The sequence below is a fragment of the Haliotis cracherodii genome, unplaced genomic scaffold, assembly GCF_022045235.1.
Source record: "Haliotis cracherodii isolate W230 unplaced genomic scaffold, xgHalCrac1.p SCAF_15, whole genome shotgun sequence".
Taxonomy (NCBI): domain Eukaryota; kingdom Metazoa; phylum Mollusca; class Gastropoda; order Lepetellida; family Haliotidae; genus Haliotis; species Haliotis cracherodii.
In genome coordinates, this window is record NW_027266270.1 from 7149280 (window position 1) to 7264637 (window position 115358).

General features: G+C 42.4%; 4 protein-coding genes across 4 annotated transcripts; 2 read left to right on the plus strand and 2 right to left on the minus strand.

Annotated features, from left to right (window-relative positions):
- Positions 1–578: 578 nt before the first annotated feature.
- LOC139462211 (formin-binding protein 4-like) lies at positions 579–30845 on the minus strand. Its single transcript, XM_071243805.1, has 17 exons — positions 30708–30845; positions 28145–28234; positions 26600–26668; positions 25899–25994; positions 25077–25189; positions 24373–24703; positions 22613–22811; positions 21192–21741; positions 19840–20113; positions 18127–18263; positions 15586–15690; positions 13789–13922; positions 9132–9417; positions 8080–8116; positions 6731–7455; positions 5357–5523; positions 579–4661 (listed from the first exon to the last, which is right to left on the minus strand). Exons 2-17 carry the CDS (start codon positions 28218–28220, stop codon positions 4658–4660), a joined length of 3303 nt encoding a protein of 1100 aa, XP_071099906.1. The 5' UTR covers positions 28221–28234; positions 30708–30845; the 3' UTR covers positions 579–4657.
- A 3161-nt stretch (positions 30846–34006) lies between these two features.
- On the plus strand, positions 34007–61474 carry LOC139462649 (cadherin EGF LAG seven-pass G-type receptor 1-like). The gene is made up of 19 exons (XM_071244480.1): positions 34007–34053; positions 35199–35272; positions 37651–37800; positions 38917–39219; positions 42506–42740; positions 43905–44098; positions 45548–45784; positions 45885–46129; positions 47257–47440; positions 47970–48390; positions 49459–49646; positions 51251–51493; positions 52223–52470; positions 55257–55482; positions 57122–57236; positions 58744–58775; positions 59306–59376; positions 60733–60776; positions 61447–61474. The coding sequence occupies exons 1-19, from the start codon at positions 34007–34009 to the stop codon at positions 61472–61474; spliced, it is 3285 nt and encodes a 1094-aa protein (XP_071100581.1).
- A 3203-nt stretch (positions 61475–64677) lies between these two features.
- LOC139461764 (cadherin-related tumor suppressor-like) lies at positions 64678–85381 on the plus strand. The gene is made up of 19 exons (XM_071243222.1): positions 64678–64735; positions 65790–65939; positions 67371–67673; positions 68463–68697; positions 69634–69824; positions 70371–70607; positions 71279–71511; positions 72475–72658; positions 73451–73862; positions 74195–74382; positions 75055–75297; positions 76356–76603; positions 77005–77191; positions 78519–78728; positions 79298–79415; positions 81842–81873; positions 82898–82968; positions 84415–84458; positions 85315–85381. Exons 1-19 carry the CDS (start codon positions 64678–64680, stop codon positions 85379–85381), a joined length of 3411 nt encoding a protein of 1136 aa, XP_071099323.1.
- A 14416-nt stretch (positions 85382–99797) lies between these two features.
- Positions 99798–114711, minus strand: LOC139461765 (ankyrin repeat and KH domain-containing protein 1-like). Its single transcript, XM_071243224.1, has 5 exons — positions 114628–114711; positions 109469–109583; positions 108128–108199; positions 107110–107217; positions 99798–105829 (listed from the first exon to the last, which is right to left on the minus strand). Exons 2-5 carry the CDS (start codon positions 109563–109565, stop codon positions 100290–100292), a joined length of 5817 nt encoding a protein of 1938 aa, XP_071099325.1. The 5' UTR covers positions 109566–109583; positions 114628–114711; the 3' UTR covers positions 99798–100289.
- Between the last annotated feature and the right edge of the window lie 647 nt (positions 114712–115358).

A 115358-nucleotide genomic window follows, 5' to 3' on the forward strand; every position in this document is an offset into this window, starting at 1 on the left:
CAGCAAATGTTATGTACATGACAAAATAGTGACAATGAACATTTACATGACAAACAAAGAACAATCCTAATAATCACCATGAAACAAGAATAAGTTTTGTGCAATATATCTTCTCCTAAAATGATAGTGTGTAGCATTGAAACTAATATTCAAAATGATTGTAACACGATCAACAATGTCCACATTCAAACATCAGTTGAGCCATCATCCCAAACACAATGTATCATGCCATACATTCTACAGCTTAACACGGGTGAAGATCTTATGTACATGCCCTATTTCATTTGACATATTTACAGCCAAACTGTGAGTGTCCATTGTGTTCAGGTTCTGGGAGGAAAGCCCACTCATCAGTGGCTTCTTGCATCACTAACGAAGAGTGAGTGAGTATGGTTTTACGCTGCTTTTAGCAATATTCCAGCAATATCACGGCGGGGGACACCAGAAATGGGCTTCACACATTGTACCAATGTCAGGAATCGAACCCGGGTCTTCGGCATGACGAGCGAATGCTTTAACCACTAGGCTACCCGACCGACCCCACTAACGAAGAGGGCTATAACGATCCACTTCATTGTGATACGCGATAGGACAAACAAAAACTCTCGACTTGACAGTTATGGAAACATTTCCATCATCAAAGGAAAAAAACAACTAAAATATATTGAGTAGATATGAACCAATCACAACAGAAGCTTGAGACCTCTTGCACATACAACCTGAAGTTGTTATTCTTAATGGATTATCACACAATCTTAAATGTCACTCTTGTATATATACTAGTACTTGTATCATCTGATATCAATACACGACCTACCATGTCAAGCTTACTTAACAAAAGACATTATGCTTGACTCCCACTCCTGATTAGAGGCTCATGGTGGTGACAGTTTAACATGTATCATAATGAGCCCATATCCCAATGTTGTGAACATGCCCACAGTAACCTAATGCCTAACAAGACCACTGTATTGCTAAAAGCACCATAAACCATACCCACTCACAAAATGGATGCTCGTACTGCTACAGTGTTCCCTCGTTATTGCGCCCTTCAATATAGCGCTAACTTGGTAATAGCGTGCGGTAAAGCATGGCTCCCAAAATTTACAAACATTAATATATAATAGTTGACCACAACTGAAACACGTATTGAAGACATCAGCTCTTTCACTATTTCTAAAAGGATGACAATCATGTTGAGGAAGCTGAGGATCACTAACCTGAATACGGGAGGTAGAAGTGATTGTGAAACCTATACACGGTATACTTGGTAATAGACGCAACATTTGACCACAAGAATGCATTGTGTCTTACTAAGGCTGCTGCATGTAAGCAAATCACGATACTGTCATATACTTAAACAACATACAGACAATGTTGTTACATTTGTTATTTAATATCCATCAGTGCTGATGACAAATACACACATCTGTATCTAATACATAGAAAAACAGAACAGAAACAAGTTTTCTCCAAAAAGATTTAAATAAATCAAAACTTTCATATAACATATGAAAACAAAGATGTAACTTCCGAACATAAATATTTCCTCCAGTGAAGATGCATTTCGTCATGGTCATCTTAATTGTCAATTCACTGATCATTCTACGGATGGTGCAGAAAGTCATAATTGGATTGGATAGCAGTAAGAAACAAGAATCTGAAAGAGTTAACTGATTTAAAGGCTCAACAAATCAATCATCAGGCTAGGGTGTGTATTACCAGATTCGACGTAATGAGCACCCAGGGCGCTCTCAAAATTAGAAATAGGGGGCTCTTATTAGAATATCATTTTGGTGAAAAAAACAGAGTTGAAAGATAAATTTCTTGGTTTATGGTGACAGCCTGAAATGTTTATGTACGACAGATATATTTTCCCAGAATTTAATCGCCCAAAATTAAGGGTGCATATAACACACGAATGTGTATTATACGCGAATAAATAAGTCTTGTGTACATTGATCAATCAATCGGAAGTGGTGCTAATTGGGATTGTTCACCAGCCAATATATCAGCAAATATCGCTGTGGGCGCTTATTAGAGCGGGGCGCTTATTACGTCGAATACGGTATATCTACATCACTAACATGGCATCGACAATGTCACAGTCAAACAGCCACCTAGCTTCATACAAGCAAGGTGATAGTGAGATCCACGATTCACTACCCTAACATTCAGTATGATAGGATGAAGACTACACACTGAAGACTATGTAACATCTTATCAAACCGATGTGAACAGAAAAATAAGAAAGCTTACCATTATCGAGATTCACTGTTCCAGTGGAAACACCACAACAGAGAGATCCACTGACTCCTTACCGAACACTTGACATCAAAGGACAGTACTGAAAACAGCGGACACATCACACTATCTCAAAATGAGTACAGAAAATTGGAATATTCACCCTGATCAAGAACCATTGTCTTATCTTGTTCAACGAACACAAGCGGCCTTGCCCATGTTTTCATCTTTCACTGTTCTATCAGATCCAACAGTATCAAAATGCCAACAATGGTGGTTATGTTTGTGTCATTCTCTGGAAGTTTCGTACTGGGATTTTAAAACAATGAATTTGTATCAAGGCTTTGAAAGGCATTTAGAAGTGATACACATAAGGAAGAGAATTTAGCATAATGAAGAAGTTGACATCCATTAATTCTCTTCCTCATTGAATATGTAGGGTTAATAAATACAGTGTTTGTAATAAAGCAAGAAAGTATAGGTGTTCTTGTTCTTGATTTGGATCCCTGAAATAACTGTCCAGGAACCGAAGACCCTCCTTAATATCGAACTCTGCTTATGGACTATATTGCTTCCTCAATATGACGCATTTTACTTGATGCCAGCTTCCGATCAGAGGATCACATTGCCGAGTGTCTCAATGTGCATCATGTCAGACCAATCCATCTCAATGCATATGACTGTATTGTATTATATTGAGGTGAGGTGAAATGGGACGTCGCGTTCAAGATTATTGCGACATGCATGCATGCGTGTGTGTGTTTGGCCGGAATAATACAGATTTTATAGCGCTAGCCTACGGAGATACCATGCCGCAGTTTTAACATGACTATCTCACTCAGACACAGAATACTGCCTCAGAGCCGACCAGTGCTGGTTTTAGCCCATAAATGCTGAGCGCCATGCAGGGTAACAACAAGAAACATCTTATCTTTTAATGTCTTTTGGTATGATGCGGCCAGGGATCTATACCCCGACCTTCCGCTCGTCAGACAGACACTAGACCACGGAGGTGTTCGTTTTGTCAATTGTATCTGTATTGTATTGTGACCCTTGTATTGCAAAGCACATCTGGACGAGATATATATCAGTGGGGGATTGTAGTCCCAAAACTAGTGCAGCACAAGTGTTTTATACTAATGTGTACCAAATCCTGAAATTTACACATCACTAATTATCGTGACCCTTAAATCCGATGTACTGTCATATGTATTAACAGCACATGATGTCTACTTTAATCATCATAAGCATATTTCTAAACGACCAGGTAACCAGGCATTTGGTACTTTGATCCACATCAGATGTTACTGGTGGACCATACAGTGACCCTAAATTCTCAAGGAAGAATTCAACATATTTTGTTCCCACCGACACACCAACTAACATTTCTAGCATCATGCATGATCACGTGTTGACCCACGTATTGCAACAAATAACAAGTGGATACAGTTAATACCAGGCTGAGTGAGTCAGTGAATACTGCTGATTCAACAAATTTTGCTATTCATGACTGTCTGGTTGAATACTGACTCGATATGTCACATTTAATGCTGTGGATATTGCCACTCAAAACAAAGAAACCATTGTTGCAAAAAACAAGTTCTGTTCTGTGTATTTTCATGCCCAATGATTGATGCAAACATATACAGCATTCACTGTCCGCGGACATCATACAAAACTCTGTACACTTTCAGTTCCTGCCTCCGTCCCCTGATGATGAGAGTGAGTAGTGTGAGTTGAATTAAAGTCACATCGGCAGCATTCAGACACTGTAACTCCATTGTGTTTGTTTGCTGTTCTTTAACACCGCACTTGGCAATATTCAAGCCTGGACCAGACAATCCAGTGATTGACATCATGAGCATCTATCTACACAATCATCAAAGATGCCACTTTACATATGAAAAACAAATGGAACTAATTCCTATTTAACAACATTTCAACTAAACTGCAGCAGGATGATCTTAACAGGTTGAGAGAATATTGTTTAATACAACATATAGTTTGAAGGTATTTGGGTAATAAATACTCCTGTATCATAACATGGACAGAGGATAGCACTAACAAACCAGGCCTAGATTACAGTTCACAGCAAGAATATCCAATATGTCAATCTATATCTCATTGGTGGATCCAAACGAGGTGCAGGGAGTGCAGCCAAGACACGCAAGGGGTGCATCCTCCTCTTTTCTGTCACCTTGCACGTAAACCTGTGTCATCCACACTTTAGAGCTTTAGAGCTTCCAGTTTCCAGAAACTATAGAGCTTTGTATATTCCATAGGAACCATTGTGACAGTGTGCATGAGACAAGTCATTCCCCATCGTGTTGGGGATGTTGCTGTGTGTTTACTGCAAGGAAGATACAGAGGAGCTGGGAAACAGCAACATCAGTGTGCGGAATGTTCTTCTCTCTCAGCTGAAAAAATAAAAAAACGATCAGCATCTCTTACAAACCAGAGGTCAATAGAATAAGCATCAAACATACAAACGGTGTGTGATCTGAGAATTGGAATATTCAGCATGCATCATTGTCATAATCATTACAATGACAATCGGGCGGTTGGGTAGCCTAGGGATTAAAGCGTTCGCTCGTCACGCCGAAGACCCGGGTTCGAATCCCGACATGTGTACAATGTGTGAAGCCCATTTCTGGTGTCCCCATATTGCTGGAATATTTCTAAAAGCGGCGTAAAACCAAACTCACTCACTACAGTGACAATCGATTCTGAACAGCAAGCAAGACTAGCAAGGTCTATGAGGTACTAATGATCCTTTCTGTTTTTCGTTTTACAGCTTTATTTCAGCTTCATGACAGCAGGTTTCATCCAGTGATGGACATCATGATCATCGATCCAAAATTGGGATATGACATACATCCACCCAGTCTGTGAGCCTGACCACCAACCCAATCCTGTTGGTTGCCTCTTACGACAAGCATGGGTTGCTTGAGACAACTGCTAACCTGGATCATCATGGGAGCCCAGATAAGTATCGCCAGTTGACAGCGTGACATGTTACTGTACAGGGCAGTCGCCTGTTATGGCAAGCATGGGTTGCTGAAGACCTATTCTACCCCGGATCTTCGCGGGTCAGGTGCATGCAAGGAGATACCTGTGTGCTTGCTCCCTCTTCCACTCCTCCAGCTTCTGTCTGATGGCCTTCTGTCGCTCCTCGTTCACCTTCTCCTCCTCCTCAACCTGCACCTTCACCTGCTGCCACTTCTGCACCAGCGACGACACGTTCTTCTTCTTCAGCGACAGGCTGCTGCTGCTGATGGACTGCAACACAAACATTCGATGATCAACACACAACATCCAGGCTTCAACACACAACATCCAGGCTTCAACACACAACATCCGGGCTTCAACACACAACATCCAGGCTTCAACACAAAACATCCAGGCTTCAACATACAACATCAGGACATCAACACACAACATCCAGGCTTCAACACACAACATCCGGGCTTCAACACACAACATCAGGACATCAACACACAACATCCAGGCTTCAACACACAACATCCAGGCTTCAACACACAACATCTGGGCTTCAATACACAACATTCGGGCATCAATACACAACATTCGGGCTTCAACACACAACATCCGGGCATCACCACACAACATCCAGGCTTTAACACACAACATCCAGGCTTCAATACACAACATCAGGCCATCACCACACAACATCAGGGCATCAACACACAACATCAGGGCATCAACATTCAACATCAGGGGATCACCACACAACATTAGGGCATCAACACTCAACATCAGGCCATCACCACACAACATTAGGGCATCAACACTCAACATCAAGGGATCAGCACACAACATTAGGGCATCACCACACAACATCAGGGCATCAACACACAACATCCGGGCTTCACCACACAACATCCAGGCATCACCACACAACATGCGGGCATCACCACACAACATCAGGGCATCACCACACAACATCAGGGCATCAAAATACAACACCAGGACATCAACACACAACATTAGGGCTTCACCACAAAACATCAGGGCATCAACACACAACATCAGGCCATCAACACACAACATCAAAGCATCAACACACAACATCCGGGCTTCACCACACAACATCAGGACATCAACACACAACATCAGGACATCAACACTCAACATCAGGGGATCACCACACAACATTAGGGCATCACCACACAACATCAGGGCATCAACACACAACATCAGGGGATCACCACACAACATTAGGGCATCAACACACAACATCAGGCCATCACCACACAACATCAGGGGATCACCACACAACATTAGGGCATCAACACACAACATCAGGGCATCAACACTCAACATCAGGGGATCACCACACAACATCAGGGCATCAACACTCAACATTCTCAACATCAGGACATAGACACAGCATACACCTATTCTGCCCTGGAATCACTACAGGTGGGACAAGTACAGCCACAACAACTGGTCAAACATGGCTCACCTTATCTTTCTTCTTCTTTTTTTTCTCCTTCTGGCCTTTCTCTGCTTCTGGCTGTGCAGGTGGTGCAGGCAGGGGAGCAGGAGGTTCCACCAAGGAGGTGCTCGAGATCTCCTCACTTACAGGAGTGCTGGCGAACATGTCAATGGGTAAAGAGCTTGGGGGAACAGAACTTGGCGCCACGATCTCAGTTACAGGCTGGGATGTGATCACTGCTGGAGCTGCCGCAACCGATGAAGGAGCTGCTGCAGTTGCTGAAGCTGAGATCAATGATGAAGCTGCAGTTATTACTGAAGAGGCAGATATTGATGAAGATGAGGCAGCAACATTGAGTTGAGGAGCCCGGTATATCACTGGAGCACTCTCCAGAGCTTCTGATGAGTGCTGGGAGACAGATGATATATCAGATGAGGATGAGACAGGGATGGATGGAAGAATGTAGTCTGGATGGGAGGACGTCACGCAGTCTTCAGCATCTGTTGAAGCGGGTGTTTCTGGATCATCCACATCCATGTCAGCCTCTTCTGGTGAGTCGTGATCCACGCTGTAGCTGGTGTCGTCGTCCCCTGGATAGGGTTCTGAGGGGGGCGGGGGAGGTGGGAGACCAAACAGAACTTCAGTTCCTGGGGGTGGGGGCTCTCCAGGAAACACAGGTAAGTCTTCTTTCAGAGGTTCGGAAGGTTCAGACGGTTCCAGCTCTGGGGGCTTCGGTGGCTCAGAGGGCATTTCTGTAAAGGATAAGACACTTAGTTATCACCATATTTATACAAGGATCCAACCACATAATATCCTGGGGAACAGGCCTGGGATTTTTTTAAGAATCAGGATATATTTTTTGGTCACAGCTTCAAAACATTCAGTTGTTTTCTCTAAAAGGAGTTGAACGCATTTGTTTGAGCCATGGAATATCACGGATAACAACTTGTTCCTTCATCAGGTGAATTCACGTCATGGCATAGTAACTTTACGTCATAAACAAACATTTCCATATCAGTGAGTGAGTTAAAGTTTAACGTCACATCAGCAGTATTTCAGCCATATCGTGACCTTTTCCATATCAACAAATTGGCAATATTTCTCAACAGGTTTGACTTCTGACAATTTACCATTTCATACAAAAGAAAGACCATTTGTTGAATTTTACTTTTTGACTTTATGAACTAGACTAGACTATGGCAGCTCCAGAGCCGATAACCTTTGTGGGCTAGTGAAAATGAAATGAACTTTCTTACCCTGATTACAAGTAAATGTTTAACCATCAAAGATTATTGCCCAGGACCTATCACAGCTAGAAATGAGCAAACCAGATTTCCACAAGTTTTGTAAGTTGTATTTACTGAAATAAACCTTACCATCTGAACTATCTGGAGCCATGGGCTCACCATCAATCTGGAGAAAAGAAACAAACAGAAGGTTACAAACATAACCCGAAACAACAATCTATGGCTCCTCGATGCAGAGCTCCAAATAAGCTGTGTATCTGCGTAAAATACGCATCAGAAATGCAGAAATACGCAGTAAAATATAATCCATGCGTTTCAAATATGCAACGAACATTACAGATACGCTACAAAAATAAAATTTGTGCGTATCATCAAAATATCGTGAAGTAACCCTGTGTATTTGATTAGCAAATCAGCAACTTATTTTGAAATTATAAACGGGCATTCCGTCAACCTTGCCAAACTCCACGATGACAGTTACATCATGATCGTTTGCCGTCACACTTTCTTGTGGAAGTATCGTGGTATTTTTGAGTCCTATAAAGCTCTAGAACCCACACGACACCAGTTTGCAGGGACTAGATGAATAGTGTTTTTAAATATTTAACTTAAATACCCACATGTGTAAAAACTAGTGGGTAACAGAAATTTGAATACCAAGATAGAATTACTGATACCCAATGATTTTAAAATGCATGGGTAAAATACCCACAACACCAAAAGTAACTGGAGCTCTGTCGATGGTATCTGGTTGAACTTGAGTATTAATTCCACGTGAGCCTGCAGGTTACAAAATCGATAGGAAAGAGGTCACAGACTTACGACACACATTTGACTCACCAATTCTTTCAAATATTTTTGTGACTGTTACAATGTCAGTATTCACAAGAAATGGTGATCGCAATGATGAATTTTATGAATATTGTGCTAAGTTCATACACTGAGATCCCATGCTGCAGTTTAACATGGATACCCCACTCAGACACAGTATACTGACCAGTCCTTGTTTTAGCCCCTTAATGCCAAATGCCAGGCAGGGTAACAAGAAGTACCATCTTTTAACATCTTGTGGTATGACTCGGCAAAAGATAGAACCTCCGGCCGGACGGAAGCTCTACCAATAGACCACCGATGCCTTGTCCATTCTCACACATGGTTCTTCAAACATAAAGGCTACCTACTGAATTTGCAAGATTGTCTTCCTCATTAGGCGGGGTGACGTTTTCTGTTGTCGTCGGTGGAAGCTGGGGGCCATACAACACTGGCTCGTCCTCATCAGGGGGTAGAGGTGGGGGTGGGGGCTTTGGTTTCGGACTCGGTGGGGCTACGTCAGGAATGGCTGGCTCATTGGAAGACGACACTTCGGACTGGCTACTGGGAACTGATTTGGCTGCAGGTGTTGCCTCGGGGTAATCCCACTGAGATTCGCCATTTTTCTCATTGGTGTAGAAGTAACGTCTGAAATTTCTACATGGGAAAATTCCACGCAGAAAAAAATGTAAAGGTCAATTTCTGAAGTTGAGAAATGTTCCTACCTGAAATACAAGTCTGCAAGAGGTGAAGGTGAGGTTGTCGGGAACATGATGTCTGATGTTTCATACTGTGAGACTTGCCAGGCTCAACGACCGGACAACAAGACCATCATTCCTTCCAGCAACAGAAACGTGATCAGCAAGCAAAGAATTATTTTAATACTTTGCATTTTCTCATGAAGTGAGCGAGGATGGTGTATTGCTGCTGTGAACCGTATTTCAGTTTTATCACAGCCTGTCTGCTCGGTGGGGGAGTGAAGCCCCAAGTCTTGCAGGTCTCAGACGTTTACCACTTTGGTGAGTCTGGCATGGTGCTGACAAATCGAGAAACATAATCAAGGCACATCTGGGATTCAAACCCACGATCACAGGTTTCTGGCACGCCTAAGGGATGCAACTCTGCACAGTGCATTGTGGTTCCTTAGACGACTGGGCCACCCCTTTCTCGTAGGAACATTTTGTTGGCCTTTAGGGACAGATGTTAATAAGTGACGAACTTCACTCACAGCTATATATTACAGCAACTATTTGGATCATTTAATAAAAAATGACCAAGTAAGTCGACAGGGTGGTATGCTGCTGTTTGCTTTATTTCTGCAATCACACGGTGGTGACACCAAGAATGGGCTTGACACATTACCCATCTGGGGAACTAAACCCTGGTCTTCACGTGACAAGCAAACGCTTCAACCATTAGGCTACCCCATCGCCATTTATGTACCAGAAAGGTGAATCTTATCTTAAATCAATGTTAGAACAGAGAATAAAGATGTATTTCATATCAATTTCCACATGCATATCTCCATACATGATTAAAAAACTGATCAGATCAAAACATGTTGAATTTTGTTATTTCGGCTCAAATCGTTACAAACAGTTTTTTTGAATTTTACATTTGCCAAAATGTTGATGGTAATTTTCAAAATCTTGTGTATCATAAACTATCATTGAGTACACTGATAAACAAATATAAAAAAGATGACAGGGAGACATTAGAACGCTGAAAAATAAACTCCAGGATATCTCAGAAGTGTATCTGGCCCATTCATCCATTCCATCCATACTGTAATAACTTTGAAATTTATTTTCCAAGAAATTTCAAAAGAAAAATTGATGCCAAACAGCAGATTTACATCAATGAAAGAAACCAAACTCTCCTTCCCTTGTCAGAACTATAACCCAGATTTTGTCTTGAATTTGGACTTAAATGCATCAACAAATTAACATAAAAATAGTGCCAGGCACTGTAGCTCACCCGGACATGTTGTCAAAAGTTTACAATGTCAACGAAGACTAACACTCAACTGAAGTTGCTGAGCACCAATATTCAAATAGCGTCGGCATAAATACAGAGGACTAAAAAGCTAACATTAAATATTTTAAACAAACTTTGATGTCGTTAATAAGTATTAACATCTATGTTAAAAAGTCTGCTTCCTCGCACTGTCAATTTCAGAAGAGAAGACGTTTACTGAGTGAACAATGAATTTTGAGAGAACGAAAGATTCATGGACATAAATAGGTTTTCAGTTTGACCTCTGTGGTTTCAGAGGAGGAGGTGCTTACCGCTGACACTGACACAGATGTCGATGTCAGACATGCAGGCCATGCCCAAAGCTCACACAACTTTCAGTTCAGTGAGCTCAAACTTGTTCATAACGGTAAAACTGTGAGAATTGAAAATGACACATTACAGCAAATTGTGCTTGTCCTAAGATGACTTTATAGAAAAGTAACCAAGGTAACAATGCCACATACACCCAACAAATCTTAATGAAGCTACATATTATTACAGTAGAAAAACAATAGAAAAAAATATAATTACTTGTTTCTTTCATAATTACGTCAACTTAATGTATTTCATTGAGCTTCACAAACTATATCCCACAGGATCCTATGGCCGTGTTGTTGGTCAGCAGGACACCTCGACCAGGTGAGCTACCTGACACGCCTACTGTCATGCACAACATGTAGAATATTTGTCCCAAATCTGATGATACTAAAACAAAGTGCAATGGGAGCTTGTGTACATCAAAATTCTGGTTTCTGTCACAAGAAACACTGCATAAGGCCAAAAATAAAAACTGTTTCCTCCAGCTGAAGTCGGGTTATTGGGTCTTATTAACTCTTTTTCTAAAACGGTAATTAGAAGTATGCCAGTAAAAATCTAACTGATTTCAAATGAAGACAATGACAAGGTTAGTTTAGTGACATTCAACAAGGTTACTCTAGTGGCATAATATATGGACAATACCAGGATGGTGATAAACGCTATGGCTCTACTCAAGAAAAAGAAGTTGCGAGCTCCAAATTGGGGTTGGACAGGATACCAGAAACACCTATTTCATCTTGGGCCTGAACCTGACTTCCAAACTTATGATACAAAAAAATGATAAAATATAAAAAAAACTATTCCTACTTCACAGAATTTAAAACAAATTATTTGTGTGTAGGTAAGGTTCCATCATGGTGATAATCGTAGAAATAGATTGAATCAATTGAACACAGAGCTCATAGAAACCATTCACCGATTCCTGGCACTCCCTCTCACTGGAACCAACATACAATTCTGAGATACCTGGAACAAACCACACAGACTGAAGGACAGAACAAATCCAATTTATTCCATTTGTAAGGCATATTCGAAAGTTTCAATAATTGGGATATAAATTTTGTCGCAGAATAAACATTTCTCTCCAACAGGACACTCGGAATGCTGCTTTTCCCATTGGTATTAAAATGATCACAGTTTCAACAGAAGAATATGCCTTCAAAAAATGATACAACCGGCACTTGTCTAACAATGATAAATGTTGATTTATTTTGGCCTACATAATCAAGGCTTTAAAGTCCTCGAGTGAATCACAGGAAGGCTTCATCATATAACTGGTCCATGAAGCGGGCAATGAAGGCTTTCTGCATCCCCATTTCATTCCTACATCTCTACTTGTCCAACATCGGCAGCTTGGCATCCATTGACTTGGTCCCTCTTCATCAACACAACCACTTTGACGCTTTGCTTTGTTCATTTACTTTAGTTCATATGGCTTAGTTCATTGACTATAGTTTAGCCTTTTAGTTAATGCATAGGCAGATCACACGGCCATGGTGAGTGTCACTCCTTAGCCTTTCTTAACATGCAGTCAAAGCAGTGAACCTGACACAGATTCGTTTGCACAAAGAGACCCTCCTTATGACACATTTAACACTGAAATAGAGAGCTGATTAGGCAAACACAAGCCTGTAATGAAAGTTGGATTAATCATCTTATTCTAACATGTCCTAACAGTATACGCATGTAAAATGTAAAACATAATCTTCAACACAGGGCCTACTCGCACAATGGCATCTTATCGCTGCAGCTACTGTGCACCTAGAGTTCGAGATAGCTTTGCGACTGATACTAAATATCTGATTCATTCTGGGATTGGTCATATCCAACCAGTCTGAAGCTTATTTTGGACTGGTGGTCATAAGTAAAATAACAATATTTTTTTAGATCATCAGTCATCCCCCTGAAATTTCGGAAGTTTCGGAATAACAGAATAAACAGTAAATTTGAAGTAGGAAACAGAATGCGTAATACAAATTTAATTGTCAGGATCTTTTTGGATTGATGGTTTCTACTTTGTCTTATTCATTAAAACAACACTTCATCCATCTGCTATCTCAAGTCTTGAAGACCTCGATCAACCCACCAAAAAGTAATTACCCTAATCACGAAATCTAATATCTCAATTTCACACAAGCCATAGCCATTCTGAAAATAGGCAGCAAATCGTGAAGTCTAATCTCTGTTTTCTTAAAATCATTATCAACTGAGAAAACACACTGTCTACAGGAGATATCTGTCCAGAGATCTAAAACAGGTCAATAGTAGATAAAAGATTTGTTCTCCAACTCACCACCCCTGGTTGTCTCCCCTGTTGCCGGGCCTGGTTGTCTCCCTTGCGGACTCTCCCACCATCTTGAAGTGGCCAGGCTTCGTTTGATACCTTGATGCACTGTTCACTATCTCACAACTCTCTCACAACAGTTTCAGCCACATAACACTGTGAAGGCAGCAGTATGGACCAGGCTCATTGCCAAGAAACAAATCTCCCTCCATGTGGGAGAGAAATTTGGAAGTTTGATAACTGCCAAAATTTTGTCAAAGGTGACCCAAATTGCAAGTCTGTTTGAGCCAGTGGGGTGGCAGACTTGAACGTCATGGCATTTTCTGCTTTGATTTCTTAAAACTTTTGCTTTGGTCCATACACGCCTGCATGTATCAATGAAACACGAAGATAGGAAAAGTCTTTCGTACCTGTCCCAGTGGCACGAAAATCCAGCGGGCACTGCACTCTGTTCGTACTGCTCCAATTGCCTGTTGGCTTCACGTAGACGACATAGAAAATACTCTGTGTCCAGGCCACCATCCTGCCAGTCACGGAAGCGAGTCTGAATATAAACGACAAACTTGAAGGATACTGTACTAATCACCCTGGAAACTTCAACAGGTGAGTGAGTGACTGTGGATTTATGCCATTCTTAGCAATATTCCAGCAATATCATGGTGGGACACCAGAAATGGGATTCACACAATCAAACCAGGCTCTTCGACAAGACGAGTGAACGCTTTAACCACTAGGCTACCCGACCGCCCCAATACTTCAACAAAAACCTGTCAAAGGGTATTTAATAAATTTGTTGTCAGAGATCGAGCAGTAGAGAACAAACACAGTTCGAGCGTCAATGATACTAAAATCTTATTCGGTCAATAGTAACCGTGCAGTTATCTACCCTTCTACACTGTTGTTTCTTCTGTACAAAAGTCTGCAAAATCTTCAATACTTGAAAATGAACTGTCATGAAAATTCACACAGGTTGCTTCAGACAATTGGTCTAGAAATTGGCCAGGGTGCGCTTCTTGAAGCAGGTTGTATAATACGACAAATACAGCATTACGTTATTGAATATTCAGTGGCCCAAACAAACAACAATAAAAAACAAAACCAAACCCTTGTCATTTTACAAAAATGGCTAACCTTGGCCTGAGGTCTTCATGGTATAACGGGGCCACGGGGGGCCCAGTCGTCTGAAGCGGCGCAATACACTGTGCAGAGTTGCGTCCTTTTGGCACGCCAGAAACCTACAATTGTGGGTTCGAATCCTGGTTCACCCCGATTATGTTTCTAGGTTTGTCAGCACAATACGGGTGCTCGTGGGTTTCACCGAAGTGGTAAACGTCTCAGACCTGCATCACTTTGGGCGTTCCTCACACATTAAACTGACACACTGCGATATTATATAACTCGAATACTGTTAAAAGCGGCGTTAAACCCAACTCACTCACTCATGGTATAAAAGTCACACAAGTTTTGTTCATCCTATTAAAGGATCTTGTGAAAGGCAGATCTTACTGAACATGTGAAGAACAAGAAGCTATTTCTACAAGTTAAAAATGCATGCACAAAAGTGTGCAATAGACACAGGAAATTGTGCCACAAGTCACCTGAATTATGAAGAAATTTGTTTATGACGCTCAAACCTTTTGATGTGACAAACATCAATAGTGAGTGAAGCAACATAGGTGCAATAGATAAGTTCCAATCAGTACCAATCAATATTCTTCGAACCTTGAATTTTGTCATAGCCACTATCATTCACACAATGTGTCCCCTTTCTGCACTGGTTCTTGAGAATATGACCTATATTTTAACTATCAGTAAAACTCCTTAGCATCAAGATTATCTTAACGAACTCATTCTTACAAAAATATGATCACCATGGGTCATGTACCATTTGAGTAATCTGTTAACATAGTGAGTGAGTGAGTGAGTATGGTTTTACGCTGCTTTTAGCAATATTCCAGCAATATCACGGCGGGGACACCAGAAATGAGCTTCACACATTGTACCCATGTTGGAAATCGAAGCCGGGTCTTCGGAGTGACGAGCAAAAGCTTTAACCACTAGCCTACCCGACCGCCTCTCTGTTAACACAAGAAAGACATCCTCCTCAGAGGGCTGCAGGTACCCTATCCCTGCCAAAGTCTAAAGCATGAATATTTCAGCTCTGAAGTCAGGGGACTTAACCATCCTCCTACTCATCATCAACGTACCTGCAACTCGAGGAGGAGCACCTGCAGTTTGGACAAGCCTTTCTTGGTGACCTCGAGGAACTCCAGCTTGCCCAGGGCAATGTTGGCCACATCCTCCACATCATCCTGCGTACACACAACATACAACGTGAGACATTTCAGGTGGCTTGGGTTCAGGTCTCCAGATCATAGTTTGAGCCACTGAATATTTACTACTTCTCATTCACATTGGAATTGATAATTTTCCATGGGTATTCACATTATTTTTATTTTTACTCCCTTTGGTCCAGTCTGTTGGGTACTTTAATACCACTGAGCATGCTGAGTAGACAGTTTTTCAGTTTGAGTGCAAGTGTGTAACATGTTGCATAGACGCACAGCAGTGATACACATGTCTAAGCATGTGTCTGAGCACAATTGTCTGAACATGTGCCTGAGCATGGGTGTCTGAGGAGTCATGAGTGTCTGAGGATTCATGAGTGTCTGAGGATTCATGAGTGTCTGAGGATTCATGTGTGTCTGAGGATTCATGAGTGTCTGAGGATTCATGAGTGTCTTCATGTGTCTGAGGATTCATGAGTGTCTGAGGATTCATGTGTGTCTGAGGATTCATGAGTGTCTGAGGATTCATGTGTGTCTGAGGATTCATGAGTGTCTGATGATTCATGTGTCTGAGGATTCATGTGTGTGAGGATTCATGAGTGTCTGGGGATTCATGAGTCTCTGGGGATTCATGAGTGTCTGAGGATTCATGAGTGTCTGGGGATTCATGAGTGTCTGGGGATTCATGAGTGTTTGGGGATTCATGAGTGCCTGCATGTGTCTGAGGATTCATGTGTGTCTGAGGATTCATGAGTGTCTGAGGATTCATGAGTGTCTGGGGATTCATGAGTGTCTGAGGATTCATGAGTGTCTGAGGATTCATAAGTGTCTGAGCATTCATGCGTCTGAGCATTCATGAGTGTCTTCATGTGTCTGAGGATTCATGTGTGTGAGGATTCATGAGTGTCTGAGGATTCATGAGTGTCTGGGGATTCATGAGTCTCTGGGGATTCATGAGTGTCTGAGGATTCATGAGTGTCTGGGGATTCATGAGTGTCTGGGGATTCATGAGTGTTTGGGGATTCATGAGTGCCTGCATGTGTCTGAGGATTCATGTGTGTCTGAGGATTCATGAGTGTCTGAGGATTCATGAGTGTCTGGGGATTCATGAGTGTCTGAGGATTCATGAGTGTCTGAGGATTCATAAGTGTCTGAGCATTCATGCGTCTGAGGATTCATGAGTGTCTGAGGATTCATGTCTGAGGATTCATGTGTGTCTGAGGATTCATGAGTGTCTGAGGATGTATGAGTGTCTGAGCATTCATGCGTCTGAGGATTCATGTGTGTCTGAGGATTCATGAGTGTCTGAGGATTCATGTCTGAGGATTCATGTGTGTCTGAGGATTCATGAGTGTGAGGATTTATGAGTGTCTGAGGATTCATGACTGCCTGCATGTGTCTGAGGATTCATGTGTCTGAGGATTCATGAGTGTCTGAGGATTCATGTGTGTCTGAGGATTCATGAGTGTCTGAGGATTCATGGGTGTCTGAAGATTCTTGAGTGTCCGCATGAGTCTGGGCTTGAATGTGAGGATTCATGAGTGTCTGCATGTGTCTGGGCATGATATGTGCTTTATATCATCTTTATTTTTACTCCCTTTGGTCCAGTCTGTTGGGTACTTTAATACCACTGAGCATGCTGAGTAGACAGTTTTTCAGTTTGAGTGCAAGTGTGTAACATGTTGCATAGACGCACAGCAGTGATACACATGTCTAAGCATGTGTCTGAGCACAATTGTCTGAGCATGTGCCTGAGCATGGGTGTCTGAGGATTCATGAGTGTCTGAGCATGGGTGTCTGAGGATTCATGAGTGTCTGAGGATTCATGGGTGTCTTCATGTGTCTGAGGATTCATGAGTGTCTGAGGATTCATGTGTGTCTGAGGATTCATGAGTGTCTGATGATTCATGAGTGTCTGGGGATTCATGAGTGTCTGAGGATTCATGAGTGTCTGAGGATTCATGAGCCTCTGGGGATTCATGAGTGTGAGGATTCATGAGTGTTTGGGGATTCATGAGTGCCTGCATGTGTCTGAGGATTCATGTGTGTCTGAGGATTCATGAGTGTCTGAGGATTCATGAGTGTCTGGGGTTTTCATGAGTGTCTGAGGATTCATGAGTGTCTGAGGATTCTTGAGTGTCTGAGCATTCATGCGTCTGAGGATTCATGTGTGTCTGAGGATTCATGAGTGTCTGAGGATTCATGTCTGAGGATTCATGTGTGTCTGAGGATTCATGAGTGTCTGAGGATTTATGAGTGTCTGAGGATTCATGAGTGCCTGCATGTGTCTGAGGATTCATGAGTGTCTGAGGATTCATGGGTGTCTGAAGCTTCTTGAGTGTCCGCATGAGTCTGGGCTTGAATGTGAGGATTCATGAGTGTCTGCTTGTGTCTGGGCATGATATGTGCTTTATATCGTCTGTCAACTCTATCCCCGCTGTACAGTGGTGTCTGGCATACCTTGACCTTGACGATGTGCGGCACGGGGACCTCCTTTGGCTGCTCCTCCTCCGTGGGCTCCTCCGACTCCTGCTTCACTGGCTCTGCCGGGGGTGGGGGGGTCTTCATGCTGGCATCCTCCTCCTCACTGTCTTCATCTGGCAACACCAACACCATCGTTGTACACACACTTACTGCAGATCAATTGATAGACTAACATTCCCGGAAGTAAAGTTATGTAAAATGTTAAAAGAAAATAGCTCAATACGGAAACCTAAGTACTGGCGACTAGAGCTGAGAAGGGGATGAGTACTGGCTACTAGAGCTGGTAAGGGGATGAGTGATGGCTGCTACAGCTGGGAAGGGGATGAGTACTGGCTACTAGAGCTGAGAAGGGGATGAGTATAGGATGCTAGAGCTGGGAAGGGGATGAGTATAGGCTGCTAGAGCTGAGAAGGGGATGAGTATAGGATGCTAGAGCTGGGAAGGGGATGAGTACTGGCTACTAGAGCTGAGAAGGGGATGAGTATAGGCTGCTAGAGCTGAGAAGGGGATGAGTATAGGCTGCTAGAGCTGAGAAGGGGATGAGTACTGGCTACTAGAGCTGGTAAGGGGATGAGTATAGGCTGCTAGAGCTTAGAAGGGGATGAGTATAGGCTGCTAGAGCTGGGAAGGGGATGAGTACTGGCTACTAGAGCTGAGAAGAGGATGAGTACTGGCTGCTAGAGCTGAGAAGGGGATGAGTACTGGCTGCTAGACCTAAGAAGGGGATGAGTGTAGGTGGCTAGAGCTGAGAAGGGGATGAGTGTAGGTGGCTAGAGCTGAGAAGGGGATGAGTATAGGCTGCTAGAGCTGAGAAGGGGATGAGTACTGGCTGCTAGAGCTGAGAAGGGGATGAGTATAGGCTGCTAGAGCTGAGAAGGGGATGAGTATAGGCTGCTAGAGCTGAGAAGGGGATGAGTACTGGCTGCTAGAGCTGAGAAGGGGATGAGTACTGGCTGCTAGAGCTGGGAAGGGGATGAGTACTGAGTACTGACTACTAGAGCTGGGAAGGGGATGAGTACTGGCTGCTAGAGCTGAGAAGGGGATGAGTACTGGCTGCTAGAGCTGAGAAGGGGATGAGTACTGGCTGCTAGAGCTGAGAAGGGGATGAGTGTAGGTGGCTAGAGCTGAGAAGGGGATGAGTACTGGCTGCTAGAGCTGAGAAGGGGATGAGTACTGGCTGCTAGAACTGAGAAAGGGATGAGTACTGGCTGCTAGAGCTGAGAAGGGGATGAGTGTAGGTGGCTAGAGCTGAGAAGGGGATGAGTGTAGGTGGCTAGAGCTGAGAAGGTGATGAGTACTGGCTGCTAGAACTGAGAAGGGGATGACAATGGAATGGCGGTGACTGTTTTATTAAATATCTGCTCTGGGATCCAATAGAGATCTATGGTAACAACAAGTACCATCTAGTAATGTCCTTTGGTATGACGCGGCTGGGTATTTAACCCTGGACCTTCCACCCTCTCGGTGGACGCTCTGCCACTAGACCACAGACGCGGTCCACTGATATTATGAACAATGTCCTACATTAAAGGAGTGCATTCAACCAAGTCACCGAGTCTGACCACCCCAGGCTGCTGGGTATCTAACTGGAATCCCCACAAGGCTGATCAATGATTGAGATGTGACTGCTCTGGTGTGAACATTATCGTTGAGAGCGATAACCAGCACCATATAACTGCAAATACTGACCATATGCTGCCACAAGCCTTGCCTTCTTAGGCTGGCTCTCTGCTGGAAACGTCTTCTCTTCTGGTTCTCCGGAATTATGGCGCGAAGACCGTTTCTGTTTGGACTCGGATTTGTGTCTTGTCTCTGACTTGTCGTGCTTGTGTCGAGATTCCGACTTGTGGGAGTCCGACCGATGCTTGTCTCTCTTCCTGTCTTTATCTCTCCTGTCGTGTTTCTTGGATTTGGAGTGTTTGCTGTCTTTGGTTTCAAGTCTGTTGAGTTTCTTCAGTTCAGCCTGAAACAGATATATAGGATGTTGCTGAAAAGTTTACCTATTTCTACACGCCGGGACATTTTGACATTTGAAACCTTCGGCTACTTTTAGTGTTAGACATTGCAAGTGGCTTGTGTTCATGGGTTTCTCTATACTGTATTTAACAGGGCTCCAGATAATTATTGGTGCTATTGTGTATTTACTCACAAGTTTTTTTTTCACACGGGTATTGGTATTTCTTAAATAATTCTGCTTAAAATGTTGTTTTAGGTTTTGGTTTGTTTTTGTTTTTTTGAATGCTGCACTCAGCAATATTCCAGCTATATGACAACGGTCTGTAAATAATCGGAGTCTGGACCAGAAAATCCAGTGATTGACATCATGAGCATTGATCAACGAAATAAGGATACAATGACGTGCATCAACCAATGACATATCTGTTTGTGTGCAAGACATAAGCCCTCCGGAAACGAGCACTATCGCTATTTTCAGCCTAAGTCAAAGTCGTTGCTACAGAAACTCGAAAAATAATTTTTTAAAAAGCCCAAACTATCAAAAGGCACCAGTTTACCACTAGACCTATCTATGTGCCAAATTTGGTGAAGAAATATTCTATGGTTTTCCAACAAGCATAGTCGCCTTTAATGCCTTTTTGGCAATGTGTGATGTGTGATTCCTGTAAATGAAGATCTGAGAATATAGACTGGAATGCAAAGAGTTGATACATTTAGTATTTATGCAGAGAGTTGTCATGCTATTGAGTATTTAAATGCCAGCAACTCAAAATTGATCAGGTAATGGTGATATACTTTACTTATTTTATGCAAATACGCAGCTTATTTCGAGAAATATTCAATGGTTTTCAAGATCTGCTCCGGAAAGGAACACTACCACCATTTTCAATCTTAATCAAAGTCGTTGCTACGGAAACTTGAAAGATAAATTTTTCACAAATACCGACGGACAGCACATATTTCTATATCCCCTTCCACTTCGTGGCAGATAAAAAAATAGCGGCTACACTGAAAAAATGACTGTATTCAAAGGTGATGGAGGAATGTGAAGCTCTGCTGATGCAGTCTGAGGTTCTGCTACTCACTGTCTTGCGCTCCAGAGCCAGCTCCAGAGCTGCATCAATGTCATCGATGTCGAAGTCCTCTTCCTCCCCCTCCTTACCACCTTCCTTCTTCACTCCATTCTTTGGCAAGCTGACTCCATTTCCATGGTTACTGTCCTTGTCTTCACTCTTCTTTCCCTCTTTCTTCAAAACACTACTGCCACCAGTCTGATCCTTGCCACCCAAAAGTTCAGACACAAACATGTCCACCTCCAGAATATTGGGGTTCTGCTTTGAGGCAACCTCTTCCTCTGGTTTTTGAGGTTTGGTACTTGCAACGTCCATACTCTCTGGAAGAACAGGCCCATATGTCTTTTTGGACTTTTTGAGTTTGGATTTAAGCTTTTCAGAATCCTCTGGTTGTGGAGAGTCTACTCTAGCAGGTGGAAGCTGTGGTCCCACAATCTGGCTTGGGCTGGAAGATTTGGAATCCTGTTCTGTAAGGGGAGGTAACTGTGGAGCAATGGCCACAGGGTCACTCACTTCCTCCTTTTCTTGTTTTTTTCCATTTTGCTGGGACTGTTGATTTTCACTGAAAAGAAAGTATTATGCATTTATGTCTGCTCTGCAGGGTTTTACCTGATGCGTAATTCCTGAGTACTTGACGCAATAATTTACTGTTATACTCACAAAAGTCTTTGATACTAGGAATACATGGCAAAACTGACACAATATATTTGATATGGAAATCTAAATTTAGACTCACTGTTTACAATATTTTGGAAAGAAATACTACTTCGCTTAATATAACAAATCGCCAAACTGTCGGAAACAAGAGACATCAGGAGATGACATATCCCCATGGTCTCGTGCGATTCGGAAATGGAGTTTGGCTAGTTATACCCCCTTGGATACTTTGGATCAGTGAAGAAAACAAATAATGCAGTTCAGGATTTTTCAATATGCACAATCATCAAAAAGTACCAATTCATCACTAGAATGATCTGTATCATGTGTATAGAAAGTCTCGTCCTGAAATATTCACCGGTTTTGGAGTTTGCTCTGAAATGAGCACTACCCTCATTTTCAGTAAAGTCTACCTTGTCGTCATAAAAACATAAAAAGATATAAAAAATAAAAATCCCAAATCATCAAAAGGCACCAGTTCACCACTTGACTGATCTGTATAGCAAGTTTCATCTAGAAATATTCAATGGTTCTGGATTCCAGGTTCTGCTCAAGAAACAAGCACTACCATCAGTGAAGTCCACCTTGTGGTCACAAGAAGAACTGACCACTTTGGTAAACCCATGAGCACAGGAATGGCGCTGACAAGGCGAACCATCGATCTCAGGTTTCTAGCAAGCCTAAGCTGGGGCCCAGGGTATTTGAATCTAAGGTCCCCCTAACTTTTTAACTTCATCAAGCAGATAACAAATACAAAGAGCACTCATAAATCTTACCTGGCAGTCTTCTTGGCCTCGAGTCTCTTGCGGACATCCTCGGGTATGCGTGCCAGTTTGTCCTCGTATTCCTTCATCAACAGGAGATACTGTGTATAGTCCATGGGGATCGTCCATGTCACCTCGTTCGTCACGTAGTTCCAGTAGTAGATGTACTTGGTGTTCTCGTCCTGACACTGCTGCCACACAGACATCGGGGCTGGCAACACAATACTCTGTATCAATACTACCCGTGAAGATCCAGGTTAGAATAGGTCTTCAGCAACGCATTCTTGTCGTAAAAGTTGACTATGCGTGGATTGATGCTCATGATGTTAATCACTGGATTGTCTGGACCAGACTTGATATTAACAGACCACTGTCATACAGCTGGAATATTGCTGAGTGCAGTGTTAAAAAAAAGAAAAAAGAAACCTATTTCAGAAATTAACTGAGACCAATTCTGTAAATCTCTAAAAAAACGTAGACACGCTTTTGTTTGTTGTATGATGACACACTCCGCAAGATAGCAACTGATGGCAGACAGTACATGATTTAGTCTGAACCAGACAATCCAGTGATTGATACTATGAGCAACAATCTATGCTCTTAATTATGTTGACATAATAAGTCTAGCTTATTTCAGAGGTTTTCTGAAGCGTTTTTTCTCATTTTTGAATATCTTTGATTGAAGCTGAATACTAAGGTGGTGTAGATAGATACAGTACAAGTTAGACTTTAAAAAAACAGTAATTGACTTGCCCACAGTTACCTTTTTACAGCATTAGAAACTAACAATTGTAGTCCACTAGTCCTCAGAATTGATAAAATATAGAAAAACCCTTATAAATGGCAAATTAATAGTAGTCCTTACAATGCCTTAACTATTGGGCAGTTTGGCAAGGGCTACAGCACTAGGGCCAATTTCTAACTTTGTTTTACTAACACTAAAATGAAAGATTCAACAAATTTAGCCTCATGTATTTGTAAGAAAGAGAAAAGCCTAGTTTATTAATAGTGAGTGTGTGAGTGAGTATGGTTTTACGCTGCTTTTAGCAATATTCCAGCAATATATCGGCAGGGGACAAAAGAAATGGGCTTCACACGTTGTACCATGTCAGAAATTGAAACCGGGTCTTCGGCGTGACGAGTGAACGCTTTAACTAGGCTACCCGACTGCCCTACTTTAATAATAATCATACTGATAAGACACAGATATTAATAACTTTAAAATCTGAGCCAAGAAGGGCCCTATTCCCAGTCATCCTGTAACATGGTACTGAATGGTGAAGACAAGAAGGGCCCTATTCCCGATCATCCTGTAACATGGTACTGAACGGTGAAGACAAGAAGGGTCCTATTCCCGGTCATCCTCTAACATGGTACTGAATGGTGAAGACAAGAAGGGCCCTATTCCCAGTCATCCTGTAACATGGTACTGAATGGTGAAGACAAGAAGGGTCCTATAACCAGTCATCCTGTAACATGGTACTGAACGGTGAAGACAAGAAGGGCCCTATTCCCGGTCATCCTGTAACATGGTACTGAACGGTGAAGACAAGAAGGGCCTAATTCCCGGTCATCCTGTAACATGGTACTGAATGGTGAAGACAAGAAGGGCCCTATTCCCGGTCATCCTGTAACATGGTACTGAACGGTGAAGACAAGAAGGGCCCTATTCCAGGTCATCCTGTAACATGGTACTGAACGGTGACGACAAGAAGGGCCCTATTCCCCGTCATCCTGTAACATGGTACTGAACAGTGAAGACAACCTCGTACCTTCAGGCAGCTCAAACTCTTCGTCCTTTACATCCGCCATCACCTTGCTCTCTGCCGTCAGTCCCAGCACCTCCACACCACCCTTGGTGAACTTGGACATGTAGGACTTCTTGTCCCCAAGCTGCTCCGAGTCTCCCTTCACAAACATGGAATAGCTGCTTGTCTTCTTGGTTGGCTTGGGTTCGACCTTGGCTTCCTCAGCCTGGAGCCTCTGAACAGCCTTCTCTGCCATCACCTCGGCGGTCTGGTCCCGGGGGATGAAGGCTCCGGGAGGTAGCGGGATGTCGTTATGGTCCACGGCTGGGTTGTCACTTGATATGGCATTGATTTCCTGAAATAGTGAGTGAGTGAGTATGGTTTTACGCCGCTTGTAGCAATATTAAGGCGGGGGACACCAGAAATGGGCTTCACACAATGTACCCATGTCGGGAATCGAACCCGGGTCTTCAGCGTTTCAAGCGAACGCTTTAACCACTAGGCTACCTGACCGCCCCTTTCCTGAAATAACACGAAAAGATGTTACCATTATACAGCAGGGATAGACATGTCATAGTTTTCAAGTTTTCAGAAGTGACATCACCATCTCAAAATCTCTTATCACTGAGAACTTCACTTGATCATGAGTGCATAATTTGATTGGATGTCTATTGTAAGCGACATGTTAATTGGATTAGACTCCTTTCTGCAATATAGTTTCTACTTACTGCTAAGAAGTTGGCAACCTCGCAGTCCATGGCCTGGCCTTCTCCAGGATTCTTTGATTGGGGGGTTGTTTCCATAGCAACCGGAACTGGGGGCAATGTCGGTGGTGGCTCACCTGAAAACATGCAGTTCACATTATACATCAATGGAGGCTACAATAAAAATGAAAACTTTAATTATTACTTAGCATCCTACACATTTCAAATAATAAAGTGGGGTTAGCAATGATCAAGATTTTGTGTGTGTGTGTGTGTGTGTGTGTGTGTGTGTGTGTGTGTGTGTGTGTGTGTGTGTGTGTGTGAGAGAGAGAGTGAGTGTGGTGTTAATTGTGTCGTGTGTGTGCTTGTGTGAGTTGCATATTGTGTGTTGTGTGTATGTTGTGTGTGTGTGGTGTATGTTGTTGTTGTGTGCGTTGTGTTTTGTGTGTGTGTGGTGTATGTTGTTGTTGTGTGCGTTGTGTTTTGTGTGTGTGTGTTTTTTTTGTGTGTGTGTGTGTGTGTGTGTGTGCATGTGCGAGCGTTGTGTGCATTGTGTGTGTGTGTGTGTGTGTGTGTGTGTGTGTGGTATGTGTCGTGTGTGTGCTTGGGTGAGTTGCATATTGTGTGTGCATGTGTTGTGTGTCGTGTGTATCGTGTATGTCGTGTGTTGTGTGCGTAGTGTGTGTTGTGTGCATTGTGTTTTGTGTGTGTTATCTTGACTGCCATCTTTTGGTATGATGCTGTCTTGGGATCGAAAAGCCAACCTTCAGCTACCCACTTGATCATGGAGGCGGACTATTGATGAGAGACAATATGGACAGCATAACACTGTGTGATCCCACTTACATGACTGAGCTGGCTGCTGGGTAGGTTCATCTTCAGGTTCCGATTCGGAATCTGAGTCATCATAAGCACCGACCAATCTGGAGAGACCTGCCTTCTCTGAAAGTCAAAAAGAAGACAAAGTCATCAATATTGCCTGCCCTGTTAAATATGTTTTGAAAATCACAAAATAAGTATATACGAGTGTTGATTCATAAGTCTTAAACCTCAAGAGTAGAAGTAATCGTATAATAGTGAAATATTTTGTTGTGGACATTACATGATGACCTAGAGGTATAGCCACAAAAACTTGAGTCAGTGAAGCAAACTGTTTCACTGTGACAAGTCAGTGCTAAAGCAGGGTCTGTGAACTATGAAAAATGGACAAACTTTTGAGGGACGTGAAACGACTGCCTTCCAATGTTACTTAATTTGGAGTCCTCCCTGGGTGCCATTTCATGAAAGACCCTTAGCGCAACAACCAACCTCCAAAATATTCACAAAGACCCCATCGTAAACAACATCCTAACCTGTGATAGGTTAGGGACAGTTGAGTTGTAATCTTATCTTAAGACGGGTTTACGATCAGCTTAAGATGTCGATGTGAAACGGTCATAAAAATATGTCTCTATGTCATCCTAGACTGGGTAGTAGCGGATAGGAGGTCGTAGCACTAGGAGGATTTTGTGAAACGGCACCCTGGACAGGAATATCAGCAACTGTACCTTGGCTGGACTTCTCTTTCCGATCAGTGATGACTGCATCCTCTGACAGGGACTGGTACCCATAGCGAGCTAGGAAACAAACATGTTTTGTGTTTACTATGCTAACACTAACAGTTCATTTGGGGCTCATGATTCACAGATGCATAAATGCACCGCGATTGAAACCTGATGACACTGTAAACAATTCAACTTAAGGAACTTGATTTATCTTGCACCAGGTGCATGTTGACACGAAAACATAGTTGCACCTGGTCCAAAACGCTTATCAAAGTTGAAAGAAAGATGCATAATATAGTCTAAATAAATGCTCATATCTTTGTTGACGGTCATAATCTTGCATAAATTAATCATACAGTAAAATGTAATAGGAACATGTTCACATAATCTTGTAGTGCCCACAGTTTTATGACATCAATCCCAAGAAAGCATGACATGTTACACAGAACACAGAGATTAGTGGTGTACTATGGTTAGAGGTATTGTGTGTGGACACGGCTTGATAAGGCCAAGGGTCAGTCGGACACAAATTTGGTGCATAGAGACATAAATATTAGGTTGCATTTTTCAATAAAAGATTGCACTGGTGTATGTTTTATATGGCTAAATCAAACCCTATGTGTAGATGCACCAAGATAGCAATCTGATGACACTGTACACCATTCACTGATGTATAGATGCAACACGATTGTAACCTGACAGTCCTGTACACCATTCACTGATGTATAGACGCAACACGATTGTAACCTGACAGTCCTGTACACCATTCACCGATGTATAGACGCAACACGATTGTAACCTGACAGTCCTGAACATGATTCACTGATGTATAGACGCAACACGATTGTAACCTGACAGTCTTGTACACCATTCACCGATGTATAGATACAACACGATTGTAACCTGACAGTCCTGTACACCATTTACCGATGTATAGATACAACACGATTGTAACCTGACAGTCCTGTACACCATTCACCGATGTATAGACGCACCACGATTGTAACCTGACAGTCCTGTACACCATTCACTGATGTATAGACGCAACACGATTGTAACCTGACAGTCCTGTGCACCATTCACCATGTATATTCAATCAAAACGGTGTAAATTTAGTGACCCGAGAATCACAATATGCATTGACAAGTGACGTATGCAAATCGTGACAACCTACAATCTTAATGACTTCAAGAATCTTTAAGTGTGCTTCAACTAAGCAAATATATCATAAACATGATAAATATATGCCCAATAATATCCATGCATTAAACATGTCAAACAAGCATGATGGTACACCTGAATTTTCATACTTTTAGGCAAGGTAGGACTTCCCCAAATATCAACAAATATATTATCATTTTAACAATGTCTTATGCTTATCACTATTGCAATACTATAGAATATTGAAACAACCACACACATTTGAATACTTCTTTGACAAACTAATTACGTAAATCGGATGTTTAAACTTGGTTGTCTGGCAGTTGATTTTGATGCACATTTGAATAGAATTGGGTATTGGCACATCATTTTACTTTGTATATCTACCTAAGTAGCTGGAGTTTGAGCTGGAGTTGCCCAACTGAAGTCTCCGTCCACGGCCTCGACCGAAGCTGGGGTTCATGTTTTCCTCATACACTGAAAGGAGAAATAAGACATGCACTCAAAGCACTGGGAAACATTTAAGGGACTGAGCTCTGTTTCAGACTCTAAGGAGTCTGGTTCCTATTTCTTGTCTAGGTCTACTGCCTTGTGAAACTGTCAGATTTTTCAATGTGTTAGGGGTAATAATTAACTTGTTTAATGCCACACTCAGCAATATTCCACCTATAGGACGGCAAACCTGACCACTCAATCCATTTAGCCGTTTCTTACGACAAGCATATGTTGCTGGGGAACTATATTCTTACCCGGCATCCCCACCGCTCAGTACAGCATTAGAAATTGTCTTTATTGTTTAGGAAACATTTGGTTGCAGTTCCAGTTTCAGTTCAGCATTCTTAAAGTTATTTTATATTTGAAGCTTCACTTTTTTATGGAACCCACCAGTATTAAAAGTTATAGCCCTCATTTGTTTCCTCAAAAAGGGGACATAAACCTACTCTTGTTCTTCTTGTCTATATCACTGTTTTCAATTAGTACAATTGGGAATTTAGTTTGGAGTGGTTAGGAAATCTTAATACCCAATATTATAAAATTACTATTCAACCTACATGATGTACCTAAAATAAATGTATTATATACATCGGAACTACTATTCTATGTAACTATTACATTATCAAATGGTTAAAATTCAACGTAAAACTTACAGGGTTAACTCCTAATGAGGCACTCCACATAATTTTGTTACCACATGCTGAATGTGTATTCGTCTTGTGCGATCCGTGTTGACACTTCATTTATACCCGTGCAAAATAATACCGGGCATGTCATTTCCGGTTCGTCTTATTCTTTTAATTAATCATAGCCGCTATTATTTACACATAATTTTTTTTAATTTTGCGTGCAATGTTCCTGTTTTATTACAGTTGTACGTCTAATTAATATCAATGCAAAATGTAAGGATAATTCCGCCTGCAATAACAAGTTGAGTCGATGTGAATGATCGATCAGCACAAACGTCAGCCTTTACAGACGAGTCGGGAGTGGACGTGGGATGGATGCTCTGCGTTGGATCCTACTGACATATATCTGGATACTGGGCTATGCTGATTTTGTGATAATTATGTTAAGTATTGCTATCACTGGTTATTCAGATTGTTTATTTGTCGGATAAGTGCGCATTAAAGAAGGATTGCAGCTTTCATTTCAAGCAATTTTGCAGTTCGCGAAGCCCGCTCATGGCCACCCGGGAATCCCGTGAAGTCATTAGGCTACCTACTATGCTGGAGTCCAGTAGACTGGGGATCTCAGACTGTTGACATGTGGCACGATTGATTTCATTTCCAAAAATTGTACTTGAATCATATCACTGCACATACTTAGAAGGCTTAATTTATTTTACCTGTGGCACGTTTAGTGTTGATCAACAATTTATAACATTATCATGATTATCATCTGTTATTATTCTATCCACATGATCCAAACTACACACACTTCAGTCAAATATTCAAAACAGGTGCATATGTATACCTGATATACATGAACTCCATTAATTGTATTTACCACATGAAGTCACTAAATAAAATGATGGACAGTGAGACAGCACGGTTAGTGAGATCCTAGATCGCCCTGGCAATATTCAAGCAATGTGACTGCTCAGGGCATAATAAATAGGCTTCACTTATTGTATCCATGGGGAGAATAAAACACATGGTAAAAGCTTCAACCACTAGGCTTCCCCACCACTTATGTATCGTTGTATTTCACACTGGGAACTTCTGATTTCCAAGGTTTCTCACCAGGTTCACCTCACCCCCGACATCAGAAAGCTGTATCCAACTACACTAAACTACGGTTATAACGAACTCGCTTATAACGAACTGACCGATATAACAAACTTATTTTTTAGTCCTGGACATTTGTTGTACATATGCTATATATATGCTTATAACTAGGGTTATAACAAACTAAAATTAGTGGTCCCTTTGAGTTCTTTAAAACCGTAGTTTACTGTAGAACGTCTCCAAAGCAGGAAAGGGAAAATCCCTCAAATGTGCTGAACACGCTTAACTTTTTCAAAGAAGTTTTGCCCATTCAAGATGACATTCAACTTTCGTTGCAGCACAGATTATTTGACGCGCTAATGCTGATTTACGGTCATGACGCTCTTCTATTTGGGAGATGTTATCCTAGATGGCCAGTGGTATGGGAGTGAAATGAACCTGCTTATATGACATGTGTTAGACCTTATCAAAGGCTTATGACCTAACTTAACACTGGAATAGTCATTCAACTTTAACAACAGCTACCATTCTACTATTGTTTGCCTTGATATCATTTTCAAATTATTGAAAATACTCATCTCACATCTGTGAATCATCCCGACATATCCGTTAAAACAGTCTAAACTTATCAACACAATTTGCCCGTGCACGAAAACTGAGGCTTTATTTACACTTCCATGTTTGTAGGATGTATTCGCAAACATTTGCAGACACACTGAACTTACCTGTATAAAGCAATGTCACATACACTTGACGGAATGCCTTCACGAATAAAACTCGTTGTCTTGCGTAGCATTGGCTACTAAGTTGTTTTTGTTTTCGGAATCACATTGTCAAATTACAGACGCCATTTTGGATCTTTAGACATCGTGTCGGAAAGTAACGCTATTGCTGATTGGCTGGTCGAACATCCAACGATTGACTACGACACATATTTCTGTACGGCTACTTCATCGTCAGAAGCTTTTCCTAAGATTTGGCTCCAAGGCTGTGCTTAATCAAGTTAATGATAACTATTAAGTCCATAGGTGTATAGTAATTCTATCCTTAATAGGCAAGTCTAGATAAGAGGGCTGTCTAAGGACACCAGTCTCTTAAAGGGACAACGTGTTCTTATTATTTAAATAGTCTAGAAATAGAGAATCGCACACATATCATATCTATCAACACAAGTGGATAAAAGTGGATACCGTAAACGGGATTGCCTAAAAGTCGGGCCGGGCCAAGACGGGCCAAAGTTGTAATGGCTAATTACTCCATAATCGGCGACCATACCTACATATTATTGATGCAACATACACAATCACCAACTAAGAACATAATTAAGTGATTCGGAGTAAATTGCTTGAAAACCAGAAAGTGGAGCTGTGTGTAAGCGTCGCTGATCTAGTTAACATGTAAAGGGGAAGTCGTTAAACGAAATAGTATTTGAAACGAATCAAATACTTCTAGCTATCGTGATACAAGTTTCCATCTGTCGGCATAGCGTTTACATTTATAGGACAGTACTATATCAAAGTAAATACCACTTAATAATGTCACTGTTCATGGTATTTAAAGCAGACACGTTGGTTAAAGTGGACCTCTTCTCCCCATACTCTCACAAGTGTTCGGTCCGACTTGGACCGGGCTGTCAAAATCAACTAAACTTCACAGAGGTATCATCAAATGTGTTTACCTCTATAGATTAGTATTATATCTACCTATATACTACTTTATAATGTCACAGAACGCGGTACTTAAAGAAATCAAGGTGGTCAAAGTGAAGCCCTTTTCCCTCTCCATTCTGAACATAGACTCTATCAGAAGTAACTTCTTTGATAGGCATTTAGAAGTTGGAGTATTAAGTAAGGATAAGAATTTATGGATGAACAACTTCTTTATTACAATTAAGAGCGACGTTTCGGTGTAGGTTCTAACACCGTTATCAAGCAAGTGATAACGGTGTTAGATAACGGTGTTTGATAACGGTGTTAGAACCTCACTGGGTTGGTTTCCCGATGTTTTCTTATTTTTCTGATATTTCTTGCATTTAGACGGTTCATAAGTTGAATAAAACATTCCTCCTCCGTTTTGGTTCGCGGTAACAATTTCACGTGCAGTGACTGCTTTTGCCAACATTAGTATATATGAACAGGCTTTACAATTGTCTCGTTATAACGCGCCCAATGTAAATTGGATTGTTTGTTCAAATTAAACCCTCCTATTTACATTTTCAGCCCAAACCTCGGAAGTGTGTTTTCTCCTATATATACATACCCACGGCGGTGTGGGAAGTGGGGTGTGGGTGTGGGTGTGGGTGTAGGTGTGTTTCTGGTCATAGACGTTTACCACACGTGATGATGTGCTGACAAACCTAGAAACATAACCAAATCGAATCTGGGATTCGAACTCACGATCTTGGGTTCTTGGCACTCCTAGAGTGAGTGAGTGAGATTTTACGCCGCTTTTAGCAATATTCCAGCACTATCACGGCGGGGGACACCAGAAATGGGATTCACACATTGTACCCATTTCGGGAATCGAACCCGGGTCTTCGGCGTGACGAGGTCACGCTTTAACCACTATGCTACCCGACCGCCCCGGCACTCCTAGAAGATACAACTCTGGGTAGTAACTATTGAATAACGTCCCTCTCAACCCGGTCTTGAAATCCATGATGAATCAAAACATGACACTATGCTAAGATTGTTAAAAAAAATAAATGAAGTTTGTTTTGAAGCATCATCGTCATCATTCCTCTTATTATTATTTATCATCCAAAATTGGCTCCCACGGGAGATATCGTAGCTATCGCTGCAATGAAATTACATCACAATGCTTTGCAGACCATTGTGACGTCACTGGTTATCATGATGTCACAATCAAATGACATCACTAATGGCTCTGCTACTGAAGGTGTTAGCAGTACTTTTTACACTTAAGGCACTGCTTGTTACTGTCTACAAACTGGAAAGGTTAGAAGAATGATGTTGGATGATAAATAAAATCTCACCCTCGTGTTTTTTTTATATCAAATATATCAACACGAGTTGATAAAAGTGGAAAAACTCATCGGCAAGCCTCGAGTTTTGCTACTTTTATAAACTCGTGTTGATATATTTGATATCAAAAGACCCGAGGGTGAGATACTCTATGTGGCTACAGATGGCATTATTACACATGTGTTTGTTATAGATTTGTATTAACACTCATGTATTATATGGACAATGAGTTGCCACATGTCTCTGCTATAATAGTCCCTGATACAGTAAACTACGGTTATAACGAACTCAAAGGGACCACTAACTTTTGTTTGTTATAACCGTAGTTCGTTATAAGCATATATACAGTATAACAACAGCAAATAGTCGGGACAAAAAAATCAGTTCGTTATATCCGTCAGTTCGTTATAAGCGTGTTCGTTATAAACGTACTTTACTGTATTTGCAATGTTATAATATCCCAGTTTAATAGTCCCTCTTAAAAAATACTCACTAAAACTACATGATAATGCTATCATAAGAAATTATTACAGTAATGAAACGAAGTTGTCAATCGTGTTAACAGGTTGTAGCAAAATGTCTCATCAAAATCTTTATTATCACTTACAAAGATTCAAGCTGCAAAAACAAACTTTCACAATTTTCCTAAATTTGTATGATCACGTCTAGACTAGGTATATATATACGGTACGAGCTGGATAAAGCTAACTCGGTCAGTGTCCAAAAACGGTTTTACATGGCGCTGGTATGTTTGTTGGTATGCTGGGAGGAGGACAAGATATGTCTGTGCCGAAATAGTGGACCGTGCTGTGTCCCCCCTGCCCTGTCATTGTCTAAGTCACCTTTTGTACCCCGACATACTGAAACAGTTGCACGATACGGTTACAAATACTTTTGACAACGTTTCTAAACTATCGTATCATCAACACCGCCTCATCGGCCATAGATGATCATGTAGATTATATTGGGATTACACGAAAACTTGATTCCAGTTCACTCCTGACTCCTACCCCACACCTATAGTGTTACGTTAAAAACTTATGGTTCGTGGTCTTTCGAATCGGATGTCTCTCTGTCTTGCTCAGGGGTATGTGATTAGACATTGTTTGTGTTCTTGTAAAAAACAAGGAGTTATGTTTTAATGTTTGTGGTTATGTATTGATAAATATGACGATGATATCGATAACGACACATGTTTTTGACTACCTATACGTACTGTACAGAGTGATGGTTCTCGTTTGCTAGTGATACAGGTTCACGACTTCGAGGGCTGACGTAACGCAGAAACGAAACTATTATTATTATTAATAAACTATTGTTTTTAAAATTATTATTCATTGATAAATTCCTAATGTTACAAGTCATATCAATTTTCAGTTCTATTATTTTTGTTGGAATATTTGAAAAGTTGTACATTTCCATGTATGTTCTGTTGCCTGCGACAGCGACTGCAGCCTGATGAATCTAATCGTCAATACATAACCGTGACTACGAGTATCATTAATTTCTCTTCTCTCAATGATGACAAATTATGACCAAATAAAATCAATTCGTTCTAGAATAACATCGGGGTGGGGTTCTGGGGTTCTGGGGTTCTGGGGTTAGTATTTCCCCAACACCCTTATTGTCGGAAAGGGGAGGAGGATTAGCCGCGTGGTTAAAGCGTTCTCTCGTCACACCAGGTTCGAGTGGGTGGGTGGGTGGGTGGGTGAGGGAGGGAGGGAGGGAGGGAGGGAGGGAGGGAAGGAGTGGCTGAGGGAGTGAGTGAGTTGCTGAGTGAGTTGCTGAGTGAGTGAGTGAGTTGCTGAGTGAGTGAGTGAGTGAGTGAGTTGCTGAGTGAGTGAGTGAGTGAGTGAGTGGATGAGTGGCTGAGTGAGTGAGTGAGTGAGTGGATGAGTGGATGAGTGGCTGAGTGAGTGAGTGAGTGAGTGGCTGAGTGAGTGGATGAGTGAGTGAGTGAGTGAGTGCGTTGCTGAGTGAGAGGCTGAGTGAGTGAGTGGCTGAGTGAGTGAGTGGCTGAGTGAGTGAGTGAGTGAGCTGTCAAACCGACCCAAATAGAGACTGAGTATAGTTTTACGCCGGTTTTGGAAATGTTCCAGCTATACCACGACCAGACATGGCTCCACACATCGAACTCGGGACTTCAGTACGACGATCAAACGCTTTAACCACTGGGCTACCCCACCGCCCGAACTGTTCAGGCAGTTGTGTGATGATGTGTTTCCCTTTCAGGGGAGTATGCACTAAGATGCTTCGTCTCGCCTTTCTGCTGATTCTGCTTAATTTACTTCATCCAACAACTGCAGGTAAGTGCACGTTATATAGCAGCCATAGGACACGGATATCGGGAATAGTTTTCTGGAATTCTCATTAAATCTACTTGGTGCCATTTTGGGACAGATAGTCACTAGTTATCTGAGGTGCCGGAATTAGCTGCGTCATGTATCATTTTTTTTAGTAAAAACTATGAGTCAAAATTATTTTTTTTGAAAAACACATTTCAACAACGTCTTTTTTGGGGCGGACAATTTCTTGTTTTTTTTTTCACATTATGAAGGACAATTATTTGTTTCAAAGATGTTCGGGGATAACTTATTTTTTAAGTTTTCGATAGAATCTCAGCTTAAGAGAAACTAAAGATGCTCTTTATAAACGAATACAAAGAGCCTACGGAATAAAACCCACCTGAACAGACAAATAGATTAAAAAATGCCGTTAAGTTTTGTTGTGTCATGTCCAATACAGGTTCCCGTCAGCTGAGACCGAGGTCATATTACGGAGTTTGAATTTATTGCCAACTTTAAATAGTGAAGCTTCAAACTACAATTTGCGGTTCAAGTTTAATGTATTGCAGCGTTTTAACATTTTGATAAAGTTCAAAAAATATTTTGCGAAGTTCAAAGACATTGTGATGGTTATATAAATTACAAAGTTTAAATTTATCTCGTGAAGTTTAATATATATAGAGAATCTCACCAGAGTGTCTTTTGATATCAAATATATCAACACGAGTTGATAAAAGTGGGAAAACTCCGAGGCTTGCCGAGGATTTTGCCCACTTTTATCAACGAGTATTGATATATTTGATATCAAAAGACACAAGGGTGAGATTTTATTTATCATCCAACATCATTCTTCCAACTTTTTCAGTTTGTAGACAGTAATAATCAGTGTCTTCAGTGTAAAAAAGTACTGCTGACAGCTTCAGTAGCAGAGACATTAGTGATGTCATTTGATTGTGACGTCATGGTAACCAATGACGTCACAATGGTCTGCAAAGCATTGTGATGCAATTTCATTGTAGCGATATCTACAGTGTAGATATTGCTTGATCTCACCCAAGCGATATCTCCTGTGGGAGCCAGTTTTGGATGATAAATTGCGATGTATGACATGCTGTAGTGACTTACAATTATCATGTTGTCAAATATTTGTTTCAACATGGCCTTATCTGTTATCCCCCACCGCCACTGCTTGCAGAGAGTATTGAGCGTTTTTTATGCAAGCAGATGTGGCGCTCACGGACCGTAACTGGTGTACATGTACTTAGTGCTTTGATCATTGATCACGTGACCAAGCGGCAGATAACCGATGGTAGATAACACTGTATGCACCTAACTGATTGTAAAGGCAAGTTTTGTGATATGGTTGTGTTCATATGAACATGATATGTGATTTTACACTGGTTGAAAACTTAAACCCCATTCTGACATTTTTTTTGTTACTGCTGTGTGTGGTTTTTACATCAATACAACGACCAACACAAATGGATTAAATGAAAATGTCAGTACCAGACGCCATTTTGTTTTCTAGTAGACGAGTCAATATTAATCACGTGACAGGTCAATACTGATCATGTGACCAATCAATATTCGAGGTCAGTCACATGCTTTTGGGGTCAACATTCAAATACATTGTTTCGTCACGTGCTACTGATTAACCAATGGAATTGCATAATTCTTATTAGAGGTATAACAATATTTGTTAAAAGTCGGAATTAGTTCATTACAACAAATTACAACATCAAATGTATAAGTACAACGAAATATGTAAACAATACCGATTTTAGACGTTTTCAATTCTCAACCACTCCCCCACCCCCACCCCCACCCCCACCCCCCAAATATTCGAACATAAACAAATCTTTGAGCCATGATGAGTTCCTAAGGAGGTGACGGTAATGACAGTATTAACATGGAGAAACACTCATCTTGGGCCAGAGACTTGTTTATGGTTAGAATGTCTCCTGAAGTTCGAACAATCAGCATATTTATACATTTCAGCCAGTATTCTTTAATTCATCATGTCTTGCAAATGATAGAAATAAAACAGAATCATTTGAACATGTCTCATTGTTATTTCAATGTTTTCTGTAAATTTAAAAGTTGTCATTTCCGGTGTGCATAGAATGACCCTTATCATACATTGTTCTTTAGCTTCAGGAAAGTGAATTGTACGTCTCTAAGCGCCATAATTCTCCCGAGGGACGATATTAAATAATTGTGTGGTATTAAAAAACACATCATTCTATTTTCCCCCGAGGAATCATAAGTTTAAGCCTTATATATGTGTTTTACTATATTTCTGATTGTCATTGGTTCCTTAAGACAATCGGGGAATAAGAAAACACGCATTTGCAAACTGAAATGTACCTGGAGTTGACTTTGAGTTATCTCCCCCGTAGGTCACTGGGTGTCCTTGACCGCTGACAACAGGGCCTACAAGAAGGCGAACGGTCTCGGGGTGCCCATCACGGGTAAGAATGAGGTCATCGCGGAGGTCAAAGTGTGCAAGGGTGCAGAGATCCAAATGATGGAGGACGACACCGGGGCAGGTGCGTTACATGTGGGGTTGGGTGGATGTGTCACATATGGGTGAGCGAGGCGTGTGGGTTGGGATTGGTGTGTCACATATGGGTGAGCGGGGCGTGTGGGGAGGGGTTGGTGTGTCACATATGGGTGGGCGGGGCTGGTGGGGAGGGGTGTGTGTCACATATGGGTGAGCGGGGCGTGTGGGGAGGGGTTGGTGTGTCACATATGGGTGGGCGGGGCGTGTGGGGTTGGGTGTGTGTCACATATGGATGAGCGGGGCGTGTCGGGAGGGGTGTGTGTGTCACATATGGGTGAGCGGGGCGTGTGGGAGGGATGGGTGTGTCACATATGGGTGAGCGGGGCTCGTGGGGACGGGTGTGTGTGTCACATATGGGTGAGCGGGGCGTGTGGGGAGGGGTTGGTGTGTCTATTTACTGGACTATTTACAACACGCCGTCATATAGGTGGAATATATTGCCGATTACAGTGTCTAAACAAACAAACAAACAAACAAACAAAGAGTCCAAGAAACATAAAAGCAACAAATTGTCAAAAATACACTGATGAATGTATCGTAGTTTAAATACAGAGATGATTCTTCTTCTTATTTTGGAGTCATTGTATGGATCTCATATCACACATTCCCCCTCAAGGGTGGCATCTGGCAATATCAGCTGACTTGAAGTTAATGGCATATTCATATCAATCAGCATTAGACACTCTTATCTTACACAGGCTGACTCAGCTGTGTCAAACACACCCTGAAACGATTCAGATGCGAATGTAATAATCTGATGATCGAAATTAGGACGTGCACGGATGTTGATCAGGACAGTCGCCTGAGTAGATTTTGGGCTCGCAACAATGTTTGTTTAATTGAAAATGAGTATCACGTTTTACTTAAACGTCATTCTTATACCGACCTAAGAATGAAATCCATTCGCCCTAAATACAACTCTATATATAAGTGCAACAATTTTGAACGCGACGTTAAACCCTATTTCACCTCACCATACCCAATATGATGAAATTACATAATTCACTTCACCAATACTGTTATACTTGTATGAATAGATGCTTGGATTGAATAAGGATATCTAACAAGCTCGAGGTTGACATCGATTCTTTCTGCTTCACAGGTATGTGGTCCTACTTCAAACTGGGCGGAGACAACAACGAGTGGTCAGCCATGGCGTCCAGTGAGAACTGCGACAGTAACGACTGTCACTGGGTGGACTACAAATACGACCCCGTGGTCGATTGCAACAACTTCCTGCCCTTCTGGTTTTCTTGGAATGCAGGAGGAGTGCACTCAGTCGGCAAAGGCGCCGTTGTCGGAACCGACGTCATCCTCACTGGAACCTTAACGGCCTTTGACGTCAACATATTTCAGGTGTCCAACTTCGACGCCGGCGTTACCGGAGTGTGGAGGTTCCTCATAGGTAGGTTGTTGGAGTAACGTGTTCTTGTGGTGGCACGTGGTCCTGTCCACAGCGCACGTTCACAAATCACTGTAACACATGTGGCGTCTCCTTGGGCTAGTGACTTTGTTCGAACGTGCCTCTGTTCACCCAGCAGTGAGTGGGTACCCGGCAGGATGAGATGGTTGTTAATCTTCTAGCACCAAACAAGCAGCTTGGGTTGTATACTCCCCGGGGAGCTGAGAATGATTCTTGTGTAATAATTGCGCTTTGAGCATGCCCCTGAGTGGTGTGCAGATATGCGCATTATAATAGCCTATCATTATTATCATGAGTATCAAATAGTAGCAAAGGTTATATTTGGGATAACACTTTCTAAGTAAAGTACATATTCTAGTACTTTTTGGGATTGAATCCCATCCGGTATTCGAAACTACACTGCCAGAGCGATGCACCTAATCGACAGAACACAAAGTCAGCGATCTGACCCACAAAATGAAAGTCCGACAACTCGTAGTCTAGATTACGCATTTTGTGTACCCCTCTGAAAAGTGTGTCATTATGTATTCACCTTATCAAATAGGTTGACAAGAGTGACATTGGCATTACGTTTCCTTGTCATGAGGTTGTTGGTGGCTAAAAGTTGCTGTCTGATGCATAGGTATGTAACCTACACTTAAAAATACACCCCAGATACAGTTAAGCGTGTTCAATAATACTGTATCAATATCGTAGGTTATGTGTTTTAAATAGCATCTGGAATATATATGACATGGTCGAAATATACGTAAATCATTACGCAACGAGTTGACAAGTCTTTTAACTATGCCCGTTTGCACTTAGACGAAACCCAGTCGCAAAAATGGCCACGTAACATGAGAGAAGACTCGTCCCCCTATCGATGAATGTTATGTGCTAAAATACGACAAACTAATCAGACTGCGCGAATGATTTCAAGTTCTTCGTCAAAGAATCCCTCAGAAATATTTTTTGATTTTACGTATGTCTTGCATCTAAAAATATACCCAAGATACAGTTAAATGTGTTCAATCATACTGTATAATTCCGCACGTCCCGATATCGATGTGCTTTAAATTGTATCTGAAATATGTGTAATACATGGGGAAATATATGTGAACCATTTGGCAACGAATCGACAATTGTTTTAGGTATGCCCGTTTGCGCTAAGACGGAACCCGGTCGCATAAATGGCCACGAGAGAGGCAAGAGTCGCTATTCGGCTTGTCCCGGAATAACACGAGTTGGTCACGAATGTATCAAATGGTTACCAAAGGGGCGAGTTGTGTCGAATGGTGCTCTAGGTCTATCGCCTTTTTCGCGAAATGTATAACCTATATAAGTTACATGACCACCTATTTCTACACAAATACAATTCCACGTCGTTCATTACCCTCAGAGATCACTGACCCCCCCGCGTCGGGATTATGCTTGCCAAACATAATGTATTGCAACACGTTTTTCTAATCCGCGATAATTATCTTCGATAGGCATGGTTGCAAATACTATACTCATTCAATACATTGCAATATCGAATCCATTTTTCTTCTTTGTTCGCCAACGACAGAGGCAGTCAGTGAGTCAGTGAGTTTTACGGCGTAGAATATGTCCCCAAACACCTGAACGAGGCTAGCAGTGCATTGGTGATGGCAGCGTTTTAGACGGGACGATAATAATCGCCCTATTAAAATGTCTTGTGATTTCTTGGACGTTGTCATAATAATAGAAACAGTCGCATATCCCGACCTGTAACAGATCACATAACATTAATTTATCAGTAGTGAGAGGCATTTGTTGTTTGTTTTTGTTCCAAATTAATTGTCAATAAGCTGTATTTTAAATTTAATATATTAGTTATAAGTTCATCTTTGTTTTGACGAGTGAGTATGGTTTTACGCCGTTTTAGATCATGGCCTCGGAGAGTAAAGTGTCAAGTCAGACGCGATTCTTGTTGTCTCTATAATTAGTGTTTGGATAACACGGGATATTGAAACATAATGTGCGATTTGGCATATTGTACCATCACTACGTAGGGCGTTTCTCATTCCGTAAACCACCGACAAGGCAAGGATCAGACTTGGTTATTTAATTTCGCCATGAAGTAACTGGAGTTTTAGTGGGGCGGTCGGGTAGCCTAGTGGTTAAAGCGTTCGCTCGTCACGCCGAAGACCCGGGTTCGATTCCCGACATGGGTACAATGTGTGAGGCCCATTTCTGGTGTCCCCCGCCGTGATATTGCTGGAATATTGCTAAAAGCGGCGTAAAACCATACTCACTCACTCACTCACTCACTGGAGTTTCGGTAACTATGGCGTAAAACAACATTCATAGACTTTTATGCACCCTAATATAACAAATTCATATGAAGGAGTTGGAAATATACATGCTTACATGCTTCACGTTTACATACTGTTTCCCAATCTGTGTGTGTTAATATAGTGAGTGAGTGAGTGAGTGAGTGAGTTGGGTTTAACCCCGCTTTTAACAGCATTCCAGTTATATCGCGGCGTGTCAGCTGAATGTGGGAGGAAAGCCCGAAATGATGCAGGTCTCGGGTATGGTGCTGACAAACCTATAAACATAATCGGGGCGAACCGGGATTCGAACCCACAATCAAAGGTTTCTGGCGTGCCCAAGGGACGCAACTGTGCACAGCGAATTGCGGCGCCTTAGACGACTGGGCCACCTGTAGCCCCGAGTGCTAAAATAGCAATATATGATCACATACTATGTATGATACCAAAAAATGATCACATCAAAGGCCACTCACCAATGCTGACAAGAGTTGCACAAATTCAGAATTCCGCTAAACAATTTCTTGATTTTTCATGAAATATTGCAGTTGTTTTGAAAAGGCATCATGTCTACCGAAATTAGTTTAAATGACTCGATAATCGAATTTATGTTTTGCTGTTCACGTAGGCGCTTTTAGCAGTGACACAGGTATCACGTATTATACGCACACACGCGCGCACGCACACACGCACACACTTGAATGTGACGTTGAACCCCATTTCCATTTCATCTGCCTCACATCTTGTGGCTGTGGCGACTCCATGGAAATAACATGTAGCAAAAAGAACCCTGAACCCCGAGCTTGACACTTCCAGAGGGGGCGGTCGGGTAGCTTAGTGGTTAAAGCGTTCGCTCGTCACTCCGAAAACCTGGGTTCGATTCCCGACATGGGTACAATGTGTGAAGCCCATTTCTGGTGTCCCCCGCCGTGATGTTGCTGGAATATTGCTAAAAACGGCGTAAAAACATACTCACTCACTCACTCCTATTGCAGACGAAGCTCCGTTGTTCAACAGACCTGCACCTTTAGGCGACACTGTGGTTGACGTCAGAGAGGATGCCAGCATCGGCGACACCATCTACACCGTGGTTGGGACGGACGACGAGGGCGACACTCTGACCTTTACCCTTGATACCCACGCGGATGCGTTCGAGTTTGCTGGAACTGCCCTGAAGACACTCAAGCTGCTCGACTTTGAAACATTGACTTCATATGACATTATCATGAGGTATTAAACATCTCGAACATACTATTTTTTAATTGACAAAAAAAATCATTTAGGGGAACCAAGTCACCTTGCCTGCAGGAGGCCTTTGTGACCCGAGGAACCCAACTGCAGCTTGCTGTTCCACCAACCAGCAGAACAACATATGCAACAGAACCTTCCGAAAAGCAGGTGCAACTATGGAATGCACTGCCCATTGATGTCAGGGGATCTGAAGATATAAACACCTTTAGATAAAAACTCAAGACCATCCTCTTCAAAAGCGCATACGACTGAGCACTCTTGAGCAGGCAGTATGTCTGGATAGGTAGCGCTATATAAATGCTTAATTTGAAATTTGAAATATCACTAAATTGAAAGTTTTGTACTAACAAGAGCCACAAAAACTTCAATGTAAAGTGGAACTGTATCGAAAGCTTTTTAAACCATCTGCGTCATCCGAACCCCTGTAATCACATATGAACCTTTGCAGTCGAGTTTAAATCCTGGCAGTCATTATCAAACCAATGTCACATCTGAACCCTTGTTGTCACATTTGAACCCTTGTAGTCACATTTGAGCCCTTGTAGCCACATTTGAACCCTTGTAGTCACATTTCAACCTTTGCAGTCAAGTTTAAATCCTGGTAGTCATTATCAAACCCTTGTCACATCTGAAGCGTTGCAGTCACATCTAAAGCGTTGCAGTCACATCTGAACCGTTGCAGTCACATTTGAACCCTTGTAGACAAATTTGACCCTTGAAGCCACATTTGGACCCTTGCAGCCACATTTGAAACATTGCAGCCACATTTAAACCCTTGTAGTCACATTTGAGCCCTTGTAGTCACATTTGAACCCTTGTAGTCAAATTTGGACCCTTGTAGCCACATTTGAAACCTTGCAGCCACATTTGAAGCCTTGTAGTCAAATTTGGACCCTTGTAGCCACATTTGGAACCTTGTAGTCACATTTGAAACCCTACAGTTGTATGTAAGCCCTTCTTGTCACATTTGAACTATTTGAGTCACATTAAAACCGTTACAGTCACATTTACACCCTTATCTTATTTGAATTATGTGAAGTATTGCAGTCACAATCAAATCCTTGTACCAACATTTCAACCTTGTTTGTTTGTTTGTTGTTTAACGCCAGACTAAGCAACATGTGTTTTTCATTTCTTCTCCAGCATGAGCGAGGGTCGGAACACCCAGCAGGCGAGGATGACGGTGCGAGTTACCGACGTCGTTGACGAGACGCCGGTCATCACGTTGTCAGGGACGTTATATATCCCGGAGGAGATGGCAGTGGGAAGCGTGGTCAACAACCTCTTCGACGTGGACGACCCAGACAAGGGAGACACACTAACGTATGCTATAACTGGTGAGATATATATATTTAGGAACCACCATAGTGGTGTTTGAACACCGTGAATTAAACAAGGAATCATCATTCACCAGAGCCAAGTCACTCCAATGTTGCCCCACTCCCTCTCCATTCATCGCATTCGTCACCACTCGCCTCTTTCCGTAACCTCGCTATTCGGCTTGTCCCGGAATAACACGAGTTGGTCACGAATGCATTCATCGCATTATATTATATATATATTATATATTATATATATTTCAGATGCAATTTAAAGCACATCGGGACATGCGGAATTATACAGTATGACTGAACACATTTAACTGTGTCTTGGGTATATTTTTAGATGCAAGACATATGTAAAATCAAAAATTATTTCTGAGGGATTCTTTGACGAAGAACTTGAAATCATACGCGCATTCTGATTGGTTTGTCGTATTTTCGCACATAACATTCATCGATAGGGGGACGAGTCTTCTTGCAGGTTACAGAAAGGGGCGAGTGGTGACGAATGCATTCATCGACCTACATAGATACATCGGGGGCACTATGAAGAGTTACGTCCCTTGGGTATGTCTGTAAATAATCGAATCTGGACCAGACAACCCAGTGATTGGGACACGATGACATGCATCAACCAAGTCAGCAAGCTTGATCGCCCGATTCCGTTAGTAGCCTCTAACGACAAGCACAGCCGCCTCTAACAACAAGCATGGGTTGCTGAAGACCAATTCTCCACCCGGATCTTCACGGGTCCACTGGAACTAGACCGTGACTTAATTCGCTAGTTACAAAGAGCGACTACACCCTATAGCGGCCATAACGTAGTGGAAACAACCCGTGAAGTACTGGCTCTTTCCATTATTTGTTTGAATGTCCATTATATACTAGTCAAAGAGAACAACTTATATTAACATTAAGAGCATACCTACAAGAAACACAAGTGTGCCAATCAATGTGAAACTTTTGTTGGAGGGAAGTGCGGACCTATCAACAAGTCATAATATGTATGTATTTAAGGCAGTGCAATCAGACCACACGCTTTGTCTAATTTATCTCTTTTCTTCACTTATGTGCCCACGTCATCTTTTGTACACATGTTAATACATTCGTGACCAACTCGTGTTATTCCGGGACAAGCCGAATAGCTTCTTTCAGGTTACGGAAAGAGGCGAGTGATGACGAATGAGGTTAATAAGGTATAGCAATACAAGGAGAGGGAGACCAAAGTTGGATAACTTGTTCCTAATCATTTTCCATTTGTGAATAAAATATCTTTAAACTTATAGTACTGATGTCGGTGAATAATAGGGATTTGGTGCCCAATGCATTGTTATATGGGCGAATGGACCAAGTCAACCTACGGCGGTGATATGGCTAGATGTAGGTCATGGTTTGAACCGTTGTTCGCACTATCGACCACCGGCCTGTAGGGCGGTTCAGCTATCTCTTTTAAATTTTTGACAGGAGCCAACAGCGCACTCTTCAACATCGATGCAAGCTCAGGGCTTTTGACAATTGCCAGTAGAATAGATCGGGATCAGGCGGCCTTGACCTCCGTGACCTTTGACCTGCAGGTGACCGACAGTAACAGCTTGCAGGCAACGGAGACTGTCACTGTGAACATTGTCGACATCAACGACAACGACCCAGTGTTCGCCTCGACGTCGCATACTGTGAGTGTTGCCGAGAACACAGCTGCTGGTAGGTATAGACACAGGTCGACAATGATTCCGTAACGAGAATTTAATTATACCTTAACAAAACAATATTTGCCTTAACTATTAAATTCATGTTGCCATAGACACGTCGCTATTGGATTTCACTGTGAGTGACGCCGACGACGGAACCAACGCTGCTTACAGCATATCAATTGAGGCTGGAGACGACGTTTCTCCCAAGTTCAAGGTCACCGGAAACCAGCTTCAGACAGAGGCTAACGCTCTGGATTATGAGACGCTGGCCGGCTCCAGCTTTATGTATACTCTGACAGTTGTAGCCGTTAACGACGACGCCATCAGAACGGGGACGACGACAGTAACAATCATGGTAAAGATGATTTCAATATTATGTCCTTGACATTAAAGCGTTCGCCCGTCACGCTGAAGAACCGGTTTTGATTCCCAACGCGAGTAAAATGTGAAAAGCTGATTATTGGAGTCCTCGTTATTGTTTGAATATAGAGGCGTAAGACAATACTCACTCACTCACTCACTTACTCATAGCCATAACGCTAACATTGTCACGTCAAAGGTGATATGAATGTATCATGAACCCGTACCCCCCCAACACACACACACACACACAAGTTGTGATGCTGAATCCAGACACTGCTAATTAAGGAATAAACGACTCGAGGTTGTTGTTTATCGTACAAAAAACACTGCAGGGAGAATACACCATGAGGGGCGCACGTTCTATACCTTATGCCGAGATTTCTATTGGATATGGAAAGGTTCCTTTCGCTTTATGTGAGTGATAAATACAAATGAAAATTGTGATTTTACAAAAGAAACATGTTTCAATATCTACATGTATACTGTACCCTTATTTCTTTCAATTCAATCAACGCCCGTTGGGATTGACCCACTGTAGCGTCTTCTTGTTATCCATTGCGATAAATTGACTGGGTGTCCAGGCGTAATGATATGGCTGACTGCATGTCCCGATATCCCGATATCCCGATATCCCGGCGTTATATCTGGAGTCCAGATTCATACATTTACAGGCTGACGTGGGGGTACGGGTGGCCCAGTCGTCTAAGGCGCCGCGATTCGCTGTGCAGAGTTGCGTCCCTTGATTGTGGGTTCGAATCCCGGTTCGCCCCGATTATGTTTCTAGGTTTGTCAGCACCATACCGGTGCTCGTGGGTTTCACCGAAGTGGTAAACGTCTGAGACCTGCATCACATCGGGCTTTCCTCTCACATTAAGCTGACACGCCGTGATATAACTGGAATACTGTTAAAATCGGCGTTAAACCCAACTCACTCACTCACTCACTTATTGATGGAATATCACTAAAAGCGGCGTAAAACCGTTCTCACTCACTCACTGTTTGTTTATTATTGCACAGATATCAAAGCTTTGTAAAAAGCGATCCGTCAATGTGACCTATTCGATGAATATGGTTCATCATTTGTCCCGGCTGCGTTTGACATTGACCTTAACCTTTCAGGTGACCCCAGAAAATGAATTCGACCCCGTGTTTGACACCCCTGCCGTGGACGCCACCAATCAGTTTCCGGGAGATAGTTTATCAGAAGACGTCCCCGTCAACCACGAAATCCCCTTCACCGCCTCCGACGCCGACCGCGGAGTGGACGGTGACGTCACATTCTCCCTCGTCTCCGCGGTGGACTGTGAGTACTTTGGACAGCAGAGCTGTGTCACATTCATGAATGATATCATAAACTACTGCATATTTGCTTTTGTTGTTTGTTGTTTAACATTTTCCAGCTATATGACGGCGTTCTGTAAACAATCGAGTCTGGACCAGACAATCCGGTGATTGATATTATGAGCATCAATGTACGCAATTGGGATACGATGACATGCATCAACCAAGTCAGTGAGCCTGACCACCCGATCCCGTTAGTCGCCTCTTACCACAAGCATTGTCGCCTATTATTATTGATTTGCACCGATGTGAACCAAATTCCAGTCATATAAGGGCGCGGGACACTGACAATAACTTTAACACAATTTACCAATGTATATAATAATCCCTTATTGCAAGTATTGTTGAAGGTCCTTTGCTCTGTAGAGTTGCGTCCCTTTTACGTGCCAGAATCCGACGATCGTGGTTTCAAATCACGAGTCGCCCTGAATCGCGAAAGTGATTATAACTTGTGAATTGCTCAGATGTCTCTTTAAGTCTCACATCTACAGCCGACGGTGCTGACGCAAGTGCAAAGTTCACCATTGATGCTGCTGCAGGAACGTTGAAAACCCTTGAACTCCTCGACAGCGACACAGCCACGGGAGGCATGGATTATTTTGACGTCACAATCAGAATAGCCGACGCAGGAAGCACCCCCAAAACCGCAGAGGGGACAATACGGTTGACGTTATCTAACGTCAACGACAACCCTCCGACGTTTTCATCACCGTTCTACAGCGCTGTTATCAGTGAAGACGCTGCTGTCGGGGATAGCGTGGTGGCTGTTGCAGCGACTGACAATGACGGTGACGCCATTACGTATACCGTAGAAAGCAGCTGGGCAAGCACTTTTGAAATTAGCGGAACTGATGTTGTTACGAAGACACTGCTGGATTATGCCTCGAATGCGTTCTACGTCATTACTGTTAGGTGAGGACTAACGTCGTCAAAACTGTAGGGACATCTTGAAGACACACCATTATATCCAACTTTATTTAAGAAATAAACGACGAGTGGGAGTTGTATAATAAAACACTGCAGGGCGCAGCCACTCATTGTTTATTCTCCCTGCAGTGTTTACAATAAAACCCGGAATACTCAAGGGATGACATGTATCGGTTGGTGGGGACCTGTTCTAACCCGGAATACCCAAGGAGTTACCTGTATCGGTTGGTGGGGAACTGTTCTGACCCTGAATACCCAAGGAGTGACCTGTATAGGTACCGGGAACCTGTTCTAACCCGGAATACCCAAGGAGTGACCTGTATCGGTTGGTGGGGACCTGTTCTAACCCGGAATACCAAAGGAGTGACCTGTATCGTTTGATGGGGACCTGTTCTATCCCAGAATACCCAAGGAGTGACCTGTATCGGTTGGTGGGGACCTGTTCTATCCCTGAATACCCAAGGGGTGACCTGTATCGGTTGCTGGGGACCTGTTCTAACCCAGAATACCCAAGGAGTGACCTGTATCGGTTGCTGGGGACCTGTTCTAACCCAGAATACCCAAGGAGTGACCTGTATCGGTTGCTGGGGACCTGTTCTAACCCTGAATACCCAAGGATTGACCTGTATAGGGTTCCGGGGACCTTCTAACACTAATTCTCAGACCCGTGAAGATTCCGGGGTAGAATAGGTCTTCAGCAACCCATGCTTGCCGTAAAAGGTGACTATGCTTGTCGTAAAAGGCGACGAACGGGATCGGGTGGTCAGGCTCGCTGACTTGGTTGATGCATGTCATCGATCCCAATTGCGTGGATCGATGCTCATGACATTACTCACTGGATTGTCTGGTCCAGACTCGATTGTTTACAGACCGCCGTCATATAGCTGGAATATTGCTGAGTTCGGCGTTAAACAACAAACCAACCATCCAACCAACTAACTCTCAGCATTAAACTACCTTTCTGATTCATTAATGTAGAAACGATAGCTGCCTCACCCTGCGACTTGTTTACAGTTGTCTGAACATGTTTGACTGATAACTTCATCACTGCAGGGCTGATGACGGGACGTTCCAGACGGACACGTTGATGACGGTGAGCGTAGTGCAGGTGGTGTCAGCGACGTTCCTGATCACGGCGAAGGCTGACGTGGCGATACGTGAGGAACAAGGCGAGGGGACGGTAATAGCGGGGGTGTACAAAACAGCCGGCAACTCAGGAAGCGTCACGTACACATTGGAGGGTGAGTCACGTAGACGCTTGGGGGTGAGTCACGTAGACGCTGGGGGGTGAGTCACGTAGACGCTGGGGGGTGAGTCATGTAGATGCTGGAGGGCGAGTCACGTAGACGCTGGAGGGTGAGTCACGTAGACGCTGGAGGATGAGTCGCGTAGACGCTGGAGGGTGAGTCACGTGACGCTGGAGGGTGAGTCGCGTAGACGCTGGGGGGTGAGTCATGTAGATGCTGGAGGGTGAGTCACGTAGACGGTGGAGGGTGAGTCGCGTAGACGCTGGAGGGTGAGTCACGTAGACGCTGGAGGGTGGGTCAGGTACACATTGGAGGGTGAGTCACGTAGACGCTGGAGGGTGAGTCACGTACACATTGGAGGGTGAGTCACGTAGACGCTGGAGGGTGAGTCACGACGCTGGAGGGTGAGTCACGTACACATTGGAGGGTGAGTCACGTAGACGCTGGAGGGTGAGTCAGGTACACATTGGAGGGTGAGTCACGTAGACGCTGGAGGGTGAGTCACGTAGACGCTGGAGGGTGAGTCACATACACACTTGAGGGTGAGTCACGTAGACGCTGTAGGGTGGTCACGTACACGCTGGAGGGTGAGTCAAGTAGACGCTGGAGGGTGAGTCACGTACACGCTGGAGGGTGAGTCAAGTACACAGCAATTCGCATTGCAGGGCACGCCAAAAACCTATGGCTGTGGGTTCGAATCCCGGTTTTCCCTGATTATTTTTCTAGGTTTGTCAGCACCATACCCGTGCTCGTGTGTTTCACCAAAGTCATAAGCGTCTGAGACCTACATCACCTTTATACCTATAAACCTATGTATAATTATACCGTATACCATTATACTTATGTATATTTATACCGTATACCGTTAACACCGTGTATGTTTATACAGCATACCGTTATACTTATGTCTATTTATACCGTATACCGTTATACCTGTGCATATGTATACCATATACCGTTATACCATGTATGTTTATACTATATATCTTTATACTCGTGTATATTATACCGTATACCTTTATACCGTATACCTTTCTATCATATATATTTAATCTGTGTACATTTGTACCCACGTATATTCATACCGTATACCTTTATACCCGTGTATATTATACCTTATACCTTTATACCCGTGTACATGTATACCGTATACCTTTCTATCACGTACATTTAATCCGTATACCTTTATAACATTGTATATTAATACCCTATCCCCTTATACCCGTGTATATTATACCTTATACCTTTATACCCGTGTACATGTATACCGCATACCTTTCTATCATGTATATTTAATCCGTATACCTTTATACCCGCGTATATTAATACCCTATCCCTTTAAACCCGTGTATATTATAACGTATACCTTTATACCCGTGTACCTTTATACCGTAAACCTTTCTATCATGTATTTTTAATCCGTATACCTTTATACCCATGTATACTAATGCCATATACCTTTATACCATGTATGTTTATACCGTGTACCTTTATATCCGTGTATATTAATACCGTATATCTTTGTACCCATGTATGTTTATACCGTATACCTTTATACCCATTTATCTTTATACCCGTCTACCTCTGTACCCGTGTAGGCACGAATGCCAACATGCTGTCAGTAGACCCTGCTTCTGGTGAAATAAGCTACAGCTCCGAACGCATTGACCGCGACGCTGGCGGCATGACGACGTTGTCGGACATCACCTTGAAGGGAGTGGACGGCCTCGGTGCGGAGTCAACAGCGGCACTCAGCTTCATCGTCACCGATATCAACGACAACGCCCCCGTGGCGACTGACATGGCCCCGACGATACAAGTTCAGGAAAACTCCGCCAATAGTAAGCTCATCGACTGCGTTCGTTTCATTACTGATGTCTTTCTATTAAATTAACAACTATTTGCGGCCCGGGTGACCCCGTCGTCTAAGGCCGTGCAATTCGCTGTGCAGACTTGCGTCCCTTTGAGCGTGGGTTCGAATCACGGTTAGCCCCGATTATATACCTAGATTTGTCAACGCCATACCCGTATTCGTGGATTCGATCAAAATGGTTAACGTCTGATAGATGCGTCACTTTTAGGTTTCCTCCCTTGAATGTCGTTTAAAGCGGCGCTGAACCCAACTCACTCACTCACCCATTCTCTCGAATGATGCCCATCTCCTTAACATAGCGTTTTCACATACACGTACTGACTGGCACCTAATGGATCTAATGGTCACTATCCTCGACGTTTTGCTTGGAATAGAAGTTAACTCATGTAGGTTCGAGACATGCCGTCAGTAGTTGTCAATGTCAAGGTCATTTGGTGCCTGCTTCGACACACGGCACTGATACGTTATCTAAATTAGTTACAGAATGAAAGTGAGTGAGTGAGTGAGGTTTTACGCCGCTTTTAGCAATTTTCCAGCAATATCACGGCGGGGGACGCCAGAAATGGGCTTCACACATTGTAACCATGTCGGGAATCGAACCCGGGTCTTCGGCGTGACGAGCGAACGCTTTAACCACTAGGCTACCCGACCGCCCCTACAGAATGAAAACATTTACTACGGGGGTATATACTTTCAGATCAACAAATTCTGTCGCTGACGATGAGCGACGCAGATGACGGTGACAACGCTGTCATCACCCTCAGTATCGACAGCGGCGACACAGACAACGTTTTCAGCATCACAAACCATGACCTCTACGTCAACGGCGGCAGCGTGGACTACGAATCCCTGCCTGCAACCAAGACGTACAGTCTGGTGCTGTTAGCCGTGGATAACCCGACGTCAGCACGCGCTATGACGTCGGCTATCCGCGTCACTGTTGAGGTGAGTGAGTGAGTGTGTTTGATTTAACGCCTCTTATACCAGTATTTCAGTTATGTCAGGGCGTGACTGCTTGATGTGGGAGGAAAGCCCGAAGTGATGCAGGTCTTAGACGTCTGAGTGAGTGATGGAGTGAGTGAGCAATATTCCACCAATATCACGGCGGGGGTCACCAGAAATTGGCTCCACTAATTGCACCCATGTAGGGAATCGAACCCGAGTCTTCGGCGTGAGAAGCGAACGCTTTCACCACCAGACTACCCCACCGCCCCGTACAAATTAACACAGAGATAACGTTTTCATTTTGCCAGTCCGATCAAAAATTCCGATTGCAAAAAGGGGAGCACAATTGATGACCATGGCGCTGTTTTTCTTGCCTGAAAGTCTTAACCCCAAATTTGACATAGATCAATGAGGAAATTTAGCGTTTCACATATTGCTTTCTCAGAATACTTCAGATGACATGTGCTTTCATTTTTGACAAATTCTCTTGAAGTAAGTCACCTGTGAGGACCAACATAGGTGCAGGGAATTAGTTCTAGCTAGGTATCGGTACAGGTAGCATGGTGTGCTGTGGAGTACGTGACAGTCCCCACCCACCTTCATTGTTGCGCCCGGAGAGCGGAAGGTCCGGGGTCCTGCGTCTGTCAAAATACTTTTAAAGATGGTACATGGTATTGGCGTTCGGCATTAAGGGGCTAAAACAAGGACTGGTCGGCTCGGAGTCAGTATACTGTGTCTGAGTGGAGTATTCTTGAAAAAAAACTGCGTCATACCATAATACGTTAGTGAGTGAGTGAGTGAGTATGGTTTTACGCCGCTTTTAGCAATATTCCAGCAATATCACGGCGGGGGACACCAGAAATGGGCTTCACACATTGTACCCATGTCAGGAATGGAACCTGAGTCTTCGGCGTGACGAGCGAACGCTTTAACCACTAGGCTACCCGACCGCCCCCCATAATACGTTAAAAGATGGTACATGGTATTGGCGCTCGGCATGAAGGGGATAAAACAAGGACTGATCGGCTCGGAGTCAGTATACTGTGTCTGAATGGGGTATTCTTGTTAAAACTGCGGCATGGTATCTCAATGGGCTAGCACTATAAAATGGGCATTTTTCGGGACTAGTACAAGCTATTGTGTATGGGGAATGCGGTCGGTACCCATTACATGTAAATGCTATGTGTCGTTCTGTAAAGTATTGGCTAAAACTGATTGAAATGGACGAAGATAGGATACCAAGAAAATCTTATAATATGCTTGTATATAACGACAAGTGTGGTCGTCATAACTATGCTTCTTCTATTCGTTCCATATTATTTTCTCACGGATTCGGAGTAGTTTGGCTCAGTCAAGCTGTTGGCGACAAACCATCATTCATGAATAGTTTTAAAAACGTTTTGATAAATATGTTTTACCAATCATGGAATAGTACTATCAAGGCTAGTTCTAGGTACATTCTGTTTAAAGAATTTAAAAGTCTCCTGGAACCAGAAAAATACCTTTCCATTATAACTGAAATAAAATATCGAAATGTTTTGATAAGGCTTAGAGCCGGGCTACTAAGACTTAAGGTAAACGAAGGTAGATGGGCTGATATTGACTTACGTTTACGACTCTGCCCCATATGTGAAACAAGTATAGAGAATGAATTTCATTTTACTTTAGAATGTGAATATTACAACGATATTAGACATCTGTATTTACCAACAACATTTTGCAATAATCCAAATATGCATAAATTTAAAACGCTACTGTCATCTTCGTGTAAACAATTACTTGGAAAACTATGTAAATACCTGTATTACAGCTATGAAAGAAGACGTAATTATGAAAAGCCTGTAAACCTGTAAATTTGTACCTGGCATTACCTTTTTTCATGTACCACACTATTTCAAATGTATGTATTGTATATGGGCCAGTGGCCTTGGTACAAATAAAGACTTCTTCTTCTTCTACAAGCAGCCACACACACACACATGTACATGCACGTCGCTATATAAGTGCAATAATCTTGGACGCGACTGATCACATACAGCGTCCTTGACATCAAGAATCGTGAGTGGAAACTTTTACAAAAATATATCTTCATTTTATAAAATAGCTTGTAATTAGAGCGATACTCATTCTAGATTATTCAAGTATGTATTAAATTTCCATTTTGTAATTATAATTATTCTGGACCCATTCGCCACTGTCCATCTGCCTTGTGACCGGATTGAAGAATGCTAAAATTAGACATGGAAACAAAGCCTGCGAAGCGACGCAAGGTCAAGGTCGTTATTTACACAAGAGGCACGTCTACACCGAGCAAATGCACCACTTTCCTCACAAGAGTAAATATATTGCGAACACCTGGTGTCATCACTGATTAGTGATCCATTCATGTAAATTTCATCCTTTATATATTTTGCCCCTTGCGCCCATTGGAACCTGTTATTCTGTGGCGTAAATAAATAAATAAATAACGTCCTCGTGTTTCACCCCCAAATAAATAAATGAATGAATAAATGAATGAATGAATGAATGAATGAATGAATGAATGAATGATGTCCTCGTGTTTCAACCACAAATAAATAAATAAATAAATAAATAAATAAATGTTCGCTGGACAACAATACGCTGTAAAACGTCCAGATAACACTGTGCTGTAAAATTCTTGTTCAATGTTGGACTCCATCACAGAAAAAATGCGTGTTTTGAATAAGTAACCGCCAATATATCCTGCCAAATAACGATCCCAACATTAGAATATTACATAGTGGTTCCCTCATCCCGCTGTACAGATGTTATCTTCTGCAGCTTCTGGCATCAGCGTGACGGGCAAGTTTGAGATGACGACAGACGGGCGTCTGGTGGTGGCGTCCCTGCTGGACTACGACGCCGACACTGGCGGAGTGGACTACTACACCGTCACCGTCGCCGCCAGGGACAGCAGCAGCACCAACGTGAAGAGCACCACCGGCAATGTCAAGGTCATTCTGGAGGATGTTGAAGTGGAGAATGTCATTAGTAAGTGTGCTTATCACGGAGGGGGCGGTGGGGTAGCCAAGTAGTTGAAGCATTCGCTTGTCCGGAATGACCGTGTTCGATTCCCCACATGGATACATGAAGCCAACTTCTTGTGTCCTCCGACCGCCTCCGTGGTCTAGTGGTAGAGCGTCCGCCCTGTCTGGCGCTCGGCATTAAGGGGCTAAAACAAGGACTGGTCGGCTCGAAGTATACTGTGTCTGAGTGGGGTATTCATGTTCAACTGCGGCATGGAAACGACATCACAGTGAGCTAGCACTATAAATCGGCATCAGTCCGGACTAGTACAAGCAGCCACACATACGTGCATGCACGTCGCTATATAAGTGCTGTTATCCAATTTCACCTCACCTTCTCCTCTGGTATTCTCTGCCGTAAAATTGATGGAGTATTTACAAATGCATCGTTAAAACAAGCTATGGGATTCGTTGATTTACATTTCGCAGGCTAAATTTGTCACTAATCTGTTTTATATTAATCATGATTTATGTCTCTAACTTTTCACCATACCTTTCAAAAAGGGTATGTGATGTTGGCCTGTACAGCCCACCTTACATGTGGTCTGCTAGGTACATCCTGGGCTCTGGCACATGCAGTCTTTGCAGTTGTTGTAAAGGCAGGTCACGTGACATAGGTTGGACAATCTTCCTTATGACATATGGTAGATAATAAATATACACATCGGCCAGAGCACGATTCATGTTGCTCCTAGGACATACATGTACAGTAACATCAAAGGGACCCGTATGAGATCCGGGTTGAAATATGTCTTCAGCAACCCATGTTTGCTGTGAAAGGAAACTGCAAACGGCCATCTGTAAATAATCGAGTTTGATGTAGCTAATGTCCTGCCTGTTTTGTCCTGTGATGTAGCTAATGTCCTGCCTGTTTTGTCCTATGACATAGCTAATGCCCTGCGTGTTTTGTCCTCTAATGTAGCTAATGCCCTGCCTGTTTTGTCCTATGACATAGCTAATGCCCTGCGTGTTTTGTCCTCTAATGTAGCTAATGCCCTGCCTGTTATGTCCTATGATGTAGCTAATGTCCTGCCTGTTTTGTCCTGTGATGTAGCTAATGTCCTGCCTGTTATGTCCTATGATGTAGCTAATGCCCTGCCTGTTTTGTCCTAGGTTGTAGCTAATGCCCTGCCTGTTTTGTCCTGTGATGTAGCTAATGCCCTGTCTGTTTTGTCCTAGGTTGTAGCTAATGCCCTGACTGTTTTGTCCTGTGATGTAGCTAATGTCCTGCCTGTTATGTCCTATGATGTAGCTAATGCCCTGCCTGTTTTGTCCTAGGTTGTAGCTAATGCCCTGCCTGTTTTGTCCTGTGATGTAGCTAATGCCCTGTCTGTTTTGTCCTAGGTTGTAGCTAATGCCCTGCCTGTTATGTCCTATGATGTAGCTAATGCCCTGCCTGTTTTGTCCTATGATGTAGCTAATGTCCTGTCTGTTTTGTCCTAGGTTGTAGCTAATGCCCTGCCTGTTATGTCCTATGATGTAGCTAATGCCCTGCCTGTTTTGTCCTATGATGTAGCTAATGCCCTGTCTGTTTTGTCCTATGATGTAGCTAATGCCCTGTCTGTTTTGTCCTATGATGTAGCTAATGCCCTGTTTTGTCGTAGTCGTGTCCCAGGTGGAGGAGGCCGATGAGTCTCAGCTGTGGGTGATGAGGGCGTTTGTGTCCGTCCTCGGTGTGGGCGTCGTCGTCCTTGCCGGCGTCATGCTGAAGGGGATTATGTAAGTAAAACGTCATCATACAAATCCTTCAATACCCACAACCCATCGCGGTTTACCAGAAGTGGTCAAAAGTCATAAGTCCTGAGCATGAGAGGGCATGGGTGGTCCAAGGGTAGTCCAGGGGTGGTCCACGGATGATCCAATAGTGGTCCCAGGATGGTCTACGGATGGTCCAATAGTGGCCCAGGGGTGGTCCACGGATGATCCAATAGTGGTCCCAGGGTGGTCTACGGATGGTCCAATAGTGGCCCAGGAGTGGTCCACGGATGGTCCAATAGTGGCCCAGGGGTGGTCCACGGATGATCCAATAGTGGTCCAGGGGTGGTCGAATAGTGGTCCAAGGGTGGTCCAAGGTAATCAAAGAGTGGTCAAAGGGTGGTCCAGGGAGCCGCCGGAGCTGGCTGTACAGGGTCGTGTCCCGTAGGCGTACAAGAAACATATTATCCTGGCTACAAATTCCGGTTCTCCCTGCTAATGTTTCTAAGTTTGTCAGCAGCATATCCGTGCTCTTGGTTTCACCAGAGTGAACATTAAAACCTGCATCCATTCGGGATGACACTCACAAGCTCACACTGAAATAGCTGAAGTACTGGTCAAAGTGACGTTAAACCAAACTCACTCAACCACCAGTTCCAGCGACCGTTAAAGCTTTCTTAGAGCTACGACTGTTGTGAATCTATGTAAATATGGAAGTTAGGATCGCCTTAGTGCTTTGGTCGCTTTGTTGAACGAGGGCCAGGGTGCCGTTGTACGAAACAACCTTAGCACTACGACTGTCGTAAGTCTATGTTAAGGTATGGGAGCTACCATCATCTTAACGCTAAGCTCGCTTTGAGTAACGGTCCCCCCTTTGCCACCCGGCTTTGTCTTGAGTCAAAATGTGATAACGCTAAAAATAGCCGTCCAATCAAATCGTTCTCGTGAGCAACATTGATATTGACATTTGACGTCACTTCCGTAAACAAAGCTAAGGTAGTGAATCGAACCAAGGTATTTATCTTGTTTGTTTGTTTGTTGTTTTACGCCGCACTCAGCAATATTCCAGCTAAATGACTGCGGTCTGTACATAATAGAGTCTGGACAAGACAATCCAGTGATTGACATCATAAGCATCGATCTACGCAAATGGGATACGATGACATGCATCAACCAAGTCAGCGAGCCTGACCACCCGACCTCGTTAATCGCCCCTTACGACAAGCAAAGTCGTCTTTCAGGGCAAGTATGGGTTGCTGAAGACCTCTTCTACCCTGGATCTTCACGGGTCGGGGGGCGGTCGGGTAGCCTAGTGGTTAAAGCGTCCGCTCGTCACGCCGAAGACCCGGGTTCGATTCTCGACATGGGTACAATGTATGAAGCCCATTTCTAGTGTCCCCCGCCGTGATATTGCTGGAATATTGCTAAAAGCGGCGTAAAACCATACTCACTCACTCACTCACTCACGGGTCGGGTATTTATCTAATAGAAGGGAGATTCTATATAATTGTTTGTATCGGATCTGTTTCAGAGCAAATGCTTCTCCATCACCACCTGTCAGCAGTAAGTATTTCCAACAGCGTCTCAAGCTTTTCAGGTTGAATATAATAGACAGTATTGATAATTTATGGTTCACGATTTTGTACTTACTAGTCAGCTTGGGCTGACCAAGATGTAAAGATTAGGGGATAAGGTCAGTTTATTTTTCATTTTATTTGGCCTGAAATTGTTAAGGTATGTCGGTTTAGTGGTGAAGTGGTGGCACGTGTTTCTGTGAACTGCAGACATGTCACAATCAGGCGTCGTTGGTCGCGGAGAGTAGGTGGATGGGTGACTGTGTTGAGCACCTTGACTCCTGAGAGTTTTCTAGGGCTTCGGTCCTGACTCACACAGAAGTATATGTTCCATGTAGCGTCTCCTTGGGCAAGTGAATGGGTACCCGGTAGGATGAGATGGCAATGGTTATTAATGGCATACAATGTATCTGTGCAAGCAGTGTGTACACAGTTAACAGATGCTTTAACTGTTCCATAATTATCGCTTGTGATACATGTACCAAGCAGTTGTTAAATCAAACTCACTTCTTATTTCAGGAAAGGTTGCACCTACACAGGAGATGGAGCGATCCATCTCGACGACGCCCCACATGTCCCTCCAATCTGTGGTGAGTCTCTGGCAAACCCCGTGATTCCTCCAAATCATCATGAATATAACCAAAATGTAAAGAAAGCCACAAAACCATTTCCGTGTCCAATAAAAACTCTGCAGAAGGCGGGGTCGATTGTACGATTCCGACTATATCATGAGCATATCAAATAAAGATGAAATCAGGTGTTCGAGAAAAGGTGAGCGTATCCTGCCCCGCGCGAGACACCCGTCACAAACACATGCAAAGGCAAGCCTATTGTTCACCTGAAAGAACACGAGAACATAAGGTACAAGTCACAATAGGGAATTGCATCGGACATCATTTTTTTGACTGTCCAAATTGTTGAAAGAAAGTAAGTTCAGAATGGACTTCAAAATATTTTTTGCGTCTATGGTGGTGTAAATTGTGTAAATCTGCGATGTCTCCATAAACGCAAAAACAACACATTGAAGCATTAAATATACAACAATAATAACTTCAACTACTGCTCATTTAATCATTAACAGACAAAGCTGTAATCAGCAATACGAAATCGGTGATATCATTCAGCGCAGTAATGCAATACAAGCCCCGCCCCTTCTATTATCAGCCTATAAAAGAAATAGTTGCTGGTTAGTGGGTGTGGCCACTCTTTAGTGGGCGTGGCCTATACATTTATTATGGTATATGGAAACATAAACACAAAAATTTGCTTGGTTAACCAATCAAAGACTTCCATTGCTTGTCCTCAATAACCGATGGTTGTTGCAGGAGTCTACTTATGGGGATCAGGCGATTGTTGATTGCATGTTATTTTTTCATGATGGCGCGGATCGTTGTTCATGCTTTCAGTCACTGGTTTGTCTGGTCCAGACTTGATTATTCACATTTCGCCGTTATATAGCTGGGATATTGCTGACTGGGTTGGTACAAGGAACTCACTTAACTTATATAGATTGGAATTATAACAGCATTGGGCCGCCATAATTCAGTACCATATTATTCATCGTCATCGTCAATGACAGTTTCCATCTTTTTCGCAAGTATATAACCTTTCAAAACGTAATTTCATCATCTTCCCGAGGCAAGGGAAAGCAACTAACTGTACAAGTCCAGGAAACTTGACTTTTGTCGTCAGTTAACACCCTTGCCTGGAAACTTGACTTTTGTCGTCCGTTAACAGCCTTGCCTGGAAACTGGACTTTTGTCGTCCGTTAACAGCCTTGCCTGGAAACTGGACTTTTGTAGTCCGTTCACACCCTTGCCTGGAAACTGGACTTTTGTAGTCCGTTAACACCCTTGCCTCGGGAAGATGGAAACATGTAAGTAGCACTGACACATTCGCAAATGGTTTTCAGAATGATTAATTGAACAATTCTTACATAAATTCAGCGCATGGACGAAGAAGAAGACCAATTAAGCTGGATGAAAAATCAGTAGGTAGATAAGCACAATGTTCTCTCACATGCTTTCGTTATCTCGAAGCAGCGGCCATATTGATGAACTACCATGTTGCAGTAACCTTTAAGATGAATAACGTACTGCCTTTCTAGAATAAACGTTAATCTCAACATACCACCTTTCTCGTATTAGCGCCTTTCTTGACGTTCCACCTCGAATTAAAGTCTGTCTTGACGTTCCACCTCGAATTAACGTCTGTCTTGACGTTCCTGCTTGAATTAACGTGTGTCTTGACTTACCACCTCGAATTAACGTGTCTTTAGCCTTGAAGTACCACATATGTCGAATTAACGTGTCTTGATATACCACCTCGAATTAACGTCTGTCTTGACGTTCATATGTTGTGTCATCTGTTAATAGGTTGTGAAACACATGTTTGTTCATATGTTTCGCAATCTGTTCACCTGTCGTGTAATTTGGTAAAATGTTGTGTAGTATATTCAAATGTGACAATTTAGCTCAGAATGCAGTCGCGGATTTGCAATAATGAAACTGACAAAATATTTCACTAACATATCTATTGGAGTGCCTTGTGTCATTTTTATTTAATAATTAAAAAAATTACATGTACATTCTTTGTCACCTTTAATTTTAATTACTAAATTGATAACATTGTCAAAACATATGTTTTTTAATTTTTTTCAGGGCCGCATCAGGGAGGTTGGATGTCTGAACCCATCTCAACTCGAAAAAAGGTTACAAGAAGATGGCAAGGATGTCTTCTGATTGTCATCATATGGCGTTGATATGACTTCACGTTGCAAATGACATCCTTGCACAAAGGAAAATCTTGAAAAAAACGCGTGAACCGGTCAACATGAGATAAATATTATAAAGCTCAGTGAAAATGACAACAACGAACTGAACTGATACCCATGTCTCTATTGCTGATTGTCCATCCTTGATACCTACATGTATATATTCATGGACAACTTGAGTAATGGACATATTACTAGGGTTATTGTAAAACTGGGTTTCAGTTTGTTGCAATGATGAAGTGCGCAATGCACCATGTTGTGAAACCCAGTCTATGTCTTGACCTTGTAGTGTAGGACGCGTGAAACGCGTTGTTGCTGTCAGTATTAACAGTGATTTCTTAATATCAGCCGTTACTAAAATATAACATACAATGACTGTCAATTGACGCGATTGTGTTTTTTCTCATTTCTGATGGAAATGTTTATTTATTTTTTGTTTGTTGGTGGGTCCAGATGGGTTTTATTGTTCTAAGACTTCTGTAATATACAAACCTTATGGGTACATGTCATTCGGCACCACTCGACCATTTCCGTAATCTAATGGTCACCAAAGGAATGCGTGTATTATAATGAGGAAGGCAAGTAATTAATATTTTGACGTGAATATCTGTATAATTTAATGTTGGTCATTTATGAATATGTGAATAACCTTTGTGATCATATTCAAATGAACCAACAGTACATGCTTGTGTAAATAGAAATATTTGTGAAAACTGTATTATAACTTAAAACTCACATGCGTGTGAAGAGTTCTGTAATAACAACCTGCTGAAACCTGGTGGATTTGAAATGGAACTACAATGTGAGAGTAAACAGGCAGGATGTATTATTATTGATATTGTCCCTCCAGAACGCTTGTCTCGGACTATGGATTACACGATGAGATAATCCCCAAGACGATTTAGCGAGGTTCACTGTCATAAATGTTTTGAACCATTTCCTGTGTATATTAAATATCAAGCGTGTGTATAATAAAATGGACTAAAAGTCAGTGTGTGTCTGATCCTGTTTTAAAGGGCGCCATCGAGGGATACTCAAAGACTGGAAACCCTAAAGTAACACGTGACCTGGACGTCACAATGGTCGTTTTTTACATTACACCAATGATATATAGTGTTTATAAACACCTTGCAAAAAATCTTATTGATGGAAAACGCCAATGACGTTAGAATAGAACAATGATGTGAGCCTCGTTTGGGGTTTCAGCAGCTTTTAGTACGAGCGCTTGATGGCTTGGTTTTATTAATTAGGACAATGTTTCGAGTGAAAAACCAGGTCAGTGTTTGGGAAAATGGCCACCTCCTTGGTTCAGTGATGTACTATGCAGCTCGTACCTTCGACTGAATGAATGTTGTTTTAAGTCGCATTCAGCAATGCTAAGTTATAATGCTACCATAAAAGTGGCCATAGTGTACACAATGAAAACTCGTTAATCGAAAAAAGTCAAAATACAAATGCATAAAAAACCGCACACCTGCACAAACAAACGTGAGCACAAAAATATACCTAACTATCTTCATACGATACAGGGGCGGTCGGGTAGCCTAGTGGTTTAAGCGTTCGCTCGTCACGCCAAAGACCCGGGTTCGAATCCCTACATGGGTACCATTTCTGGTGTCCCCCGCCGTGATATTGCTAGAATATTGCTAAAAACGGCGTTAAACCATACTCACTCACTCACTCACTCACTCATACGATACACCCGTGTCACGAGGTACTAATTATGTTAAAGGTTGTTCTAGATATGATTGTTATACTATTTACATGTTTCTTTGTTTTTTAACGCCGCACTCAGCAATATTTAAGCTTATGACGGCGGTCTGTCAATAATCGTGTCTGGACCAGAACATTCAGTGCTTGACATTTTGAGCATCGATCTACGCAATTGGGATACGATGATATGCATCAACCAAGTCAGCGAGCCTGACCACACGATCCGGTTAGTAGCCTCTTACGACGAGCATGGATTGCTGAAGACCTTCTCTCTACGCGGATCTTCACGGGTTATTTTACAGGTAGACATACGTGTATGCTTCACTTATTCTAACCAGATCGGGAATCGAATCCCCTTTATTCATTAACCTACCGACCCACCCTACAATCCACTCACTCCCTCACTCACCCAAATACCCACCCACCCACTCACCCACCCACTCACTCACTCACTCATCCAAATACCCATCCACCCAGCCACCAATTCACTCAACCACCCATCCACTCACTCACTCACTCACTCACTCACTCACTCACTCACTCACTCACTCTGTACAGTGCAACAATCCTTCGATCTGGGAATATTTGCCACCTCATTAATTCCCCTGACTATCAAATCCCATGTACACGAATCTCACGCAAAACAATTCCCAAGGACGAAAATAACGACTAAACAGTTTAAAACAAGTGCTTGATGTATCACTCAACGCGAGGGCCTGAGCACCGAGTTGCCTCATTTGTTTTTCACAAAGGAAAACCAGAGATCAGATAAAGATATTCTACAGTTGCCAGGCTATCACAGCGATCAGTGTCCATTCATTTGGATGAAAGATTACACAGGGATTACCAAGCCGTCATGGCCCCATACAATCTCCAGTACACTTGGTGACAATGAAGGTTCGAGGCACATCTATGTGGACGAGTATATCCATTACAGAGGCGCATTACGCTTGGAACTGACACTTATATGTCGAACAATATCGTAAACGTACTTACTTAAACGTCATACTTGGCATGCACACCGATAGTCCGAATCACCAGCAAATCCTGAAATGGAACTACCACAGAGCTGATTAATGAGGAGTTTGTGTCTGAAAGTATCAACGCCGAACCTTCATTTGCATTGACTTACCGCGATGTGTTTTTTGTGTGTCTGAAATGGAAGGTCATATTAATGTTGAACAAAAAGGTTATACTCTCGAGGCATGAATGAGTTATCAACTCATGCCCTTAACACCTTGTGCATTTGAATTTTTGTTTTCTTTACAAGGATATAGTTCAACATGACGAATGGATAAGACGAATCTGTGGTTTCAAGTGATCGTGAAGTTCAAGTAACAAGATGCCGACATTCAGTGGCACGGATACAAATCAGATATTCTAGGTATCTTCAGCATTTTTCGGAATGAACTTTGTCTGGACGCTTGCTCTTCAATGTGGTTTAGTACCTATTGTCATGGGAGGTAAGTCTTACTGTTATAGTTTTTCTTAAACCATTTAATTAATCATTAACATCAAACTCGTTTTATAAATCACATTACAAAATTGCATCTTGTTACTATGATTTGTCTAGAAATAGAATATAAGGTGTGGTCAAATATGATAATTAATGATAAATACATGACACTATATATTTGCCAATGATGACGATGAGGAAGGCAAGCTATGCCAGTACCACGATGATGGCGACGATGATGTAGATGACGATGAAACGGCTTTTCTTCAAAAGAAATTCTTTTGGTGACTTTAAATGATAATCACCATGCATACCACGTTGCCAGTTCCACATTGCCGTATGTCCAGACACGTGTGAGTAACTGATGAAATATACGGGTAAACAAGCCACTGTATTGATTTCATTGTGTAAAAATGAAGTGAACAAGATGGCATCCGTATCTCACAAATGGTTTACCCTAGAATATCAGATGAGGACGAACCGCCTAAATGTGTCCCCTGTGATGAAAAGTTCACCGCCACCAAGCATATTTTGCTTGACTGTGTGGACTTTGCAATGGCAAGGATTCTCATTTTCAAACAGTAAATCTGAAAGATGTTTTTCCCGTGTAAGTGGGTATCTCATCTCACCCGATCTACTTTAAAGAAATTGGTCTGTATCATAAATTTTAAACATGTATGTGAATAACTATTTCCTTGTTTTTTAATGTGTGTGATGCTTTTATCAAGAAAGATTATAGAAGACTATGTCCGGGAGGTTAAAGTACCGTAAAATTATTGTCCCCTTGTGTGACACGTAATTCCTGTCATAATTGATGTAACAGTCATCAATCAGTGTTTTAAGCCAACTCAATGCTGAATATATTTTTTTACATTGGCTAGTATTGTGAACAAGTATCATGACTCAGTTGTATATGGCTGAAATAATGCCGATGCGACCTTGCATTTAAGTTCACTTCCCAAATGTGTACGGACCGTAATATTTTCGCAAGACACTTTTATTGAGAGCATTTTCAATGATTTGCCTGCAAAAGACAATATGGACTTCTGTGCTTATTATAGGAAAGTGGATCAGCATTATGTCGGACAGTAACTCCTACAAGAAGGTGAATGGGTTTGGGGTGAGAGTGACGGGCGCGAGTCACATGCTGCTGGAGGTGAAGGCGTGTAAAGGAGCAGAGATACAGCTGCAGCAAGATGACACGGGCTCGGGTAAGGATGGATGTTCTGTGGTGGGTGGCGGTGATGGGGTTGGGGGACAGACTCGGGTAAGGATGAATGTTTCCTGGTGGGTGGCGGTGATGGGGTTGAGGGACAGACTCGGGTAAGGATGAATGTTCTGTGGTGGTTGGCGGTGATGGGGTTGAGGGATAGACTCGGGTGAGGATGGATGTTCTGTGGTGGGTGGCGTGATTGGGTTGGGGGACAGACTCGGGTGAGGATGGATGTTCTGTGGTGGGTGGCGGAGATGGGTTGGGGGATAGACTCGGGTGAGGATGGATGTTCTGTGGTGGTAGGCGGTGATGGGGTTGGGGGATAGACTCGGGTAAGGATGGATGTTCTGTGGTGGGTGGCGGTGATGGGGTTGAGGGACAGACTCGGGTGAGGATGGATGTTCTGTGGTGGGTGGCGGTGATTGGGTTGAGGGACAGACTCGGGTGAGGATGGATGTTCTGTGGTGGGTGGCGGTGATGGGGTTGAGGGACAGACTCGGGTGAGGATGGATGTTCTGTGGTGGGTGGCGGTGATGGGGTTGAGGGACAGACTCGGGTAAGGATAGAGGTTCTGTGGTGGGTGGCGGTGATGGGGTTGAGGGACAGACTCGGTTAAGGATGGATGTTCTGTGGTGGGTGGCGGTGATGGGGTTGGGTGATAGACTCGGGTAAGGATGCATGTTCTGTGGTGGGTGGCGGTGATTGGGTTGGGGGACAGACTCGGGTAAGGATGGATGATCTGTGGTGGGTGGCGGTGATTGGGTTGAGGGACAGACTCGGGTAAGGATTGATGTTCTGTGGTGAGAATCGGTGATAGGGGTTAAGGGGATAGGAGTCACAAGGTGAGGGCATTTTAAAGAACTGATATACAACTTCAACACGATGGGGGCGTTCTGTAGTGAGAGGCAAGCGTCACTTACAACTAAGACGGACGGGGACACCAATGTACAGGACATTCAGATTACATTAACAACCTTGGCATTGGAAAGATCCTGATGACTTTTTTATGTCCTAATGCGTATCCATGCCCATTTTGACACTAATTGGCTCAGAAAATGTATCTTTGCACGAAACTCACTCAGGTTAATCATACTTTTATTCCGAAGTTGCCACGTCTGGATTTAAGTGGAATAGATAGAAGATGAGTTAGCGAGCCAGGCATTAGTTCAGGGAAGTGTCACATGGATACAGGTGAGGGTTGTGTATAGAGAAGGTTAGAATTTTTTATAAGGCCGATTTGGTTTGGAGACATTTGACAAACACCAACTTCTCAACAGGGTGTTGGTACCAATTATAATGGGGGCATCACATCTTTCAAAGGTTAAATGAACCATTCTGCCTGCTGTTAACGTGGAAGAAAAGTTTGGTATCTATTCTCCCGTGTTGGACAACTTTTATTATGAATAATGCGTTACCCATCTCTCATCAGGTTCTTGGGTTTACTGCAAACTCGGCGGCGACCTGAACGAGTGGACCGCCATGGCTGCCAGCGAGCTGTGCGACGATGCCGGCTGTGGGTGGCTGGGTTACGACTACCAGCCTGTGCTGGACTGTGACAACTTCAAGCCGTTCTGGCTGGCCTGGGACGCTGCCGGCACGTTCAGTGTTGGGAAAGGGAACGTCCTGGGCTCTGACGTCCTGGTGACGGGGACCGTGACGCCGTTTGACGTCAACTTCTTCATGGTGTCCCACAATGACGCCGACGTTGTAGCAGAATGGAGGATCCTTGTTGGTAGGTAGATCCGAGTGTAAAAGAGTTGTTTGATCATTAGAAATTGCTAGTGATTCCGTGGTATTTGATGGCTCATCAACCCTTCTTTCAAAGCCCTCTTGTTACCTCTCTTATATGTGTATAGCCAGACTTCTAAAAACTGACCGCCTCCGTGGTCTAGAGGTAGAGAGTCCGCCCGGAGAGCGGAAGGTCCGGGGTTCGATCCCCGGCCGCGTCATTCCAAAAGACGTTAAAATATGGTATTTGTTGTTACCCTGTCTGGCGCTCGGCATTAAGGGGCTAAAACAAGGACTGGTTGGCTCGGAGTCAGTATACTGTGTCTGAGTGGGGTATTCATGTTAAACTGCGGCATGGTATCTCAGTATGCTAGCACTATAAATCGGCATGAGTCGGACTTGTACAAGCAGCCACACAAACACACACACACACGTGCATGCACGTCGCTATATAAGTGCAATAATCTTGGACGCGACGTTAAACCCAATTTCACCTCACCTCACCTCTAAAAACTGTCCCGTCACGAGACCTCCCGAACTTGGCAAGTAGATGAGACGCAAGTCAGGTCGCAAAAGCCTCGAAGCCCCCTTGTACCTCTCTTATATATGTATAGCCAGACTTCTAAAAACTGTCCCGTCCCGAGACTTCTCGAATGATAAACACTTTCATGCTCACTGACACACAATAAGTAAATTCTGGCCACGGCAAGACTCGACTTTTTACTAACGCTTCAATCATGTCCTGCCACTGACAGTCGCCACAATCCATTCACCGTTCTCCCATCTCCCCCAGACGAAGCCCCGGCGTTCATCAGCCCCGCGTCAACGGGCACCACCGTAGTCGACGTCAGCGAGGACACTCCCACAGGCGACATCATCTACACCGTGGCGGGGACGGACAACGAGGGAGACTCACTTACCTTCACGCTTGATACCCATGCAGATGTATTTGAGTTTGTTGGTGGAGGACTGAGGATGCAACAGCCCCTGGATTATGAAACGTTGAACACCTATCGGCTATTGATCAGGTAGATTGAAATGCAGTGCCGTACAGATTAGACTGAGTTTGTTCAGAAACTGAATCTAATGTATGTGACTACCAAAACCTCTCTTTTAATTTTAAGAGTATCATAGGGGCAGTGGGGTTGCCTAGTGGTTAAAGCGTTTGCTCGTCAAGCCGAGGGCCGTGGCTCGATCCCCGACATGGGTACAATATGGGAAGCAAATGGTGATGCATTTGATACGGGTATAAGTGTTGCATTGGGACCTTATAAGTTTGCAGTGATTCGGTGACTGTTTTGGGCCAAGTAACGGTTTCATAACGTTCGTTACTTTTGGGTTAAATCCAATTTTCAAGTGTATACTCCCCCCACCCTCACCCCCCCTCCCCCCCACCCCCACCACCACCATCCCCACCCCCCAACCCCCCATCCCCCGGCAGTATATGCTATTGTCGGGCAGGGCTTTGAACCGTCCAGTTGTCAAAGCGCCTTAATTCTCTGTGCAGAGTTCGGTCCCTTGGATATGTCAGGATCCAGTGATTGTGTGTAAAATATCATCATTGGTTTGTCAGCTTCATGCCCCGACCCTAGGTATCACGGGCGTGGAAATATGGAAGACCTGTTTCACTTCCTTCACATTAAACTGAGACGCCTTGAGATACATGTACCCGTGAAGATCCGGGGTAGAATAGATCTTGAGTAACCCATAAAAGACAACTATGCTTGTCGTAAAAGGCGACCAACGGGATCGCTGACGTTGTTGATGCATGTTATCGTATCCCAATCGTGTGGATCGATGCTCATTCAATCACTGTATTGTCTGGCCCAGACTCAGTTATTTACAGACTGACGTCATATAGCTGGAATATTGCTGAGCGAGGCGTTAAACAACAAACAAACAAACAAACAAACAACATCGTATTGATCAAAGCGGCATCAAAAAGCAGTCTCATTATTTTGCAGCATGTCTGATGGTCGGAACACGGAGCAGGCGATGATGACGGTGCAAGTGACCGACGTTGTTGACGAGACGCCGGTAATCACCTTGTCAGGGACGTTGGCTATCCCGGAGGAGATGGCAGTGGACAGCGTTGTCAACCTCTACACCGTGGACGACCCAGACGAGGGAGACACACTGAAGTATGCGATAAGTGGTGAGAAGTTCATTGTTGGTCATTAGTCTTTGACTGCGAGAATACTCATGACGTTTGTTGGTTGCTTAACGTCACAGTCGAAATATCCAAGACATCCAAAAGGAACTGTACATAATTTTGCTTACTTATTTCTTCAAGCCACACTCATCAATATTTCACTTTTTTATCGTCAGCCTATAGATAATCGAGTCTGTATCAGACAACCAAGTCACAGAGCATGACCACCCAACACATTTGGTCTGACGGCCAGCATGATATGTGTTGAAAAATAATTAGCGACCAAATCAATCAACAAGGCCATTATAGTTATGCTTACCGTCAATGAATTTCAATAAAAATCTTTTCAACTAATAATTCTTTGTTGGAACTCAAGTAAGAAAATTCCAAGAAGCTTCGCGATGTTTCATGTAGATAATTGGTCTTTTGTTTTTTTATATCTTTTGTACTATCATATATTTGTCATTGGTAAGCCTGGAGATTTTCAATTAAACATTATTAATGTTATATTAAATGATACTTAATCACCCTTGAACATTAACTTACCAGGAAGTGAAAGTACCTTCTTCAGCGTGGACCCAACATCCGGGGTATTGAAGATAGCTCAGAGAATCGACCGGGACCAGGTGGCCTTGGCCTCCGTCTCATTTGACCTTACCGTGACCGACAGCTCTGGCCTTGGGTCGACCCGGACAATAACTGCGACCATTGTAGACATCAATGACAACAACCCTGCATTCTTCGCGACATCGTATACGGTGGACGTCGCCGAGAATACTCCGGTCGGTGAGTCCACATACGTCCAGAAACTTCTTTGTTACAAAGTTCTTCCTTGGTTTGAGGATCGTAGTGTAGTGATGGCAGAGTGGCTGTCCGGACCAAAGACGTGATATGATGGTACTATTTGTAAAAAAAGACCTGGCTGGCTCGGAATTAGTGTAGTTTTTCTGATCCATGTTAACTGTGACATGGTCTAGTTATTGTACTGCCCATTGTTGACATGCTTTTATAGTTGAGATGTATTTATTATATATTGTCGCGAGGACTAGTACTGTGGTGGTTACGAGATAAATCCACGTTCCTGATTCTAAGTTAACTTCTCTGTGAACGTAAATAAATGTCAAAATACATAAAAACTGAAAATGTTTCATGTTCCATAACGATAATTAAAATGCCCCACATGCTATCAAATCAACCGTTGATGTAATTGTATACGTTGTCGATTCGTTTTTAATAATGAGTGGGTGATTTTGGTATAACCGCCTTTAACAGTATCTCAGTTATAGCACGGTATGTCAGCGTAGACCTAAGATCAGCGGATCCTGCCACGATGAGGGACGCAACTACACAGGGAACTGCATGCCTCCCACTTTATATTACCAGGACAGCTTGACCCCAAAGTATTAACTAGTCACGTGCTAAGCAGCGTAAAAGAACTCATTCATCCTTTCTGACAGATACCGTCGTCCTTGAACTTGTTGTGAACGATGCCGATGACGGTACTAACGCCGCCTCCAGAATCGTCCTGCAAGATGGTACTCAAGACATGTTCAATGTGACCGGAAGCCAACTGAAGACAGTGACCAGTAACCTTGACTACGAATCTCTGTCAGTTTACGAGTTCATATTCACCATTGTAGCTGTCAATGAAGACAATCTGAGAACAGGAACGACAACCGTCAGTGTCAAGGTGGGTATCTGACTTGAAGAGGTCTAGAAGTAATAGACTTATCCATCGGGGAATAGAGTTTAATGTAGCCTCTGTATAGCTGTGGACAAGCTAGTTAACAAAACAAGGATAAGCACACCACGAATGTATCTTACCACCGTTTATCATTTATCACAATTTGAAAACAAATTGAGATTTGGATGGAATCTTTTGTTTGTCGCGATTTTGCCAAAAGAGCTCCTGACGTACATCAATGTCAATGTTAATTTACATTCGACGCCGTTTTCCTGTAAGGAGCTTGAAAAAAATATAAGCAAAATAACTGTTACTACGGCGGCGTGGTATATATTTTCATGATGCAAATGGAAATTTATACAAAAAATATTGATCAATAAAGTTCTAGTACTTTACAGGTAAGGTAAGATACATAACAACAAACCGGTTGATCAAACTGCGATTTGCCCTCTGCAATTTACACATCTCGAAACAATCTTACGAGAATCTCATTACATCGGTTTTTTCTCTTAAAAGTAACGCGAGGTCGTGAACTCCAATTTGCACATCTTTATTTCTAGAAAACACTTGCTTGCTGAAAATGTGTGAACATTTTCCCACTGGAATGTGACTGAAAAATGAAAATCGTGTTATTATGGAATCCTAGAAGAGACGTCGCGTTGTCTCCCTCACCAAAAAAGTAAAAAGTGTCAAAATTTATCAAAGCGCGACAATACGACAACGCACAATTTTGGCCATTTGTTGCATTGTTGCGTTTTGAATAAAATTTTTTATTTTACCAAAGAGCGACAGTGCGCCAACGCGACATATTTTGACTTGAAAAATGTCGCGTTGTCACATTGTCGCGACAACCGTAAAAAAAACCCCACAGTCAATCCATAAATGACGCGTGATCTAGTTGGTTTACTGAGGGTGGGAATCATGTTATGCTTTGATCCACCTCATCCGACCTTGACCTTGACCTTTCAGGTGACCCCGGTTAATGAATTCGACCCTGTGTTTGACACCCCCACCGTGGACGGCACCAATCAGTTTCCGGAAGCCAGTTTATCAGAGGACGTCCCCGTCAACCACGAAATCTCCTTCACCGCCTCCGACGCCGACCTTGGAGTGGACGGTGACGTTACTTTTTCCCTCGTCTCCGTGCTGGACTGTGAGCATTAAGTATTAAACCTGAAGTCTCAAAATACATAGTTTGTGTGTTTATCGACGTAGTAAATTGTGAAATGAATAGGTGGGAGTGGGGTGGGTGAAACAGACATAGCACTTTACCATAAAGCCTCGTCAACTTAAACGTGATTATCTCTACATATGCCTTGAGACGACACGGGTGTGAAATTCAGGGCTAGATTTATAGGTTCCGAGCAACATATACTTGTGGGAGGGGACCACACGGATCTGGCTTGGTCGATTGCATGTCAACGTATCCCCACGGCGTGGGACAATGTTCTTAATTTCAATCACCGGTTTGTCTGGCCCAGACACGTTAATTTCGTAAGAGCGGCGTTAAACAACAAACACACAATTAAGACGATTCATATTTGAAGGTGCAGACATAGTGCTGGTGTTTCATATCGGCTGCCACGGCATTCCACGGTTCTAACGACTTCGTTAACGATGTTTACCAGCCACAATATATTTGATGAGTGAGTGCGTTGTTTTAACGCCGCTTTGATCGGCAATTTCAATAACATAACAACATGTGTGTGTGTGTGTGGGGGGGGGGGGGGGGGGGACCTAGGAACATAAGCATGTCGAATCGGGATTTGAACCCACGATCTTAGCTTTCTGGCAGGCATAAGGGACGCAACTCTGCACAGAGAATTGCAGCGCCTCAGATATTTGACACACCAGAAACAACATAATTGTATAAATATCATACGATCCGTAAAATTTGAAGAAACAAAATTCTTTCCTTTCTGGCACATATATTTTTCTTCTACAGCAAACGGAGGAGACAGTAGTGATAAATTTGAAATTGACTCTAACACCGGCATCTTAAAGACACTTAGACCCTTAGACATTGACACCGCTACGGGGGGCGTGGCCTATCATGACGTCACGGTCAGGATCACCGACGGAGCTAGCTTACCCAGATCCTCGGAGGGGACAATGCGGTTTACGTTAATTGACGTCAACGACAACATTCCCAAGTTTGATTCAACTCATTACGCCGTCACCGTCAATGAAGACATTGCTGTGGGTGACGTTGTTGCTACAGTGGTCGCAACTGACGACGACGGTGACCAAGTCACTCTCACTTTGGAAGGAGGAGGAAGTTATTTCGAAATAACCGGAAGTGACGTTGTTCTTAAATACCCTTTAGATTATTCACCGGTTCATGTATTGACGTTAAGGTACGTATCTAGCTCACTGAATTCGTGTGCCTTTTTTGCAATGTTTCTGTAATATCACGTCATGAGATATAGGCATCACACATTGTACCCACGTGGGGAATCGAACCCGGACCTTCGTCGTTTCGAGCGAACGCTTTATCCACTCGGCTACCCCTACCACGAATGGTCAGTGAACGACGAGATGTGTTTCACAGGCCATACAGTATTAGTTTAATGAATCAAACCATTTATGGATAAAGTGATAAAATACCTTTTTATAACGTAAACATGTACGACCGAATAAGCTTTAGAATTATTTTAATTATTTCGATGATATCTTGATCCTATTCTAGAGCAGATGACGGAACGTTCACCACCAACGCTGTGATGCTAGTTACCGTTGTAGATGTTGTCTTGACAACGTTGACGATCATGGTGGCGACAGACGCTGCTATCCCCGAGGATCAGAACGAGGGGACAGTCCTGAAGGGTGTGTTTGTGACCCACGGAAACACTGGTGCCGTCACCTACAGTCTCGGGGGTGAGGCCAAACTTGAACACATTCGTCACCACTCGCCCCCTTCCGTATCCTGGATCGATGATCATGATATCAATCATTGGATTGTCTGGTCAAGACTCGATTATTTACAGACCGCCGTCTTTAGCTGGAACATTGCTGAGTGCGGCGTGAAACAACAAACCAACCAACCGTAACCTGCTGGAAGACTTGTCTCCAAATCGATCAATATTTTGGTTGTGTGAATTGTTGCCCAAAATAGATGAAGAACGTACCGAAAAGTGTCTTACACTATCAAATCTAAATACGGTCGTAAAACACCCTTGAATAAAAAGCATATCTTGATATTTTTCTGGCGGAACTACATACATGTTTTTAGTCGATGTCGACATTTTGGATGCCAAACATGCAGAAGACTTGAAAATATCCCGTGATGACCCGGGTTCAAACTGGTCTTCAGCAACCATGACTGTCGTAATAGGCGACTAATGGGATCGGGTGGTCTGGCTCGCTGACTTGGTTGATGCATGTCATCGTATCCCAGTTGCATAGAACGATGTTCGTGATGTCAATCATTGCAATGCGTGGATTTACAGACTGCCGTCATGTAACTGGAATATTGTTGAGTGCGGCGTTAAACAACACAAAAAATTTTTTCATTTTTTTATTGAAAACATATCACACCTTGTTTTTTAGGCACAAATGCTGGCTTTCTGTCGGTGAACCCAACTGGAGAGTTGAGCTACGGTTCGCAAAGAATTGACCGCGACGGCAGTAGCGGTATAACAACGTTGTCAGACATCACACTGAAGGCAGCTGACAGCTCCGGTAACGAGGCCACAGCAGACCTCACATTCATCATCATCGACATCAACGACAATGCACCGCTGGCGACTGTGTTGGCACCGACGGCGCAGGTTCGAGAAAACTCACAGGATAGTAAGTTGTTTTCCTTCAACAGACTCAGACTCTAAGATTAAATATTACGAAGATCTATTTTAATAATTCATAATCTTCGTTTCTTCATGCAGCGACGTTGCACATCACATGCCATCACCCAGAGTCATAGCTTAGCGTATATAGTATTATCCACTTCTACACAACTTGACCATATATCTTATATCCATCCTATATCCGTCCTATATCTATCATTTATCCATCTCTTATCCTATATCCATCATTAATCTATCATATATCCATCCTATATCCATTCTACATGTATAACCATCCTATATCCACCCTACGTGTATACCCATCATATATCCGTCCTATATCCATCATTTATCTATCATATATCCATCCTATATCCTTCCTACACGTATAACCATCCTATATCCATCCGATATCCATCATTTATCCATCATATAACCATACAATATCCATCATTTATCCATTCTTTATCAATCCTATATCCAACGTTTATCCATCTTATTTCCATCCTATATTCATCATTTAACCACCCTATATTGAGTATATTCAACCTATATCCATCCTATATCCATAATTTATCAATCCTATATAGATCATTTATCCATCATATATCCATCCTATATCCATAATTTATACATCCTATACCCATCCTATGTCCATCCTATACCCATCCTATATCCATCCTATATCTATCATTTATCCATCATTTATCTATCATATATTCATCACATATCCATCCTTTAACCATCCTTTATCCATCCTATATCCATCATTTATCCATACTATATCCATCATTTATCCATCATATGTCCATCATTTATCCATCATATTATTTTTGTGTAATTTGAGAACGTAGAATACAACGTAATATACATATACACTGAAGCGCACGTACAATATTGAAACGCGGCTTCTGCCCCGATTTTTTAATTTTAGAAGCGCACAACCCACTCCACTGGTACTGCACCATTAGGTCAGAAGGCCTAAGTGTCTAAGTATGAACCCACATATACGGTAGCAAATACATGAAAAAGCCATTTGTAACAACCACATTCCTGTTCTTGTAGATCAGCTAGTGACGTCATTAGACTTCACAGACGCTGACGAAGACTCCAACAGTAACGTCACACTCAACCTCGTCAGTGGTGACGTTCACAATGTTTTCAAAGTCGTCGACTACGACCTGTATGTCAGAGGCACCGGTATCGACTACGAGGCTTTGACGGGAGACAACAGCTACAACATCGCCCTCCATGCTGTTGACAACCCACAAACGTCAACGCCGTTGACGTCAACCGTCATTGTTCACGTTGAGGTATGGGCAGTGTTCGATACAGTCTCAGAGCGGACACTTTCCAAAAAAAACGCTCATGAAACAGAGCTATTTTGTCAGAATATTACAAAGATATGACGTTTAGTGAATAATTGCACGTCGTTCAGAACACCTAATTTATGACAAGACTGTCATATTGCATAGGGTTTAGAACTTTGTCTACTGTCTTAAAGTCATTTCGTGTAACATAGAGTTTATAGCATATAAAAAAAGATAAACGATAAGAATGAAATTAGATCAATATATTTCTATCGAAAACATCACAGTGTGATTTGCAATTACAAAAAATTGTACACTTAAACTTGGACCAACTTACGTTGTCAGTTGGCTCGATTCATACGATTTAAGGACCATGCGTGGTTTTGACATTCCCATACTTTCAGATTCTGGGTGAGAACGAGTTCGAACCCTCATGGACCTCCCCGACCCCCGGGGCCGGCTCCACCTTCCCCGAGGTGACCATCAAGGAGTCAGCCACCCTGGGGCAGACGGTGGAGACGTTTGTAGCCACGGACAACGACGGCGGCGATGACGGTCTGATCACATACAGCGTCATTGACATAAAGAATCGTGAGTGATTATAGTCAATCACAGATTGATTTCAGATTTATTGTACAAAATATAACCATAGAATTATGATGTCAGGTTTTGCAGGGGCAATGTTTGTAGGCTTCTGTGAAACATATGACGATATTACATATGCGTGTATGTAATTACCCACGGCATATGTACCGCAGTAGATGCTTTTGTATTGCAGGGTCGGTCGGGTAGGCTAGTGGTTGAAGCGTTCGCTAGTCACGTCGAAGGCCCGGGTTCGATTCCCCACATGGGTACAATGTGTGATGCCAATTTCTGGTGTCTCAAGCTGTGATATTAATGGAATATTGCTAAAAGTGGCGTAAAACCATACTCACTCACATTAGTATTACACTGGACGAAAAAATATATTTCTATACAGGGACAAAGAATGAGCGCTCATTCAAAACTTTCAAATCTTTGAGTGGCTGACAGGTAATCCCAAAATCTACGTGAGTCATTCTTTGCTTGTATTATCTTGGAGACAGCTCCTTTCCGGAATGAGTTTGAATAATCTGGTTCTATTTTAACTAAAGTTTATACGTTGACACAAGGTATACTAAATGAATGATTGAGTTGGGTTTAACATCACTTTGAGCAGTTTTCATTTCTATTACCGTGATCAGAGCTCTGTGGGAAGAAAGACATAAGTGGTGGAAATCTAGATGAAACCCACGCGCACGAGTATCGTGTCGAGAAACCAAGGATCATAATGCATGGTCCTTGGTGACGGTCAGCGGATCCTGACACACCTAAGAGATGCAACTGCATGAACATGATTTCCAGTGTCTAAGGCCATCACGTCAATCACACATAGAACACCAGATTAGTATAGTGGCCGAGAGGGTACATCGCTTTCTCCCCCTCAATAATGGCCACGAGAAAGCGAATACGCGAGTCGAAAAAACGTCTGGTGCTGCTTCTTTCTCGCCTCGCACTATCGCTTAATCGTCTCGTGCTGTCGCTTTTTCGTCTCGTGTATTCGCTTTCTCGTCTCGTACTATCGCTTTCTCGTCTCGTGGTATCGCTTTCTCGCCTCGTACTAACGGTTTCTCGTCTCGTACTATTGACTTTCTGGTCTCGTACTAACGGTTTCTCGTCTCGTGGTATCGCTTTCTCGTCTCGTGCTCTCGCTTTCTCGTGTCGTTCTGTCGCTTTATCGTCTCGCGATGTCGCTTCATGGTCTCGTGCTCTCGCTTTCTCGTCTCGTGTTATCGCTGTATCACTTTCTCGCGGCAGTTGTTGAAGGCGAGAAAGCGATGTCCCCTCTCGACCACCATGCAGTATAGTGTAGTAGATTCGTCCTGTCACGTATTTTCAGCTTCTGGCATCAGCGTAACGGGCAAGTTTGAGATGACGACAGACGGACGTCTGGTGGTGGCGTCCCTGCTGGACTACGACAACGACACTGGCGGAGTGGACTACTACACCGTCACCGTCGCCGCCAGCGACAGCAGCAGCACCAACGTGAAGAGCACCACCGGCAATGTCAAGGTCATTCTGGAGGATGTTGAAGTGGAGAATGTCATTGGTTTGTAACGAAATATTCGATTTAACGTTTTTGAAGTAGGCCTTACAGGGATTCATATATAGTATAATAACACTTATATCTGTTATAAGGAGTCTGGGTTTACGCCGCTTTGAACAGTATTCCTGTTTTATCACGGCGTGTCAGCTTAGTGTGCGTGGAAAGCCCGAAGTGATGCAGGTTTAGAGTTTACCACTTTGATGAAACTGACGAGGACGGGTACGGTGCCGACAAACCTTGAAACATTATCAGAGGTCATACGATCGTACGGTCATAGGTTTATAGAACGCATAAGGGACGGAACTCTGCAGAGGGAATTGTGGGCCTTCTTTCAAGGTCAGTGTGTTGTATCCAGATCTTCTTCAACGAATACCCAAAGAATATCCCATATAATGTGAAGTATTGTTTGTAGTTAATTTGAGAAAATGTTTGTCTATATATTTGTATTTGAGCAACCGCAACCTATAGCCTGGGAACCCTACATTCTGACAGTTACACACACTTCAACCCACTTGTTGTGGTAATACTGCATTGTTTCTGACAGTTTGTAAGTACTCGCCTATATACTTCAGTGTTGCCAAAGTTGCCCGTTGCCGACACGACGACGGAGTTGTGGGTGATGAGGGCGTTGGTTGCCGTCCTGGGAATCGCTGCCGCTGTATTCGCTTGTGTCATGATCAGAAGCATCATGTGAGTTTTGCAATATTAGTCCTATATAGTGCCTCTAATGTGCTACATAGTGCCTCCTGATGTCCTACAAAGTGCCTCCAATATCCTACATAGTGCCTCCAATGTCCTATATAGTGCCTCCAATGTCCAACATAGAGCCTCCAATGTCCTACATAGTGCCTCCAATGTCCTCCATAGAGCCTCCCGACGTCCTATATAGTGCCTCCAATGTCCTACATAGTGCCTCCAATGTCCTACATAGTGCCTCTACATAGTGCCTCCAATGTCCTACATAGTGCCTCCAATGTCCTACATAGTGCCTCCAATGTCCTACATAGTGCCTCCAATATAGTGCCTCCAATGTCCTAAATAGTGCCTCCAATGTCCTACATAGTGCCTCCAATGTCCTATATAGTGCCTCCAATGTCCTACATAGTGCCTCCAATATAGTGCCTCCAATGTCCTAAATAGTGCCTCCAATGTCCTAAATAGTGCCTCCAATGTCCTATATAGTGCCTCCAATGTCCTACATAGTGCCTCCAATGTCCTACATAGTGCCTCCAATGTCCTATATAGTGGCTCCAATGTCCTATATAGTGCCTGCTGATGTCCTACATAGTGCCTCCAATGTCCTACATAGTGCCTCAAATGTGCTATATAGTGTATCAAATGTCCTACATAGTGCCTCCAATGTCCTATATAGTGCCCCCAATGTCCTATGTAGTGCCTGCTGATGTCCTACATAGTGCCTCCAATGTCCTACATAGTGCCTCCAATGTCCTACATAGTGCCTCCAATGTCCTATATAGTGCCTCCAATGTCCTATATAGTGCCTGCTGATGTCCTACATAGTGCCTCCAATGTCCTATATAGTGCCTCCGATGTCCTATATAGTGCCTCCAATGTCCTATATTGTGCCCCCAATGTCCTATGTAGTGCCTGCTGATGTCCTACATAGTGCCTCCAATGTCCTATATAGTGCCTCCAATGTCCCGTATAGTGCTTCCAATGTCCTATATAGTGCCTCCAGTGTCATATATAGTACCTCCTGATGTCCAACATAGTGCCTCCACTGTCCTATATAGTGCCTCCGATGTCCTATATAGTGCCTCCAATGTCCTATATAGTGCCTCCAATTTCCTATATAGTGCCTCCAATGTCCCATATAGTGCCTCCAATGTCCTATATAGTGCCTCCAATGTCCTATATAGTGCCTCCAATGTCCTACATATTGCCTCATGTCCTATATAGTGCCTCCAATGTCCTGTATACTGCCTCCAATGTCCTATATAGTGCCTCCAATGTCCTATATAGTGCCTCCAATGTCCTATATACTGCCTCCAATGTCCTATATAGTGCCTCCAATGTCCCGTATAGTGCTTCCAATGTCCTATATAGTGCCCCCAGTGTCATATATAGTACCTCCTGATGTCCAACATAGTGCCTCCAATGTCCTATATAGTGCCTCCAATGTCCTATATAGTGCCTCCAATGTCCTATATAGTGCCTCCAATGTCCTACATAGTGCCTCCGATGTCCCATAGAGTGCCTCCAATGTCCTATATAGTGCTTCCAATGTCCTATATAGTGCCTCCAATGTCCTACATAGTGCCTCATGTCTTATATAGTGCCTCCAATGTCCTGTATACTGCCTCCAATGTCATATATAGTGCCTCCAATGTCCTATATAGTGCCTCCAATGTCCTATATAGTGCCTCCAATGTCCCGTTTAGTGCTTCCAATGTCCTATATAGTGTCCCCAGTGTCATATATAGTACCTCCAATGTCCTATATACTGCCTCCCGATGTCTTGAAAAAAACCATATTTATTACCTTTTCTCTTTTAGTTTTGTTGAAAAAATGAACGGTATATGTGTAGTTGGTAGTGGGGCTCAACACAAATGTTCCGTTTTTCGTGATTTTATAAAAAATTGAACTTTGCAATTTGCACGTTGTCCATGCTCCCAAATGCTCTTTTCTCATCATCATCTCGGAAACAGCTGGGCCAGTGAAGCTGTAACTTCACATGCTTGTGTCCACCAGTGATAACACCTGAATTTCTTCAGAGGTTCCAATCCAATGTCCAATATGAGAGAGCTTAACTCTGGACGGTTTGTTTCATCTCATGATGACATTGTGTTTTGAGAAATCGTTATATTTTAGTATTTGTTTTCTTCAGTTTTTATGCATAAATATATATCAACACTGACAGCAACTTTTGTTTTTAGAAGTCACAGTTTCTGCTGATAATTTAAACTATTGACTTCATATCCAGGTGAACTACAGTGATGTGGCTCTTTTTTGTAGTTATATTCTTTGTATGAGTTCTGATTTGGGCTATTGAATCCGTAAAAAAATATCCCTTTTAATTTGAACGTGGAACAGATATAGTCCCAGAATAAGGACGCTTCTGCACAAATTAAAACTATGTGTATACTTCTTTTAAGAGAAACGATGTCATCTTCCACTCCAGAAGTTAGTGAGTACAAACTAAATTTATGAATGTTTTTTTAATTTATCTGATGATTGAACCCAGATTAAAATTTAAGCAAATTTTTAAATTTCCAGCAAAGATTCTGCTTGCATCATTTGTGTTCTTTACATAAATTAAAGTAACATGTTTGATTATTCTGTCAATGAAGTCTTTGATAACCATTTAGAAGTTGGAAGAACATGAACACATGACACTTTTTTATGGATATCAACTTCTTTAATTCTGTGTCACGACGTTTGAGAGTTACTTCTTGTCCTGAAAGAAGTAGCTCTCAAGCGTCGTGTATACTATCATTCATACAGAAGATTGATTAATCGGTAAAGCTTTGTATCACCAATATTAAATGAATCTTAATTTCAATTTATCGATATACTTATATTAGCATTGCACATTTACAGTTGACTAGGGGAGATGAATAATATCTTAGTCGAAAGACGACCTGTTCTCTGATCACCACGAGCTGCACGTTCAACAGTGGACATATACTGAGGATCAAAAGAAACTATACCTCTCAGTTGATTTTACCACATGCGTGATTTTGAATTGAAAATACCAAAAGCTAGCGATATTATGTTCAGACAATGAACTGGACTGGAGCTTAGTCAGGACTCAAAGGATACTTCTACCTGGTTTTATATTTTAAGACAATTTTTACGATTTTTATTTAAACTTTTAAAAATTAAAAGGAAAATTTCGCATAATACACAACTCTTGATGGGTATCTTAGACATCTGATCTGACATGGTAGGGGTATGTGGTTGCAAATTCCTTTCATACTACAGTCTTGATTTAACAAATTTCTTTCTTCCACATTACCCAACCACAGATTACGTTTTTCATACTGTTGTAGGAAAGAATGTGTCTATTTAACCATCAGTCAAATTGAGTTTCAAGTTTCAATTCCAATTTTTTTTAAAAAGAATATAAAAATCGTTATGCTTTCTTTTGCCCCTCAGTTTATAGCCTAATAAACTGTGGAAGCCTAATCCTTTTGAATATTTTGTCCTAGCTAAGCCACCAGACAAAGTATGGATGGAGCGGGCTGTGTCAGTGACGCCTCATATGTCTCTGGAGTCTGTGGTAAGTATGGAAGCCTGTAAGAAACATAATACTTCCTTGCATGTTGCAATTCTGAACTAGAACAGATAATATGATGTAACGGAACATTATCAAATAAAACATATAACTTTGGATACACCAAGAACATGTTGATTGTCATATCCACAAGGCTATGAGTATTGTTTTACGCCGCTTTTAGCAATATTCCAGCAATATCCCGGGCTTCAGATAGGTTAAGATTCGACCCGGTCCTTCCATGTGGGTAGCGAACCTTAAACCACAAGGCCACCCTACGCCCTATCACATTCAAAAATATGTTATCGCCAAACGTGACGTCTCTCCTAAATGTTGATGAGATCTGTCAGCTTCAGAATTAATGTTATATTAAAAAGGGGGGCACGGGTTGCCCAGTCGTCTAAGGTGCCGCGATTCGCTGTGCAGAGTTGCGTCCCTTGGGCACGCCAGAAACCTATGATTGTGGGTTCGAATCCCGATTCAGCCGATTATGTTTCTATGTTTGTCAGCACCATACCCGTGCTCGTGGGTTTCCCCGAAGTTGTAAACGTCTGAGACCTGCATCACTTCGGTTTTTCCTCCCACATTAAGCTGACACGTCGCGATATAACTGGAATACTGTTAAAAGCGGCGTTAAACCGAACTCACTCACTCACTTTTCTGTTGATGAGATCTATCAGTTTCAGTATCAAATTTCATCTTAAAAAGTCTCAAAGATCAGGTTGAATGAATGTATGTAACTGCTATACTTACATGTACATGTATATCTCACAAAAAGATAATGATGGCACAGGTGTCTCAGTCCTCTCAGCTGTAATTCATTGGGCAGAGTTATGTCCCTTAGGCGTACAAGGAAACCATGATCGTTGGTTCGAATTCCGGTTCTCCGTGATACTCGTGCTTGCGTGCTTTATGAAAGTGGTAAACATGTAAATAAAAGTAACAAAGCCCTTTCCCATATTCATAAGGAATAAAAAACACAGTCGATTGTACGATTCCGACTATATCATGAGCATGTGTTTATGAGATGAGGTTTAATGTCGCGTCGAAGATTGTTGAACTTGCATAACGACGTGCATGCACGTGTGTGTGTGTGTGTGTGGATGCTTATACTAGTCCGGTCTGATGCCGATTTATAGTACTAGCTCACTGAGACCATGCCGCAGTTTAACATGAATACCTCACTCAGACAGAGTATTCTGACTCCGAGCCGACCAGTCCTTATTTTAGTCCTTAATACCGAGCGCAAGGCAGGGTAACAACAAGTACCATCTTTAACGTCTTCAATGCTCTGCCACTAGACCACGGAGGCGGTATGTATTTATGAATCACTAAGACCTCATCAACCTGACACGCCGTGATATAACTGAAATTCAGTTCAAAGCGCAATAAAACCCACACCTCATGTTTTTTTAGTTCTGGTTACTAACCCTGTCATACTTATGGTTGCAGATAATTGATGACGACGATGATACTTTTACATCAGCCCTGTTCAGGTAGGTATTTAAACAATCTCATTAAAATAAGATCTTAGTTTTCGCTACCGCTAAACAAAGATCTGAGTACATCCCATTACGGGTCACGTCAGAACGACCTTTCGCGAAGTTTGACCGACCAATGAAATGACTGACAAGAAATCGACATTGGCCAATCAGAGGGCCGCTTTCTCGAGCTTTACGACACCAGTTTCAAACTAGCGACTACGCTTCGAAACATATTTTGACGTATTCTCGATTAAAATTTTTAAAACTGATAAGAAGAACATTCTTGAATGGCTGATAGATGGCACAGATTGTATGGATAAAATCATAAAACCTGTAACTGTCGTTCGGAGTACCCCGTGTTAAATATATCGTGGTTGCATGATTAGAAAACACATTCCGACTGTCACTTTCATGATCTTGTAAGCGACGCTCTGATTGCTTGGATGGAAGGTCGTTCTGACGTGACCCCTAATGGGATGTCCTCAGATCTTTGTTTAGCGAGAATGTACCGATTGGTTAACGGTGGTACAACAATATCCTGACTCCCATTACCTGAACCTTTTCTCCAAATACCGATTGTCACATCTCCCTGTTTTGTGATACGATCTTTCGGTCATTGCGTTTATCTGCGTACCCCAGCTACATCTATGGGGGACAACTCACTAGACACCCCTCTCAAAAATAACGTCGTTATATATCCGACGTCATTAAGATGCGAGCCGCATGTTCGAATTTCCAGAAATGACGTCATGATAGAACAGTGTTTTTTCATGAAATATACCACGCTTTGTTCTTTATTGTTCTTTGCGATTTATCGCGTAGCTGTCTTATATTTATTAATAACAGACCCATCGTGTTGATACTTCAGACCGAACACAACCACAACGGAGACGACACAACCGTCACTCGGTGCCGGTCAAGGGAATGACCAGTAATAAACAACATCAACACATCCGGACATGGTCAGCCCCGAGGACGAGCTAGTGGTTCTGGGTTTGAATCTCACTTCGGTTCTGTCTGTTGTGAAGGTGTCTGTGTCGCCATGTTGTCACCATTGCCAGTGAACACTGTGTGTTGTGTGCCGATATCTTGTCATTAAAGGAGTTCTGTCTCGCCATCATAGATCATTCTCAATCATGTTTGATCATCTCAAATTACCGCCTGCGTTCGATTTCAAAATCCTGGACGACCCATGGGAACCCGGGCTGACCAAGGTATGACCCAAGTTAACTTTGGTTGACCAGTTTAAGCATATGTTCACTCATTTACGTCATACTCCTGTTGGCCTTAGCTGAAGATCTGGGGTAGGATAGGTCTTCAGCAACTCATGTTTGCCGTAACAGGCGATGTTGCTTGTCGTAAGAGGTGACTAATAGGATATGGTCAGGCTCGCTGACTTGGTTGATGCATGTCATCGTATCCCAATTGCGCAGATCGATTATCATCATTTCAATCACTGGATTGTCTGGATTATTCGATGGAGACTCGATTATTTACAGACCGCCATCATATAGCTGGAATATTGCTGAGTGCGGCGTAAAACAACAAACAAACAAACAAAATTTCCACTGAACCCTTGGCGTGCGCTACCCCAGTTAGCAGTCTCCAAGTGACGTTATCGTAAAAACTAATTAGTTTTATTTATTGATTCGGTCATATACAAAAAACATTGTAATAAACAAATTATCTAGGTATTGATGTTACATATGTGTTCTGATATGTACCAGGCCAAGTTAACATTCGATTGTTGATTTTAATATATACTTAGAATCAGTCATGCAATGATGATGATATTGTATCTCTGTTTGATGTTTCTGTGCGTTATTTTGAACTGTGTTTTACATGCAGTAAATACAACATGGTTGTTTGTTGTGTTTTGTGTTTCTCCTTTAGGCAGCCATGTTGTTTTATACCTAAGGTTGCATTTTATGCGTTTTATTTCGGGCACTAATTATACCTAGATTGACACTGGTTAACTCAGGTTGAATCTGTCAATCCAGGTTGCCAGAAATGTGGTAGGCTCGGTTGAATCAGATCACTCACAGCCTAATAATCGAACGCAAGCTGTGCTGCAGACACGTGCTCATAATTTGTGTAATTCTGTCGTCGGTTCCAAATGAAATTTCCAGGCATCGAATACTCAATAAAACCCGCAAATCTGTAAACACAGGATGTTTATATCCTTATTAAACCGTTATTCTCTTATGTATTTAACAAGGCGCAATGACAACATACAGAGTATATTGATTCCGATGTCATATTTCTATAATTCTGGGTAAAGTACATCTAACAGTTCCAATTTGATGTTCCAATTTGAGTGAGTGAGTGAGTAAGTGAGTGGGAGGTTGGTTGGTTGGTTTGTTGTTTAACGCCGCACTCAGCAATATTCCAGCTATATGACGGCGGTCTGTAAATAATCGAGTCTGGACCAGACAATCCAGTGATTAATATCATGAGCATCGATCCACGCAAATCAACCAAGTCAGCGAGCCTGACCACCCGATCCCGTTAGTCGCCTTTTACGACAAGCATAGTCACCTTTTACGGCAAGCATGGGTTGCTGAAGACCTTTTCTACCCCGGAATCTTCACGGGTGGGAGGGAGGGGTGTACATGATTGAGACTGAACAAGACAACCAGTGACTATTGTACCCTGATCCTCCAGGCGGAGAAAGATGACACGCAATAACAAATTCACCGAGCTGGACGAACCGATACAATCAAATAAGCATTTAGAACTTTATTGGTGGTCTTGTGGATAGGGAGTTTCCCCGGAGAGCGGAAGGCTGACGGTTCGATCCCAGGTCGGGTCATACAAAAGACCTTAAAAATGTTCTTCGTTGTTACCCTGCCTGACCCTTAACATGGAAGGGATAAAACAAGGACAGGTCTGTTCAGAGACATAATGCTGTGTTTGAGAGGGGTCCTGGGTAAACTGCAGCCTGGTATCTCCGTGGTTAACATTATAAAGCCGACATTATTTACTCACAATCTGGCAGAAATGGTTGAATGAAAGTACAAAGACAAACTTAAAACTATCAAAATCAACATGAACTCTCGGTCATAACGTGACCTGCCCGATTATGTAGAATTACAGTATTAAAAAGTCTTATTTCACATGACTAAATCACTTTTTTAAATCTTCCTGATCCAAGCGATCCTTCACGGGTCCTAAACATCCTGTAACTCCGACGTCGAAACAGCATCCTACAAGGCAACATCCTCAACCCACAGTATTCAACCGTATTCCAGGAACAATAGCCTATATCAAAACTGAAAATGTGTATTGTTTGTTTGTTGTTTAACACCGCACTCAGCAAAATCCCAGCTACATCACGACGGTCAGTAAATAATCCAGATTGGGACAGACAATCCAGTGATTGACATCATGGGCATCGATCTACATAGTTGGTATTCGATGACATGCATCAACCAAGTCGATCCTGTCACTTGCCTCTTACGACAGGCGTGGTTTGATGAAGAACTGTTCTAACCCGGATGCTCACTAATAATAACTGATCCCATGAGGAAAAGAACACCTACATTCTGTTGTAATTGCGGTGCGGTCTTCAGTTACGCTGAACTTCGGTTTAGCCGAGGCGGTGGGGTAGCCAAGTGGTTAAAGCATTCACTCGTCGCGCCGTAGGCCCGGACCTTGCTGCCCCACATGGGCACTATGTGTGAAGTCCAATTCTAGTGCCTCCCCTCGTAATATTGTTGGAATATTACTAAAAGCGGCCAAATATTATTAGTATTCACTCGAACTCGTCTTTATCAGCAAATGGAGCCTGCTGTAGTGCCTCAAAAACAGGTCAAGAAGCGGCAAATAAATATTTAGTATTCACTCGAACTCGTCTTCATCAGCAAATGGAGCCTGCTGTAGTGCCTCAACAACAGGTCATGTAGTGTCGGCTGTAGTGCCTAAACAAGATTAAGTAGTGTCGGCTGTAGTGCCTTCACAACAGGTCAAGTAGTGTCGGCTGTATTGCCTCAACAACAGGTCAAGTAGTGTCGGCTGTAGCGGCTCAACAACAGGTCAAGTAGTGTCTGCCATAGTGCCTGAACAGCAAGTCCAGTAGTGTCCGCTGTAGTGTCTCAACAACAGGTCAAGTAGTGTCCGCTGTAGTGCCTCAACAACAGGTCAAGTAGTGTCGCCTGTAGTGCCTCAATAGCAAGTCAAGTAGTGTCGCCTGTAGTGCCTCATCGGCAAGTCAAGTAGTGTCTGCTGCAGTAAAGTAGTATCTGCTATAGTGCCTGAACAACAAATCTAGTAGTGTCGGCTGTAGTCATGTAGTACATGCTATAGTGCCTCAACAGCAAGTCAAGTAGTATCTGCTGTAGTCAAGTAGTGTCTGCTGTAGTCAAGTAGTAGCTGATGTAGTGCCTCAACAGCAAGTCTACCTTTATTGCCCCGTGAGTCAGTGTTCATTACTGTCCGGCTCAAGGCCCCACAGTTCCCACATACAGTGTATTGTTTCTCTTGGAACCAGTCCACCTACAGTTTACGAACCGACACACTTTGAAAACACATATTTGATTTTTTTGGGTCATATGTGGCAAAATTGCCATAAAACATAAATTAAGTTTGTCTGGGTATTTAGGCATGAGGTACTCAAACACAACAACGTCACCGTACGCGTTCCAATCTGATTTGATGTGTTGAGAGATTGACTTGAGAAGAAAAATACATCTTGTCCAATGCTTGAAAAGTTCATCATTAGTGTTCATTGTTCGTCAGTATACAATAAGGTGAGCGGGGAAGTCTTCACTTTAGTTGAGCTTCGTTTGCTTCTTCAACATGTCGTACAGCATGCCGTATCGCCTCGTGAGCTATTGTGACCGTATCGCTATCCCGCTCAAGGAACGTTCCACAAAGTTCGGGAAAGACAGTATTCCGATTCTCCCAGAACAAGTCCACCGATACAGCCTTGGAGTCCAGCAGTTGCTTGAGGCTGACACTGTCCTTGCTCAACGTAGCAATGCAGACTTCTCCGACAGTGTCCACAAACAGAAGCGCAGCATATTTAAGAGGAAACTCCTCAGCCAAATCTTTGATGGCGTCTTGTAAGAAAGGTGTAGGGTTTCTGAAAAATGCTACCGGGTTATTTTGAAATTGCTTCCATCTGAAGAATAGAGTACAAGTTTGAGGAAACCCGTAAGGAGTGGACATAGTTGAGATTAGTTTTACGTCATCAGTGTCTATGGTTAGGTTGTGACGTGCAATGTATTTTTCTAGAATTAACATTTTTTCCGCATTAGTTAGTTCTATTTGAACAACGGCCTCTTCTCTGAAGAGTGAATCACGCAGGAATCCCAAATGTTTAAAATGATCCTTGAAGACATGGTCACGGGAAGTGATGATGACGTGGAACCTGGAGTTCAATGTTGGTTCTAGTTCTTCAAGAGCACGTTTCCAATTCTTCAGGGTTTCTTTTGGGATCTCATTCTTGCCAAAGACGTCATCGATAAGGAACACCGTAGGGTTTGCAGGATTTCTTCTTTTTTTCAGTTCCGTTGGTTTTGTGATGATGAAAATGTCATACCCTTCCTTTTGATAATCAGAAAGAATCTTGTAGGCTGTAGCTGTCTTTCCATCCCCCGGGCTTCCAACGATGGTAACGATTGATGACTCTTTCAGACGTACAGTTGAGAACCTGTATGCTTGTGTAGGAATGAATACAGCGTCGGCTTTACTGATGACTGTCTTTGTATAGTCTGTAACACGTGACATCATTATACATATATTGTTCTGTATGAGAATTAAGTGTTTAAGATCAGAGTGAGTGAGTGAGTGAGTATGGTTTAACGCCGCTTTTAGCAATATTCCAGCAATACCACGGCGGGGTACACCAGAAATGGGCTTCACACATTGTACCCATGTCGGGAATCGAACCCGGGTCTTCGGCGTGACGAACGAACGCTTTAACCACTAGGCTACCCGACCGTCCCTTTTAAGATCAGATCTATATATATGTTAATTTGAATTGAGTGAGTTTGGTTTTACTCTTCCTTCCAGTGATACCATGCCTTGTCAGCATCATCAGAGAGGAAAGTCCGAACTCCTGCAGGTTTTAGACATTACCGCTTTGTGAAACCCCCGAACACGGGTATGGTGCTGACAAACCTAGAAACATAATTCGGAAGAACCGGGATTCGAACCCACGGCCATAGGTTTCTAGTACGCCCAGCAACACAACTCGACACAGCGCATTACGGCGTCTTGGACGACTGGGCCATTCGTGGCCCCAAATCTGACTTGAATTGGCAAATTCTTAACAATAATAGTTCAAAACAATACAATATTTAAAGGTAGTTTGCAATAATCACAATGAGGGGATTATCTTACTTTTTCAAGAAAATCATATATTTGGTCTTCTATCTGCTGTTACAAGGTTGCTCAGAAACCACTATTAAATTTTAGTCTGAAGTATGATAATTTATATGTCCCAATTTCGAGACACGGGGTAAAGCGTGAGTATGTTTTGAAGCCGCTTGTAGCAATATTCCAGCAATATCACGGCGAGGGACACCAGAAATGGGCTTCATACATTGTACCCATGTCGGGAATCGAACCCGGGTCTTCGGCGAGAAGAGCGAACGCTTTGACCACCAGGCTACCCGGCCGCTCTCACGAGGTAAAGAAGATTCGGAGTCTTACCATTATCACTAATAGCTTGAGACTGCAGAACAATAATAATATCACTGATAGAACCGCCATGGTACTATTTTAGTATACTCGTTAAGTTTGAATGGACCATGACGTATTTGCAATAAATATTACCTTGAAGTCGTTGGCTGTTGTAGTCAGGAACGACCACCTCTAAGTTGACGTTACTGCTGGTGACTGTGACATGGTCTGCCTCGGTGTGGTGGGTTTCATTAACTGAAAGTTACACACAGTCACACTGCTATGTCATATATATTTTTGTGGCATTGAAAAACCCGAATCAAATTTACTTGTACAGTGTACTAAAACGATATAACGCTGGACCGGCAACAAATGCTGGGTAAGACAGAATGTCTGGCCGTGTTTGTGAAGTGACACTTTGTCCATAAATGATAACAGTTTGTGTCTCTGGTTTTGCCGATTCACCTACTACAATCAGCGAAGAAAGCTGCATTCACCCAGGCTTTATTATTGACTGTTGATTTGAAACGTCCGCCTTGAACTTTGACGATGACGAGAGGTTTCAATCTCATTAAAATCAGACCTCAGTTCTCGCTACCGCTAAACAAAGATCTGAGGACATCCCATTAGGGGTCACGTCAGAACGACCTTTCATCCGACCAATCAGAGCATTGCTTACCAGATTATGAAAGTGACAGTCGGAATGTGATTTCTAATCATGCAACCTCGAAAACTTTAACTCCGAACGATAGTTACGGGTTTAACGAATGAATCCATAGTATATTACAATCTAGACCATCTATTAGCCATTCCAGAATGTTCTCTTGTTCAGGTTTCAAATTTGTAATCGAGAATTTGTTAAAATATGTTTCGAAGCGTAGTCGCCAATTTTAAATTAGTCTCGTAAAGCACGAGAAAGCTGCCTTCAGATTGGTCATTCCATTGGTCGGTCAAAGTTCGCGCAAGGTCGGTCTGACGTGACCCGTAATGGGATGTCCTCAGATCTTTGTTTAGCGGTAGCGAGAACTAAGTTCTGATTTTAATGATATTGCGAGAGGTTTTAGCTTCTCCCCAGCACTTAGAATTCAAATAATGATGTATTTAAAAACATATATTCTCAATTAGCACGACCAGCTTTTACTGTAAACAGGGAAGAAACTATAAAGGCAGATTCCACTGGTTGCAGGTCAAAGAATACAATAATTATGTATAACCGACAATTTATCTCAAGAAGGTATAAACCTGTATTAAGTGAACGTCAGATATTCTATGTAGGATTTATGGTACCCTCCTCCTAGATGGTGGTATTCTTAGTTCAAATGGAACATCAAAAGGAGGTGAGTTTAAATGGGTTTTAACCAATTTATGCCAAAGGTAGTCACCGTGAAGATCGCCAAGAACCTGTCCAACGGTAACAGCATGCTCCACCACTCCTCCAGCCACCCCTGTTACTTTCAATCCAGTACACCCGCTGTCTTCATCTGTAACAGAATCAGTTCTAGAGATCGTTTACATTTAGCTACATCGTCAGATCCCAGGACCTGAACAAAGCTATATTTACTCATTAGTGGTTTGCCGAACACCGTGTGAAACTCTAAACAGAACGCAATCTATACTTTGTCAGAAGTTGCAATTGAATTGAATTGGTTGATTTTTTGCAATCTCAGACAAGAACCAAATTCAATTCTGTCAATACAATTTATTTTTTAACTTGGTACACCACTATCCCAGGTGATAAACTTAAGGGAAAATGTCATATTCCTTGATTCATGGGACATTCGTGAAAAACGCGGTTCAAAGGTTCAGGACAATTTGTCAAAAATGAAAACGTGAGTGAGTGAGCATGGTGGTACACCAGAAATGGGATTCACTCCGCTTTTAGCAATATTCCAGCAATATCACGGCGGGGGACACCAGAAATGGGCTTCACACATTGTACCCATGTCGGGAATCGAACCCGGGTCTTCGTCGTGACGTGCGAACGCTTTAACTACTAGGCTGCCCGACTGCCCGATTGAACAAGTAAGCGAGTCAGTGAATATTGCCTCAGCAGTATTGCAGGTATTCGCTATTTAGACGAAAACGATCTTAAGAACATGTTTACTTACTCTGACAATTGACTGCACCTACAGTGACAACAGTGTTGACCGTGCCGCCATTGTTGCCAGTGACATTCATTGTTGCCATGTGGTCCTCGTCAAGCCAAGGTGAAGGTTAGTCTACTGTGGGTGGTTGTGAAGGTAGCGTACCTGCAGGTAAATGGTTAATTAAGCACTGGTAACTTCTACCTTGAAGTGGTGAGCATCATTTCAAGTGATCTTCCGAGGTATCCAATGAAGAGAGGAATTTAATGTTATTAACTTTAACGTAGTCTTACTGTAGAAAAAAATACCTCTTAATTTTGAACCGTGCGCGAGGTTTCAAATGTATCAGTAAGATGTATCTAATGTTACATTGAGTAATTACTCAGTTGGTATCATTCTCATTTTTTATGGGTGTTCAATATAAATTTCCTCCCTTGGGTGCCGTCTGTTGGGTATTTTTACACAAATGAGTAAACTGAAATACCGTTCCTGCATCTAGTGAGTTTTCAGCACAAGTAACAATATACCATACATCAAATCATATCAGGACATGTTTATTCTTTTTGCAAACACCTGGTGACATCTCTTATTTTAAGTGATCCATTCATGTGATTTTTATCACGTTTTGCCTTTAATGTGGAAATTGTTAGATCATGTATTTATTTAATATGAGGACATATTTCTTACATTTAAAAAGAAAAAATATCACAGCCATGAATGTGCAGGCAGGTAGTCTATACGCTCGTATGCCTTTGTATTGTCTCCCTATCTGCACCTGGTTTCATCACTGATTTTTAGGGATCAATTCATATAATTTTCACCGCTATTTTGCATTTGACAACTGTATCGTCGGGCAATCGAGACTGGTTATTCTCTGGCATTGGCGTCCTATAATCTCCATCATCTCTCTCCTGATATAATGATAACTAATGTGATTAACTGTGTCTTATTTCTCTTATACATCACATGACAGAAGTTTTGCTGAGTGCTGATTTAGAAAACAAAAACTTTTTAAATGAAAAATGGGGCTGATGGCTACCTGTAAAAGGACACGATTATTCTTTTCGCGAACTACTTTTCAGTGATTTTCATCACTTTTTTTGCCACTGACGCCCTTTTATCGGCAGATAGTCGAGAAATTGATAATCGTACTGAATTCATGTGTTAATGACGTTTTTAAAGATTCAAATTATTCTCTTCGCTGTGAGGCTGAAAATTACGGATGGGACGTAAAAGACCCACACACTCGACCACCTATCCACCCAATCACCCGTCCGACATATTTACAATATAATTGTTTAGGCTTGTAAAATATTATATTGACAATAATTGTTTTGTAAAGGGCGGTCGTCGGCTAGCCTAGTAGTTAAGCGTTTGCTCGTCACGCCGAAGACCCGGGTTCGATTCCCGACATGGGTACAATGCGTGAAGCCCATTTCTGGTGTCCTCCGCCGTGATATTACTGGAATATTTAGCGGTGTAAAACCATTTTCACTCCCTAACTGTAAAGGCGTGATCTGCCCAAACCACAAATCAATACTATCAACTTTTGACTTGACAATAAAATCTGAAGACGTGTCCATTCCTCTTTCGGACTGAATTCCAAAGTTCCATAGAAATCCGCACAAAGAGAGATACATCCGGTAAATATACCACCAAATCCCTGTCTCACAGATTAACCATAATCCTTAATACAACCAAGGAAAGGCTTGTTCATGTTCACAGAAAGTATTGGAGAGGAATGAAAATTATACCATGTTGATTATCAAAAAGTCAAAGGATTTGCTTGAATGTTTGCACTACAAATGGACACCATAAATACAGTTAAAGTAAACTACGGTTAAAACGAACACGCTCATAACGGACTGACGGATAAAACGAACCTATTTTTGGTCCCGACTTTTTGCTGTAGTTATGCTGTATATATGCTTATAACGAACTACGGTTATAACGAACTAAAATAAAAAGTCCATTTGAGTTCGTTATAACCGTAGTTTACTGTACATCACTATCTTTAAAGATTCAGGATTTGCTTGAATGTTTGCACTACAAATGGAGACCATAACTACAGTTACAGTAAACTACCGTTAAAACGAACACGCTTATAACGAACTGACGGATATAACGAACCTACGTTTTGGTCCCGATTATTTGCTGTAGTTAAGCTGTATATATGCTTATAACGAACTACGGTTATAACGAGTTAAAAATAGTAGTCCCTTTGAGTTCGTTATAACCGTAGTTTACTGTACATCACCATCTTCAAAGAGTCAGGACCATTTGTCGAAATGAAAGCAAATATCGTCTGAAGACGACAATATGTTAAATGCTGGACTTCATATGCAAGCATCCCCATGGGCACCAGTGGTGGCCCCTTCTTGCCGGTTGTTCTTTATGCATATTTCTGCATATTTAAACTTTTGCTCGTACTGACCAAATCAAAACACTGGAATTTGGCCAAGAAGTTGACTTAAGCTTCAGGTATGTCGATTTTCTGATATCGTTCAATAACAATCAAATAGCCAATTTCTTTACACTTATTTACCTACCTACGAATAAAATCGCCTCAACTGGTTACATTTAGATTTATACATTAAGTGAGTGAGTGAGTATGGTTTTACGCCGCTGTGCAGAGTTGCGCCCCTTGGGCACGCCAGAAACCTGTGATTGTGGGTTCGAATCCCGGTTCGCCCCGATTATGTTTCTAGGTTTGTCAGCACCCGTGCTCGTGGGTTTCACCAAAGTGGTAAACGTCTAAGACCTGGATCACTTCGGGCTTTCCTTCCACATTAAGCTGACATGCCGTGATAAAACTGGAATACTGTTAAAAGCGGCGTTAAACTCACTCACTCACTCACTTTAGGTTAAGCAAAATTCCAAACACCCCAGTACCCAACTTGTTAGGTAAAATGAAGCATACTCTTTCCACGAAGATTTCAAATAGCGTCATACGACACTTGCTCAAATCTTGTTTGACCAGGGTTACAGCTTTCAAAGCCTGGGTAAGTTAAAAAGGTTTTATGGTAGACATATGGATGACGTTTTCAAATTTGACGCATCAGTGAGCAAAATGTGTCCAATGCAATTCCCTATTTTGACTTGTACCATATGTTTCCAAGTTGAGTTGCCTTGACATGTGTTTGTGACGTGTGGAACAGAAAAAAAACTAAGTTGGACATCAAATATATGATGCGTTGAAGAGTGTTGTTTTAGCATGCCTTTAACTGAGTGAGTTGGAATAGATGCCTTTTAAGCTTTACTCCATCAACATCACGGCAGGGGACACCAGAAATGGGCTTTACCCGTTGTACCCATGTGGAAATCGAACCCGGGCCTTCGGCGTGACAAGAGAACGCTTTAACCACTAGGCTACCCCACCGCCTTTGCATAATATTAAGGGAATAGTTACGTTATATGTAATGATTTTTATATAAGCTTTAGTGAGTGAGTGAGTTGGTTTTAACGCCGCTTTTAACAGTATTCCAGTTATATCACGGTCTGTCAGCTTAACGTGGGAGGAAAGCCCGAAGTGATGCAGGTCTCAGACGTTTACCACTTCGGTGAAACCCAGGGGCACGGGTATTGTGCTGACAAACCTAGACACATAATCGGGGCGAACCGGTATTCGAACCCACAATCATAGGTTTCTGGCGTGCCCAAGGGACGCAACTCTGCACAGCGAATCGCGGCGCCTTAGACGACTGGGCCCCCGTGCCCCCCTATAAGCTATAGTGAACAACTATGAATGTCTACAAACACTATGAAGACTGAAATCGAATCGAGATGATTTCATTAAATTGTTACGTCTTGCATTCAATTAAGATGAGAAAATATTTCTAACATTAAAAAAAAAAGTCATTCCAATTACAGACATGAATGTACAGACAGGTTGTCTATATGTCTGTGTATCGTCTCCCTGCTACAGATAACATTCGAGTTATTGACTTGGGGTTTATGCAAAAATCAGCATTATTGCAATAATACGTGGGCAGATAGGAATGAGTGTGTATGGTTTTACGCCGCTTTTAGCAATATTCAAGCGGCGGATGTCCAGAATTGGGTTTCACACTGGCAACAATGTGGCGACTCAAGCCCGGACCTTCAGCATGACATACCGTATTTCCTCAATTAGAGGCCCGGCTTCTATTAATACCCCCATTTCACTATGAAAGGGATCATTAATTGTATCAATTGATCGACCCGGCGGTAAGGCTTAGAGGTAAGGCTTAGAGGTAAGGCTTCTAATAGAGGAAATACGGTACATTGGCTTCGACCACTAGGGTACCCCACCGCCACTATTGCAGTGGAAGGACTTCTAACACTGCAGGCCTGTATGGGAACCCAATACCACACCTTGCTTTGGGAAGGAATGCAAGGTGACAGATAATGTCACAGGTTCCCTGGGCTGTAGATACAGGCCCTCCACTGAGGTGTTAACTGTCATACCTGAATATACAGCCTGACATACCAGTGCAGGTTAGCGTGCCCTTTTCACTGTGTCAGTGTTATCAGATATGATTATGATCAAGAATGAAAAAATTTCAATGCTGTGGTTCATACTTGCCCGGTCCTGATATCACAGCCACATGACGGTTGTGAATGTTCAGACAGTCAGTCAGTCCCACATGGTTTATTTTATTCTATCAAAAATATATATTAGCATATGTATAATCTTTCACAACAGATATATTTCATGTTCATTTACATATGTTTTCGTGTACTCGCGTGCGTGTGAACATGCATGAACAACACTTGATAGTGACAAACATGTTTTTATTTATTAATCTTTACAAAGGGTTGATAACAGTTCGCTAGTACATCTTCTCCACAAAACATAAAAGACAATTTTTAAAATGGTTCCAGTTGACATTAAATAATAACTACATGCACAGTAAAGTTGGACAGCTTCCACATGGAGAAATACACGGTCACAAATATATAATAAGAGAAGCAACAATTATGATTGCAGGATAAGCCATTGCCTCATATACAGGGTTACAGAATAGAACATTTATAACAATTATTTCGGTTTCTAATATAACATTAATAACAATACAGAGGTCGGATAAATTTTGGGTTTTCTTGATGCAATAGAGAAGAATAACACCAGGTTATAAACATTTGACATTTGGCATCGGCTACAACTGACAATTTGCTTTCATAGGTATACATATGTATTTAAACATATTTTATATATATATATATATATATATATATATATATATATATATATATATATATATATATATATATATAAAGCAAATTGTCAGTTGTAGCCTATGTCAAATGTAGGAATGAGTGTGTATGGTTTTACGCCGCTTTTAGCAATATTCAAGCGGCGGATGTCCACAATTGGGTTTCACACTGGCAACAATGTGGCGACTCAAGCCCGGACCTTCGGCATGACATACCGTATTTCCTCAATTAGAGGCCCGGCGTCTATTAATACCCCCATTTCACTATGAAAGGGATCATTAATTGTATCAATTGATCGACCCGGCGTCTATTAGAGGTAAGGCTTCTAATAGAGGAAATACGGTACATTGGCTTCGACCACTGGGGTACCTCACCGCCACTATTGCAGTGGAAGGATATATATATATATGGTACATTTACTAAGATATTTTATGGATCATAATTATGACAGTATTTAACGAAACGATGAGTATGATGGACATCTTAAATTTATATTTATGTGCTGGACTTAGAGAAAAATTACTTGACTGTGCTATTTACATGGAATGTTATTACCTTTTATTTAAATGAAAATGAATTTCTAAGATTAATACTGAAGGAATACAAATGAGATTTGTTGTACTTTAAACAACATGTATTGAAAATACAAGCAACATGGACGACACAATACAATAGCGAAGAAGCCACTGATGAATAATTATTTCCCCCCACAATTAATTGATGGACGTATTTAAACCTGAATTATTTTGTTCTTTACATTGATATTTGTTACCACATAGAATTGTTGCTGAATTGGATTCAGGCTCTTTATTCCTAATGTTAATAAACAAAGGTTGTCTTATTGAAGTATATTTCGTACATTCGAGACAATAGTGAAAAGCATTTTCGAATGGTGAACCACAAGAGCAAGAGATAATGTCAGACAATTAATTAAGCTCTAAACAAATTATCATTCAGATTACTACATCTATGGGTATACATACCGTCCTGGTGTAATCATAACGAGGGCAAATACGAGCAAAATTATATTTTGCTTCATTGCAGTGAGTGAGTGAGTGAGTTGGGTTTAACGCCTCTTTTAACAGTATTCCAGTTATATCGCGGGGTGTCAGCTTAATGTGGGAGGAAAGCCCGAAGTGATGCAGGTCTCAGACGTTTACCACTTCGATGAAACCCACGAGCACGGGTATGGTGCAGATAAACCTAGAAACACCACCTAGAAACGAACCGGGATTCGAAGCCACAATCATAGGTTTCAGGCGTGCCCAAGGGACGCAACTCTGCACAGCGAACGAATTGCGGCGCCTTAGACGACTGGGCCACCCATTGCAGTGAAGTAAACACGTTTATTTTTCGTCCCGGTATCAATTCATAAGTCAGCATTTCCAACTCATATGCGAGCAAAGTCCCTTGCTAATGTACTATCTGATGAGTTCATCAAGTTTGTTTCTGCGTCAAAGCTTATGTTACATATATTGTAGATATCTTAGCGTATTCTGCTTGCAATATATTGTCGCGCACCACTCTTGCAGGTATATATCTTTTAGTCGGTGGTAAAATATCCTTATACAAGGGCAACTTCATGCTGAAAACATCGATGCAGGTGCCAGACCAGATGTCTTCATTTCATAACGTTTGAGGAACAATCAAGCATGCTCTTTCTACTAAGATTTCAAAGAACGTCAACTCGTTGATCATGGTTATTCAAGGCCTAAGTAAAGCTTTCAAAACGTTTAATGTTAGACATTTGGAGGACATATCCAAGTACTATCTGATGCAATTCCGTATTTTATCTTGTAATATATTTTCTGGTGATGTTCAGGTGAACACTTGATTTGCCTTTGCATGTGTTTGTGACCAGTTCCGCCAAAATTGTGGGATGTGTTCTGTTCTGTGACCATTTCCATTTGTCATCACCCAATGTGTATCATCGTTGTTAACATACAGCACCGTGCTGTAACATGATCTCAACAATTGAGTCATGAGAGTGTGCCAGTGCCACGTTCAGAGGCGTGATGGCAGTATTTCCTAGACTGAGATTAACATCAGCATCGTGTGACAGCAAACTTTGTACAATCTGACTGTTCGCTTTTGAACATGACTCAATCAGAGGGGTGATTCCTCCTTGGTCTGCAATATTTGGGTCAGACCCTTGTTTCAACAGCAAGTCAACAATGTGTATATTCCCTTGTGTACATGCCAGCATCAAAGCAGTTCTTCCCTTGCTGTCCTGAACATTGACATCAGCCATGTGATCAATTAGCAGTCTAACAGCTTGGTCATCCGATTTCTGACAAGCTAAGATCAAGGGTGTATTACTGAAATCATCAGTTGCGTTGACAATTGCACCTTTTTCCAGCAGCCGGCGGATTTTCTGAAGATCTCCACCGCCGCATGCTATGTGTAAGGGCGTCTCGTTGTGCTCATCAGCTGAATTCACATGGGCTCCATGTCTCAGCAACATTCCAAACACGTCAATACTCATGCCCTTTTCACAAGCTATCATCAGAGGCGTGCTACCAATGTCATCAGCTCTTTGTAAATCTGCACCATGATCTATCAGCAGTTGAAGGATTTCGAGATCTTCCCTTTCACAAGCTGCTATCAATGGTGTTCTTCGACCAACATCGACTTGGGCGTTGTGTTCTAGAAGCAGTCTAATGGTTTGAGCATCGGAGTAATCACACGCCAAGAGCAAGGGGGTGACTCCAGATCCATCTGCCATCCTGGCATCCGCTCCCTGGGACAATAACAATGCTGCTATTCCTGTACCTTCTTTCATGCATGCATACCACAAAGGAGTGTTTCCAAAATCATCAGTCACATTTACTTTTTGAGAGTATTTCAACAGTTTCTTCACTATTTGAAAATGTCCCTCACCACATGCTAAATTCAATGGCGTTTTGCCACAAGCATCAACCACTTCTATATCAGCCTTAAATTTCAGCAGAATTTCAACCAGTGCACTGTCCCCAGTTTGACATGCAAATAACAATGGGGTGTAATTGTCCGCATCTGCCACATTTGTCTGAGCACCGTTTTCCAGTAAGTCCTGGGCTATTCTAACATATCCAGTTCTACTTGCCAGTAGCAAGGGTGTCTCTTCTTTAGCATTAAGGGCGTTTGGATCAGCATGATGAGACATAAGCATCCTCACAACATTTGTAAAGCCTCGTTCACACGCCAAGTGCAATGGAGTGTTTTTGTTGATGTCACATGCATCCACTTTGGCTCCATGCTTCAAAAGAAGGTTTACGATTCGAACATTTCCTCCTCGACACGCAGCAAGCAGTGCACTGTCACCGTCCATGTTGACAGCATTCACATCAACGTTAACATGATCCTGTCTCAACAGGATGGATATCAGGTGAGCACTGCCCTGCTTGCGCTCTGTGTTCTTGTCATACACAGGTTGTTTCAGCAGATTGTGATCAATATCATTTTCTCTTTTTCTACACGCCACCAACAAAGGAGTGTTGGCTGAGTTGTCTGTAACATTGACCTGTGCACCCAAGTCTAATAATATTTCTGAAATTCCAGTGCTGCAGTCATCATCCCTGTGACAGGCTAACAGTAATGGGGTGTTGCCCTCCACATTACGTGTGTTTACTTCAGCATCATATCGCAATAGCATAACAACCATTTGTTTGGTACCATTTTTGCATGCCAGCATCAGTGGTGTATTACCATCCTCGTCTTGAACATTCACGTTGGCATTGTGATAGAGAAGCAGGTCAGCCAGTGTTTCATCCAAACGTTTACATGCAGTCAGAAGTGGGTCCTCATGATCTGATGTAGCGCATGCAGAAACACCATGTTCCAGTAACACTTTGGCCACTCTTACATGACCATGTTTGATAGCCCACTCCAAGGGACTGTACATTTCACTTTCCGAATGTTCAAGACTGTTCTGTACAATTTCGGGATGGTCAAGAATGTACAATGCAATGTCAAGATCGTCAAGACTGTCCCTTCCATGTTCAAGATTGTCAAGATTGTACCCTCCAATATCAAGGCTGTCCAGACTGTTTGGTCCAAAGCCAAGACTGTGCTTTCCGATTTTAAAATTGCCCAAATTAACATTGTCTGACAAAATAACTCTCAGTAGTTTGTCATAGCCTTTTGTGCAAGTCCAATTGAAAATCGTCTGAAATTCACAGTCTGTCAACTGGTTTTGGGCCTTGAGCCAAGCAATTAATGATTCAGCAGAATTTGGATGGTCCTCAAGATATGCTAACATCAATGGCGTGTGGCCTTCAGTGTTGTGTAGATACTGAATTGTGCGGTCTTTCAGTAACACATTGACGACCCCAGCACTTCCATGCATGCTAGCCACATGCAAGGGTGAATCACCTGAATCAGCTTGAGCGTTTATGTTAGCACCATACTGTAGTAACGTTTCGACACATTTGACACTACCCGATTCACAAGAAGCCATCAAGCTTGTGAAATTCTCCTGATCACCCATATTGACATCAGCTTGGTGACTGCATAAGAATGCAACAATTTGTTCATGACCTTCTAGACAGGCTGCGATCAGTGGCTTGTTGCTGTTGAGCACAGTCCCATGTCTTGAAAGAATTTCCACAATTTCGAAATAACCCTTTCCAGATGCCAGTGTAAGTGGGCTGTCTAAATCTCCATTCTGCAGTTCAACATCAGCTCCTTTGGATAGGAGAATCTCAACCACGTTGTGCCTGTTTTGACTGCATGCTAACAGCAATGCAGAATTTCCTTTTGTGTTTGTGGCATTAACCTCTGCTCCATGAGAGAGCAACATTTCTACAATGCCAGAACTGCCTCTTTCTGATGCCAGCATAATTGGCGTGTTTCCTTCATCATTTGAACAATTGACTTTGGCTCCAAGAGACAACAGACATTGGACTATTTCATCATGAGCGTTCATGCATTCATACATCAAAGGTGAAAAACCATTTGGATCACATATATTGATACATGCATTGTGATCAATCAGGAGTTTGACAATATTTTCATCATCTTTCTCACAAGCCAGCAGCAAGGGAGTGACCCCTTCACTGTCCCTCACATTGGCATCTGCACCATTTGATAGAAGAATTTTCACTATTTCATCATGACATTTTTGTACAGAAATGTACAGCGGATGAAAGTGACCATTGGTATCAATATTTATCACAGCATTTCGTTCTATGGCTAGCTGAACCACGTTCCCATATCCCTTTGAACATGCCAGCATCAAGAAACTCCTTTTTAAGAAATCTTTGACGTGTACATCAGCGTCATGTCTTATCAAACGTTCACAGAGCAGCTGACTGCTTTTGCTTAATGCCAACAATAGTGCAGTGTTACCATGGATATTTCGCACATTGACATCAGCCCCAATATTCAACAAAACCTCTGCTGCCTCTACGTTGTCATAGTCACATGCCACCATTAATGCAGTAGCTCCTGTAGAATTAGTTGCATTGACATCCGCTCCCTTTTCAATGAGAAGTTCAATGATTCTGACAGGGCCCCGTTTGCAAGAAATCATCAGTGCGGAGTCACCGTGTTTGCCAGTTGCACTGATGTCGGCTTCGACAGCTAACAATGCCTGAACCGTTGCAACATGTCCATGTTCACAAGCCGTCATTAAAGAAGTGTGTTCTTCGTCATCAGCTAAGTTCACATAGGCTTGTTTGTCTGTTTTTGCAATGTTGGCATGCTTGGACAAATACTTCAACAACAAATTCACAAACACAGATCGTCCATGCTGTGAAGCCACATGTAATGGAGTCTGACTATGCATGTTGGTGTGATCTGGCTTGGCTCCAAGTTCTAAGAGACTCACTACAAGATGGACATTGTTGCCGGAGCATCCTTTGTGCAATGGAGAGTTGCCATAAGCATCTCTGTCATGTATAGAGAAGCCATGTTCAAGGAGAACCTTCACCATGTACGTCCTTCCAAGCCTGCACGCCAGTGTGATCATGGTATCACCATGGTATTCATTAGTGAAGGGCGTCTCCCTAAATTTATCTGAGTTATCTGTCTGTATTTGGACTTGCCATTGATCTGCGAAGTGTTTGAGTAAGTGTGGTCGAGGTATTAACTGTAGCAAATGCTTGAATGCCTTGAAATTTCCAGAATGGACAGATGCCGAAGTGGCATCAAGGAGACATCTATTACTGAAGGAAAATGATTTCAGAAGGGTCTTACAGAGGTAATCGGATTTGTTCCAAACAGACCAGTGAAGAATGGACTTTGAAAAGTGCTGGTCAGGACTTCCACATTTGAAACAATCCATCAAGTCACTTTTTTCTAAAAGCTTTTTGACAAATATCCGCTGGGCTAGAGCCTGATGGGCACATATTAATGGATACTCTGTGTTCAAAATCCCTTGAACAAAACGACAAGCCAGAAACTCATGCCACTCTTTTGAAAGGTAGAGTTCAAACATATTTCTGTCCTCAAAAGTTCCACGCTTCCTCTCCTTTGCTTTCTGGTCATGGATTCTTACTCTGTCAAAAACAAACTGAAATGAGCAATTGTCAATGATGAACTGTGGGTCTGTGGTTCCTACTAGATAGGAAACGGCATTTTTTATAGAGGGGTGACTGAATGTGACAACATCAACATCCTTTCTAATAAAAGGACCATCAAGAGGGGAACTACCCCTGAAGCACTTTTCAATGTCACCTATAGACACATCTTGAACCTTTTGAAACACTCTTTCCAAAGTGTCAGCCTGGTAGGACAGACGTTCAACGTGAACCTCATCGTCACTGAGGAGAAGAAGAAGTAAGCAAGCATATAGCTTTGGCTCAGAGAGACACAAGTCTGACAGTGAGTTATTCAGACAAGGAAGTGGGTCCCTGAAGAAGCTCATGGGTTCATGATGGAACTGTTTCAGTTTGAAGAACAAGAAGCATGTGTGGGGGAAGCCATAGGGTATAGACATGTCACATATGCTGTCAACAGTCGAGTCAGGAAGTTCGATTTGACTACGAGACATATGATTGTGAACCATTTCACGTTTTTCTGCTTTTGAAAGCGGTGTTTGAGCTGACAAATCGACCATTGTGTCAGCTGAAAAAGACTGAAAATCTACATATGTTAAAGCCTCATTGAAGATACTAGTTCTAGAAGTAACAATAAGCTTGACTTTATCTGACAGTTTTCTGTCTCCACTCTTGAAGAACGACGCGAGTAGGTTCTTCCATCTCTCCAAAGCCAGAACTGAAAACACTGACTCTCCAAATATGTCATTCACTAAATATATCCTCGCTCTTGTAGGCTGTTCTTTAAAATTCACCTCTTTCGGCTTCTGAACTATGAAAATGTCATACTGATCTTTCAAATCCCGTAGTAGTTGGTAGGCCGAGGCAGTTTTGCCTGTACCAGGGAAGCCAGTGATGGCCACCACATGCTTGTTGTCCAGGCATTCTTTGGCTTTGTGGTATCCAGTTGTCTTAACGAATACATCAGCATCTTTTGTAATAACTTGTCTTTCGTGTTCTGAGGGAAAAACAAACATAAAAAATATGAATATGGAATTATGTATGTGTAAAAGATGATTTTATGCTTTATCACATAACACTTCATAGTTAAAATAGCTAAATAAACTAAAAATATGGATTTTATTATGAACCCCACCAGCATATACACATTGGCCCCACTTTGGGTTTAGAGTGTGCGAGTTGAGGCAACACTTTAATGGTTTGAGCAGTTGGGTTCTGCATGGGTCCCAACAGATATTCCCTATGATGTTATCACGCGAGTGTTTCTTTGGATGGCAGTATCATGTATCATGAATAAACAGATGGCGAGCCTTGTTGAACACATTGCATGCATTGTGATTATTCCTTTGGGATATTTATCATCCAAAAACACACAAGAGTTATAACCTCTTTATCAAATAATGTTATTCTTAAATTATATCGTCACAAACGGTTCCTAAACATTGCAAGTTTTCCATGAATTTGCGTTTAATATATTACGTCAAAAGGTCAGAGCTTAGACAGTCGGACAGTGAAAAAAGACTTTTTTGGCAGACAATTATCTACACATAGTGTCAATGATCGCATTTAGCGGAGATCGATCGGTCCGCTGCATTTACATAACCAGAATTACTTGGGTAATCAAAGCAGAATCGTTTACTTCTGACAATAGGGACAACACTTCGTTTTAATGGACTACATTGAAATATTATGAAAGTAACAAAAAGGTCGAAATATGCATTCATGATGTTAAGGAAGGTATTAAATAAACAGATTAAAACCGAAACAATGTTCTGTTACTTGTGCTGATTGAAAGCTGTCTTCATGAAAAATTATGTTACCAGTGTGAAGAACGGGGTGTTTATTAAACATGATTGTGATCAATTATATATGATGAGCGCATATTAAATAATCTCATTTATACCATTCGGTGAGGTGTATTCATTTTGTTCCTGTGCACAACTATATTCTTCTTAAGGGAGAGAATACATGGATGTCAACTTCTTTATTATGAGGAACACAACGTTTCGGAGTATATGCTTACTCCTTCATCAGGTGAATGAATGCCATGAGGCAGGGAGCATATATATGTACCGGTAAGAACAACAAAATAATAAGATAACAAAAGGTGGAAAATAACAGAGGGTAGAAACTAGCAAGGGAAGCCAACAGATGATTGGCGCTGATAGGTGATTAGCAATGGATTCAATCCTAAATTTCAAACTTTTTTCCAGAAATACATTATAGAAGAACAAGCATATGAAACTCATGACTGCTATCTAGTGGTATAATACGTACGTTGTCGGTGTTGGTCTTCACGGCTTTGGACCTTGTTCCCCTGTACTGTGACACTGCACGTCTCTGTAATGTCCACATGTGTGGCAGTGATGGTGCGTCTCTCATTCACTGTAAATAGAGTATTATTGCATTAACATATAACATTATGGGTTGCGGGTGTCATATAGTATTTGTTGCCTTGTATTTGGTCTATTTGCAATAGTTCTGTTTAAAGTCTGTGGGGACATGGGGGTTTATGGGTAAATTGTATAGAAAATTCACGCATGTCTAACTGTGTCTTAAATTATCTGTGACAATTCATTTTTGGGATAATGTGTTTTAGACATTCCTATTATGTTGTAAATTGTTTATTTTTAAACAAACCCCCAAATTCATTATATGTGTCAGTAAGGGAGGTAACCGCATGAGGCAAAAACAACAGTGAAACAAGTAAAAGTGGAACTTGTGAAACAAAAAGTGGAACGAGAATTTTGTTTTTTCTAAATGCGTGTGCTGAATAACTTTTTCTCTCATTGTAATTTGTTTTAAATTAAATTTGAATTTACAAACTAATATTCTTTAAGATATTTTTTCTCTTACCATTTTCTATCCTACTTAATAATAATAAGATAAATCCGCATTTCTATCTCATTGAGCCATCCTCAGGCGTTCACAGCGGGAGTTCATGGCTTGTTAAATATGTGGGGAAGTGATTTTTTGTAAATTTAATTTGATGAACAAACAGTTTGCCGTCATGTTGATGCAACGCTTTCTTGTTTAAATTGAAATTTAGATTTATATGTAAGGGTTATTTACGACGTAAATTGTAATAAACTGCGGTAAATTGTAATAAACTGCGGTTAAATGTAATAACACTGCGGTAAAATCTACAGGAAAGAATGGGTTCGTGACCACAAAAAGAAACTGCAGTGCCTAAGATGAGAGACTTGACGATGATATATGTATAAGACAGGAAACAAGAAACGTAAGTTAAATTGAAGTTGGACTGTTGTTTTTAAAAGCTATGTGCAATACATACCATGAAGATCGCCATACACCACACCAACCGTCTCTGCATGTCGGACACTCCCTTCTGCCACACCCGTCACATCTGTCATAGAGAGCAGACATATACGAGATGTCACACACACACACGCACGCACGCACGCACGCACGCACGCACGCACGCACACAGACCATAAACCATGTAACACTTTGTAACCATACGATACCACTCTAGTCATCTCTTCGGGGGCTGTTGGGTAGCCTAGTCGTCAAAGCGTTGTCTCGTCACGCCAAAGATCCAGGTTCGTTTCCCCACATGGGTTCACATTCGTGACCAACTCGTGTTATTCCGGGACAAGCCGAATAGCGACTCGTGCCCCTCTCATGGCCATTTTTGCGACCGGGTTCCGTCTTAGCGCAAGCGGGCACACCTAAGACAATTGTCAATTCGTTGCGAAATGGTTCACATTTATTTCCCCATGTATTACATATATTTCAGATGCAATTTAAAGCACATCGGGACGTGTGGAATTATACAATATGATTGAACACATTTAACTGTATCTTGGGTATATTTTTAGATGCAAGACATACTAAAATAAAAAAAATTATTTCTGAGGGATTCTTTGACGAAGAATTTGAAATCATACGCGCAGTCTGATTGGTTTGTCGTATTTTCGCACATAACATTCATCGATAGGGGGGAGGAGTCTTCTTTCAGGTTACGGAAAGAGGCGAGTGGTGACGAATGATGGGTACAACGTGGAAGCCAATTTTCCGGTGTCCACTGCCGTGATATTGCTGGAACATTGCTAAAAGTGGCGTAAATCCATACTCACTCGCTCACTCACTCACTGCGCTAGGTATCCCCTTTGATGTGAGATGCTGACATACAGACATTTGTAGGGATAAAATTAAACTTCGTACTTATATATCATCGTAGCAAAGTGGTCAATCAAGGAGAGTGAGGTGAAATGGGGTTGAACGTCGCGTTCAAGATCATTGCACTTATATAGCGACGTGCATGGACATATATGTGTGTGTGGCTGCTTGTACTAGTCCGGACTAATGCCGATGTTATAGTGCTAGCCCACTGAGATACCATGCCGTAGTTTAACATGAATACCCCACTCAGACACAGTATAGTGACTCCGAGCCAACCAGTCCTTGTTTAACCCCTTCATGCCGAGTGTCAGGCAGGGTAACAACAAGTACCATCTTTTAACGTCTTTTGGTATGACGCGGCCGGGGACCTTCAAATCCCCGACCTTCCGCACTCCGGGCAGATGCTCAACCACTAGGCCACGGAGGCGGTCGTCATCAATCAAGGGGTACGTCACACCATTTACTCAAACTTTAACCACAAAATACATACCAACGTTGTGTATCTTTGTCTCTTCATATGGTGTGGTGGTGCCACTTAGTCCCTCGTCTCCCGTGTCGTACCCGTTTGGTGAGGTGTTCGAGGCCATGTTGTTAAGCGTGGGTTTCTATAGATTTGTGGACCAATGTGTTCAAAATAGTAAAAAGCGCCACTTTAATGCTCTGTCATCTGCGGTTAGTGAGTGATTTGGATTTGACGCCGATTTTAACAATATTCCAGTTATATCGCGGCGTGTCAGCCTAATTTCGGAGGAAAGCCCGAAGTGATGCAGGTCTTAGACGTTTACCACTTCGGTGAAACCCACGAGCACGGGTATGGTACTGACAAACCTAGAAACAGAGGCGAACCGGGATTCGAACCCACAATCAAATTGCGGCGTTTTAGACGGCTGGGCCACCCGTTTCCCCTCATCTCCTGTGTATTGCACACGGGTGCATACAGTTACATACTTAAATTCTAAGCGATTACGTTATTTGATTGGCTAACCAAGCAATTTTATTTTTATAACATTTTATTCAACATTATTTACAACCTTCTTAAGGATTCAACACAATATATTTGCCCTTATTTATATAATTTATTTTTTTTAATTTGAAGTTTACACGATACGGCTTTGGACGAGAGGTCGGTCACCTGACCGCGAATTTGACGTTCATAAGAGTATGAACGTCACAATTTGACGTTCATACGTTTTTCACGAGACCGTGTTCTTGAAATGACGTTAACACCGACGGTCTACTTCCACATTGCTGGGGAAACCCCTGGGAATTCCCTAGCACAAATACGTACAGAAGCGTTCTTTCTGATCATTTAGACCCTTTAAAATTGAACTGAGCGTTTTAGTATACATTGAGAAACGACAGAGTTTGTCTGCACGGTCGTTCACGAATATCCTCGCTACGACCCATTCCTAATGAACAAAACGAAGAAATACAAAACCAAACTATCGTAGTGTGGGCCGGGGTGGGGTGGGGTGGGGTGGGGTGAGGTGGGGTGAGGTGAGGGCAAATTGGGCTTAACGTGGCATTTAAGATTATTGCACAATAACTTTGCCTTTCAGTACACATTTCAATCAATATGACAACAGTAGCAGTTACTTCTAGTCTAGCGTTTCACAGAGATATTAATATGGCTGAATCTCATGGGAATGGAAGAAGCTGCGTCAGGCATTGCTGTGTGGTTAGTGTCAGTGATCAAGTCACATGCAAGATTAAATTGATTTATGAAACTTATGTTTACCCACAACACATTATAGGCAACCATCTTGTCCAGTCAAATGCTTATTTTTTGGTTGAGAGGAAATCATATTTTAAGGAGCATAATGGCAACTAACACCCTCCACCTCAAGAACATCAAACCCCTGTAGATGAGGTGTTTGTTCTGTTGACATTGGTCTTTCGTTCTCTATATATCTCGTCCCGCATTGGCATTTCTCGAATAAGGTACACTGCTCTTGGATTATACGCGTTCAGAATATCAGAACACTATTCTTGCCATATAGGCTCGGAATACAAGTACACCGCTCTTGCAATATAGGCTCGGAATACCAGTACACTGCTCTTGCAATATAGTCCCTTAATACCAGTACACTGTTCTTGCAATATTGAGTCGGAATACCAGTACACCGCTCTTGCAATATAGGCTCAGAATACCAGTACACCGCTCTTGCAATATAGGCTCGGAATACCAGTACACTGCTCTTGCAATATAGTCCCTTAATACCAGTACACCGCTCTTGCAATATATGCTCGGAATATCAGTACACCGCTCTTGCAATATAGAGTCGGAATACCAGTACACTGCTCTTGCAATATAGTCCCTTAATACCAGTACACCGCTCTTGCAATATAGAGTCGGAATACCAGTACACTGCTCTTGCAATATAGGCTCGGAATACCAGTACACCGCTCTTGTAATATAGGCTTGGAATACCAGTTCCAGTACCAGCGCAATATTGTGATAATAGTGCTTCAACTACTGCAATAACATCGCAATCCCCCTACTCCCTGACAGGCTGAGGCCCTGATACACCTAACACACTGTACTCTGTATAGGCCAACACATCACACGCTGCTTGCAACACGAGTGGCAGTTCCCGGACTAAAGAGAGCGTGAGTGATGTAACTGCCGTGTAGACATGAACACACAAGGCATACCCTAATGATTAAACCATTACAGTTTGTGTCGAAGTGAATGCGACGTAATTTGTTCGTGACACAATAACTCACACACGTCGAGATCGGCTGTTACATGAACCAGCTCCTTGTGTCAGTCCACAATGTAATTACTTCAACTACTTCCAACTGAACCAGGTCATTGACAACGCTGACAGGAACATTAATGTACTGTCATATTGTCATATTTCACGTTCATTCTATTACAACGCAAGTCAGTTTCCAAGTACATGACCACCATTTAACGGCTATGATAACCTGCTTTATCGATTAAAAACTGTAACAATAATCGGTATTAGGTGTATAAAAGCTTAATAAGTGAGCGAGTTGGGTTTAACGCCGTTTTGAACAGTATTTCAGTCATATCACGGCGTGTCAGCTTGATGTGCTCAAGGGACGCAACTCGGACAACTGTTATGGCAGAGTGCTTTAATTCTGTGATCACAGTACGTTATCAACTCCTCTTAGCAACTGCTTTAATTATATTTCTATATAGGACGTACGTATTGGGGGCGGTATTGAGTGAGTCTGGTTTAACGCCGCTTTGAACAGTATTACATCAGTATGTAGCATTCTTGTGTTGGCCATTTTATGAATTCGTTCTTTCTTATAACCAAGGCGTCAGTCACATCGACTATGACACGTGAAACTGTACTTTTGTCCACCCGGGTTTTGAACAACCGAGCCCAGGGCGTTTGTTTAACTTGACGTGAGAGGGAAGACGGAAGTTAAAAGCATGAGTGCTTCAACAATATGAGAGTTCAAGTCATTATCGCTCTACTGATTTAATGCTATGAAAGCTCGTGGCTTAAGCTCCTCGTGTTTTCATTCTGTGATAGTTCACCCACTCCACTAACCCTTTAATATAGAGTAAGACAAAATAGCGAATTCAATCAGAAAAATAAGGAATGTAGGACAAAGCCGGCTGAAATAAAAAAATACGTGTGACGTCTATCCGTCTAGCCCATAAAGATATACGACCAACTGTATTTGTTCTTGATCTTTAGATACGTTGTCAGCATTTATCTTTACCACCGACATGCTTGTTCTAGCTGTGACCGCCTCCGTGGTCTAATGGTAGAACGTCCACCTGGAGAGCGGAAGGTTCTGGGTTCGATTCCCGGGTTCGATCCTCGGACACGTCATACCAAAAGACGTTAAAAGGCTTGTTGTTACCCTGTCTGGCGCTCGGCATTAAGGGGCTTAAGCATGGACTGGTCGGCTCGGTGTCAGTATACTGTGTCTGAGTGGGGTATTCGTGTTAAACTGCGGTATCTCTGGCCTAGCACTATAAACTGGCACGAGTCCGGTCTAGTACAAGCAGCCACACACACCTACACGGGCCTGCGAGTCGCTATAAAAGTGCAATAATCTTGAACGCGACGTTAAACCCCATTTCACCTCACCCTGTCCTCGTTGTGATGGTAAGTTGCACAGGGAAGTGCGTGTTAGGCAGAAAAGCTATTATCTATCAAGCCCATTCCTCTTTTTCTATCCGGTATGCTATGAATAGAGTGTGTGTCATAGCTGAATTTGAAATCCCTTCCCTCGGGAATATTGCCAGACTAGAGATAATAAGTCAATGTTGTTCAACCAAGGCATGTCAGCTTAATGTTTAAGTCTAGACGTTTCCAGTTTGGTGTAACCGATGGACAAGGGTACACCCACGTCATACAATGCTCAAGGTTATGGTATGGGTGAATTTGGTGTTAATTTATAATGTGTTAACTTGACTTCAACCCACGTATCAATATACATGAGTGAGTGAGTGAGGTGGGTTTAACGCCGCTTTTAACAGTATTCCAGTCATATCGCGGCGTGTCAGCTTAATGTGGGAGGAAAGCCCGAAGTGATGCAAGTCTCAGACGTTTACCACTTCGGTGAAACCCACGAGCACGGGTATGGTGCTGACCAACCTAGAAACATAATCGGGGCGAACCGGGATTCGAACCCACAATCATAGGTTTCTGGCGTGCCCAAGGGACGCAACTCTGCACAGCGAATCGCTGCGCCTTAGACGACTGGGTCACCCGTTCCCCCCTATACACATGATAGATCCCCGGAATGATGAAAACATTTCCTCCTGGGTGACAGAGTTATCAAAACCGACCCAGAATATCTCCACTTTGTGTTCAATGGTGGAAACCCGAGCATGCACAATGCACAATCTACGACGATTTTAAAAGCGTCATATCACTCTTGCTCAGAAGTTGTTTGATCAGGGTTACAACATTCAAGGCCTAAGTACATCTGAAGGTTTTATGGTAGACACTTGGAGGACAATTATGAGTTTGGCGCATCGATGACAAAAAAAATTCTTCGAAAAATGTCCCCCAAATGCAATGTCCCCCCATGCATTGTTAAACCCAATTTAATCACTTCTCTATATCCTTGTGTAAATGTACTAACTTTAACAAATTAATATATTTCAGAATATTCGACTTCAGCCGCAGTGTTATAACTGGAATACTGTCCAAAATGGCGTTTTGGTTCACCCTGATGTTTCTGGGCCTGTCAGCGGGCTCGTGGGTTTCACCCAAGCGGTTAACGTCGAGCCCAGTAAATTTTCGAGCTGTCCTACCTAATCAAGCTGACACGTCGTGTCAAACTGACATGCTGTTCACAGTTGAAAACAGATTACAACAAATAGTTCAAGTACAGTACAACCCTTCCCACTCCATACCTATCGTTTTCAGAATCAAGGAACGGTTGTGGAGAATAAGCTAAGCGACTGGGATACGATGACATGCATCAACCAAGTCAACGAGCCTGACCACCTTATCCCGTTAGTCGCCTCTTTCGAGGTTGCTGAAGACCAATTCTAACCCGGATCTTCACGGGTCATAGGCTCGTGTCAGAATAAATATACGTTTAAACCCCTAGCAATAATGGGTTTAATCTTACAGATGACATCATATAACATCATGCAAGATTTCTGATTTTAAGAAATGCATTAATGATGTTTTACGTTCTTACCTAGCAAAGTTCAAACAACAGAAGAGTCCACCACAGTTAAGTTCACGAATCAATTCTCCAGGGCCATTGCATGTGTCCCTTTTCCTGGTAGCAAGCGGATAGACCCACGTGTCACGTGACAATGGTCGTGTATTGCGTTACGTCATGTGTACAGATAAGGAAGCTATTTAACGTATCATTATCGTGCCCAGACAAGCGTATCACTGACACGGGACAGACTGACAGTGTTATTTATAAGTGAGTGGGTTAGATTTAACGCCGCTTTGAACAACATTTCAGTTATTTCTTTACGTGTATATTTATGAGGCATTGAATAATGCTGTGGTGTAACTTTTTTCGCGAACACCTGGTATCATTACTATTTGATAGTGATTCATAAACACATGCTTGTGATATAGTCGGAATCGTAAAATCGGTACTGCTGTTGGCAGTGGTTTCTTATGAAAATGGAAAGGGTTTTGTCGTTTTTATTTAGCTGTAAGCACTCTTTGAGATTGACCTGCGTCAACAATAATGATAATAATAAGATCATCATTATCATAGAAAATGATAATAGACATTTGTATAGCACTTTATTATCCTAGTCAACGATTCAATGTGCATTTGGTGTGTGGACTCAGCTCCATGAGGAGTATACAACTCCAGCTGTCTTTGCTCTAGTTTTTCATTCACATTTCATCTCATCCTACTGGGTACCCATTTGTTGTTGTTTGTTTAACACACGTGCCAAG

What these genes read in the sequence shown, in the direction of transcription:
- LOC139462211 (XM_071243805.1), bottom strand. Translation starts at nt 28,220, where the DNA reads ATGAACCCCAGCTTCGGTCGAGGCCGTGGACGGAGACTTCAGTTGGGC. An exon ending in CGCACATCGTCAAGGTCAAG is followed by an intron (nt 15,691 to 18,126) that starts GTATGCCAGACA and finishes GTGTGTACGCAG; the next exon opens with GATGATGTGGAGGATGTGGC. An exon ending in TTTTCGTGCCACTGGGACAG is followed by an intron (nt 9,418 to 13,788) that starts GTACGAAAGACT and finishes TTTCCCATGTAG; the next exon opens with AAATTTCAGACGTTACTTCT.
- LOC139462649 (XM_071244480.1), top strand. Translation starts at nt 34,007, where the DNA reads ATGGTTCGTGGTCTTTCGAATCGGATGTCTCTCTGTCTTGCTCAGGG. An exon ending in TCTCTCTGTCTTGCTCAGGG is followed by an intron (nt 34,054 to 35,198) that starts GTATGTGATTAG and finishes TTTCCCTTTCAG; the next exon opens with GGGAGTATGCACTAAGATGC. An exon ending in CGACGACAGTAACAATCATG is followed by an intron (nt 46,130 to 47,256) that starts GTAAAGATGATT and finishes TTAACCTTTCAG; the next exon opens with GTGACCCCAGAAAATGAATT.
- LOC139461764 (XM_071243222.1), top strand. Translation starts at nt 64,678, where the DNA reads ATGAACTTTGTCTGGACGCTTGCTCTTCAATGTGGTTTAGTACCTATT. An exon ending in AGAATGGAGGATCCTTGTTG is followed by an intron (nt 67,674 to 68,462) that starts GTAGGTAGATCC and finishes CATCTCCCCCAG; the next exon opens with ACGAAGCCCCGGCGTTCATC. An exon ending in ACTGAAGTATGCGATAAGTG is followed by an intron (nt 69,825 to 70,370) that starts GTGAGAAGTTCA and finishes TTAACTTACCAG; the next exon opens with GAAGTGAAAGTACCTTCTTC.
- LOC139461765 (XM_071243224.1), bottom strand. Translation starts at nt 109,565, where the DNA reads ATGGCCTCGAACACCTCACCAAACGGGTACGACACGGGAGACGAGGGA. An exon ending in GACAAAGATACACAACGTTG is followed by an intron (nt 108,200 to 109,468) that starts GTATGTATTTTG and finishes TCTCTATGACAG; the next exon opens with ATGTGACGGGTGTGGCAGAA. An exon ending in GGTGTATGGCGATCTTCATG is followed by an intron (nt 107,218 to 108,127) that starts GTATGTATTGCA and finishes CTCTATTTACAG; the next exon opens with TGAATGAGAGACGCACCATC.